Source organism: Bradysia coprophila (genome assembly GCF_014529535.1).
Source record: "Bradysia coprophila strain Holo2 chromosome IV unlocalized genomic scaffold, BU_Bcop_v1 contig_84, whole genome shotgun sequence".
Classification (NCBI taxonomy): domain Eukaryota; kingdom Metazoa; phylum Arthropoda; class Insecta; order Diptera; family Sciaridae; genus Bradysia; species Bradysia coprophila.
Genome location: NW_023503376.1, coordinates 1119182 through 1220839, shown reverse-complemented (window position 1 = coordinate 1220839; position 101658 = coordinate 1119182). Strand labels below are relative to the sequence as shown.

At 36.3% G+C, this 101658-nt stretch overlaps 5 protein-coding genes and 2 long non-coding RNA genes across 14 annotated transcripts; 5 read left to right on the top strand and 2 right to left on the bottom strand.

Annotated features, from left to right (window-relative positions):
• The first annotated feature begins 256 nt into the window (after positions 1–256).
• On the top strand, positions 257–1717 carry LOC119072738. Its single transcript, XM_037178020.1, has 2 exons — positions 257–1518; positions 1584–1717. The coding sequence occupies exons 1-2, from the start codon at positions 352–354 to the stop codon at positions 1626–1628; spliced, it is 1212 nt and encodes a 403-aa protein (XP_037033915.1). The 5' UTR covers positions 257–351; the 3' UTR covers positions 1629–1717.
• Positions 1718–11569: 9852 nt separating this feature from the next.
• Positions 11570–35225, bottom strand: LOC119072737 (anoctamin-8). Of its 6 annotated transcripts, XM_037178016.1 has the most exons (19): positions 34636–35225; positions 20685–20795; positions 20482–20623; positions 20166–20416; positions 19844–20086; positions 19231–19322; positions 19025–19180; positions 17945–18007; positions 17559–17694; positions 17066–17370; positions 16766–17005; positions 16492–16701; positions 16131–16427; positions 15996–16066; positions 15556–15651; positions 12377–12671; positions 12173–12314; positions 11883–12028; positions 11570–11812 (listed from the first exon to the last, which is right to left on the bottom strand). In XM_037178016.1, the coding sequence occupies exons 1-19, from the start codon at positions 34811–34813 to the stop codon at positions 11705–11707; spliced, it is 3282 nt and encodes a 1093-aa protein (XP_037033911.1). In that variant the 5' UTR covers positions 34814–35225; the 3' UTR covers positions 11570–11704. The 6 variants fall into 6 exon arrangements, with proteins under 6 accessions (XP_037033911.1, XP_037033908.1, XP_037033910.1 ...); XM_037178013.1 differs by having other exon boundaries at positions 16766–17370; XM_037178015.1 differs by having other exon boundaries at positions 12173–12311; positions 16766–17370.
• Positions 33463–38547, top strand: LOC119072739. The gene is made up of 3 exons (XR_005086916.1): positions 33463–33603; positions 36493–36497; positions 38535–38547. It is a non-coding gene; the product is annotated as an uncharacterized LOC119072739 (long non-coding RNA).
• Positions 38548–46473: 7926 nt separating this feature from the next.
• On the bottom strand, positions 46474–89433 carry LOC119072734 (serine/threonine-protein kinase NIM1). Of its 3 annotated transcripts, none has more exons than XM_037178012.1 (10): positions 89244–89433; positions 88754–89027; positions 62768–62982; positions 51747–51846; positions 51453–51564; positions 49575–49731; positions 49241–49282; positions 49101–49167; positions 47427–47669; positions 46474–47368 (listed from the first exon to the last, which is right to left on the bottom strand). In XM_037178012.1, the coding sequence occupies exons 5-10, from the start codon at positions 51506–51508 to the stop codon at positions 46602–46604; spliced, it is 1332 nt and encodes a 443-aa protein (XP_037033907.1). In that variant the 5' UTR covers positions 51509–51564; positions 51747–51846; positions 62768–62982; positions 88754–89027; positions 89244–89433; the 3' UTR covers positions 46474–46601. The 3 variants fall into 3 exon arrangements, with proteins under 3 accessions (XP_037033907.1, XP_037033906.1, XP_037033905.1); XM_037178011.1 differs by having other exon boundaries at positions 88754–89248; positions 89368–89388; XM_037178010.1 differs by lacking the exon at positions 88754–89027 and having other exon boundaries at positions 89059–89433.
• LOC119072736 lies at positions 89239–89930 on the top strand. The gene is made up of 3 exons (XR_005086915.1): positions 89239–89378; positions 89451–89603; positions 89670–89930. It is a non-coding gene; the product is annotated as an uncharacterized LOC119072736 (long non-coding RNA).
• A 1858-nt stretch (positions 89931–91788) lies between these two features.
• Positions 91789–93598, top strand: LOC119072987. Its single transcript, XM_037178310.1, has 2 exons — positions 91789–93125; positions 93300–93598. Exons 1-2 carry the CDS (start codon positions 92189–92191, stop codon positions 93596–93598), a joined length of 1236 nt encoding a protein of 411 aa, XP_037034205.1. The 5' UTR covers positions 91789–92188.
• Positions 93599–95482: 1884 nt separating this feature from the next.
• On the top strand, positions 95483–96543 carry LOC119072733. Its single transcript, XM_037178009.1, has 2 exons — positions 95483–96115; positions 96369–96543. The coding sequence occupies exons 1-2, from the start codon at positions 95510–95512 to the stop codon at positions 96429–96431; spliced, it is 669 nt and encodes a 222-aa protein (XP_037033904.1). The 5' UTR covers positions 95483–95509; the 3' UTR covers positions 96432–96543.
• Positions 96544–101658: the final 5115 nt, after the last annotated feature.

Sequence of the window (101658 nt, the reverse complement as noted above, 5' to 3'; positions counted from 1 at the left end):
GATGTAATGGATTCACATCTTCTATTGTTAACTGTTGATTTTTGTAGATACCAAAATTTCCTCTCTTTTTTAAATAAATGAGTAAAACACTCGTCAATTAATGCAGGAAATTCTCTACGAAGTGTCAAGTTTTTTTTATCGACCTTAATGAACCTTTGAGGTGCAATTCCAAATCTCTAAATCCCAAAAAAGTCCAAAAGTGCTTATATGAACAATTTGTTTCGGACTAGCTGTCCTCTGTTTTGTAATAATCATCAGCTTTCATCTTGTTTGTGACTTCAGTCTGTTTAGTCGTGCCATTTACTTACGTAACATAAACACATCGAATATCTCGGACGAAATCATAGAGCAATGATGGAGCAAAACAATGTATCATTGACGACAGCCCTAAACCACGATTGTCTGCGTGAAATTGTGCATTACCTGAAACTCGACGATGCAATAAGTTTTGCAGATTGTTGCAAATGTATGAAACTGGTTGCCAATGACAAATTCAGAAAATACAAACATTATAACTTGGATCGCACACAATTCCTGAAGGGTGTAATTCACACAAATAACCTTATTTCACACATCGGGCCCCACTTGTCCGCATTGACGATTTGCCTTTATGAATTTAACTTGAATTTGAGTAGATTCCTCAAAATCATCGACCGAAAATGCACTCAGCTAAAACGTTTACAGATCGAATATTCTGAGAGAGAAGCCGCAGACCAAGTTCCATTAACGTACAATTTCGAAACAGTGCAAACATTAACATTGATCCACTTTAATTCAACCTCGACAAGAGGTTTACTTCAGAGCTTCCGTCATCTAGAGCAGCTATGTTTTCAACAGTGTTTTATCAGTGAGGAGGAGTCAATGGCACTCATTCACAACAATCCCAGAATCGAGAGTTTTTTATGCGTAGATCTTCGATGTTTCAACATACTTCCACCGAATGTCCAGGAATTGTCTATAGAAAACCGGAATCTCGATCTCTTGCCCAACGTATGCACTTTGAATTTTTTGACGAGCCTTCATCTTGATTGTTTGGGTAAAAACATCACTTCGCCGTTAAGGGAATTGGCGAAAAGGGGAATTATGAAGGAAATGGATCTCGAAAATATTAACATTGACGACGAATTTTTCGACTTCGTGGCACAATTCGGTAAAATGCAGTTACTGCAGATTGACCATTATCGAGTAACAGAACAAGGGGCATACGAAGGAAGCAGTGGATTCAAAAGGTTGAAGCCTAAAATTGTCTGGCCGACTGAATTGTCCATTCTGCAATTAAAGGGCTTCGAATTTACGTTGGATGATGTCACTGATATTGTTCGCCAATTAATCAGCTTGCAGGCTTTGGATTTGTATCAGTCACAATTTGCGAAGTCGGACTCGAGCTACTACCCGGATATTAGGATGTTTTTTAACAAGATTACGTCTCGCATTATTGACGTGGTTGAATCTAGCGATGGAAAGCAGTGTCGAGAGATTTGTCTTCCCGGTTTCGTGGATATTGAAGACTCTGGGAAGGTAAACGCATTCAAAATTTAGTCGAAAGTTTCGTGCTAAAATTGGTCGTATTCTACTGTTTTCAGATGTATTTACTCGACATGAAACGTATTAAGATCTGCACTTACTAATCATGGGAATTGGATAATTGTCTTTCCAGTCATTAGGAAGTATTTCTGCAATGTATCATGGTCAAAAAACCAATTTGCTATTCTCAATACAAAAACTGAGCCATTTTGTAACTCAATTCTTGACGTCAGAAATACATTTTAGATTGACTTGAAAAACGGTTTCTTTTTGAATGATTGAGTAATTTAAGCCGACAAAAGCAACGACTACTGGAATGCCTTAGTCAGTTAAACTCAACTTACCATTTACTCGCTTAATGGTCAGTTGAGTGACATTCGAGGTGATGTAATAGAAAATACGGAACAAGTGTTGGAGTGTAAGGGCCTGAGTCGACGTTAGACATCAAATGGCCCATTTGCAAAGTACCGGAATAGTCTGATTGAGGCTGAATTTCTACTCGCCATGGATGTTTGGGTGTTTTAACAACAAAGGACACCTGTCGTAACAAGAGAAATGCAGCGCCGATTTTGATTGAATCAGCACTCCACATATTTTCGGTATTAATGCTAGCAGCAGTGCTATGTCCCAAACCAATTACAACGTTCTAAAATCAGAATTTTAAACGTAACGTAGAAATCGTGTGACTTACTCGAGGCTCTTCTGCACTCCGCACTGTCAGTGAAATTTAGATAGGATTTTGCTTGAAAGCTGTTTTTCATCATGCCCGCACGTTAGTAAGCGGGCGTGACGCAAGTCCACTACCAAAAATGTTTTAACAAAAAAAATTGGAGGACGGCGGAGCATATTTACACAGCAACTTTTTGACTTCTACCTCTTAACTCCCCTAAACTAGCATATCTGGAATCTAGGAATCCATACGAGTTCAACGAGCTATCACACGTTACTTCTGTTGGATTTCAAGTTGTCCTGTTCAAATCGAATAACAACATAGTGTGCATTGTATGCTTGACTTAATTAATAGTAGATTACATTGGATGCTGCGGAGGTAGTTCATTACATGATGGATCAATTTTGTGATACGAGCCGAACTTACAAGTGTGGTTTTAAGCAACAAGCTTTGGAAACGCCTTTCGCCTTCGGCTCGGATATGCAAACTCTACACTTGTCAAAATAACCGTTTCCAAAGCGAGTTGCTTAAAACCACACGAGTGAGTTCGCGAGTTCATAAAATTGATTCCGAGTGTAATAAACTACCAAACAGCATCCAATGTATGCTGTTTTATTGCCTATTCACCCGGAATATTGTTGTTACGAGTACATTTTTCCACCCAAGGACCTGACAGTTCAAAACTAAAAGTGTTCAAGAAGACACTAGCAGATTCTTGAATACCAAAAGATTATTCTAAATTAATGTATAATTTCACAACATTTATGTCGCGCTATTTCATTCACTGCCAGACTAATAGTAAACATAAAAAATACCGATAGCAAAAAACCAACAAAAAAATCTGTTGTTGCATTGAAACGTTTATAAACGAATCTAGTCTGCTCATGAAATCGGCTCACACTTCTTAACATTAATAGGTTTGTTCCAAGGCCATATGAATTGTCAAATTTCATCCATATAGCCATAACCTCAATAATACCTCTGTGTAAATCGCGTAGGCGACGTTGGTCGATTTGTATGAAATATCACGTAAGCGACGTTGCTATGGATGAAATTGTCGTTGTTCGGGTTGTCAAAGTTCGTGTTTACAGTTACTTGGAACAAACCTATCCCGAAAGCATCACTGGCAACACTACTGTTTTGATGACATGTTGACAAACTACTTCGACTGTTTTGTTTTTGTGAAGTGCTAGATTCATATTTTGCGTAATATTTGTCGATTTTGGTGGTGTTACAATAAATTTTGCTGTGAAGTGAAGTGAATACATGATAATAAAGACTAATTGTTTTTGAAAATAAGTGAAAAATGCAAAAATTAAAATTGTTTGGCCATAGGTGTTCGTCGAAGTTGAAAAAATTGAAATTATGGCTATAGACAAAATGACCGTCACTTATTTTTGTATTTTTTTCGAAAGTTTTTAATGAATTTGCTTAGATTGGTGTGCACTTAATTCAAGTGACAAAGTTTGTGATATTAAAACTAAAATAACATCGCGAGCATTGTTTCGATTTCAGTGCTAAAGAACATTTTATGTGATACATTTTTGCTGATAAGTAATGAAATTCTGCTGGTATGTAATGAGAATCTCCTGATATGTAATGAATTTTCATATGAATATTCCTTCACTTGTGATGTAATGAAAAAGTTCCCACATGTAACGATCGCTTTCCGCGGGTGGGAAATGTACGTGTAACAACAATATTCCGGGTGGATAGGCAATAATAGTACATTACTATGCAAGGGAAGTAAAGTGATATCTCGTATCCAGATGAGTAAAAGTAACCGAGGGCTTTAGCCCGAGGTACATTTACTCATCGTGATACGAGATATCACTTTATTTCCCGTGTGTAGTATAACGTTTTCCTATGCGAGTGATGTAAAGGCTATTGCCTATACATGTAACAGCCTTATTACATGCACAAGCATAGGAAACTTCTTACTTGCATTAAACGTTTCTTATAAAACGGTCGTGTTTCTTTACTTTACTCCACTGATTCCACTGTGAGAGGAACTCGAATTTCTACAACTGCAGCTTCAAAATTGGCCGAGAACTTCGAAACAATGATGTTTCTTTGAAAATAAGCAAAATTTCGTATTTTCAGATAACTGAAATCGCCTACGTTAGTTATTTAGTTACTTAGTTCCTATGGACAAGTGGATCCAGCAACTCCCAAACGTTTCTATAGATTTTCCTAAAATTGTGGTTATAGGCTAATAATGGCCCAAAAATAAGAATGGAATTTTCAAAAGTTGGAAAAAACCCGTATCTTGGTAGCTGGAGCTCCCCAAAGTCTCCATATAAATGCCATATAAAAGCCAATTTCTATGTGTGTGTGTGTGTGTGTGTGTGTGTGTGTGTGTGTGTGTGTGTGTGTGTGTGTGTGTGTGTGTGTGTGTGTGTGTATGTGTTGTATATTTTGGTGCATGATATGGATGGTAATGTGGTGAAAGGTGTGATGTTTTGGTATGTGTTTCTTGTTGGAAATTACTGGAATCATTAAGTATAAACTTCCACTAGGTTGGTTCCTAAATTTTGGGATGACAGGTGATTCCTCTGGCACTACCTAACTTCCATCGGATTTTTTTATGGATTTGGGTTATTTTCGACATGAGTGAGATGTTCCAAGGTTGGTTCCTAAATTTTGGGATGACAGATGATTCCTCTGGCACTTCCTAACTTCCATCGGATTTTTCGATGGTTTTGGGTTATTTTCGACATGAGTGAGATGTTCCAAGGTTGGTTCCTAAATTTTGGGATGACAGGTGATTCCTCTGGCACTTCCTAACTTCCATCGGATTTTTCGATGGTTTCGGGGTATTTTCGACATGAGTAAGATGTTCCAAGGTTGGTTCCTAAATTTTGGGATTCAGACTGATTTCTCTAGATTTTTTTTTTTATTTCTCTAAGGTTTTTTGATGTTGTCGAAACGACATACTTACAAAAGTGGTGATATCAGTAAAAAAAAAACCCTTAAATGGTAAATGTGACGCAAGTCCTTTATCTTACTTACAAAATAACTGATATCGCTGAGGGTGACGCATTGTGCGTCGTACCCAAACGTTTTATCAACAAAAAATTGACCTTGGGAAAGGATTTGCTGAATTTCAATCCGACCGTCGGATACAAAATTCTGAGTTCAGTCAATGTTTCTCGGCAACATGTAACGATGAGATGTAGCATTCGTTGATAAATGGGATGATTGTTAACATACTCATCCAGGTTCGATATACTTCCACCAAAGTAACGAAGTAACTCGGCATTTCGTGCAAAACATTCTCTTGTGCTTGGTAACTCATCTCGCGTAAAAAAGGCATGCCAATGTATGTGTTCTTGTACTTCTGCTTGAATGCCCTCCGAGTGCTGTTCAGAAAGTTTTTGTCCATGTTGACAACATTGACCAAATCTTTGACGTCCAAATAAGAAAATATTTCGTAAAGAACGTATTCGTTGAGATCGGCCAGCCTCAATGCCAAACGCTTTGCTCTCGGTTCATTCGATGATGAACGTAACGATTTACGCTTTCGTTGATTGGTTGCCATGTTAACAATGATTTCGAGATCGAAGCGCCTGTTGCGTGCAAAACAATGCCATTGTTATTGAAACGGAAAAATTGAAAGGGAAATTAAAGCAAGACTTTTACCCAGAATTTCGATTTTGGGAGCAGAACTGATTATCACTTGAAGTAAAAGTTACCGAAATTTATACTTATATGCAAACGGACTTTATGAGATAATTGTTATTCACAAAACAACACAGAATCAACACTTAATTGCTTGACTGTAAACTAGAAACTGATAGCTCAAAACTGGACAACAAAGGGAGTTAGATGGCGAAGCCCATATAACCTGCTGACTGAATTCGCTGTATTGGATATATTTACCGCTTCTAAAGGTTAAACGACAGAGTGCTTAAGTGAGAAAGATGGCGAAACAACAACCTATTGTTCCAGTTCGGGGTCTGCTGTCAGATTCTTTTGTATTATCGATGACAGTAGACCACGAGTTGATTTTCCATCTCGCTCTACTTAAACACCATATCATGGGCGCGCGTTAGCATAGCGCCCGTGACGCAAGTCCTATTACTAGAAAAAATTTCAAAATTTTTTTTTTGTCGTAGACTGCAGGAACCATATATACAGCAAATATTGAAGTTCCACAATTCAAATACAAATGACTCCAAATTACCATTAAAAAAAACTAGGCGTCCGTACGAGTTCAACGAGCTATCACACGTTCTTGCAGCTTAAAATTTGGCCACGCAAAAAATCTTCCAAGAAGCCCCATTTCCATACATTTTGGTCAATTTCAGTACTTTAAACGAAATGAAAAAATTCTACGTTACTTTGTTCGTCCGTCCGTGTTTCCTATCTTCTAAAGTCTTCTTTAGGTTTTGTTGAAATTTTGGGAGTAGATTCTAGTCGTCATTCTAAGACATTCCAGAAAAAAAAATTTGGGGGGAACCGGCCTCGTTTCGGAGCTAGGGCTCCTCGAAGTTCCCATATAAGCCCCATATAAGAACACCTTTAAGTGTGTGTGTGTGGATGGGTATGGTAGAACTTTGTTCGCTTTTGGTAAGCTCTGCTCGCCTCAATTTTTTTTCCCTAAATTAAATTTTTTTTTAAATTTTTCAAAATTATTTAAATTTTTCAAAACTTTTTAAATTTTTTTAAATTTTTTTAAATTTTTCAAATTTTTTTAAATTTTTCAAAATTTTTAAAATTTTTCAAATTCTTTTAAATTTTTCAAAATTTTTTAAATTTTTCAAAAATTTTTAAATTTTTCAAAATTTTCAAAATTTTTTAAATTTTTGTAAATTTTCAAATTTTTTTTTTAATTTTTCAAAATTTTCAAATTTTTCAAATTTTTTAAATTTTTCAAATTTTTCAAATTTTTTAAAATTTTCAAATTCTTCAAATTTTTTAATTTTTTTACATTTTTCAAATTTTTCAAACTTTTCAAATAATTTTAAATATCTGCTAATTCTTCCAAAAGAACTGATATCGGTCAAAAACACTCAAAAGAGTAAAACTGACGCAAGTCCCTGTGCATACTTCTAAAACAACTGATATCGCTGGAGGTGACCCATTCTGAGCTTGTACGCAAAAACTGTAACAGCAAAAATTTGACCAAAGAAATTCTAGAAACAAAATTTTACCAAAAAAATTTTGCGTCACAAGTGGCAGATGTTGAGGAAAGTACTTTAAAGAAATTTTTTAAAATAGGCAAGAATATGTCCTAATACGTCCGAATCATCTGCCACTTTGTGACGCAAATTTTTTTTGGTAAAATTTTGTTTCTAGAATTTTTTTGCTCAAATTTTTCCTGTTACAGTTTTTGCGTACAAGCACAGAATGCGTCACATCCAGCGATATCAGCTGTTTTGGAAGTATGCACAGGGACTTGCGTCACTTTTACTCTTTTGAGTGTTTTTGACTGATAGCTAGTTAGAAGGGTGCAGCACAATGGGCCCAACGAAGATGACGTCGGTGCTACATTCTAAAAATTATATTTGAATTGTGATACGGAATATGCTCGTCAATAAAACCAACCAGCCAAGTTCAATTTTCATTTTTTGATATGTGGGATTCTACCCATCGTTAATGACGAGACACTGTAAAAATTATTAACGATTCCCGCAACTCCCTAGAAGTTTTTTTTTCGTTAAATTATTGTTGCTACCATCGGTTTCAGTGAAACGAGCTGTTTCATTTTTTTTAAGTTTATTTTAAAAGCCATATTTTACAATTTTGTGTAATGTTATAGCAATATTTTATAAAAGATAACATTCTAAAAATTATTTCACTTTATTTTTCAGTTTATTTTCAAATCTTTTTGGTTTTATTCTCAACTTACAAATAATTTAACATTTAGATACGGATATCAAACACAACTAATAAAAAAGTTATTTAATTGACCGGTTCAGAATGTTTATGTGTATAGGTATAGGGTAGGTATAACAGTTATACAGGGAAATAATAAGAAAAAGTGATGCTCAGAGTGCAACAGTACAACGAGAGCCAGAGTGTATATTAAGCCGCCCATAAGGGCATGTTCTAAAATCTTCGCCCAAATGTTCCACTATTTACAACGAGAATGTTTCCTTTGTTTTTGAGAGCGCTATGATAACCCTATGGTAGTCAAAATAAAGGTAGAACTGGTGCCCCATAAAATATGAAATTTAAAATTTTAATTGAAATCTCAGTCCTGTCTGACAAACTCAATTTCCGAATTCATCAGTCAAGGCAGAGCAATCAAAAACAATTTTATTTTTCAATTTCATTCTTCATGTTGCAGTAACTAATACCTTTCTGATATCCTCATATTCTCGTTAGGGTGACCCTTGTACTCATATGCAAACACTTTCCTTCTTAGGTGACATAGGGCATAGATTTCAAATCGTGGCCTTATATGGCTGATATTCACACCGCTTGACGGTGTCTTATTGCAAACGAAACGAAAATGAAGGATTCTGTTCCTGTAACCAAGAAGAAGATATGTCTCTATTTTTCGTTGTATCCAAAATACCTCTGCTACCCTAAGTGTCGTCTAAAACAAACCTTAGAGCTAATTGATAATATTGTAACTGGCTAATCGAAATGAAAAGGTTTTCCATTCTAATGATTTAGGGCTTTTAAGTTGGAATATTATGTGTACAGAACTCGTAATTGCAGGAAGATGGAAACATTTTCGCACAGTTAGAGATCATAATGTGAGATAAAATGCTTTAGGCCTTCAGTGAGCAGAAAATGAATTGTTTAAATAAATAATCAATTGCTAGTGATCAGAGTGACTGGGATAAAACTAAAATTCCTGTCATTTCTATTACGGTTGTCGTAACTTCCACAGTTTGATGCAATTACAATTTAATTCCAAGGTAGATGTGAGCGGCCGCCCATATATTTACTTTGCTCAATTCATTCCCAGTATTAATAAAAGATGGCGTCCGTCACGGAAACAACGCCATCTGTTATCATCTCTCTGTTTTCTAAACTGTAACATCTCGATATCGCAGAGGCTCCGACTTTTCATTCATTTTGCTGTAAAAGTACTAGCGCCCAGTATCAATCAAACTTCGAGTAGTGGTGCCCAAGCATCACTTGTCCTTAGAAGTCGGCGCCCCTGCGATATCGCTTAATTGATGAAATGAATTGAATTGAATTAAAATCGATTGAATTTGTAGTAGGAACTTGAATTGCCTTGTAATTCCAATGAACTTAATACTTGCTAGTAATACCATTGCATCTAATACTAAGTCTGGTCGTACCATTAACCAATGAAACATTCTACTCACTGCTCGAAGTAAATCTAAACTCCTTTGGGGTCAGAATAATTTGCAAACAAATTTATTTGGACAACACGATCACATAGGACTACGTGTATTCGTCAACTAAAAGCTAATTTTGTACATTTTATTGTGCTAGTATTGGTAATGTTCTTATGCGTTCGGTTATGTCTTCAACTTTTCACAACAATTCAATTGTCTTACAAATTATAATAACATTTGGATGGGAATGGAAACGTTTAGTTTTAACAGCAATCATTCTATTAAGGACAGACGAGAATCGTTGTAGTGGTGAAGTGTATCAAACTCACAGCGATTTTCGTTTCACAAAGTTTTCCGTCGACAAAGTGTTCTATTGAAGAAATAAATCACTTTTGTCTTCAAACTCAGTTGCAGTTTCGGATTTCCAATTTTCGAGAGAAATCTCAATGGAACGAGAATTCCAAACCAAAAGATCATTCTATGCGTCCGACATTAATGCTAGCTATTCTAAGCTACTTGAATACAAGTGAGTGAGTACTGTCTATTGCATTTGTTGTTAAAACGTCTGTTTGAGTCAACGCTGACGGCGTCGTTACTCTTAATTTGAACGAAAACGATTTTTGTGTAAAAACAAGGTATAGTTGGGGGGGTTAATCAAAAGTATAGATGAAGTTCGAACCAGGCATGAGCGCCGCCGAAAATAAGCCGCCGATCAAGCCGCCGCCGGCCATTTTTGAGCAAGCCGAGCCGGTGCCAAAAACACGGCAAGCCGGCTTGAAACGGCTGGAAAATGAAATAAAGATTTCGAAAGGTGAATGGGTGAAATAATTTTGAAAACCGAGATTCCTGTTGATCCTAAGCAGCTCAAGTACATTTTGAATTTTTTTTTCAAAATTAAGAAAATTTTGAAAATTTTCTTGAATTTTCATGAATTTTCCAGAATGGTATATTACGTCCTCGCTTCTAAGTTTGTTGTTTTGGCAAGTATGACCTTTGCGGAACGAGCCGAGGGCGCACAATCAGTTAATTCACAAATTTGAGAAAACTTTATCGATCTTTGCGAATTTTCTCGATTTTTTTTCTTTTCAATTTTTACTTGATTTTCGTGAGCTTTCGATTTCTTCTCGAAAACCATTTTCTTACTGAGTTAAATGAGTGGACCGGAGCATGATTTTCCATTTAGTTCAAGTTTTGAGGCAATAAAACTTGACGTGTTAGTGAACCGTAGACTTAGAGACTTGCTTGTAACAAGACCAGTTCCACTTGCACTTTGAACAACCTAATCTACCTACATTTTCGCTTTCCGTACAATTTCATTTTCATGCTTCCTAGTTCATTTTCCATGAATTTATCTAAACGTTTTTATTTTGAAAAAAGTTAAAAGGAACCTCCAGCCGAGCCGTTTTAAGCCGGCTCAAGCCGACTTTTTCGCCGCCGCCGAGGCTAGCCGCCGCCGAGGTTTCTCCGTCGGCGCTCATGCCTGGTTCGAACTCATGTCACTTTACATCTAATTCGGTTATGCATGACTTTACCCCACTAACATGTACCTGGGTGTAAAAGTAGGAATGAAACTTATAATAATTGGAACTTCACTATTTACGTACAGATGGCGTTGAGCATAAAAAAAATATGAATAGACTGAGAATCTGTCGTATATACGTATGTAGCCAGTCCTTCATAAGGTCACGAAACCAAAGCTCGCAGCGTTACGTTCGAAGTCTCGTTACACCAGTTGAGATGGAAAAGTTGACCGAGTTGACCGATATGGCCCTATACCGAGAAAATGTTGTGTAACGACTTAGGCTATAAACCGTGAAATTTGAGAGGCTGACATGTACTTGGTCTGTCGGTTTGGAACGCTCCGAAAGAGTCCAATTATTTTACTGTGAGTTTCCTGTAAAATTGGTGATTAACGAAACGAACAAAAAATGAACAACAAATTGTGTGGAATGATTAATTTACGTCGTTTAATTAGTATAGTTATGGCATTTTGTTTAATGTTTATGATATTTTTAGCGCTTAATTTAATTGGGATGAAAAACTGAAGCACATTTATAAATGTGAGAATGTCTTTTGATTAGAGATTTTGTGTCGTTTTTTTTTTTTTTTGATGTCGCACATTAACCATCCATTCCGATGAAGTTAATATTTCCTCAGTTTCATTTTCTCATTTTTCATTTTAAAATGTTTTGATATTTTCCGACTTTTAAAATTGTACGGCCGCATCTCACCGTACATCTTAAGTTTACAAAGTACCTGAGCCCGTCGACGGATGAATTACATCGTCAATTTGAATTAATTGTTCTATGCCAATCATGTCCAGTTCACCGCCAGTTTGAGTCGGTGCATTCGCCTAATGGATGATGAGTTAACACTTTACTTCTCTGTCTCGATTTCACAAATATTTCAACAAATAAATTTACCTTCGCTTGTTCCAAAGCGGCCAGCGATTGCTTTTCGGCTTCTCGTGCTCTTCTTTCTTTTAGTTTTAAGGAAAATATTGCTACGGATCGGGCTCTCTTTATAAGGCTTTGTTTGACTCGAGATTTTTTGGCTGCCAGTTCAGCAGCTGGAAAATTAAATTCGTGTGTCAGTCACATCGTTTTTGAATGAATCAGTTACAATTTAGCCTCAAACTTTCTTAGGGGATTTCATTTTAGCAAAGGCGGTATAATGAAGAAGTCATTTCGTGCATTGATGATCAAATAGTTACCTTTGTCGTCCTCTTCACCACTAATTTTCAATGTCGGTGCTCCGCTCGGGCTCTGTACTGGATCCTTATTATAAGCAACATTTGTCCATGACGGTGCTCCCTTTAACAATTCGGGATCGGGTGTTGGGATAGTCAGTTCCTGCTGTTTAAACACAGATAATCCCAAAATCACAATTGTCGAAACGTTGAGCATATCACACTCACTTTGTTAGCTATGCAATCAACACTACGATGCATCACAGATGAATCTGCGCCCTTTAGTCGTCTGACCCATTCAGGATTCGCCGTCGCTGCCGGAAGCTGTAGTTGATTTTCATCTGAAGCAGCCATTTGATTGGGTTCCCAATCTTTGGATTTTCGCTGTTTAAATGCCGGTATTTCAGGTATTTTCGGTGGCGACGGATTAACTATTGGTTTTTGTTGGGCCTTTTTAAACGGTGGAATCTCCGGTATGAGCATTGGGGGCGAGCTGACACGCAAGGACGAACTAGAGGAGCCGCTACATCGGAAGAAGAACATTTTGATTTGATTTTGTTTCGAACGGAAATTACTTGCTACAGTGACGTGACTACAAATGACGGGAAAGATAGTTGTAGAGAAGAATTTATTGGAACACTTCTGTTACCATAATGATAGTAAGTAATTATTGAGAGCTTTAAGAGTTACATGACAGCTAAAAACATTCAGGAAATGTGCCCAATTCAAAAACATTACTACACGGGTGCTTAGGCAGCCTCCTTCACACTCATATTTTTGTTATTTTTTGATAGGAAAATTTTTTGCAAGTCAGTTGCACTTCTTTTAACGCCTTCAGCATTTAAAATCCATTACATAATCGGCATAAAAGTGAAACGTCTCACTTTTATATGTTCATTAACCTCGGCTTCGCCTCAGATCAACAAAACTCACAAGAAAACTCGACCTTTCAACTTTTTTTTATCGTCCTTGTTACGTAAATGACTATTGTATCGAAGAGACAATTTAAATGATGGTGAACCTCGTTGCAAAAAAAAGACCGTAACACGTTGGGTATCTGGCCGTTAAAGCATATAACTATGTTTAGCTAAGCTTTCTTCACTCTAGTGTTGTTAACGAGCCATGTTACCCAATGTCACAGACATAATTATTGATTCCATTACGAAATTGATTTAGCAAAAAGTTTCACGCGAAGAAAATCATTAAAAGTTGTTTACGAAAACACTCTACTTAAAGTCTATACCACCTCAACCAATTTCAGTATTTTTAATTTCATTTCATTACAACGTTGACCTAGTTTGCTGTTACATGTGGAGACTAAATGAACAGTTTTAGGGAAAGACTTTTCGATGAAGAATGAGGATGCAACCATGTGCTACTAATTGATAACGGCATTTGACTGAGTTTAGTTTTGTTGTTACAGAGGGTGGAATATAAAAAGAGGACATTAGGCAATTCTAACGAAAAGGAAAGTGAAAAGGGAAATAAATGATTCTTGGTGCTATTCGGTTACGAAAAGCGTATACATCCATTTAGGACGTCCCAGAGTGAGCGTTTCAGTCTGTCGGCTGTTATTAGGTAGGTGAAAGAAAATTGACAGCACAAAGTCGTAAAATGAGGATGTAATGGTTATTTGGATCACAAAAGGACAGGGCCTATTTTAAGTAATTTTATTTACCAAAAATTACCAAAATTACTAGAATTTACTAAAAATTACCAAAAATTACTAGACATTTTTTGGTAATTTTTTAGTAATTTTTGGAAAATTTTAGTAATTTTGGTCATTTTTGGTAAATAAAATTACTTAAAATAGGCCCTGCAAAAGGACGAAAGTAAAGAAATTCAACCGTGTGCGAAGTTGCAGCTCGTGTACTTCCAGGTGAATTATATCGTGATTTGAAAGCGAGTATAGTCTTTCATATCAACCATTTGAATTGTTTTTATTACATTTGTAAGAATTATTATCTGTAAACAATACCAATGCACAGCATTCAAAAATCTTCATAATCGATCATTTTAATTTACCCTGCCTTTAATGTACATCGGAATCAGTACAAATTAAATTATTTTCCATATTTGTCACTAATCACAGTGCGGTTGAGTGGAGTTTTAATAAAATTGGAATTAATTTTTGATTTTTTGGATATTATTAATCAGATTGGAGCCTTAAACAAAGTTCTGCAAAAATTTTAGAATTTCAACCGCATCATCCGGTTCACTAGGAGTTTGAGCACCTAGGCCACGGAGTGAGTGCTGAAGAAAGTATTGGGATTGTAATCGGTAGAGGTGTTAACTCTAATAGTAGTGGTCTAGAAAATGGTCCGATGGATGTAAGGGAACCTGATGGAGAGTCTCCATTGGAGACTCGTCCTAGTTTGAAAGTGGTGTTTTTGGAAGGTAGTCTGGTAAAATTAGTCATACTGATGATATGTCTGCTACTAATCACAAAAAGAAATTTTTGAAAACGGTCTGTTCGACCACATATAGCGACATACTTCAACATGAGTGGACAGGGTGTCACACAACTGTAAGACACTGTAAAAAAGCATTTCATACAAAATAGTACTCTATCTGGCAGCTGTCGCCTATCATCACCTTTGATTGAAGTGCATTGTACATAGACGTTATCATCTGTGAACGTGTGAACCGTTGTGTTGTGATCACTCGAACAGTATAACTAATTACCGAATGTACCATCCACGATATTGCAGGAAGACTTTCCTAGTACTGCAATAGTCCGTTACTAAAGCGCAACGATAAAAATACCAACAAAAAAGTCATACATTTTCGTATGTAAACGTTTAGTGAATCGTAAGCAGAATGAAATTTTGTTCAAACCGCTTCATCGCCGCTTCCCATACTCATCCAAGCACTTGTTTATTTGTTTTTTGGGATAAAAATACCGAAAATTATAATTACGAAAATCGTCGTTCCTAAACTTGGACGAGTATCTCTCTCTCTCTCTCTTACTCACAAGGGACCAATTTGCTATAACATTACTATTAGAATTACAATCACTACCGATTACAATCAAAATTAGTTCCAGAGACCTGACTTCGCAAAATCCCATCCAACCACACTGTGTAATGTCGCGTAATGTCCCCTTTCTGCTTTCATTAAGAATTTCAACTGTTTTTTAACCGGTGCACAATAAACATTCTAAGTAAAGTTTTCTACTGTCTGTGTGTAAAGTCGACACTAAATACACACTTGAACAAAAAATTGTTAAATTGGTTTATTTAACCGTTTCTACAGCTGTATGATTTAAAATTAATACGACAAAATACTGAAAGCAAAATACACTCACATCAACAACAGGCAAACTTAACGAGACAACAATTAACATCAACGACAAATTTATATTTAAACAAATTTACAGCAATCAAAATGGATTAATTGAACGTTACCCCGCTGAACAAGCGTGCATATTTTTAACGCAACTTCCACGAAACGGAGGAATTTCAAATTGAGATTTCACGTTCGGCTTGCAATTATGGCATGCGCTAAAAAATATTTTAAAAATTTTTCTTTTTTGAAATAAAATCAAACGCAAAAATGTTTGGCTGAAATTTCGTTAACAATTTTCTTATTAAGGCAAGTAAAGAAAGTTGATGAAAAAACAACAAAAAAAATCGAATCCAGCCACAAAACTCATTATATTTCAATGACACGACCTATAATTTAGTTGTCTTTGAATATTGACGGTAAAATGATTTCGAATTGAATTTACGACGCTGCGAACGTAAATTATTGTATATGAACTATAGCTACATCGGGTAATAGTAAAACAAATTGACTGAAAAATCAATTAAAAGAACGTCGGCATTTCACCGTTGATTTCAATTACCTGGAATATGGTGGAATTTCCAATGGCAAATTATTCATGGACGTTCCAATGTTGATTGGAGGGGGAGAATCCTAGAGCATAGAAATGTCGATTAGGAACGATGCATTCGTCAGTGTCGGAATCTCTGTAACTTACATCCGCATCTACGCTATCCTGTAAATTCCTTCCCAAATCACTGAATTTCTTAAACTTTGGACTAATCGGTGCAATGTGATGGAATATAATATCGTCGGCAACCTGACTCTCCAGCGAATGGTCATTCGTATCGATAATATTGTTCGGAGAATGTACATCCGGCTGGGACGTTGATGCCGTTGATGTTGGTGACGGTGGTGTCTGTCGCGGTGTTGTGCCTCGGCATTGCATTTCGCGGCGAATATGTTCAGCTCGGCATATTTCTGCAGCCAGCCACGATGGTAATTCGGGTAGAACCTTCATTATTGGTAATTGTGTTAAAAATCGATGGGGACATGGTAGTCAAAAGAAAATAATTTACGTATTTCAGAGCAGATCTCAGGCCCAGCATTATGTGCTCAAGCGTGACAATTAGAATTATCGTTTGGGTCGTTGTTAGACCTGGCCATAGTCTTGTCACTTGCCCAGACAATCCAATTAGTGCACAATTAACAATGACTGCAGCGAGTCCTAGTAGACCTAATGCATTCTGCCATGTTCCGATATTAGCGACTCGTTGACCGAATGGGCGCTTTGCGAGGAAACAAACTCAAAAAATTAGATTGTTGTTACTCAATACGTTTCGTTTCAATTACCTGATGAACGTGCGCCAATTTAAATGCATCGGATCGAATTTCTAACAAATTATTAGCTAAAGCACATAAGCCAGCCAAAGGGAATGCAGCCGAAAATAAAACCACGTAACCCATTTGAACCAACATCTCGAGGTGATCGGAAAACGTTCCATCGTATTTGTACAGAGAGCTTTCGATTTCCGCTTGTCCAATGCTTCTTTTCGGCGTTCCAGGCGATTCTTTCTTTTCGTCCGGAATTTTCTGAGGAGAAATCAAAATTCTTCGAAACAATTTTTCTTTCAATTTTTCCAACTGTAATACCTGTGTCGTCTGCGCATCGCCCGGAATCGATTTGGCAACTTCTTGGGTGGGACTCAATGCACCCCATAGATTAAAACTCAATTTTGCCAATTTCAATTGTTCCATAAAGTATGGAAAGGCAGACTCTCTCAGGTTGCCAATAATTTGCCGTGATATCAATAGACCAGCAAGTTGCTCCTTCAGTTTATCTTGATCTCTCAAATAGAAGGCGATGTAAAATAACGAAAGAAATGAATTGACGAATTGAAATATTGTAACTTTTGCGATCAAATGGTTCTCGTACTTCGATTGCAGTCGGTAATTTTCTGTGGATGCGAAGGGAAATTTTAGTTCCAAGATTTATTTGCTGTAGGCAAGGAAACCACTAGACCATTATAACAAAATTTGTTCCTCAAAGTCCAGTTACACAATGAATTCCCAAAGATCCCACATTTACGTTCCACAAATCCCACTAGTGGCTTCCCCCTTTAATTTGATTTGTCAGTGGAATTACCTTTGTCATTCAACCACACAGCCAATTTGAAATAACCCTCATCCATTAAAGTAATTGCTCCAGCCAGAAGTACTTTGGGCACAACACTAAAACAACTTAGTATTCCCTGTTCAGGCAGCTTAGAATCCGTCCAGTCCTATCGCATTAAATTTCGAAATTTTGTTAAATAAATTTGCCATTTTTCTCGTCAAATTAATTTTATATTTCAATAATTCTAAATTTGAAAACCATTAAGTTCTAAAATGCTATGGCTTTGTGAGATGTTGTTGGTGCTAGTTGTAATGGAAAATGAAAAAAATTCTACGAAGCCAGCTCATTTGTTAAACTTAATCAAAAATTGTATTGTGAAAATCAAAAACGAAAAGAAATGAAAATCAAAACTAAACCTGATTAGCCATGCACATGCACTTCCAAACGCCCCAGTCTGGAATATGGTGATCTAGCCAATCCTGTGAAAATTGTGTGAAAATGGTTGATTGAATTGAGTGTAAATAATTAGTACCTAATATGCGTATTAGTACAGGTACTTGTGTAGTTCCGGGAGCCTTAAGTGCTTTAAGATTTTTTGTTTTGTTCAAAAATTGTGTTTGCCATGTAAAAGTGTTTTCCGGAAATGGAAAATTGTTTTTTTTAGCCGGAAAAGCCATTTATATTAACAACTACAACTGTAAAGTCAAATATCTCCGAAACGACAATATCGTTTCGAAAAATATCTTTTGCTCTCATTAACGATATTTCATGGAAGAGCTTCCTTTTTAGAGGAGTTGGAATGGTCTTGGTTTTAGGGTCTACACAAAAAGTGTTCGGAAGACCTGTCACATACGGCTATTCATCTGTTATTGATAACGTCGACAAAAATAGTGACAAACTCAGGGTAATATCGTCCTTTATATGGTAAAATGCATGTTGAAAAAATTGAAGTACAAGATTTGAATCAACAGATTAAAAATACTTTAATCGATGGAAGTAATTGACCCGATAATAATACCGGTCATATGCTTGCCGTATGTAACAGGTCAACACCTAATTTATGAAAAACGAATTGGAAATGGCCTGGGAAAATGGCTTCAAAGTTGATGAATTTTCCGGAACATTTTTTGGATCGACTCCACCAAAGAAGGTCTTCCATGTAATATCGGTAATAAGCTTTCCAGAACAGATTTTTGTGGCTTTTCCGCCTAGATTTTTTTTCATTTTCTGTAAAAAAAAATTGTTCCACAACTTTTCACGGCAAACAACATGGAATACAGAAAAAACTTAAAGAACTTAAGGCGCATGGAGCATCGTTTTTTGGACACAAGGACCTGGACTACATCGTTGATTCAATTTCAATATTTTTAATGTTTCGTTTCGTCTCTATTTTTTTTAAAATTTTGATTTCAAGTAAAGCCAGCTAAGCTAATTGTATAACAGTAAATTGTATTTCATATCGCAAAAATGTGATTTCGTATCTACGGTATATGTACCTGCAGTCTTAACATTAGAAACATAACACAAAAAACCATTGCTAAACACATTCCGATGACGGGAAAGCTAACCAAATACCGAAAAGCACGTCTTTGCCATGACGGAGATTCCTTCGGTTCTAATCGTCCAGTTACTGGATTTTCAATCAATGTTCCCTGAATGAAATTCGTTAGTTTTTGTTTCAAAGCTGTTCAATCATAATAACCTTATACAGCGGTCTCGGTGGCTCCAACAATTCCGGTGGTGTGGACAGAGTGCCCCATCGAAAGGCCAATTCGACGGAATATCTTCTCCATGCTTCCAAGTACATGCGACGGATAGTCAAAAATTAAGTTGGTTTTGAACATAACATTATCTTGCTAAAATGAGCAGTTGACTTTGTCGAAAATGAATCAATCAGACTCGCTGATGACAAGGTGAAATTTATGCCTGAGGTCAGACAGTTCCATGCACAACACAGGCACTGATCGATGATTGAAGTGTTTCATTTTTTTAACAGCCTTAGTCAAATCAACGAAGAAACCGATCGAGTCCGATAAAATAGCTTCGTATTACAAAACCGACAACGTCTACTAAAGAGCAATGATCCTTTAAGCTCAGGCGCAACCAATGTTATCGATTCACAAAGCAGTGTAGTACTTCCTGAGAGTAGCACAACGACGATCTCTGTCGGACTGAATATATTAGAAATTGCTTCAAAATATTTTCGAGCAGATGTCGCCGTTTGGGATACGTTTGGCATGATTTTTGCCAATTTTATGGTGCCAAGAATCATTGCTCTCAACAGAGGACACAAACAAAAACACAAAAATTCTCACCTCGTCCATATAATCCAGCCCACATTATTATTCCAAATATAGCCGGAACACCTAATGCGCAAGTGTAATGACCTAACCAGGCAAAATACAGTGCCACCTTAACCCCAAAATATTCGGCAATATCATCTAAGGGCTGTGCAGCGAACAATTTTCGGACCCAATTTATCTGTAATCGTGTCAATGCAGATGTTTCATGCAATGGGAATATTTGGCATATTAATCCACACGCTTGGAATGCAGACACTAATGGCACAATTGATAGGGGTGTTTAGAAAATTCGGTGTGTCTGTGTCAAGCACAATCAAATGTCCAAGGATTATACCTATACTTTGTCCTTCTTCAACGCTAGCTTTTCCCTGCAACGCTTCCAGATCGGATGGACCAGCTCTCAGGCCTTGAAGCACCTGTAGCACCAACCACTGTCGTTCTTGTGAAGTAAACAATGCTCCGGATCCGTCGTCCTTCGCTTGAGCAAAACAATGACTCTCTCGTGTTGTGAACTCTTTTAAAGCTCCACCCAAATCCGCTCGCAATCTCTTGGGAAGCCGAGCTTCTTCTGCTGCTTTGTATAGTCTGATTTCAAACAATTAGATTATCACCTCCGTTTCTCATACACACCAGTGAACCGAAATACGTACACGTTACACGGTGAACTAATATAAAAGGCGGTTCGTTTCGAACTTTCATGAGCTTTGACATTAGCCTGCAGACCCAATCCAGCCGGTGGTTGAGATCTGATTCTGGACAGCAACCATCTTAACGCTTCGTCTGGTGCATGCTCTAAAATTTCGTTATCTTTTCAGTTAAATTTGTTCAGTTGACGAAATGGCAATTTATTTACCAGGAAATTCTATAACAACATCACATAATGTAGGTATTTTATTCAGCCACAGCCGTTTGGGAGTCATTAAGTGACCCGCATATGGTACTCTGCGCCGTAATTGTCTGGAAGCTGGAAAATATTATTTAAATATTTTAGAAAATGTTATAATATGAAGAGATGGGAGGGAAACCAAGGCTGTATACTTTGGGGAGGTCACGCAGATCCAGATACGCGGGTTACACACCACGTTTCATACAAAAAATTCACCACGCCATACAAATTCAATTTTGGTGAATTTGTTTGTATAGAAAAGGTGTGTTCCCGCGTATCTAATAAAATGGCGATCTGCGTGACCTCCCCAAAGTATACAGCCTTGAGGGAAACGAGGAGAGCAAATTAATTGTGTGACCTTTTTAGCCCCGTACGAAGTACGAAGGGGCTTATAGGATTACGATGCCGTGTGTAATTGATGGAATTCGAAGCAGACGGTAAGGGCAAAGTGTTTGCCTCGAGGGGTAACCGACTGGCCAAAATGGTGGCAAATCAATTTCTAATTCCTTTCAATTCCGCTTAATTACCTCAATTACCGGACCAACTCGTCTAATTGCCGGATTCGCTCTATTTCCTTTCAATTCCGTTCAATTCCGTTCAATTCCGTTCAATTCCTTTCAATTTCTTTCAATTCCATTTCAATTCCCTTTCAATTCCCTTTCAATTCTCTTTCAATTTCCTTTCAATACCCTTTCAATTTCTAAAGGTACTTCCTGTCAATTCCTTTTAATTGCTCTTAATTCCTTTTATTTCTTTAATTAACGGATTAACACCACTACTTGCCGGATTCGCCCTTCAATTCCTATAATTTCAATCAATTCCTTCAATTCCACGAATGTTCGAAATAATTGCTCGATACTTTCAAATAGATATAAATTTAAAGTCAAAGTTAAACCCTTATGCATTTTGGAAAAAGAATCGTCAGATTATATCAAGATAAAATTTGGAACAACTATGTTGTCCTACATTTGTGACTCATTTTGTTAGAATCTTTAATTTTTACTCATACTTTTAGAAGAGATTTTTCAATTTCAATTTAGATTAAACCGTCCAATTGACTGCAGTTTTGTTTAAAATGATTTCACATCGCAGATCATTGTTTATTTTAGATGAATAGTACTTTTCGTACCAAGCTAGGAAATGACGAAAAACTTTTGTACATCCGACAACTGAAATACGACATATTTTGCCATGATTTTTCATTAAGAAATGTCAGTTTTTCCCGAACTATATATCATGCAGGAATAGTTATTTACGTATATGTTGTGGACGGTATATTTTAGGCAATTTCACGGAAGTGAGTGCCTAAAATAAACCGTCCACAACAGATGCGTATACAACTTTTCATGCTGAGGGCCTAAGTTACGAGAAAAATTCCGTAATTTATGCCCAAGGCATGAAAAAAACTTCATTTCTTTACGATTTATGGTGCGGGAAAGAAATTACATGATCTTTTCCATGACTATACATTTATTAAATTTAATATGGTGAATGTGAAATGTGTATGTTTTCAAGTAAATTGCTGTGTTTTGTCTATTTCAGTTGTCCGATGCACAAAACGTTGTTCATACCTCGACAGGAAATGGATTTGTTCAGCACACGTCAGCAAAAGCCAAAGCACTCAATTTTTTGTTTCGCTCAAGTGATCGACATCGTAAGATTTTAGGCTTTTGAAAAGTTGATGGAATAGATGATATTGTCGGTGATGCATTTTTTTGTAAATTTGGTTTGAAACTGGAGCATTTCGCATCGGCAATGCCCCAGCCTAACATTCCCCCGACGAATATTCACTTGTTAGTTGCGGCTCAAACTCTTCCGCATCTGACTCACAAGAATCCTCTGAAGAAGAATCCTTCAGTGTGCATATTTTGAACATAAAAGAACGTTGGACCTGTTCTAAAATGGAACTGATCAACACTGTACACTGTTATTTATTGCGCGGGAGCTTTTAAAATTAAAACAAAAAGCAAATAGTGTGGTTTTGCATTCGCTGGTCCTTCTTTCCGATAATCACACTTATCAGCATTTACTCTCATTTACTTTCAATTCCTTACAATTCACGCCGTAAGTGCGTTCAAAATGGAAAGTGCGGAGGTCTTTCTAACGAAGCGTCATTTTCATACAATGAAGCGTTGAAATGTATTTTTCGGTTCACTTTTTCATCGAATCGTTCACTTAAAATTCAAATTTGAGGCACACTTACGGCGTGAATTCCACATATTTCCAGTCAATTCCTATCAATTCCGATCAATTCCGGTCAATTCCGATCAATTCCGGTCAATTCCATCAATTCCAATTATTTACCGGATACTCCGGCAATTCCTTTGAGGGTGTGTAGTCAATTTCCCGAGTCGGTTACCCCTCGGTTTGCCTATGTTCATAGATGACGAATCCGCAATAAAAATTTGGGCCGTCTGTCCGTCTGTCTGTCACGTCGATATCTTGAGTAAATCAAATCCGATTTCAAAATTATTTTTTTTCCCTGAAAGATAGTCAAAATAGTGAGGCTAAGTTCGAAGATGGGCATATTCGGGTCAGCCCTTCGTGAGTTAGGGCCACCTAAGTGATTTAAGGTCTTTTGGTGATATTTATGGCAAAATAAACGAAATGTAAATGACACGGCAAATGATAGGTATTGTCAATATCAATCCAGGAAAAAAAAGTTTTTTAAAATCGGGTGTGTGGACCGTGAGTTAGGGCCTTAGAAGTGAAAAGCTACTAGGGCCCTATGTGTATTTTACATAGAACTCAAGTAAATTTCATTCGTTTTTCGTAATTTTTGTGTCATTTGGAAGGTAATCGAACACCGAATAGAATGTTGTTGAAAAAAAATTAAATTTGGGTCCTTGGACTAAGGCCGCTACTAGGGCCCTATGTGTATTTTACATATAACTCGAGCAAATTTCATCCGTTTTTCGTAATTTTTGTTTCATTTGGAAGGTAATCAAAGGCCGAATAGAATGTTGTTCAAAAAAAAATTAAATTTGGGTCCTTGGACTAAGGCCACTACTAGGGCCCTATGTGTATTTTACATTGAACTCGAGTAAATTTCATTCGTTTTTCGTAATTTTTGTGTCATTCGTAAGGTAATCAAAGGCCGAATAGAATGTTGTTGAAAAAAAATTAAATTTGGGTCCTCGGACTAAGGCCGCTACTAGGGCTCTATGCGTATTCTACATACAACTCGAGTAAATTTCATTCGTTTTTCGTAATTTTTGTGTCATTTGGAAGGTAATCAAAGGCCGAATAGAGTGTTGTTGAAAAAAAAAAAATTTGGGTCCTTGGACTAAGGCCGCTACTAGGGCCCTATGTGTATTTTACATATAACTCGAGCAAATTTCATCCGTTTTCCGTATTTTTTGTTTCATTTGGAAGGTAATCAAAGGCCGAATAGAATGTAGTTGAAAAAAAAAATTGGATCCTCGGACTGAGGCCGATACTAGGCCCTATGTGTATTTATACTCAATAAATTAAAATTTTAGGGCTATTTGAAATTTTTGTTTTATTTGAAAGGAACGTCGTACGGGGCTTCGTAATTGTGCTATACGCAATTTCAAAGATGTACACATTACATGATAATTTTACTTTAACTAATTTAACCGGCGCATAGGCTTACGGTCAAAGTAGGGTGACAGACGCACTGGGGTCACGTACGCAATAGAGATACGGGTTTGTACGGGGCTCAGTCGCAGCAAACGCTCCGACTGTTCTGATGGCTCGTTTCATTAGCGTTTATCGGCAATATCTTGGCGTGTTATTTCGCTCTGTTGGATTGCCTTTTTTTTGGGTGGGTCAGGACAGTTTCATTTTTTTTCAAAAGGTTTTTGAATTTTTAATAATAATAGTAGAGGGACCGCAAGCCGTGAGTGTTCTTTTATTTCATGCACTCTATTCGCCTCGTAGGAAACAAAGACAAAAAATTGTTTTCCTGTTTACTAAAGAGCGCTGAAACGATATGACATTTTCTCTAGAGGGATTCTTTTGAAAAACAGCCTACCGATGTCGGACGCATTTTCCAGTGGACTTTTTTATATGTGCCTAGAAAGGTATTCGACCCTAGAAGCCAAAACCACTTTCAAAAAAAATTTCGAAGTTTGTGTGGCTGGTGAAAGGCGATGAAAAACCGAAAACTTACAATTTTCTTACAAAAATTTCTCCAGTTACGCGAGCCGTACAGGGTCGTGTGGGGTGTCATTAGAAAGGTAGTCACATGTACTATTGAGCCGAATAGGGACTTATTGGGTTTAAAATTCATCGACACTGAATTACAGTTAGAGGCAGTGAATTTTCAGCATAAATTTCCTTCAGCTGGTTTTCAGCTGATCCACACAAACCATCACAACTGTTTATAAGTCTTTATAGGGTTTTGCCACTACCACGCGCGTACGTGTAACCGTATAAACAAATATAAACAGTTTTGATTGTATATATGTGGATCAGCTGAAAAACAGCTGAAGCAAATTCATGCTGAAAATTCACTGCCTCTAACTGTATGTGCAGTTGAAGTTTTCAACCGAAGACTTACACTGTTCTTACTGAAATTTCTCACACAAATTGTACATGGGCGTGTGGGGTATCATTTGAAAGGTAATGTAATGTGCTTTTGGGCCAAATAGGGTCTTATGAAGTTTGGATGCATTTATGATGAAATATGTACACCCAAACATTTCAACTTCTATTTCATCGTAGATGCATCCAAACCACATAAAACCCTTTTTGGCCCAAAAGCACATTAAATTACCTGTCAAATGACAACCCACGCGACCATGCACGTTTCGTGTACCTCGAGAAATTTCAGTAAGAACAGTGTAAGTCTTCGGTTGAAAACTTCAATTGCACATATTTCAGTGTCAATGAATTTTAAACCCAATAAGTCCCTATTCGGCTCAATAGTACGTGTGATTACCTTTCTAATGACACCCCACACGACCCTGTACGGCTCGTGTAACTGGAGAAATTTTTGTGAGAAAATTACAAGTTTTCGGTTTTTGATCACCTTTCACCAGCCACACAAACTTCGAAGAATTTTTTTGAAATTGGTTTTGGCTTCTAGGGTCGAATACCTTTCTAGGAACATATAAAAAAGTCCACTGGAAAATGCGTCCGATTTCGGTAGGCTCGCTTCGCTCTGTTCGCAAACTTCACACTCGTTTAATGACAATTCCTTAAAGAAGATGTAAAGAATGTGAAGCGCTAGACAGTTGCAATTTTTCTAATTTTCTTCTATTGGGCTTTTACCCAATATTGTATAATGAATAATACCTACATCACTGGCTACTGGCTCAACCTAACACTTTTTGCATTCCGAAAATGTTATTTCATGAACATTAGTGCAAGTATAATAAACGTAAGACCAGAAGAAAAACGATTGCAAAAAGTCACGTTGACAAGGGCAATTTTACTTTATTAATCTTTTCGAACCACTTGCGTTGCGACGACAAAAGCGTTTCAGTTTTCACCTTTTGTCTGCTAACTTTTTCTTCCTTTATTTTATTAAATTTTTTACAGTACTTTCCAGTCTGAATAAAATTCACACCATTTCCACTTAACATCCTAGACAATACTACATCAAAATGTAAAAGGTTTGCACACACCAATCCACAACAGAATGACGAGAGACCTTTTCAATTTAGTTCTTTTTTTATTCAAAATAAATCGACATGCTGTTCGTTAAATAAAACAGATCGATTAATCATTTTGCCATATAACTCGCCAAGCCCCCATCTATCTCATACCGAAATTCATTAATTTATTTATAATATTTCGGTATTCTGGTATACCAGAAAATGGCAACAAAAATTGGATAGTTTTGCATGATTATATTTATCAAGGAAAATCGAACGAAAGAGGAAACAAGAATAGACCGGCCTGGTGAGGTCTTTTTTCTTTTTCTCGATTTTTTCTGGAGGCAAGCAGGAAGAATAGTTTCATTGAACAATAAACATCTCCACCAACTTTCACCAATTTAGTAGTCAACTACCACATTATCGAATTATAAATAGGCAAGCAGCCTAAATAATTTCATCAGTCGGTGTGCACCTCTCAAACAGTAAACATCTCTTCCACATCTCTAACAGCATGACCGTCAACTACCAGTTTAGTAGTCAACTACCAAAAATTAAGCTTGCCTATTTAGGCAAGCAGACAGAGTAATAATTTTGTAAGGCGTCGTGTAGTTCTCGAATAGCAAACATCTCTTCTCCAAAAATTATAGCCTTGGTAGTTATCTACCAACTACCAAACTTTCGAATTGCAATGTTAACTCTGAGCTATCGGTTATCAGATAACAAACAATTATTATTATTTGCTTGGTGTTGATTTGTTCATAGTGGCTTTGCAATTTTGAATATCAATCCGGCTACCAAAACTACCAACTTCCAAAACTACTAACTACCAAAAATAGCAACTACCGACTGAGAGCTACCAAAACTAACAAATTTGTGGAACAGACAGACAGAGAGACCGACAAAGCGGCCATAATAGGGTATTTTTTCTAGAAGAAAAAAGACCTAAAAAAACCATTTCCATGAAGACATGAAAGCCGAGTATAACGAGGTGATATATACAAATAAAATCCGAAAATAGAAAAGGGTGTTAGTTTAAGTTACGTGAACATAGAGGGGAATTAAAGTGATTCGAAATAAATTCTTTGCTGCATGAGGTAACGGTAAATTGAATGAACTAAAATGATTCTCATTCGCACATAGATATATAACAGGTTAAGTGATAAAGGGGCTATTGCAAAAAGATTGGTAAATAAATGAAATGACAGCCATCGTTTTGGTCGCCGTCGAAGTATTCACAGCTAAAGGCTCTGTGCAAGGCGTTTGAGATGAGCGAAGTGTTTCATTTTAAGCCCCGTACGAAGTACGAAGGGGCTTATAGGATTACGATGCCGTGTGTAATTGATGGAATTCGAAGCAGACGGTAAGGGCAAAGTGTTTGCCTATGTTCATAGATGACGAATCCGCAATAAAAATTTGGGCCGTCTGTCCGTCTGTCCGTCTGTCCGTCACGTCGATATCTTGAGTAAATCAAATCCGATTTCAAAAATTTTTTTTTTCCCTGAAAGAAAGTCAAAATAGTGAGGCTAAGTTCGAAGATGGGCATATTCGGGTCGGCCCTTCGTGAGTTAGGGCCACCTAAGTGATTTAAGGTCTTTTGGTGATATTTATGGCAAAATAAACGATGGAAATGTAAATGACACGGCAAATGATATGTATTGTCAATACCAATCCAGGAAAAAAAAGGTTTTTAAAATCGGGTGAGTGGACCGTGAGTTAGGGCCTTAGAAGTGAAAAGCTACTAGGGCCCTATGTATATTTTACATAGAACTCAAGTAAATTTAATCCGTTTTTCGTAATTTTTGTTTCATTTGGAAGGTAATCGAACGCCGAATAGAAAGTTGTTGAAAAAAAATTAAATTTGGGTCCTTGGACTAAGGCCACTACTAGGTCCCTAAGTGTATTTTGCATTGAACTCGAGTAAATTTCATTCGTTTTTCGTAATTTTTGTGTCATTTGGAAGGTAATCAAAGGCCGAATAGAATGTTGTTGAAAAAAAATTAAATTTGGGTCCTCGGACTAAGGCCGCTACTAGGGCCCTATGCGTATTTTACATACAACTCGAGTAAATTTCATCAGTTTTTCGTAATTTTTGTTAAATTTGAAAGATAATCGAACACCGAATAGAATGTTGTTGAAAAAAAAAAATTTGGGTCCTCGGACTGAGGCCGCTACTAGGGCCCTATGCGTATTTTACATACAACTCGAGTAAATTTCATCAGTTTTTCGTAATTTTTGTTTCATTTGAAAGATAATCGAACACCGAATAGAATGTTGTTGAAAAAAAAAAATTTGGGTCCTCGGACTGAGGCCGCTACTAGGGCCCTATGCGTATTTTACATACAACTCGAGTAAATTTCATCCGTTTTTCGTAATTTTTGTTTCATTTGAAAGATAATCGAACACCGAATAGAATGTTGTTGAAAAAAAAAAATTTGGGTCCTCGGACTGAGGCCGCTACTAGGGCCCTATGCGTATTTTACATACAACTCGAGTAAATTTCATCAGTTTTTCGTAATTTTTGTTTCATTTGAAAGATAATCGAACACCGAATAGAATGTTGTTGAAAAAAAAAAAATTTGGGTCCTCGGACTGAGGCCGCTACTAGGGCCCTATGCGTATTTTACATACAACTCGAGTAAATTTCATCAGTTTTTCGTAATTTTTGTTTCATTTGAAAGATAATCGAACACCGAATAGAATCTTGTTGAAAAAATTAAATTTGGGTCCTCGGACTGAGGCCGCTACTAGGGCCCTATGCGTATTTTACATACAACTCGAGTAAATTTCATCAGTTTTTCGTAATTTTTGTTTCATTTGAAAGATAATCGAACACCGAATAGAATGTTGTTGAAAAAAAAAAATTTGGGTCCTCGGACTGAGGCCGCTACTAGGGCCCTATGCGTATTTTACATACAACTCGAGTAAATTTCATCAGTTTTTCGTAATTTTTGTTTCATTTGAAAGATAATCGAACACCGAATAGAATGTTGTTGAAAAAATTAAATTTGGGTCCTCGGACTGAGGCCGCTACTAGGGCCCTATGCGTATTTTACATACAACTCGAGTAAATTTCATCAGTTTTTCGTAATTTTTGTTTCATTTGAAAGATAATCGAACACCGAATAGAATGTTGTTGAAAAAAAAATTAAATTTGGGTCCTCGGACTAAGGCCGCTACTAGGGCCCTATGCGTATTTTACATACAACTCGAGTAAATTTCATCAGTTTTTCGTAATTTTTGTTTCATTTGAAAGATAATCGAACACCGAATAGAATGTTGTTGAAAAAAAAAAATTTGGGTCCTCGGACTGAGGCCGCTACTAGGGCCCTATGCGTATTTTACATACAACTCGAGTAAATTTCATCCGTTTTTCGTAATTTTTGTTTCATTTGAAAGATAATCGAACACCGAATAGAATGTTGTTGAAAAAAAAAAATTTGGGTCCTCGGACTGAGGCCGCTACTAGGGCCCTATGCGTATTTTACATACAACTCGAGTAAATTTCATCAGTTTTTCGTAATTTTTGTTTCATTTGAAAGATAATCGAACACCGAATAGAATGTTGTTGAAAAAAAAAAATTTGGGTCCTCGGACTGAGGCCGCTACTAGGGCCCTATGCGTATTTTACATACAACTCGAGTAAATTTCATCAGTTTTTCGTAATTTTTGTTTCATTTGAAAGATAATCGAACACCGAATAGAATCTTGTTGAAAAAAAAAATTAAATTTGGGTCCTTGGACTAAGGCCGTTACTAGGGCCCTATGTGTATTTTACATATAACTCGAGCAAATTTCATCCGTTTTTCGTAATTTTTGTGTCATTTGGAAGGTAATCAAAGGCCGAATAGAATGTAGTTGAAAAAAAAATAAATTTGGATCCTCGGACTGAGGCCGATACTAGGCCCTATGTGTATTTATACTAAATAAATTTAAATTTTAGGCCTATTTGAAATTTTTGTTTTATTTGATAGGAACGTCGTACGGGGCTTCGTAATTGCGCTATGCGCAATTTCTAAGATGTACACATTTCATAATAATTTGACTTCAACTACGTTTACGGGTGCAATAGGTCTACGGTCAAAGTAGGTCCCCACTAGGGTCACGTACGCAATAGATATACGGGTTTGTACGGGGCTCAGTCGCAGCAGACGCTCCGACTGTTCTGATGGCTCGTTTTATAGAATCCAACAGACTTCCAAATGAATAGATTTTTAACGATTTTTTTTAAACGACAAATACAACCGTTAACTTATTGAGAAGCAGTAGTACACCCTAAATACAAACGACAATCACATCGTATTACCCACTCAGAACTTTGTTCTTTTCTTATCAAAAGTTCTATCTGGCCGTAGCTACCATAGAAAGATCGGTAGAACATCGGGTTTTAAACATTTAATTCGGGTCGGGAGTAACGTCGACCCGCTGATCTCTAGTTTGTGGAAGTTTGGCAATTTGAAATGTGGGACAAAATGTTTTTTTTTTATATTTGAAATTTTCTCTTCCTGTGCTACAGTTTGCAACCGGCTTATGCTCCCACTCACATTATCATTCTACCAATGAAACGTTAGAGAAAAGTATTTAAATTACTTTAACATGTAAAAGGAAAAGAAAATTGGTCGTCATGGCTAAATGAATTCCTTCCATTTACTGTATAAGAGTATATCGTACTGTCGTAGAGCTGTTGATAACAGATGACATAGTGTATTATACTGTACAAGGATCTCATAATTGAATTTCGATGTTAATCACTGAAGATGAGTACACAGTTCGTGAGAAATGACATTTTTGTGCCTTAAGATCATAATTCGACATTTTTCGGCAATTGTTCCATAATCTGAAAAATGCTTGCGAAATAAATAAAAAGATAGTGAGCCGCATCTACAGTTTGTTCATTTCATTTTTACACAGTTTTAGATATGTCAGAGTTTTAAATGTACCCAGTCAATTAAGTTCTTCCCAAATTATGAATTTTTGGCGCAAAATTTAAAATTTCTATCGCGAATTCAAATATTGCGCAATTTGGGAAGAACTTAATTGACTGGGTAAATTAAAAACTCTAACATATCGACAATCTTTAGAAACTGTGTAAAAATGAAATGAACAAACTGTATTTACAATCAGTCAAAAAACCCTCATGGGTAGATGTGACGCAAGTCCTTTATCTTACTTACAAAATAACTGATATTGCTGAGGGTGACGCATTCTGCGCCTGTACGCAAAAGTTTTATAAAGAAAACATTGACCCAGAAATGTTAGAAAGAAAATTTTACAAAAAAAAAAATGCGTCACAAAGTGGCAGATGGTTCGGCTTTCTTCCGTTTGAATTCCTTTATTTCATAGCGTATTTTTCACTATTCTAAAAATTTTCTTAACAAAAGTTTCCTCAACATCTGCCACTTGTGACGCAATTTTTTTTGTAAAATTTTCTTTCTAACATTTCTGGGTCAATGTTTTCTTTATAAAACTTTTGCGTACAGGCGCAGAATGCGTCACCCTCAGCGATATCAGTTATTTTAAGATAAAGGACTTGCGTCACATCTACCCATGAGGGTTTTTTGACTGATAACTCAACATCCCATATACCCATTTCTGCCATTTCCTTGTATTTTGGATAACTCAACACTCAAAAAATTTTTGTTAAAACATTTCTCGTAGTGGACTTGCGTCACGCCCGCTTACTAACGTGCCATTTTAAAGGTCCTCAATAGTGGTGACTTTATCACTATTTTATTTTCCCGGAAACATGCACACATTCAAATAAAAGCATTTCCGCCAAAAAATCGTTTTTTAAATTAACGGTCAAAATAATTTCAGTTTTGCGGTGTCACTTACAACTAACTTCACAACAGACATGTCAATAATTTTTGTTTATCTGAATGGCAACATATTTTTGCATGTTTTCTTCACATTTTACCGACTGAATTAGTACGAAACGTTTTGCAGGGAATTTCTAGGCACATAAACATAAGGAATTGAACACTGAATTGCATAATCGACACCAAATTGCTTTTAAAAATGAGAACAACACCCACAATGTTTGACCAAATTAATTTGTCTTTAAAATTATTTCGGAAAATTTGTCCTACATTCTGTTTAAAACAATAGAAAAAGCACACTCGGAACTATTTTCTGGACGAAATTTAAACTGAATCACTAAGTTTTACGCGAAATACTACAAATTTTCGACACAAACTTGTTTGAGATTAATAATTTAAGGTGCAAGCGCAGTTCACCGTTTTGGGTCTCCGTTTAGATATTGCGCATGCTCACAGAGAGAATTTTCTCTCTGCGCATGCGTATTGTCTAAACGGAGACCCAAAACGGTGAACTGCGATTGCAGCTTTACTGTGGCGATTTGACATTTCATCAAAACAAAATTCAGTGAATGAGTCAAAACTGGGTGAACTGAGTGAACAATACTACTGTAATTGTAAAGTGGCAAACTTAAGACCTTATGTGGAATTTGGGTGGAAAATGGCGCAAATCACATATTTCAGGAATTTATAAAGTGAAAAATCTTTCCGGTTTCAAGTTTTTTCGTCAAAAGACGAGACACGGGTATCTTTATTGTCAATTTCTAACTACTTTATGCAAAAAAAATGAGAAAAAAAGTCATTTTGGCATAGTCTATTGTGGAACAAATGTCATTCAATAATTTTTCACGAACTGTGTACTAGCCCTAAATAGTTTTGAAAGCTTTGTCTCGTCTTATATAAAGAGAACACTATAAATGACTGTTCTAAGAGCCCAAGCATCAGTACCGCCACGTTTCAGTAAGTATGATTTCCACTCTTTTCACTCAACAAAGAGTACTCCGTGAGAGAGCCGTAAGAGTGCGAGCTATCAAATAAACAAAGCCAAAATTGAAAAAAAATCAATTTTGTCTATCACACGGAGTACTTTTTTGGTAAGTGGAAATCAAACCTTATTCTTTATTCAAAAAATGTATGTCTGTGATCGTACAACCATTGATGAACCAACGCAAACGTATACTCCCAGAGAGACAAAGTTAGGCTCTTAGAACAGAATATTAGTGGGCGTTCCCAACTTAGTTTTACATTTTCATAAACACCCTAGGAAAACTTTGAACCTTCAGCTTTCATTTGAGCCCCATATTGTCTCTGTAGCTTTAATAGTTGCTTCACAGAAATTCGTCAAAATTACCTCTAGAGGTCAGAGGAGCAAGTGGGGCGGAAATTTCGAGCACCATATCCAAAAATGCTCAGAATTTCAATCTTTATCGATGGTAAAATTTTCGCGCTTTTATCATCAAGTGCACGATAAAATGACCTTTTGTATGAAGATGGACCTCCACTATTGTCATTATTTTGGTCGACGTTATCAATAACAGATCAATAGCCGTATGTGACAGGTTAAATATGTCTGATTGTGGCATCTGAAATCCCGCTACGTAAATGATGGTTTTTTGGTCCCATTGATATATTTGATGTACATTCACGTTGTGTCAATAAATGAACTTCAATCAATCCGATGACGCATAAATAGAACATTATTTATGTGCATCCCAACCCAACATCAGATTTAATATTTTGCATTACAAAGGGTATTGGGTAAAGACTTACTTACTACACCCAACCATAATAGAGCCAATAAGCCGTGAATAAAAATGTTCTTTTCCTCTCGCTAGCACATCAACTGCTTTTCGCTTTAAATGTAAAACGTAATCGAAGGATAGAATAAAACACGATAGCGTGCTCTCTTTATCGACGAAAATAAATTTACAAAACTGTAATCGATTATGTCGACTTTCTCTATTGCGAATACATATGCATGCGACTTGCATGGATCACTACAATTTAAAGTTAACCCAGTTCATTATTTATGTTGCAGCAGAGGGTTAAGATAGCGATTTTATCAGCTCCAAGCTGATCGCCATTCTACATGAATCAATATACTGCTGTTTGTTGGCAAAGAACATGTTTATGTTCAATCACCGTCCACACTTATAAACAGAGTGGTGTACTTGGCACAGATAACATGGGGAATGAAATGATTAATGACCTATCGGTATAAGGAGGAGCAGTCTCACGAATGGCAGTTAGAACGAACGAACAGTAAAATTGAAGAAAACAACGTCCTTTCACATTGTGTTTGGTTATATTTATACACATCAACGTGACATACAACGACGTTCCGCAAAACCGACCCCCCCCCAATCGACAACGTAAAGAGTTCTTCTAATTCTTACGTAACGGTACGTTCATTACCTATCATAAAATCTAATCAATGAAAGTATAATGCTCGGCATTTTAATGGAGGTAAACGGAAGCAATTAATTTCGATAAAAATCTTTTTCTTTTCCACTCGAACATCCAGCAGTGTTCACTCACCATGTTCAATAGTTTCTTTAGCGCAAGAAATTATTTTTCCCTTTCGACGTCTTAAATTCGATTCCAGGTTATTGTCCTCGACAAATTCTCCGGCATAATTGACATTATCGTGAAGACTTTCAGATAACCCATCAGTTCCGTTGCCGGCATATATGGTTTCATTGTTTGGATCTAACATTTTCTTTTATATCATGAATCTGATGCACTTGTAAATACCAAAAAAAAAAAATCAGACTTTTCACTGTAAGTAGTTGCGTGTTACATAAAGCCAATTATGTGATGAGCCACATATACAAATAACATTTTATAAACACACACACATCAACAAAAAAGAAATTTATTCGAACGGACCAAAAGTGATCCTGTGACTCCTCAAGTTGTTTTCCCTTTTGTTTTTCACGTCATTTCGTTTCTTTGCATCACAATAGAATCAAACCTCTCAACCACAATCACACAAGATAGCGAATCATCTATTTATAATCTGCAATTTATTTAACAAGTAGATAATTATGGTGAAAACTGTGAGAGGTGATTAGAGGGCGAAGAGTAACAAAATATTAAAATTTTGAAAATATTTGCATGTTTCTCGGTTGAATCACGGAAAAAGACTGACGAATTTTCACTGATTCAAGTGGAGAATCTACGACTATATAGGGGAAAAATCGATATTTGACTTGAAAATGTACAAAGGGATAAAGCTTGTTGCTGTATGTGTATCGAATACTAATTACCAGATAGAAAGCTTTAGTTTTCCATTGTGAAAACCATTCAAATTCGAATGGTTTGATTACAGCGACATCTATTTTACTTAAGGGAAGTTGGAAATTTTCAAAATTTGTCGAACATATCGATATATTAGTTAGACATTTACTAGGTTTCTAAAAGAAAACTGATTTTTCATTTTAATTTGTCAGTTTGTTCTATTGGACGGGCCTTTGCTTGACGCTAGTACGCGATTTTTTTTTGCTTGCTAGTGTCAAGCTATATATGGATTGGATATGCATCGCGTCTCAATATAATTATGAAGTGGCTATTGTCACTTGGGTGCGAATAGTCCGAATAGTCTATGCGAAGGCTCTTCGGTGAAGGTTATTAACATAAACTACATCCACATACAGACTGTTGATCCCTTTTACAAACTTTGACATTGCAGACTGTCGATCCCTTTTACAAACTTTGACATTACAGACTGTTGATCCCTTTTAAAAACTGTCATATTACAGACAGTTGATCCCTTTTACAAACTTTGACATTGCAGACTGTCGATCCCTTTTACAAACTTTGACATTACAGACTGTTGATCCCTTTTAAAAACTATCATATTACAGACAGTTGATCCCTTTTACAAACTTTGACATTGCAGACTGTCGATCCCTTTTACAAACTTTGACATTACAGACTGTTGATCCCTTTTACCAACTGTCATATAAACTAATTACACTTCAGTGCTAATAGCCTTCGTATAGACTATTCGCACCCAAGTGACAATAGCCTTCTTATAGACTATTCGCACTAATGGACCGATTCCAAATTGAGTAAGCTTCTTATGAAAATGCCCGTAGAGCCTTTCTGTAGACATCTGCCCCTATCTGCAGTGGCGCCGAGTATAGGGGGGCGAGGGGGGCGATTGCCCCCCATGACAATGCAAAACTTCTTTAAATTCCTAGGGTTTTTCACAATTTTTTTATCATTTTGTGCTCTTTGCCCCCCATGAGCCCCCCATGAACGAATTCAAAGTCGGCGCCTCTGCCTATCTGTTCTCTTTTTCGCGACTTACCTAACATAATCGAAGATGCTGTACTCTCATTTTCATGTGTGCGATGTAAGTATCCTTACTTGCTCCACTCAAAGGCCAAGAGAAAGTGATGATTTCATGTGTGCGGTGTGACTATCCTTGTTTTTCATGAGAAAATAATGTTTTGTTTCCATTTTTGTTTCCGGACGTTTATGGTGCTCCCGATAAGGAATTTCAAGGTGATCACTTCGTAGAAGCAGTTTTTTTTTTAAACTACCTCTCCGGCTCGTGGCGACTTCGAAAAAATTTTAAAATTTCAAAATCATGACTTTTTCAGAAAATTTTACCCGAATGAAACGACCCGGTCGGTTTTGATCTAAAGGTAGTTTGTAGAGAATTGACAGACGATTCTAATAAAAGTATCGTCGGGTCAGAAGGTTGTAGCTGTGAGTCAGGGTGAGGCATCAAAGTCCAATTATATGGTTTTGTCAACCCAACCGATTTTTCATTTTATTGGCAGAATGAAGGTTAGCACATCCCATTTAACATATCAAAAAATTGGGAGGGTTTTTAGCCCCGTACGAAGTACAAAGGGGCTTATAGGATTACAATGCCGTGTGTAATTGATGGAATTCGAAGCAGACGGTAAGGGCAAAGTGTTTGCCTATGTTCATAGATGACGAATCTGCAATAAAAATTTTGTCTGTCCGTCTGTCCGTCTGTCACGTCGATATCTTGAGTAAATCAAATACGATTTCAAATTTTTTTTTCCCCTGAAAGATAGTCGAAAAAGTGAGGCTAAGTTCGAAGATGGGCATATTCGGGTCGGCCCTTCGTGAGTTAGGGCCACCTAAGTGATTTAAGGTCTTTTGGTGATATTTATGGCAAAATAAACGATGGAAATGGAAATGATAGGTATTGTCAATACCAATCCAGGAAAAAAAAGTTTTTTTTAAATCGGGTGAGTGGACCGTGAGTTAGGGCCTTAGAAGTGAAATGCTACTAGGGCCCTATGTGTATTTTACATAGAACTCGAGTAAATTTCATTCGTTTTTCGTAATTTTTGTTTGATTTGGAAGGTAATCGAAGGCCGAATAGAATGTTGTTGAAAAAAAAATAAATTTGGGTCCTTGGCCTAAGGCCGCTACTAGGGCCCTATGTGTATTTCACATATAACTCGAGTAAATTTCATCCGTTTTTCGTAATTTTTGTTTCATTTGGGAGGTAATCAATGGCCGAATAGAATGTTGTTGAAAAAAAATTAAATTTGGGTCCTTGGACTAAGGCCACTACTAGGGCCCTATGTGTATTTTACATATAACTCGAGCAAATTTCATCCGTTTTTCGTAATTTTTGTTTCATTTGGGAGGTAATCAAAGGCCGAATAGAATGTAGTTGAAAAAAAATTTGAATTTGGGTCCTCGGACTGAGGCCGAGTCACGTACGCAATAGATGTTTTTTGATAACAGGTATGTAGTGTTCAGAGTCGATCGGAATAGGGATGAAACTGGCATGTCAAAGGGGGGTGGTTGTCTTATAGCAGTCAGGAGTGATCTTACTTCGATGCGGATGCGAGATTGGGAATTGAGGAAGGAAGATGTTTGGATATCTGTGGTTCACGAAAATGGCTACAAGACTCATCTCAATGTACGGTATGTCGAAGGTGAAAGCGAATTGCCTGATTATGAAGTTCATTTCAAGAGGATAGGTGATTTAGTAACCTCGTCTGATGTGAATGATCGTTTTGTCCTGTTTGGAGATTATAACCTTAGCGATAGCGTGTTTTGACACACTGTCGACGGTAAGTGCGAGCCAAGGGTGAACGATCAGAGTAGTTTCGACAAGCGTATCTCGTACGAGCTGCTGAATGTGACCTCAATGTGTGATCTCAGTCAGGTGAACGACGTACGGAATAAGTTGGGGAGGACCATAGACTTGGTACTTACTGACGTTGATACGAACAAGGTTAAAGTAAACAGGTGCTGTGATCCGTTGGTCCGAGAAGATGAGTATCATCCGGCGTTAGATGTAGTTCTAGACGTATGCCCGGTAAAGTATCTAGTCGAGAAAAGGTCACCGAGGGTGAATTTTTATAAGGCAGATTACCCTTCCATAAACGAGAGACTGCTGGATGTGGAGTGGGAAATAGAATTAAGTGGGCTAGATGTAGATGGTGCGGTAACCAGGTTTTATGAGATTTTAGATCCGATCATTGATAGTATACCAAAGGTCCACTATTCGAAGAGGGACTACCCAGTCTATTTTACGCCTAGGCTCATAAAGCTGATTAAGAAGAAGTCCAGTGCTAAAGCGAGATTGAACGCTGATGACAGTGTGTTTAATAGGAATGTGTTCTCGAGACTGCGTAAACAAGTAAAAAAGGAGATCAAGATCTGTTTCGTAAACTATGCGGATGATTGTGAAAGTAAGTTGAAAGATAATACCAAGTGCTTCTTTGCGTTCACCAAGTCATTAAGAAAAACGAATTCATTAACGAGCAACATGAGATATGGTGAAGATGTCAGTAATGACAGGATGACGATCTGTAATTTTTTTGCAAGTTTTTTCACATCGGTATATCAGAGAGATGGCGTGGAAAGCGACTCGGTTGGGTCACGGCATGTCGAAGACCCAGTGATAGATGCTGAGCAAGTTGATATTGAGTTTTCTGAGGCGGATGTCCAGAACGTGCTAAAAACGTTTGATAAAAACAAAGTCGCTAGTCCAGATGGAGTTCCTGTGATGTTTTATATGAACCTAGCTGAGTCGTTAGCTCTACCGCTGTCTATTCTGTTCAACTTGTCAATAAGAAATAGAGTGTTTCCAGGAAGATGGAAGACGGGATTTATTTCACCTATATTCAAAGACGGAGACAAGGAGGATGTGACGAATTATAGAGCTGTATCTATATTATGTGCTATTTCAAAGGTTTTCGAGAGATTGATATACAATGCGCTCTTTGCCCGAGTGAAAAATGAGATTCATCGTTCACAACATGGTTTCTTTTCGAAAAGATCAACGCAGTCAAACTTGATGGAATTTGTAACAGCAGTATCGCAGTCTATGGCTAATGGCGGTCAAGTTGATGTCCTGTACACAGACTTCTCCAAAGCGTTTGACAAAATCAGTCACAGTCGCTTACTCGAAAAACTCGTTCCATTTGGATTTAGCAGCTCATTGATTCAGTGGTTCAAGTCCTACCTGACGGATCGCTCGCAGTTCGTGGTAATTGGCAGTGGACGATCGAGAAAGATTACTCCAACCTCTGGCGTTCCACAAGGATCAATATTAGGACCATTTCTTTTTGTCTTATACGTCAACGATCTGCTGGCCGTGATTGAAAATACCTTTGCTTTTGCTGACGATCTGAAACTGCTTCGTAAGATTGAGTCAATTAGAGATAGCGAAGTTTTTCAGCTTGAAATTGATCGCCTTCACAGATGGTGCACGGAGAACAAGCTGGGATTGAATGTGAAGAAGTGTGCAGTCATGTCAATTACACGGAAGACCGAATCGAACAAAGTTAATTATCGATATAAAATAGGAAGCGATGTTGTGCCCAGGGTTAATACTAAACGTGACCTGGGTGTCACTATTGATAGTAAGCTCTCATTCGTCGAACATGTCGGTGAGGTTACGCGTAAGGCGTATCGGATGTTAGGTTTCATTTTCCGATGTGGCAAGTTCTTTAAGAAACCGGAAAGTATGAAAACTCTCTATAACTCGCTGGTGAGAAGTCGGCTTGATTATTGTGCTGCTGTTTGGTCGCCTATCTACGAAAAACATGTTAGTGTTGTGGAGAGAGTCCAAAGGAAATTCACCAGGATGTACTTCTTCAAATTCAATTTGCATAAGACGGAATACGATGATCGTCTAAGGCAACTTAATATGACTTCGCTGACAGCAAGAAGACTGATAAATGATGAGATCATACTTCACAAGATTATACATGGGTATATGGATACAACCTTGAATCAAAGCATTACGTATTATCATCATGGCAGAACTACGAGGATGAACAGACCTGTTTTCTACACTCCGAATTATTCAAGTAACATAGTGCAAAACGAGCCCCTGCACAGAATGCAGGATAACCACGATAAATACTTCTCCGAATGCAACATTTTTGATCAGTCACCGAGTGCTTTTAAAAGGTGTGTCTTGAAGGTTAAGCTGACCGTTTAAGGCAGAGATGTGTAATTCCTACACGACTTGATTAGTACTAAGTTTGGTTTGTATACTTTATCTTTTTCTATTGTTTTTTTTTTATTATATTTATTTTAGTGACAGATTGATATGTTATTGGGTTGAAAGACCTGTTTATTGATCTATAAACAAATAAATAAATAAATAAAAATAAATAAATATACGGGTTTGTACGGGGCTCAGTCGCAGCAAACGCTCCGACTGTTCTGATGGCTCGTTTTTTTTAATTTTTTTTCAATAAATCTAAAAAAACTTTCTTATGCCACCATTCCTGAGACTTTTTTAATGGAAATGTATGGAAAGTTCAATTAAAAATGAAATTAATTGCTATCTACTGGTTGTCTCTGGTTTACCGAACAATTATATGCACTAACAAGAAATTTAACATTTTTACTTTGTGAGTGTGGACAACTTTCACTTAATTTTTTCACCATCGGGAAGCTTTCTGGTCATGTCTAACTCATCCACTGCTGAGTAGAGCTTCAATTGCTACTACATCTCATAGCCGAGGATCTCACCTTTCCAAAAATACCATACTTGCCCTATTCGCTATCTGGCTTGTATTCTTTACCATGTCAAATATGTGGGTAAGTCGACCTACTCGAAAGATTTTTGAGGCAGTTTTTTATTTCCAATTTTAACCGAAATAAAGTTACAAATTATGTCAAATAAGGTGGTTATGGACTCATTTAATGACGTTTACACACAATGTGATACATTCTGATATTTCTGAAAAATTGGATGACAGCTCGTGATCTTTGCTGTTTCATCCAAGGCCCCCCTCAATAGAACAAACTGACAAATTAAAATGAAAAATCATATATTTGAATGTGTACGTGACAGCTCCGTGTACAGACAGTACACGGGACTCTTAATGTCAAAAGTAAAGGGACTCATAATGTCAAAAGCAAAGCAAAGTTGACGTTTTCGTATAATGGTGTGTGTGATATAATTTTTCAATGAATTTCGGTCATAATTCCTCTAGGTAGTCTACCTCTATGGTTTCATCTAAAATTGATGTCATCTACGGTGCATTTCAAGTGTCAACAGATCTATGAAGTTGATTTCGCTGCTGATTTCGACTCAGGGAATGTTTAAAATGTTGTCTGAAGCTGATTTTGAAATTGCGAAACCCTTCAGCGCAGTAGTGATATGGTCAGCAACACAAAATATTTCGAATTATCAGCCTTAGGCCGTAAGTACACGAGCAATTTTGCGTTGATGGGATTGACAATTATTACGCGTTTTCAATTGTTTAGCCTGTGGTGAATATTGAATTAAAATGTGCAGATTGCTAGGAATCTCGCGCCGCGTCATTCACAATAATTCACATTTTGACACATTTTGTATAAGGAAGATGTCACTTTGTGAATTATTGTGAATGACGCGGTGCGACATTCCTTAAGGCCCGTCATTGGGAAATGACAGGACAGTTTCCCGAAAATGTATGGAAAATTTTATCACAAAAATTCACCGAAAAAATTCAAAGAAGCTCACCTCTGATACTTTCCATTGTATTCGGGCATAGTCTTTTTAGGTCGCCAAGGCATATTTGAACACTAAAACACTTTTTACTCGATGCAAAAACAAAAAGTTTTTTTTTGCTTTGTCGCGACAAAAACACAGAAAATATTTCGACACAACTGTGACACTCCGCTACTATAAGTACTAGAATCAATGTTTGCTGTGTTCATTTCGGCGGTAAAATATTTTCATTCAAAAAAGTGTCGGACATTTAAAAACAATCATCAAACGGTTGACAAAGGGTAGCGTATACATTTAATAATGCTCATCGACCATTTTTTAAAGCTTTACGATAGCTCAGCGGACATTCTCTCAACGATGGGAGAGCATTTATTAAAAATTTAGCCTCTCGTAAGACTGCACTGTGCGTAAATAAATGTTCGTTTCTCTTTAGTTAGCTAAGAAGACTTCGCGAAGTCTAATTATACCACCTCTTTGAATAAAAATATCGGCTGAGGTCGAATAATTCTCCGCTGAGCTCTAATAATTCTTCGCTGAGCTTTAACAAACCTCCGCTGAGCTCTAATAATTCTCCGCTAGGCTTCAGGAAGTGTCCGTTAGGCTTAAGAAAGTTGCAGGAAGGCTTAATGGAGCTAATCGGACACTCAGCGGAGATCTGCCAAAGCTAAGTGGAGTCTTATTAAATCATAGCAACAATTATCAGGTAACCGCTGATGCTTATTGAGTGTTCGCTTAGCTTCATTGCCTTACTACTACGTGCTAAGGTCTGACGGACTCTTACTGAAGCCTAGCGGAGAATTATTAGAGCTCATTAGAGGTTTGTTAAAGCTCAGCGGAGAATTATTCGACCTCAGCCGATATTTTTATTCGAAGAGGTGGCATAATTAGACTCAGCGAAGTCTTGTTAACTTACTAAAGAAGTGGGAGAGGTTACAATTTTAATAAATGTCTACCATCGTTGAAGGGTCCGACAATTTTTTGAATGAAAATATTTTACCGCCGAAGTGAACACAGCAAACATTCATTCTAGTACTTATAATAGCGGAGTGTCACAGTTGTGTCGAAATATTTTCTGTGTTTTTGTCGCGACAAAAAAAAAACTTTTTGTTTTTTCATCGAGTAAAAAGTGTTTAGTGTTCAAATATGCCTTGGCGACCTAAAGAGACCATGACCGAATACAATGGAAAGCATAAGAGGTGAGTTTCTTTGAATCTTTTCGGTGAATTTTTGTGATAAAATTTTCCATACATTTTCGGGAAACTGTCCTGTCATTTCCCAATGACGGGCCTTAACACCAAAACGCAGCATAATTGTTGGTTCCCATCAATGCAAAATTGCTCGTGTGCTTTCCGCTTAACTGAAAGATCCAATTGCCGTTTGCATACAATTCAAACAATGATTTTAATTTTTAGTTTTACTTTTATTTGGTTTACAATCAATCGCCTCCAATAAGGTAATATCTGTTCTAAAGCTAAAAAATTTTAATCGATAAAATCTGTTAAAATATTAGGAACCGTCAAAACATAACATAACATTTTAGACATTTTACACAGCAATATTATAATCGAATGGCGGGTATCTTATGTATAAATTACGTAACACATTCACTTTTTAACTGATAAACTTTTCATTTCATTCAAAACCTAAACAGTACAATGGAATGTATTTCATGTAACAACTGTGCGTATTCGTAGATTTTTCTACATTTTCTTTTAAATATTTCGTTCCTGGGAAAAACCTTTGGTACCGCTAGAAGGATTTCACATCTGGTAACAACACACCAGACGTTTAAACAAAAATGGTTGATCTGGTGTATAACTAAAGTTTAAATTGAAGTTCTGCACTCAAACAGCACCAACGAATTTTAAATGTTAAAACAGAAAATGGAAACATTTCGGGGAATATTTTTCCGTAATTGTTCATGTAATTTACAGTGCTGTGACAGTGTGTGGGACACATAGGAGTTTTAGTTTTACGTTGCGACAATGTTCTGTTTTGTTACAAATTTTCTAATACTTTTTTCAAACTCAAATAAAGTTTTATGTCTGATGACAAGAACACGTTTGCTTGTAGCGTGATTAACGTGTTCCAAGCAATTTTTTATATATAACAATAAAAGGACGAACGCCTTTTAAAACCTAACTAATCTTAAAACAAACTTTTTTTTCCCTTAAATTTGTAATTGGTTTTACTTAAAAATGTAACTTTTGGCTGCATTATAAGAGGAAAATCACCAATGTCAATAAAGAGGTGGAACAATAAGGACAGGACAGTTCCCAATTTTTAGATTGATAAAGGTTGTTTCTATTAGGCTACTTAAAAGTGAGTTTAAAACGTAAACAGAGATTGAGTAGTAAACTTCTAATTTACACAATAGATTTCTTTGCTTTCTAGTAATTTATGTCTTTTATTTCATTCATTTGAAAAATCACAATTTCATTTACGAATATGGTCGTGGGAACTCTGAATGGTAGTAGATCATGTTGATGTGTCAACGAAACTATGATCTGCCATAATATCATTCCAAATTCTTCTCTTGATCTCTCGAGAAATATCCTTTCAAACGAAAATAATTTACTGGATCTTAGGAACTTCCAATACTCACTTCCATGTGTTCAAGCAAAACAGACGAATTAAGTGACTTTAAGAAAGTAAACCCAGATGGAGCTCGCTCTCAACGACTTCATTTTAGTGATTGCAAACTGCAGACCGGTCTACCATAATTATAAAAGCCACATTACTCAATCATTACACAATTGGAACATGTCGTACAAGTTGTACTGTACAACTGAAACGCGCTGAGAATGGGGGGAAGTAATCGATGTATGAAAATGAGAAGAGTGATTCATTCGTCTGGAAATGGAAGTCTGATTGGTCATATGGCCGACTTATTTACTCACAGTCTGATTAACATTTACCGCTACGCAAGGCTTCAAAACGGAAATTATTCTCTGTGAAGTCTGGCTTGCACGCTAATGGTGGTCCATTGGACGGGTCTCGGTGACCTGAGTTCGAAACACCGATTCGTTATTCCAAATGACATATTTGGTTCCGCTGCAGTCGCTTCACAAAAAATTTAAAAAGTAACTTTAAAGTTACAGTAATAGGTTCAGCAAGTATCTAGGAGCCCGTGAGTTCAAATGACCAATCCATAGGTGTCCACCACATATCGTTAGCACAATCTCGATGAAAGACAAAAATTACTTCGAAATTGTTCCATTCCTTCATCATTATTCAATTTTTTTGTGCGAAGCGGTTGCAGCGGAACCACAAATGTCATTGGAACCAACGGATGCACCGATACCTATTCCAAGGTTCTTTAAGATCTTTGACCTATTCAACGTACTATGCCACCATTTTGTGTACATTTCAAGAGTTTGAAATGGTTGCCTAGTTTTAAGTATAACTGGGGCATTCAGAGAGCGACGTATAGTGTCAAAATTGACAGAATTCTTTTGTTCTAATGTCAATTTTGACACTATATACGTTACCGCAATACGTCATCGCTCTCTAACTGTACATTAACCATATAAACAGAGCAAAATGCTCCATTGAATTCAATTTGTTGATTGAATTGTGCTGACCATATCCGAAAGTAATTATTTAATTATTCGCCTAAGAGTACAGATTTTTTGTATAACGATTTTGGTTTACTTGCAATTGATTTTTGTTATGATCTACACTTATTGTTGCTGTTGGTTGTACAAAACATTAGGAAAAAACTTCATAATTTTCTACTTAAAAATCTAATTTTTAGTATCAATGTTCGTTGAAATGTATTGAACACATCTCATTGTTCACATTTGTTTATAAACAATAATCGAAACCATTATACGGTCGCCAAGACCCCATGTGCATATCAGTAAGATCACGTTATGAATCCTATATCAAAATTACCATTGTCATTGTTATGGCACTTTTTCAGTACTAGAAGGGTTCTTGTGAAGATATCCCTTATATGACTCAGTCAGTTTCGTCTTAAGTGCCCATTCCACTCAAAAAAAGTACTCCGTGAGAGAGCCGTTAGAGAGCCGTGAGAGAGCAATCTGTCAAATAAACAAAGAAAAATTGAAAAAAATTCAATTTTGTCTCTCACACGGAGTACTTTTTTTGGTAAGAGGAAACTAAGCATTACCAAAAAAGAACGAGACAAAAGTGAGAGACAAAATTGGATTTTTTTCAATTTTTCCTTTGTTTATTTGACAGCTCGCTCTCTCACGGCTCTCTCACGGAGTACTTTTTGTTGAGTGGAATTGACACTTAAGTAGTAGCGAAACCAAATTGGTATGAGAATGGTAATTTCTCTTCTGATGTAGGATGGCCATAGATTTCAAACCGTCGTCGACTGATATACACGAGGGCTCTTCAGGCTACTCATTTACGTCGCTAAAATATAAAATAAAAATCACAAATTCAATAGGACACATACCATTCAATATGTTCATATAATAATGTTGTCGGACAGAGAGAGAGATAGAGGAGAGACACACACTTGTCCATAAAAAATCCGAAATAAAAGAAAATAATTCAAAATAGAAAACTAAAGTATGGCACAAGTTCGATTGCTCTTTGGTCTGGTTACTTCTTCATTTGCAATAATCTCAGCTTGTCTCGTTTGCCACATTTGCTTTTGCAGTCGATGAATCACAATGCGATAAATACCGATCACTTCGCTACGCGGTCCATTCTCAATAGACCGACACAGTATTTCACTCGTTAAACCGAGTTTACCGAGCAGCAGTCTCGCTTCGACTTCCAAATGATGTAAATGCGTTAGGTCATCGGTGAATGTTGGTGCCATGATGAAATTTCCTTGCTCTTCATCGAATGGATTATTACAATCCGTGCTGGGCTGACGGCGTGGACCGTTCGTTCCGTTCAGTTGGTCACTTTCAACCGTTTTGATTTCTAAACTATTTTTCCGATTGAACATATTCCCCTTCTCGCCACCATCCTCCATCGGTCCGATTTTCTTTTTCAATGTTCCGCTGAATATGGACCGGCGATGTGACCTCGTGACATTCGGTTGACTTATTGTCAATTCTTCTATATTTGGCATATCAATGGGATTTAAGAAATTTTCGGCATAAATACTGCTGGCACGTTTTGTGCTACATTGGATGGGCGCCAGATTACTCATTTCAATGTGTCGTTCGTGCGTAAGTTTTCGTCGACGCGAAAACCAAGATTTTTTTTGTTGCTTCGGTTGGGTTATGTCAATCGGCAAATGATTATGATTAACCCATTGACTAGCTAAAAGTTGATCGATTGTCGGTCGACGAGACGGTGTATGGACTAGTATGCGTTCTGAAAGGAATATTTCGTTGTGAAGCAAATCGATTTTCCATTTCACTTTATCACTTACGTATGAGCCGAATGCAAGGTAAACTCAAATGAGATGGCAGGGAAAAGTCACCGGACAGTACGGCTGTTCGTAATGCTGGCACGGTAGGCGCTCGGAATGGCATATTACCAACGATCATAAAGTAAACTAAAACACCCAATGCCCACACATCGACTGGTCCACCAATGTAATGGTCATCGCTGAACAATTCCGGTGCGGCATACGGTGGCGAACCACAAAAAGTGTCTAAGTGTTGCTGAGCACCTGTTTTATAATAAGGAACAGTGTCAGTGCAGCAAAGCTAAATTAGAAACGAAAAATTGTGCAGCGAAGGATAAGGATTCTTTCACAAACTTTCGAACGATGAAAATATTATGTCGGAAAATATGGCAAGGCATGTTCGTTTAAAACGAGGAGAAAAGCGATACAACGAACACTGAGCACTGTTCAATTTTCGATATTGAAAAATTCTCAAAAGTTTTAAGTGAATCAACCCCATCTAAAGTTAAATTAATTAGATGGCAATATAGTCCAGTGCTGTCACAGACAGCAAGCATATTCACGCCGTAAGTGTGCCTAAAATTTGAATTTTAAGTGAACGATTCGATGAAAAAGTGAACCGAAAAGTACATTTCAAAGCTTCGTTGTATGAAAATGACGCTACGTTAGAAAGACCTCCGCACGTTCCATTTTGAATTTCGACCGCACTTACGGCGTGAATTAACAGTTTTACTGTACAAACTACTACTTCAAAGATCGAATTATTTCCAAAAGATTGATGTCAAATCTTTTACTTCATTTTTTTGAACATGCTCTTTGCTATATAACATGAGTCAGAGCTTGTCGTTTATTCTTGTTGCCGTTGTCGATAACAGATGACAACTGTCTGTAGCAGGTTAGGGCCTCGCAAGTCAGCTCTAAATGAATCAATAATGCGCACAAGCTTCATAATCTGGGCAATTACAGTGTGTGTTCGGTCGCTCCATCGATGCACACACAGAATGACGTAACGCAAATAGAATGAAGAATGAATTTGTGTGCCCAGCCTACATTTAGGCGGAATATTAAGCACCTAACTTTCATCAGAGCTTATTTGCATACTTCGAGACGTGATTCAAAAGTCACGTTAAGCTGGTGGTGTTGCAGTGTGTGTTTGGTCACTGCATAAATGCACACACAGAATGATGCAACCCAAATAAGGTGAATTTGTATGCCTAGACTACATTTAGGCGGAATATCAATTAAGCCCCGAATGCAATGCATACTTCGAGGCGTGATTTAGACTGAACTTGTTATTGGCAGTAAGAGGTGATTATTTAGGTCACTGAACAAACAAACAAATAAACCGAAGTGGCGCTCTAAACTAGCAACGGCAACAAACGGAATCTATTTTCAAACATCAGATTTATGGACGTTATGTACACATCTTTTGCAGAAACAGTGTCCTCCTGGTCTTGAGCACTTGACTATTAAAAGATGTGCAAACTAACACTCAGCAAAGCTTTATCGGTACGTATCATCAGTACAATATTTTGAAACTTTGTTTCGATGGTATAGCCAAAGTGAAGGCAAATTGAAAATGATCCGACTATAGTTCTCTACACTCGAAATTAAACTTTAATGAGATTTTCTTTATCTTCTTTCTGCACAGCATTTCTCATAAAATTGTAATTATTGAAAGACCATTATATTTACCATTTATTAACTGAGTGCTAAATCCAAAGTCGGCAAGTTTAATTCTATCTTCGGTAACCATTAATACCTAAGAGGAAAAGGAAAATCCATTATTGCAAATTGCTTTTCAAAGAAAATTTTTTTAATTCTGTTTTGATTACATTTTCCGCTTTGATATCTCTGTGTACGAATCCCAATGAGTGCTGCAAGATTCAAGAAGAAATACGGAATTTACGTTAATTAATTATGTAAATCAATGTTTTTTCTGTGTATTACAGTGGACGCCAGTGAAATTTAGACATTAATTTGCAATAGTTGTTTTTCAGCTGGGCCACTTATACCATCAAGACTTATCATACGTCTTTCTTTATATGGTAAAGACGTACAAACTCTCTTGTTTGTATGAGTTGTATCAGCTGAGAAACAGCCGAAACAAATTCATGTCTAAATTTCACTGACTTCCACTGTATCTCAGTCATGAATGACCAGTCTCACCATATGTTTAACAGCTAATAACAATTGTTTGTATAATGGAGCCGCATGTGACTCTGTCAATGGACCACCTTGAGTTATCCTGTTGTACAGTTCACCGCCCCTTATCCATTCTGTAACTAAATGAACTCGTCCCAATGTTTCGACAACCTCAAACAATCTGGATGCATACGAGAAACGAGAAAAATCAAACATGAAAATCGATTCAACATTTTTTTTTTGTCGAAACAAGCAATGTCCCTTGCAATGTCCACTACCCCATGTCAATGGAAATAATGGCATAGTTGTGCCGGCTTAAGAAGTATTATATAGAGAGAAAAGCCATGGAAAAATATAATTTTCAAGAGCACAACTGTATAATACGGTCATCCGTTGTATCGCTGAATATACGTCGAGTTGGATACTGTTTCGTTGAGTAGTTGAAATATAAAAGTTTTCAACTCTCAACGATGTTACCACTCGAAAAGAAAAAAAAAGATTTCGTGGGTTGAAAATATCAAAATTCTTTTGAAGAAAGGGTTTTCCAAGTTTTTCATTCGTTCATGGTTTTCCTCTACATCCTGAACCAAAATGCTACAAAAGCAAAAAAATGTTTTTGATTGCTTTGTTAACCCACGTAGTTCAGTTAATGTTAAGAGCAATAATACACTGAGCTCGGACGAAATAGTATATTTCGTACCACGAACAAAAAGTCTTTTTTAGCGTGTGAGAGGTTTCCAGACAGAGCCGAAGACGAGGTCTGGAATCGAACACGCACTTTTTGGGTCCTAGGTATGAAAATACGGTTTTCGTGATTTACACCTGTGGACAGTAGGGCGTATCGAATTTTGAGAATTTTAAGGGTCGCGATAGCCTGTGTGCGGAAAACGTAGATCATTGAAAACTAAGTCCAGGCATTCCCTTTGATATGTAATTACGAATATGCTCATAAATAAAACCAACCAACCAAGTCCAGGCATATGGTTGATGGATCCGAAGGTGCCCGGGAAGAAGTCCCACCGGACGACTTTAACTTTCAAATGGTCATAACTCGGAAAGTTAAGAGTATTTTTGAAAACAATGTTCTAGCAGGATGTAGAGCGTTAAAAACTCTACAAAACTGCCAAAGAAACCGATGGTCCAAAAGGTGTGTCTGTCGAGGTTTTCTGACATCGAAAGTTCGACATTTTGGTTTTTGACTTTTATTTCCTGAGAGACAAATTATTAAGTTTAGCTTTTGGCATGAGGTTGTAGAGGAGGTCGAGTACTACCAGTACACTAGGCATTGTCCCGGTCGGCGATCCATCCGAAACCACTTTTTCAACATTTTTGAATGGACTTTTTAAGTGTACCCACGACGCCCACGAAGCCATTGCAGACAATGTAACCGGTGTTGCTGAGTCGAGGTAACCTTGGCCAGTAAGTGCACATAATATTCCATAACAGTAGCTGAACTTTTTTACAAAATATTTAAGAATTCGGTGTACACAGGCTATCGCGGCCCTTAAAATTCTAAAAATTCGATACGCCCTAGTGGACAGGACTCACTCAAAAGTTAAGAGGCCTGTAAATTTATTGGAATCAACATAGTCATCACGATGCTCATTAACGGCATATTGGTTCCCCTCCAAAGAAAGTTTGTCTGAAAAATGTATCATTTACCGATCGACGCTAGATTGAATTTATGTCGATAGGTTTGCGTCCAAGGTCGGGTAATTATTGCTCCTAATACATCTCAAATGAAAATGTAATTCGTTTGAACTTGGTGTCATTAATTAATTGTGTTCATGTCAGGAAGTCGCTAAAGAATCAACTTCCTGCAAAATTCAACTCTTTTCCATTTACAACGATGAGTACTAAATCGCGGAAATTGAATTAAAAACAAAATTTACGACAACTCACCTCAATATATTTGGATGATGTACACATTCTAATGTAGTTACCTCCCTAGAGAGCATACGCAACGCACGGGTATCTAATCGTCCTCTATCCACAACTTTTATTGCTACTTTATCTATGAGAAAGTGTCCAAATAAAATGGAATTGTTATTACATTTGCACATGAAATCAGCAGGGCATAAGTAAACACGATAATGTCCAATGAGGGACGCAACAAAAAAAAATTTCGTAGAATTATATAAAGCAAAATATATGACCCAACCGAGTTTTTAATGTTTAAACATAAAAAGATATTACCTCTTGTGAGTTGATGAATTGCTAATTTAACTCGTGAAAAATTTCCACGTCCAATGTCGCCACAGAATCTGTAAAGACCGACTCTCCTTCCAAGTGCGACCTATCAAAAGAAAAGTTTTTTTTTTGCTATTAAGACAACAACAAAAAAATTTGTGGCATCAGTGGTATATAGACATAAACACAACCGGAGACATTATGGCTCATTTACGAACAAAATGTTTAACATTTTAAGCAAGGGAGTCGATTCTAGATATGCAAACATATATTTATAATACCGAACATCCGACTGTGTGTACATTACATTATCATACACTGCGTCGTATTATCGACCGAAATATAACAAAAGCAGCGAGAGAGAAAAAAATGATTCTAATTTTATTTAGATTAAATTATGCTAAAAAGACATTGTGAGTGCGAAGTATCTCGTCAAGGTTTAACGATGTAATTTACAAACAGACAATAAGCAGGTGACGAAAAGCTTTTTTTTATTTATATTTTCACGTCATTTCCAACCACTTCTTTTTAAATAAATGGCAAAAAAATTTGCGCCGCTTAGTTAGGATAAATTCAACAACAATTGCGACATACAGGAAGATTTATTAAAGAAAAGAAAAATGAACCGAGACAACACGGAGGTATTTTACATTTTTCAAAACGAAAAATTCGTGTCTCTTCAAAGTTCACATAGCATTGTCTGCACTATGAGTTTGGGATTCCACGCTTGGAATTGACAGGAATTAAAAGGAATTGAACGGAATTGAAATGAATTGAAAGGAAGTAGAGCGATTCCGGCAATTAGACGAGTTGCTCTGGTAATTGAGGTAATTAAACGGAATTGAAAGGAATTAGAAATTGATTTGCCGTTTTGGCCAGTGGTTTCCCCCTCGCATAATATCACTTCTATAAGCGAAATGTTTCTTTTTACAGGAAACGTGCCTCCCTCACTTACATCATCCTTCTATACGAACCTTAAATTGTTGTATCATCCCAAAACAAATTTAAAATGTTGTCGATATTCGATATTGCTTGCCAATTTTATTGGCTCAAATTTCATCACTTGAACCTTTAATATACAGATTCATCATACAACAAAATTGATGTGAAATCAGACTTAAACGGAAGCAAAAGGATGACAAAACGACGAAAATTGTTGCGTTGTGATTTGAAAAAAGTGAAAGCTAATCCACCCTCTTGAAATTATTGTTTGCAGAAAATATAAAACATTTTTAAAACGAGCTGCAAGAAGAGGATTTTTTACAATTTAGTCTAAATAGCCACCGAACAACTTGTGTCCATGAAAGGCGCAGAGGATGTCTCGACTGTACATAATTTATGGAAAGTTTGGGCGGAAAGCTCACTCCCAAAAAAAAAATTTAACAGCGGACACAGGTAATGTGCGTCTTCAGGTATTGTAATTTCGTTACATTATCTGTGACAAGTAATGTGAAACGTTATCTGTGATGTGCCAAATAAAATTAAAAAAATGTTGCACGCGCCGGGGTTCGATCCAACAACCTTCAGATCACCAATCTAGAGCGTTGTCAGTACACGACTTTACATGGCTTATTGTCGTTATAAGCTGGAACATTACCTATGACGGCCAATGTGGATTACACCTACCACATATAATGCACTTTACCTGTGACATATAACATTGACAAATTGACAAATTGCCTACTTACAGGACATTTTGGGGCACATTACCAATCACAGGTAATACATTTCTGTGACGTTATCTGTGGCAGATAACTTTTCCATTTCCTACCATTACCATCAGTAGGTAATCTTTTTGAAAATATTATCTGCCACAGGTAATGCGAAAAAATATTGTTTGTCAGTGGCTGAACTGCCGACGGTTTTCGAGCTATGGGGGTAGTTTTGGCACAAACAGGGTCAATTTTTGTGTAATGACTTTCACGAAGAGCACGAAAATGTCACATCGTGAAATTCTTGAATTTTTCGTGAGATGTCATGGAAACGATTTCATTAACATATCGACCCTTGGCCCAAATAGCGTTCTTGATATGTTTTTGGTAGACGCAAGGAATTTTGAAATTTTGACACTTTTTCGATTTTGTGGTTTGCATGGATAAATCAAAAACTCAAGTGACATAGAAACAGAAAATGTGTCGGATTTCAAAAAGGTGAAAAGATAATCGCACGTTTCCCAGACACACATACACAACATTAGGTAATTCCATAATCAGAATGTGTTTTAGAACTTTACAATGACATATATAACACTAAGTTCACGTTCACATCTGTCTTGTGAGTACGTTGTGTGGGCAGTTGTTTATACACAATCATTTTGCAATGGATACTACTTGTCATTTGTCATACGTACACAGTCTAAATAAATGTTTAGTGATGAAATTACTAGTATATGACTTTATAGTGCTGATCCTTGAAAAAGACATGAATACATCAAGTGACTCTATATAAGGTACAACAACATTTAAAAGTAACACTCCGCTCCCATCAACGAACATTTAAAAAAAGATTAATGCAGGAAAGTCGATGTCAATTTCAATTTGGAAATAAATTCCACTTGGAAAACTAAAAGGGTAGAATGACAACGACATCCTGTATTTTATAATCATTTAATTCTCTACGCGAAATGTCTTCTCCACTAAGCATGTCAATTTACAGATTATTCTCACATTAAAATTTAATGCCAATGAAAACAGTTAAAAGCTTCGTTAAAAGCTAAGCTGATGGGTAGCTTCTTTAGTTGAAGAACTTGTATATCATTGAACTAGTCCTGAATTTTTGACATGATTAGTATTGACAATCAAAAATTCATATTTTTTTTCGACCGGTACGTTGTAATCAGTCAAAAAACCCTTGAAGGGTAAATGTGACGCAAGTCCTTTATCTTACTTACAAAATAACTGATATCGCTGAGGTTGACGCATTGTGCGTCGTACGCAAAAGTTTTATCAACAAAAATTTGACTCAAAAAATTTGTGAAAGAAAATTTTACAACAAAAAATTTGCGTCACAAGTCGCAGATCATTCGGTTTTCTTTCGTTTAAATTCTTTCAGTACAATTTTTCAACCATTTTCATAACAATACGTTACTCAACATCTGCCACTTGTGACGTAAATTTCTTGTTGTAAAATTTTCTTTCACAAATTTTTTGAGTCAATTTTTGTTGATAAAAGTTTTGCGTACGAGGCACAATGCGTCACCCTCAGCGATATCAGTTATTTTGTAAGTAAGATAAAGGACTTACGTCACATTTACCCTTCAAGGGTTTTTTGACTGATGTCACCACTTTTGTAAGTATGTCATTTCGACAACATCAAAAAACCTTATGAAAATTAAAAAATTCTAGAGATATTAGTCTGAATCCCAAAATCTAGAAACCAATCTTGGAACACCTCACTCATGCCGAAAATAACCCAAATCCATCAAAAAATCCGATGGAAGTTAGGAAGTGCCAGAGGAATCATCTGTCATCCCAAAATTTAGGAACCAACCTTGGAACACCTCACCTATATCGAAAATAACCCAAATCCATCGAAAAATCCGATGGAAGTTAGGAAGTGCCAGAGGAATCATCTGTCATCCCAAAATTTAGGAACCAACCTTGGAACACCTCACCTATATCGAAAATAACCCAAATCCATCGAAAAATCCAATGGAAGTTAGGTAGTGCCAGAGGAATCATCTGTCATCCCGAAATTTAGGAACCAACCTTGGAACACCTCACCTATATCGAAAATAACCCAAATCCATCGAAAAATCCGATGAAAGTTAGGAAGTGCCGGAGGAATCATCTGTCATCCCAAAATTTAGGAACCAACCTTGGAACACCTCACCTATATCGAAAATAACCCAAATCCATCGAAAAATCCAATGGAAGTTAGGAAGTGCCAGAGGAATCATCTGTCATCCCAAAATTTAGGAACCAACCTTGGAACACCTCACTATATCGAAAATAACCCAAATCCATCAAAAAATCCTATGGAAGTTAGGAAGTGCCGGAGGAATCATCTGTCATCCCAAAATTTAGGAACCAACCTTGGAACACCTCACCTATATCTAAAATAACCCAAAACCATCGAAAAATCCGATGAAAGTTAGGTAGTGCCAGAGGAATCATCTGTCATCCCAAAATTTAGGAACCAACCTTGGAACACCTCACCTATATCGAAAATAACCCAAATCCATCGAAAAATCCAATGGAAGTTAGGAAGTGCCAGAGGAATCATCTGTCATCCCAAAATTTAGGAACCAACCTTGGAACACCTCACCTATATCGAAAATAACCCAAATCCATCGAAAAATCCGATGGAAGTTAGGTAGTGCCAGAGGAATCATCTGTCATCCCGAAATTTAGGAACCAAACTTGGAACACCTCACTATATCGAATATAACCCAAAACCATCGAAAAATCCGATGAAAGTTAGGAAGTGCCGGAGGAATCATCTGTCATCCCAAAATTTAGGAACCAACCTTGGAACACCTCACCTATATCGAAAATAACCCAAATCCATCGAAAAATCCGATGGAAGTTAGGTAGTGCCAGAGGAATCATCTGTCATCCCAAAATTTAGGAACCAACCTTGGAACACCTCACCTATATCGAAAATAACCCAAAACCATCGAAAAATCCGATGAAAGTTAGGTAGTGCCAGAGGAATCATCTGTCATCCCAAAATTTAGGAACCAACCTTGGAACACCTCACTATATCGAAAATAACCCAAATCCATCAAAAAATCCTATGGAAGTTAGGAAGTGCCGGAGGAATCATCTGTCATCCCAAAATTTAGGAACCAACCTTGGAACACCTCACCTATATCGAAAATAACCCAAATCCATCGAAAAATCCGATGGAAGTTAGGTAGTGCCAGAGTAATCATCTGTCATCCCAAAATAGCTGTCTGGCACCCAATTTACACGTCCCCTACGTATAGTATACGTCCAGCGCGTTAACTTTTCTATCAGTGTAGAATGCATCATCACCAATAGTGATATCATAATAGCATATACTTTGCAAGTGAAGACATAAGGACTCGCGTCACCTTTACTCTTTAAGGATTTTCTAACTGAACATTTCAATAGTTCGATTTCGAAGGTTTCAATTCGCCAAAAAAGACGATCAGTTGGTACTATTACCGCCGTTTGTTGTTGCTTTCGAAGCAATTAATTAATTAATTTTTTTTATTACAGAACTTTGACACCTCCAATCGAACCAGACTTGAAATATTATCCTACACCTACGCAAACAAAAAATTGGAAGACGAAACAATTTTGCTGATACACAAGGGAAAAATCAAACTCCACTTCGGTTGATCTATGTGGATATAATCAGATGAAGTATAATATATTAGCACAGACGTTTCTCGTGTGAATAATAAATCAATTTCAAGTCTGAACGAAAATATTTGTGGATCCAATAAACGTAACACAAACATTGTTAATTAAATTGGTTTCGGATGTTTCTAATACCGTTCACACATAAAAAGTCAATTACAATTCTTCTGTGCCAATAATTGGCCAGTGGAACGAAAAAAAGGGATATAAAGACAAACCAGCAGTGGAACGTTGCGAACGTTGCTCATTTTCTTGATAGTGATATTAGCATTTTGTTACCTCTTGATGGAGTGTGGACATAATGTTGAATGTAAAAGTAACAAAAGTAATAATAGCTTACGACACCGACTGATCGATGCCACAAATGTAGCTCTTTTCTCTAAACTGAATCTGAGACTTAAATTAGGTTTTACTCTTCGAGGCACTAAAGAAAAGCCTTCAGCTATGCCAATATGGAGATACTTTGATGTCGTGGAACTAAGTTCTGGTCGGAAACTCTTGGAAGAACTTAATACGTAACTCTTTCGGCCTACTCAATCGTTACGTAAATAACTTTCATAAACCAAACTAATAAACAGTTTTCAGACCTTCAAAAATATCTAAGGTAATATTAAGAGTGATATCGCCAAAACATCGAACAACTTTGGGACAAGGGGTCACGGATATTATTGACTTATAGCTCATTCGATTCGTTGAACTGTTGCGAGTAAAACGTGGTACTACGTTTGGTGAACTTTATTTTGTTGTCGGCGCTCGAGGTTATGAAGTAAGGGCCAAAAGGGGCCTAAAATCGTTTTATCGCGATTAGTCGAGTGAGCCCATTTTGGAAAAAACCTTTTTTAGCTATCCTTGTAGGTCTTGAAGAGACGCACATTTTGAGTATACACACCACCAGGTCCATGTTGACCTGTTGGTGATATCAATCATTTTAGGTGAAAAAATAGGTGATTTTCCCAAGTCCCTGACCAGCTGCAGTGACATAAGTCGCGACATGGTATGTATGGCGAGAGAGCCTAGCCTCTGTAGTACCATAACATGTAAAAACACCCTTGGATAAGTTTCACTGCAAAGGGTTGGAGCGACTTTAGCGGAAGTCCACCCCAAGTCGACGAAATTTTATCCCTTTCTTCACGACAGTGTAAAGTTAACCAGGCAGGAGCGCTTGTTTGACTAGGGACCTGAATAATCTAGTAGCCCTTGATATTTTGCGAATAAGATTTTTCACTTTATGTCAGTGTTCATTTGAATTCATTTTCATCCCATGTATTAGGTCCCTTATTTGACGTTTCGAAAATGAACCGCTCCTGCCTGGTTTATTTTACTCTGCCGTGCTTTCTTTCGTTTTTTTTTTCGCTTTTTTGAGGTTTTGAGGTCATTTTCAAGAGTTGTTTAACGATGGAAAAAAAAAGTTGAAAATTGCATTTCGAGGGTGTTGTTTGTGACTAGCCACAAGAGTCAACGGGAAAATGCAATTTCCATCTTTTTCCCGGCTTTTTTCACACCAAAGACCTTTGAAGTTTCAGCGGAGGTGAGAAAATAGTCATTTTCTCTCCTCCGCTGAACTTCGGAAGAACGTCGTGTCCACCTCGGAAAAAAAATTTACATTTTCTCGGGTGAAAAAGAAATTCCAGTTATATAATAGAATCGCTCACAACGCTTCGCCTAAAAGTTTTGATACAATAACTGTTGACCTGCGTTGCCTGTTAGATAAAGAAGGGTAATAAAATTGTTTTGCAATCAAATGTGCAAATAATGTTGAACTGATAAAATAAACTGGAATTTATCTCGTCATTTATTCAGATTAGATTTCTAATTTAGCGTGCTGTAAATTGAAATTTAGCAAAAAAAAGATGAGTGAGTACATGTTCAATAAATTTACGATTTTTATGTGAGCATTTCAACGATAAAAGCTTCACTTAATGAACAATAATTTTTAAATTGACATTAATCGAAACTTTTAAATAAAATTGTAACAAAATGTTATAAATAAAAGCGATGTTCAACCCCCAATATCATATTTTATGATGTTCCAATTTACAATAGAAGAGGGGAAAAAATCACAAACTTCTGCTACAGATTTTTATTTGCTGCGACAATATGCTACGTAATTATGTTCGCAACGAAATTTATAAATTTTCCATCCAAAACTGTGCAAATTGATGGATTATTGAAGAGACAATTGAATTTCTATTTGGTTCGTATCACGCCCTAGGACATTCCACCAGCACAATTTTCAAAGAAGTAAAAAAAAAAAATATTTCGTTTTGAGAATGAGTCTTTTACGGATTTTGGTTTCTATTCACATTGTATGATCGACATCAAATAGATGGAACAAAACAAAAACTTTTCGTTTTTTTTATGTCAGGGAGAAAGAAAAACATTTTATGAAGAAGAAAAAACAACTTGAGATTAATGATTTTGTTCGGCAAAAACTTAGACACTTTCATTCATTCAGAATTCTTTCGATGTATGTATGTCACCGTTTATGTTTTATCTTAAAGAAAAACAATTTTATCTACCTAGGTGAAATAATAGCAGTGAAAAAGTGCTATTATTTCGCCGTCGGTAGATAAAATAGCGTATTCACCTCTGTCCAAATGTTTATTTAGACACTTGGGGTTATACCATTCGCCTTCGGCTCATGCAATAACTCCCCAAGTGTCTAAATAAACATGTGGACAGAGGTGAATAATCTACTATTAAAAGTTATGCCAAAGTCAACAAAAACTCAAAATAGCTTAAAAGCTCCAATTCATTCGTTTAACTTAAATAAAGTCATGCAAATTATGAGACATCATACCCACGTGAAAATAATGTTGTTCTGTTTCTATATTATTTATTGAAATGCGGCACAAACTTATTTTTTTTATATTTTGAATTCCTTTATATTGTAAAATGCATGTCAACAAATTGAAGTACAAGATTTGAAATCAACCGATTGAAAATAATTTGATTGATTGAAGTAATAGACCCGATAATAATACTGGTCACACGCTTGCCGTCTATAACAGGTTAATGTGAAACTCTTCATCTCTCTCACTTCATTCTCTTCACTGCTGAAAGGCTATGAGCACATTAAAATCGCTTACATTACCCACTCTTTTTGTTGATATCTCATACGAAGATATTGCCGGAAGCAATATCGACAGCCTCATACGAAGTCAAACTTAAGAAATCATATATTTCTATGTCTATATACATCTCAATATAGCTGTATGTCATATATAGGATGGCTGAAACGACCAACATAAATAAGCAATTACTTCTCTGTTAACAAAAACTCTCTACAATTTTCCTCAATATATTTCTCTTCTACGCCTTACAGTCGTAAATACCTTTCCACCAACTAAAAACTCATAAAATTCGGTCAAGTTCACTCGAGTTAAATAGTCGCAATGCATTCAAATCGGGACCTATTTGCAAAAATCGCTTGGTGCCCTGTACATACCTGGGTCACACCAAGGGCCTTAACTCGCGAGTCGGTCATCCAATTTTTATGAACTTTTTAGCCCCGTACGAAGTACGAAGGGGCTTATAGGATTACGATGCCGTGTGTAATTGATGGAATTCGAAGCAGACGGTAAGGGCAAAGTGTTTGCCTATGTTCATAGATGACGAATCTGCAATAAAAATTTTGTCTGTCCGTCTGTCCGTCTGTCACGTCGATATCTTGAGTAAATCAAATCCGATTTCAAAAATTTTTTTTCCCTGAAAGATAGTCGAAATAGTGAGGCTAAGTTCGAAGATGGGCATATTCGGGTCGGCCCTTCGTGAGTTAGGGCCACCTAAGTGATTTAAGGTCTTTTGGTGATATTTATGGCAAAATAAACGATGGAAATGTAAATGACACGGCAAATGATAGGTATACCAATCCAATCAATACCAATCCAGGAAAAAAAAGTTTTTTAAAATCGGGTGAGTGGACCGTGAGTTAGGGCCTTAGAAGTGAAATGCTACTAGGGCCCTATGTATATTTTACATAGAACTCGAGTAAATTTCATTCGTTTTTCGTAATTTTTGTTTGATTTGGAAGGTAATCGAATGCCGAATAGAATGTAGTTGAAAAAAAATTAAATTTGGATCCTTGGCCTAAGGCCGCTACTAGGGCCCTATGTGTATTTCACATATAACTCGAGCAAATTTCATCCGTTTTTCGTAATTTTTGTTTCATTTGGAAGGTAATCAAAGGCCGAATAGAATGTAGTTGAAAAAAATTTTAAATTTGGGTCCTCGGACTGAGGCCGATACTAGGGCCCTATGTGTATTTTACATATAACTCGAGCAAATTTCATCCGTTTTTCGTAATTTTTGTTTCATTTGGAAGGTAATCAAAGGCCGAATAGAATGTAGTTGAAAAAATTTTAAATTTGGGTCCTCGGACTGAGGCCGATACTAGGCCCTTCAAAAAATAAAATTTTAGGGCGATTTGAAATTTTCGTTTCATTTGAAAGGAACGTCGTAACGGGGCTTCGTAATTGCGCTATGCGCAATTTGTAAGATGTACATATTCCATAATAATTTTACTTTAACTACATTAACCGGCGCAATAGGCTTACGGTCAAAGTAGGGTGACAGACGCACTAGGGTCACGTACGCAATAGATATACGGGTTTGTACGGGGCTCAGTCGCAGCAAACGCTCCGACTGTTCTGATGGCTCGTTTTTTGCGGAAGATATCATCGAAATACACTAAAGCGATTGTGGAGCACCAGCTCGGGAGGGGTCAACCCAAAACCGCCGATCTTTTATCTTAACCTTTCTTTGACATCGCCCAACGAAAAAGAAAAGAATTTTAAAAATTGGATCCGATTGACTCAAGTTTACGTGCGCTGACAATTCATAAATGAACGGTAGAACACGTATTTTTACGCAGCGTTAAATCGTCCCATTCTCATAAAACAAGTGTTAAAATTCATTTTTTCGTTCACTTTTCAGACACTCGTTAACTTAAAATTCAAATCAAATTGCGCACTTACGGCGTGAGTTTAGTTAGAGAACGGACAGACCGACAATTTTTTCCGCTGATTTGGCATCTCTGGCAAGGTTTCCCCTTGCTAAGGGAGTTCATCTCGACGTGTTACAAACGTTGTGGTAAGCCTATAGATTCCACTGCTTCATATGGGTATTAAACAGAATAAGACAACTACTCTTACAGACGTGAAGTGTTTGTCTAAAATAATCGAGTCTTTTACATCCGTTGATCTAATTCGACAGATTGCTTCCTACCTCTTCAATGCTCTCAACACACACCAAAACATTCTGCACCCCCCTTTCAATAAAGTGGTTTAACCAGCCAACACTTAAATTATTCTCTTTGAAAATGCGGTTTGGACTGTTTGTCGAACTCAATTTGTGTTGTTTGGTACACCATTTTCACATGGGTACGTCAGTACGAAGCCTCTCATTGAATTCTATTAAGACGGCTGCATGTAGCCAAATATATGTTGGGGAAGATACAGTTACTGTGGATTTACATAGCAACGTAAAAGTGACAGATGCAATGTTTTTTAAATACTGCAACCCGAAGTTTCATTCATAAAATTAAAATTATGAATGAAATTTCGAGTTGCCGTATGAGAAAATTTTTGCATCTGTCACTTTTACGTTGCTATGTAAATCCACAGTAATCCTTAAAGGTGATGGACGTTCACTTTTTTACGATAAATTTAAAAATTCAAATGTTTTGCATTAATTTACCTCTTGTGCACATCTTGGGTCCGATTGTAGGGCCTGTGTCAGACGCTGATATGGCGGTGTTGAAGGAGAGGGTGGTTTCGGGCCGTCAACCTCCAGGACGAATGATGGGTGCACAAAATGTAGTAATGTTATGGTTGCGTTTTTCGCTCACGTTCTTCAAACCATGTTTGATGCCAGTCGTTGTGTTATATTATGGTTCGCAACAGTTTACGATCCTGTAAATGTAAAAACAGAAAGAATTGTTTTCAAGCAAACTTTTCATGTCATTTTCATTTCAACTCCCGTACGCTAATTGGAAGAAATTTTCCAATTAACCAAAGGAATTTTAATTAGTTTCATGGAACGCAGGCGATAAAGTAGAGATTAGCATAATTTTTGATATATAAATGAGAAAATTAAACTAAGAAGGTTTTGTATATACGGGGAGCTTTCATTTTCCTAGCATATGCTCTATGCACACTCATTTCACTCAATCAATAGGGCCTGTACAACAATGGCTTTTCTTTCTTTTTCTTCGAAAGCATTTTGGCACGCAATATTCGAATTTAAATATAATTTATTGTTATTGAAAAGAAACTTGTATTGATCAAGAATGAATTTCAAGTACAAATCGGTTTTCTACCTAATTTTTTATAGTTCATATCAAACGTTGATGGAATATGCACGGAATAAAATTCTTTTTCATGTTCCAGAGCTAATCTATTTTACCACATTGACCTTGGTTTCTGTTTAAGGTATTACTGTAATTAATGGTCAGTTCACATTCGCAACCAGTAATTACTCATTCTTCCGAGAAATGATACTCTACAAAATTGTATACCGACACTTTAAGTGCTGTGTAGCGATTATTTTGTTGCGTGATCTGTACACACAATCGGAAGTATTAAAAGAAAATCTTTTAATTGTATCCCCATGTAAATTAATGAATCCGATGAAGGACATAACAGGACACACGCTTATGACAAAAAATAGAATCCCAACAAAAATCTCTTCGAGAAAAGTGTGACGCAGTCTTTCTTCTTCTTCTTTTTCAGCCTGTTTCTATCCACTGCTGGATGTAGGCCTCTCTAAGTTCTTTCCATTTCGTACGCAGTCTTGGAAGTGCAATTTCTAAAATGAATGATATCGCTAGAGTTGACGCTTTCAGCTTCGTTACGCACAAATTAAATTTTACACCCAATTTTAGTTCAAACAAGCTGGCTTAGTTTTTCTCATCATCTGCCAAATAGTTTTTACCAAAAAAAAATTTGATTGGAAACAACCAAAATTTCAACAAAAAAATCTGCGTCGCATGTGGCAGATAAATTTTCTTGCTGGTCTGTTCCTGAACATTTGCCACTTTGCGACGCAGAAACAGGCTGAAAAAGAAGAAGAAGATAGACTGCGTCACACTTTTCTCGAAGAGATTTTTGTTGGGATATCAGTCGTTTTAGAAGTTTTAGAACCCTGCTTTTTATAACAGAAATTCGGAAATTTGGCAAAATTTGAAAATTTGGGGAAAATCGAAAATTTGACGAAAATAGAAAATTTGACGAAATTAGAAAATTTGACGAAATTCGAAAATTTGACGAAAATCGAAAATTTGACGAAAATCGAAAACTTGACGAAAATCGAAAATTTGACGAAAATCGAAAATTTGACGAAAATCTGCCACCATTCAAGAAATATCTCTAAAACCCCAATTGACCCACCCATTTCCAACTTTCGACATTTTTCACAAATGCCCCTCTGTTCTACTCGTAAAACTCTGAGACTTTGCCGAAGAAAGTAACTCTCTATCTGCCACCATTCAAGAAATACCTCTAAAAACATAATTGACCCACCCATTTCCAACTTTCGACATTTTTCACATATGCCCCTCTGTTCTACTCGTAAAACTCTGAGACTTTGCCGAAGAAAGTAATTCTCTATCTCTCATAACCCAAAAAGATATTAGTCCTTTCATCCTACGCTCGAGTAGCTCAAAATTTGGTCACTCTAATCACTCTAGCTCAAACGAATCTGCCCCGATTTTTTTAATTATTTTTTTGTTCGAATCGCGTTACGAATACCTTTCATTTGATCGGTCGCACGCCTCTGTAGGTTTCAATACAGCTAAGCTACAGCCGAAAACGCGTTCCCGACCCTCGAAAACCACACTCAGAAACCACTTCGAGGCCAATAAAACAAAATTCTGGTTTTTCCTGGGGTAATGGCGTATCACATTTTCATTTTTATGCCCACCCTGAGGTTCCTGCAAAATTTCATGGAGATTGGCTGACTAGTTTCCGAGATCGACCGTCGATAGATAGACAGATAGAAACATACAGAGTAAGTTGAAAGATTTTGATTGTTTGGAAAACGTTAATTTGGTGCATTTTCTATCAAAATGACCAACTTCAAAACGATGTATCTCCGGCAATTCTAAAGTTACATAGTCGAGTGATAGCTCGTTTTGCTCGTATTTGAAGCGCGAATAAGATAGAATATGATTTGTGGTGATAGAGGCCAAAGGAAAGAAACTTAAATTCTCGCCTATACATAGTTGCCGCGTCTCAAAAAAATTTCTTCGTTCTTTTTTTGGAAGTTAGACTGCGTCAAGTCCTGCGCTATCGCTCCGGACATGATTTTGTGTTCTGCTTTCGACTAAATTCGGTCTTTAGTAAGTCGTAGAAAAGAAAAACTTTCAGCACGACACAGGGCCTATTTTTGGTAATTTGGTAATTTGGCCAAAAATTTCCAAAAACTTAGATCGACCAAAAACCGAATTTTTTCACAATTTCGAACAGTTTCGGCAACTCATGAGCTCAGCCTTGTGTTTTAGCCGGCCCTCAATGATTTTGGTTGATTCTTGACACTATCAGCTTTCAAACGAAGTCGAGTATGATTAATTTGATAGATGAGAGCGTCAGTAAGCAATTATTTATTTATTTATTTATCAACAGTATAAAACCAACTGATATTTATGACAAAAATAGAAATTAAAGATGAAAACAAGAATCATATTCAAACAATTGAAGAAAAAATATTCGTCAAATATTCGATATAAAAAAGCTGAAGAAAATTCAAAAACAAGAAAAAGAAAAGGAAAAGAGGAAAACAAATCTGTAAATCAAATCAATCAAATTGCAATGAACGAAACGGCAGCTAAACACTTAGCTCATCCTGTAGGTGATAAACGAAATCAAACAAAATCACTTAGAACCGGCTAAGACACACGGCTGAGCTCAGGAGTTGCCGAAACTGTTCGAAATTGTGGAAAAATTCGGTTTTTATACGATCTCAGTTTTTTGAAATTTTTGGCAATTTTTTGGAAATTTTGGTAGAAATTTCCAAAAAAATTACCAAAAATAGGCCCTGGCACGACACCGACAAATTGAAAGGAGTAGAGTCTTCTTTGTGCAATTAATTCCTCGAGGACTGGATACAAAGGTACCAAAATGCGCAAGGGGTTTGTAGAACAAAGACGTACACTGAGGGAAATGCTCCTCAAAATTCTCCCTATCGCTCAGTCCGCACATAAAATTTCTTTCCAGAGATTTCATTCTTTACAGCCACCAGATACCAAATCACCAATAGAACAAACTGACAAATTAAAATGAAAAGTCATATATTTAAATGTGTGTGTGACAGCTTCGTGTACAGACAGTCAAGAGGGACTCTTAATGTCAAAAGTAGTCCATAACCTATCGATCCAACAATATTTGATCAAAAGAAGTAACAGATTTTGTAATTATACACATGATTGTATGGTAAAGCGTCAGAAATGGTTAAATTCTAAATTAATCAAAAGTGCATGATTCTATCAGCAAAGAAATAAGGTGGAACTTTGACAGCGTCAAAACAAAGTTTGTTTGCTAGAGAGAGTATTGTCCCTGAACAAAATTCGTTACCAAACGCTTATGTTGCAACATCTCATACTTTAATATAAAATTAAAACGAAAATAATTAAATGTTAGACAGACGCCGTCTGAATCTTGAAAGGTGAAACATTCGTTCATCTCATTAACTTAGTACAAATGCACAACCATTACCAGATTTCATTTTCCCGATTCGTATTGCAGACTTATTCTTATCTCATAATCTGATATGCTGAATGCTGATGCGACGTTTATGCAACGAGCGCGAATTCGCATAATTGAAATTCTTATGAAAATGTTTACACACCTCCTTCGTTATGTTACATAAGTAAAACCATAACCTCAACCATGTCGAATATAATTTGCAAGGCACGATCGAGAAATTAGAGTTTACTGTGAAAAATTATGTTTTCATTTTCGAAGTGCAACTGTAATTCGTTCATGCATTCAATGCACATTTTTCTTGTATAAATTCCACAAATTAACATAAAATGCAAATTTCTGTCTTGAAAAAAAAAATGAATTTCAACAACGAAATATGTAAACTATATACAACAGAAGATATTGAATTAATTGGAGCTAAAGGAAGTAATCTGCATAATAATTTCCCTGTGCTTTAACCTTGAACTTGAATTAAAATTAATGTAAGAAAATTTCCATCGAAAATTTATGGAATTTATAGAATTTGTAAACGAATTAAAACAAACATTATTGCATTATGATTACGGGGCACGGTAAAATAATGTTTTGTTACAAAATCAGAAGCAAAGTAGCATTAAATCAGCAATGAGCATTGATTCAATTTAAGAGCAATGAATATCAGAGCTTGGACCCGAACCCAAGCAAACACGTTGAGTTATATCTTTATGGCTACTTAGCCTGATAACTAGTGATAGAAACGTGAGATAAAGATTTTGTCACCCATAAAAATCAGAAATATTTTAACTAATAATAATAATAATCGGGTCGTTTTGCGCACACGATGTGTGAAGAAACAAGCTTCGCTCTTTTCGGCAATCTCACATCTAGTGTGCAAAACAACACAATCGTAGTTTACATCTATTATGTCACTTTAGCTTAAAAATGGGATTTTTATGTCCTCTCTTTCGCGTTAATCACCTACTGAGAATTTGCAGGTTTCAGAGTATAATCCAACAGCGGTTTATTGCTCTGATTTCCCAAAGAACTTATATGCTGATAGAAGACTGGTACCGAACACAAAATGCGAGATTAACACCTCGCGACCTTGATACATTCTTAATCAGAGTGTGCTAAATTTTAAAAAATGTAGAAAACCAAAACAGACAAACCAGACTACCGTTGCCGATTTATCTCGCCTAATGCCAGAATCAGTATATATAAGTTGTTTGTGATTTCCCTTCTTCCCTAGGAATCAATTGAAAACCTTTTGATGTGAAATTAAACATCAGTCAAAAAATCCTTAAAGGGTAAATGTGACGCAAGTCCTTTATCTTACTTACAAAATAACTGATATCGCTGAGGGTGACGCATTGTGCGCCTTTCGCAGAAGATTTATCCACAAAAAATTGACCCAAAAAAATTTTGAAAGAAAGTTTTACCAAAAAAAAAACGAAGTGACTAATGGCACGCGCGTGCGATTAGTGTATAATAGCATTCGCACGCACGTGCGATTAGTGTTTAATAGACTATTCGCACGCGCGTGCGATTAGTGTTTAATGGACTATTCGCACGCGCGTGCGATTAGTGTATAATGGACTAATCGCCGGCGCTCACAAAACAAAACGAAGTCCCCCACAAAAAACAATGAAGTCACCTAATGATTCCTTTTACAAAACGAAACGAAGTGAACAGTGACTTCGTTTACAATAAATGATGGAATTTGTTTATGTACTGTCCGTTTGACAAGAGGATCGCCACGGTTCAGCAGGGGTTTTTGAACATTTGTTTTTTACACGTTGGCACACGTGCTCTTGTCAGATTCAAGATTCTTTTTACGAAGGTTACGCTGATTATACTTTGTGAAAAAGGCCAATACCTTGCAAATATGTCACATCTTGGACAGAATTTGACACTGCAATATCTGCAACATGAAAAAACTAAATGTTCGAAACCCCCTGAAACCCCGTGCTTCCACCTACGTAATATACACAAACTAGGTGAGCCAATCTTAATTTATATGTCTAAGACACAAAATAAAACGAAGTCATCTAGTGACTCCTTTTACAAAATGACCGTGACACAACTACTGATTCCTTCTACAAAAGAAAACAAAGTCACCTAGTAACTACTTTTACAAAAACATAAGCTACGTCGACCTTGTCGACCCGTATGAAACACCTATCAGTGTCGAAGCTTCAATCATATTACAATATTACACTCTAAAACTGCATCTCTAAATAATAATTAATGAAAATCGCTTGAAAATGACTCAAAGAAGTGGGCAAAAACACTAAAATCCAATATGGCGGCAGCTATTTTATTAGTGCTCTAAAAACAATATCTTTGCTTTACAGTCATACATACCTTTAAAACTAAAATAAAAAATTCACGAAAATCAGATGAAATTTACACAAGATAGAAGCAAAAAAAGCAACCCTAACTTCCGATCCCATCATCCGATATTGACAATTTTTTCCCCTGTTAGAGGAGGTATAGATTTCGTCAGCTGTTCCTAACAATGCCATTGGTTGCATAGCTCCGAAGATTTATATGCGAAAAACCAGTCCCCTATAATAGCTCTAATTTTACGATTACGAAACGGGAGCAAAATAGTTTATCAAAATCTGAATCGATTTACTCAAGTTAGAGCGATTGTATGAATGTTCGTTGTAATTTTTGTTCAAATGCTGAAAATAAATCCGGATAGTTAGAGCGATGACAAACATTACAGAAGGAACTATTTTCTCGTTGATTTCGCATCTCTGGACAACCACGTAAGGTTTCCCCCTACTCAGGTAATGCCAAATATAACTGAATACTGAACTTTGCACCATCTGTGACTGCATCATAGGGACAATTATTCGAAAAAAAGTTTTAACGTGCGACTACAACCACAACTCTGCTACTAGAATGAAAATAAGAAATATTTGGAGTGTAACTAAAAACACACAACACATCAACGCACTTCAAGCATGAGTCGTACACGTACTCTGAATAGGGTACTGAAACTTCACAATATGTCACACAACTAAAAAACACCGGAAAAATATTTTCATCTCAAATAGAGTACTTTCTGCAGCAAACCATTATGATCACTTTAGCTTGGAGTGCGTTGAACACAAGCAATAGATATCTTTGAAAATTTGAAGGCTTTTTTGTCTTTGGAAGAATGAGTGTTCAATGAACACTGTTCATGCTAGTAGCAGTGTTGTGCTACAACACATTGTATATGCAAAATAAACTAGAATTATAATACTTTCTGACTAGCCAAAGATTAGGGCGCGTGCGAATAGTCTATTAAACACTAATCGCACGCGCGTGCGAATAGTCTATGATACACGCGCGTGCCATTAGCATCGGCCAAAAAAAATCCTAATATCTAAGTTGGGGTCGTTGGAGTTAAGGGGGAGAAGTCAAAAAGTTGCTGTAAATATGTTCCGCCGTCCTCAAAAAAAATTTGTTAAAACATTTTTGGTACTGAACTTGCGTCACGCCCGCTTCCTAACGTGCGGGCATGATTCCTTAAGCGAAAATCAACGTCTATGCTGGAATAAAATTTCACAGGAAGCATGTTGAGTTGGGACGTTAAACCCGAAGGGGAAATCGGTATTCTCACTATAGTCAAAATGGACCCACGTACGTACTGTGCTTTACGTAAATAGGTAATGTAAAGGCATATTTCATATGAGCGAAGCGCCATTTACATTGCCGTAAAAGTGATTTACATACGAAAAGAGCATTTTACGTTTATCGATACTAGTTGAGCAAAGTTGAAAAATTCGTTACTTTCACCAATGCCATAAAACAACTGCGCTGCTGCTGTTTGCTGATAATTTGAAAACTTTTAATATTTTCGAATCGATTTTCATTCACGGAAACAAAAAAAAACTTTATTTTTTGTACCAAATAATGACCATGTTAAAAGGCACATAAAAAAATAACAATTGAAAAACATCGGAAACGTGCAGCTAGTACAGCATTCTAATGTAAATTTTTATGTATTGCCCGGATTATATGGAGCAAATAATATCCTTCGCACATTATTCATCAGAAAGATGTTCGTGTGTAGTATATTGTAAATTTCTGATACTTTTATGAAAATTGATGAGCGGGGTATGGTTCGCTTTACCGAATTGTAATATTTGTACATGGAAGGCGTGCTATTTATATGCACATAAAGACAACGTCTATAATATCCCCCGTATACAATGCCTAGGTTACATCGAATATCAAGAAAACGAGCTTGTATACGAACATACACCATAAATTATCGAAAGTGGATTTTCATTAGAAAATTGAACTTAATTTTCCTTTTGTTTTAGAACAAGCAGCATTGATTCAAAATTTTAGTGAACATAATGTCAGAATAAATCATTTTTCTCCCCTTTTTTGAATGCTACAATTAAAATCGTTTCTGGCAAGCTCATTGATTTATAAGTAAATAAATTTCCAAAAGGTACGATACACAGGATACACAGTCTCTCACAAGCACACAATTCGAAGCTTACGAGCGTCGTTTTGTTACACTACGTAAGACTAAAATAGTTAATTATGAATAGCATAATTCCAATTCAACACACAATATTTTGTAAAACTCGGCTTTTCCTCGGGTTTGTTAGAGATTGACATAGCAACAGCAACCACATCAATTTGTAATCAGAAGAAGTTTTAGTCTAAATTGTGTGTTCGTCATGAATTGACCATATTAAACTTTCCTCTGTATAAATCCTAGTTTGACTGAGTCTATGTCTCAGATTCGCGGACTCCAACAGGTTATGGGCCCAGGACCGTAACTAGATCGGATGGAAACCAATTAATTAAATCACGATGTGTATTGTCACACTCGTCCTACGACCTCCAGTGACAATCTTGACATCTAGTGCCTAAAAAAGCATTTATCACTGGGTTGTAGTATTATTAACTATTATGTCATCGAGTGCAAAGTACTTAATTGTTTGTTCTGACGCACTTGTTTTTTTTTTAAGAGTTAAAGAGGCCCTAAGGAAGGCAGCCTATTATTATGTCCAAATCAAATCACGTAAGGAACACGAATTTTAGTGGCACATGAAGTATGAAATGCAAAAATTCGTAATACTTTATGTGCCACTAGTCTACCTCTATGTGTGCCACTATAAAAACGAGCCATCAGAACAGTCGGAGCGTTTGCTGCGACTGAGCCCCGTACGAACCCGAATATCTATTGCGTACGTGACCCTAGTGCGTCTGTCACCCTACTTTGACCGTAGACCTATTGCACCCGTAAACGTAGTTGAAGTAAAATTATTATGAAATGTGTACATCTTACAAATTGCGCATAGCGCAATTACGAAGCCCCGTACGACGTTCCTTTCAAATGTAGCACAAATTTCAAGTTGACCTAAAATTTTAATTTATTGAGAGGCCTAAGGCCAAGTTACGGCCTTAGTCCAACGACCCAAATTTATTTTTTTTCCAACAGTATTCTATTCGGCCTTCGATTACCTTCCAAATGAAACAAAAATTAGGAAAATCGGATGAAATTTACTCGAGTTATATGCAAAATACACTTAGGGCCGAGTAGCGGGCTTAGTCCAACGACCCAAATTTTGATTTTTTTCAACAACATTCTATTCGGCCTTCGATTACCTTCCAAATGAAACAAAAATTAGGAAAATCGGATGAAATTTACTTGAGTTATATGCAAAATACACTTAGGGCCGAGTAGCGGCCTTAATCCAAGGACCCAAATTTAATTTTTTTTCAACAACATTCTATTCGGTGTTCGATTACCTTTCAAATGAACCAAAATTTAGGAAAATCGGATCAAATTTACTCGAGTTATATGCAAAATACACTTAGGGCCGAGGAGCGGCCTCAGTCCAAGGACCCAAATTTCAAACATTTTTCTCACCACATTCTATTCGGTGTTCGATTACCTTTCAAATGAAACAAAATTTAGGAAAATCGGATCAAATTTACTCGAGTTATATGCAAAATACACTTAGGGCCGAGGAGCGGCCTCAGTCCAAGGACCCAAATTTCAAACATTTTTCTCACCACATTCTATTCGGTGTTCGATTACCTTTCAAATGAAACAAAAATTAGGAAAATCGGATCAAATTTACTCGAGTTATATGCAAGATACACTTAGGGCCGAGGAGCGGCCTCAGTCCAAGGACCCAAATTTCAAACATTTTTCTCACCACCTATTCGGTGTTCGATTACCTTTCAAATGAAACAAAATTTAGGAAAATCGGATCAAATTTACTCGAGTTATATGCAAAATACACTTAGGGCCGAGGAGCGGCCTCAGTCCAAGGACCCAAATTTCAAACATTTTTCTCACCACATTCTATTCGGTGTTCAATTACCTTTCATATAAGACAAAAACTAGCAAAATTGGATGATATTTACTCGGTCTATACGCAAAATACACTTAGGACCGAGGAGCGGCCTCAGTCCAAGGACCCAAATTTAAAACGTTTTTCTCACCACATTCTATTCGGTGTTCAATTACCTTTCATATAAGACAAAAACTAGCTAAATTGGATGATATTTACTCGATCTATACGCAAAATACACTTAGGGCCGAGGAGCGGCCTCAGTCCAAGGACCCAAATTTAAAACGTTTTTCGCCACATTATATTCGGGCTTCGATTACCTTTCAAATGAAACAAAAATTACGAAAAAAGGATGAAATTTACTCGAGTTATATGCAAAATACACTTAGGGCCGAGTAGCCTTTCACTTCTAGGACCCGAACTCACGGTCCATTCACCCGATTTTAATAAACTTTTTTTTCCTGGATCGGTATCGACAATACCTATCTTTTGCCGTTTCATTTGCATTTCCATCGTTTTTTTTTGCCGTAAATATCCCCAAAAGACCTTTAAGCACTTAGGCGGCCCTAACTCACGAAGGGCCGACCCAAATATGCCCATCTTCGAACTTAGCCTCACTATTTTGACTATCTTTCAGGGAAAAAATTTTTGAAATCGGATTTGATTTACTCAAGATATCGACGTGACGGACAGACAGACGGACAGACAAAATTTTTATTGCGGATTCGTTATCTATGAACATAGGCAAACACTTTGCCCTTACCGTCTGCTTCGAATTCCATCAATTACACACGGCATCGTAATCCTATAAGCCCCTTTGTACTTCGTACGGGGCTAAAAACATGAAGTGAAACAAAGCTCACGGGACACATACACCTCAGTTCAGTGAACTCTCTGGGTAAATTTGGTTACCGATGTAATAAAACAAAAGCATAATTAAAATCGCCGATTCAATATACCTAATTTATTGATGTAAGTATAAAATTTTGTCTGCCCCGAATATGGACTTTCATGTATTATACATACGACTCGATAATAATGTAAACTGCATTATTACTATACGGTGAACCATTTCGAAACTACATAACTTCGAATATGGGACATAAAGTATTACTATTCTCATTTCGATTCGGTTGGCCTGCATTGTGGGTTTTATGTACAATGCTTACCATTATATATATACGACCTGACCGATGTATATTTGAATATTTTATGAATTCAATTTGAATTTCGTTTTACAGCCACGAAAGTGTAGATAGGTCTGCTTCTATTTCGAGTTAGATTGCTTCGAAAACACGAAACAAATTTTATTTGAAATAAGGAGTATGATATAGTTGATAGTCCGTTCTGGAGGTTGGCTTGGTTGGATAGAATAAATCGAGTCAAGTCAAAAAAGAAAGACAAGAAATTAGTTTGAAATGGATATCAGTCGAAATCAAGGGTGTTACACAGTCAGGAATCAACAACCATACATTTCTATAACAAAGATAATTGACCTTTCATTGCACAATACCCATTCCAACATGAAAAAGCTTATTTCGGTAAATTGTTAATGTCCAATTTGTTTGATAGACATATTACGAACTTTTAGTTGTTCAGACAATAGTTCAGTGTTGATGTTTCACATTGAAAAGGTGTCTTTCCAAAGGTGCTTTGGTCTTTCATAAATTTAGTATTAAAATGTGCAAAAGGATCTTCGGTAAACGGAATATAAAAGATTCAGGCCCGGTTGAGCCCATGGACAATGGGCGCTGAAAGAATGGAGGACGCTGATAACGTAGACCATTGAAAAAAACTTTGGTTTCAGTGAGACATTGTCTTTTTGGGTCCAAGGCAGGGCCCTGAAAATGCTAAAACGAACCTAGTTCTATGTTGTTTGATGTAAAGAGATTGTCGACCCGTCTCCCCTGGTACACTATATCACGAAAAGTCGAGATACCTGAGGCGCCAGATGATTGCCCTTCTTCGAAAATCGAATCGTTCGAGGATCCGGAACGGTCCCGTTTTGGTGTTCTTTGACTTGAATCGATCAACCAAATTTTTAAATAATTATCTCTCCTCTAACTAAAACAAGCTAATTTATTTGAAAATGTAGATGTAATTTCGATAATTTTTAACGATTCCTTTATTATCATCCCTTGACTGTCGTGTGTGGGATACGAAAGATGATTTACACATATACATACAAAGATAAATACATTTAGGTCGATAGATCAATCGTCTTTAAAGAGATTTTAAAATATTTAATTAGAATCAGATCCAGTCTTTAAGAGTGATATCGCCAAAACTTGAACCAATTTTGGTGAAAATAAATACAATGGTTCGGCGATCCAGGCAAGCTATAGCTCGTTTGAATCGTCTTTCAATTCTAAGAAATAGGGATCTTTTAGTTTTTCTGTTAATTTCCCATTTTCGGAGTGAACACGTGAAAAGTCATAGCATGTCGAGGGGTGATGAAAACAGTTTTTTTGTGATAGCTCAAGATAGACATGTTTCTAAAAGTTGAAAATTTGTAGGAATATAGGCCTTTGGCAGACCTTCATAAAGAGTATAATCATCGGTATGGGCCGCCACCCGTTCTAGACCTATGACTCAAAATATGGTGAATGTTTGGACAGTCCTACTGGCTTGCAACAGAATTTATCCGCGGAACTGGCTATAGGGTGTTGTAGCTGGACTTACCCTCTTTCATTCCACATATAAAAAACCCCAGATAAATTCTGTTGCAAGCCATAAAGTTAGTTGAAGTAAAATGTCGCTCCAGGAGACCCATATTTTTCAGTGTTTTCAACTTGTTTTTGGTCTTCAAACAGGCTGGAGCGATGGGAATGAAATAAACTAAATCAAAATTACATGCTCAGCTTGAAATTGTCTTGAACCGAGCGATCATTGGTCTTGAAAATGTTGCTTTCCTCCTTCTTCGTAGAAGGTGGAAAACCTCATTTCTTTTACGTCACAAAATGAACAGAAACTCAATTGCTTGCTACGAATATAGGTTTATTGTAAAGCAGAGATGCGCAGCGTTCGCTGGATCGCCGAACCATTGTATTTATTTTCACCAAAATTGGTTCAAGTTTTGGCGATATCACTCTTAATAAAAGTCCGAAACATTCACTTCTAATAGCTATCTGATTAGTATGGAAACGATCAATATGTGCTACACCAGGATAGCAAAATAGCCATTTGTGTCACCATTATTACGAAATAAATCGGAGGCAACAGGTGGTTCATATTCCATTAAACAATTAGCTAACTCCAACAACTCAAACAACATTAATCAATCAATAATCTAATTATTATTGATTGACATTCTTGGATCGCGTTGCTAATGTGTGAGATAACTTATGTGCAGCGGAATTATTCCATGAAATTAACGTACCTGCGAGGGTGACCGAAACATATTACAGTTGTACGCTGAGCTTTTTGGCGTTAGTCAGTTTATAATTGGTTTTACCATACTAATAAGACACTTACAACATGTTCTGAGCATGCTATAATCTCTTATAAAGGTCGATATAATGACCGAATAATGGTAATTTTTATGCGTTTACTGAAACGCTGAACTGTGAAATTTCTTTAAAAAAATATTGTCAAAAGCCGGAGTTTTATTTTCGATGATTTCGCTTAACGGTAATTTTATTGTTTGTAAACAATTACATGAATCGATAAATTCAAAGGACACAAATGTCGTGGATCTAATTTAATTGATAGAAAATGGCTACAGTCGGCGACTTTGAAATAATTGACGCACTTCGTTTCAGCTGTTTTAAGATGATTCGCTTGGTTTTAACCGGTTTTACCACTGCCTCTCGCGTACCACGGGAGCTGGAAGCCCCCCGAGAACCAGAGAAACTCTCGGTATCGGGCCCAGCGATGGTTGAGGAGCCTATCCTTGGCTGAAACGTGGTGGCTGTCGGTTCAATTGCGCTTTATGCGCTGGGGTACTGCTCCCGGGGAAAGTGCAGTAAGGGTTGAGATGGGCTCTGGCCTCACCTTTGGTAATGTTGGTGCATGAACACCGGCATAAAAAGGTAGTTCTACCCGCTGATTGAGCGGTAATCTCGATCAAATCCTTTTTGGAAAGGAAGAGCTGTTAAGCTTATGGCAGGTAAGCTCTCTAATCTAAAGATATGTTATTCTGCCTCTCGCGTTTGTCTAACTATTTCACCAGCATAAGCAACTATAAGCAGATCTGTTTGTATAAGTGGATCAACTGAAACCAAATGTGTCACTTCTTTCGAAGTCGCTCACTGGCTCGCTCGATATGTTGATACAGTTTCCACTGATTACAACAAGTAAATACAATGTGGAAATTTAATCTCAAGTGGAACGAGTTAAATGCACTTGCTCTTGCAGCAGATAATCGAAATTCTATGAATAGATTACCAGTTCCAATTGTAGAAATATATTTGTGAGAGCCAGGCCCGGGCTGGCCATCATTAAACCATCGACGTCGCTTCACGGTATTGCCCGAGTAGGGTTTGAGCAGCTAGTCCGGCCCTGGTCAGAGCTATTATATGAAAGAATAGGGTTTGATATTTGATAGAAATTTTCTTTTTTGACGAATTGATATTGTAATGAACTTACGACACGACTTAACCGACATATTTTTTTCCAAGTATTCATGTGCTAGTTTATTCGATCAAAGTTAGAAGAGAACGTTTTAAAAATTGCCTTAAAAATGAGGGAGAGTTGAGTTTTTTTTCTCGTGATTGCCTTTTGCATGTACAGTTATGTACGTTTGATTTTAGACACTGTCGCATGAAGCTTTTGTTCTGCCTACAACCAGTGAAATTGTAAGTTACTTGAGTAAACTCTAATCAGGAAATAGATTGCACAAAGTGCGATTAGCCTTTATTTCACTATTCGCACTTTTCGAGTAAACTAAAAAGCTTCGAATGATGTAGTTAATGAAGCTAGCATTGACATAAATCATTAAAATGTAACCGTTGATGCTTCGTATTATGTTTTGACATAATCGCCATCTTCTACAAACATTTTGTAGATTGAGAATCACTCTCTTCTTCAAATACTTTGTAAAAGGTAGCATGTTACTCTTCTAAAAACATTTTGTAAAAGAAACCATCACTCTCCTCTACAAACACTTTGTAAAAGGAAGTGTCAGTTTCCCTTACAAACACTTTGTAAAAAGAAGGAATCATTCTCTTCTACAAACACCTTGTAAAAGGAAGCAACATTCTCTTCTACAAACACCTTGTAAAAGGAAGCAACACTCTCTTCTACAAACAGTTTGTAAAAGGAAGCAACACTCTCGTCTACAAACAGTTTGTAAAAGGAAGCAACACTCTCTTCTACAAACACTTTGTAAAAAGAAGCAACACTCTCTTCTACAAACAATTTGTAAAAGGAAGCAACACTCTATTCTACAAACACTTTGTAAAAGGAAGCAGCACTCTCTTCTACAAACAATTTGTAAAAGGAAGCAACACTCTATTCTACAAACACTTTGTAAAAGGAAGCAGCACTCTACTCTACAAACACTTTGTAAAAGGAAGCAACACTCTCTTCTACAAACAATTTGTAAAAGGAAGCAACATTCTCTTCTACAAACACTTTGTAAAAGTAAGCAACACTCTCTTCTACAAACACTTTGTAAAAAGAAGGAATCACTCTATTCTACAAACAATTTGTAAAAGGAAGCAACATTCTCTTCTACAAACAGTTTGTAAAAGGAAGCAACACTCTCTTCTACAAACAGTTTGTAAAAGGAAGCAGCACTCTCTTCTACAAACAATTTTTATCTACCTAGGTGAAATAACAGCAGTGAAAAAGTGAAACATTCATTCAATAACAGTCAAATTTTCATGTTTTAAGTCAATGCTGGCTTTATAAATAACACAATAAAAAACTTTCCAGTCTGGTGAAAAAGTGCAAATAGTCAAATAAAGACTAATCGCACTTTGTGCGAAAAGCCTTTTCGAATAATTTTACTAACGTTTTTGAGTGGGTAGATTATGTCAGTCGAATGTTCAATCTTCAATTAACCGTATATCGATTCCATAAAATAATTTAGTGTTGTAATCAGTGAGCTCAGTCGAAATTAATGGAGACAGAAGATTAACATTTTTATAGACAAAAGATAAACTGATAAAATCGAAAATATTGTGAGCACAACGATGGGAAGCATTAAAAAAAAATGTTTCGACTCGAACAAAATGCGTGTGCAAGAAGTAGACATTTATTCAAATTTCGTTAAAATTTGAGTATTAATATACCAAACGAAACGAAAAAAATCATTTTTATTGCATGAAAAACTGCAATAACAGAAAGGCAATGGTGTGATTTCAAAAATGAATTAAAAATAATTGCTCGCGCGATTCAAATCTAGAACATGAAAATTGAAGACTAATACGAAACCAAAAGTCGTTATTAAATGGATTTCGAATGTGAGTTGTCGTGTCGTGCTAGAGAGTTTAAAATTTACACTTTTCTCGAATACAGATTTAATTTGGCCGAAGGTGTCATAATGTTATTTACATGTTTTCACAGAAATATTGTTTATGCTAATAATTTGCATGGACATTTTGTTTAATCAATTCGTTAGGTTCGTTTAATGTCTACGAACTCGATTTTGTCTTTTATAATATTTTTGTGATTAAAGCGATTTCATTTTTTTTCATTTCTTTGACTATTGGCATCGCCTTTAAAAAGTAAGTTTTTTGCATTCATTCTGCCTACGAACAAAATATGACATGTAGCATCCCTTGTAAAAGGTCCCTTATTAAAATATTGATGCTTCTTAGAACTTTAGCTTTTATTTGTTAATGCGAAAAGCGAGTATCCTTATATTTGCACAACAAACAATTTTAAAAGTTGTGATATGACTTATTAATGACTGCGAAGCGATTGGGACGAAAAGTTCGGAAAGCGCGTTGGCGTTTTGATATTTGTAATACCTTTTCGCAGAAATGCCTTTTGTACACACACTCACAGACGTATTAGATGATATCCTGTGTAATGACATGACAATCGGAGGAAGTATGTTGAACGTGGGTTTCAGCTTCGTAAAAAAAATGACCGTGTTTCGGTGAATTTCTTACAAAATAATTTTATATGTAAAAGTGCGTGTCCTGGACACCAGGACACCTGAAAGAAAAATGTCATTGCAAAAAAGAAAGACTTCTCACACTTTCGCAAAAACATTTTGACTTATGGGTTCAATCCAATCCAAAGCGTTCCGTTTTGCCTCCGTTTACTTGACAGATCGTTTTTAACAATAGGAATGATAAGACGTTTCGACCAATGTTTCGATCTGTGAGAAAATTTGATACGTCTTTCGACGTTTTGCATTGTATGCAGTTCAAAAATACCATTTCTTATCAGGCCATGGCGACAGTGGTACTCGATACAGTGCTCTCTCGAACACGATACCGATTTGATCACGAAAAAGTCTAGCGAATCATAGTCAAAATGTAATTTCAACACCAAACTTCCTTACTCGTGGCCAGTTCTATGGTGAAGCTGCCATAAAGCGAACATGGCAAAGCGGGTTTTTGCACCTTCATAAGTCCCAAATATACACATGCGACTTGGGTTTTGATTCTTCTATAGATACGGAGTGCAATGTATCTACATTTGTCGAATTGTCAACCAACAGATGACTAAACCATCATAATATTTGGAAAGAAGTGTAGTTTACGTAAACGGAGACAAAACGGAATGCTTTTTTTTGACTGCGTGGGGACCTTCAATCATCGAGATCCGCGAGGTGCCGCATATTCTATGGACTCAAGTCTGCTTTTTAAGCATTTAGGAGAGAAAATTATCTTATTTTTCTCGTTGTACAGCATCGTTTCAATTTTTTGGAACGCTCGTGCGTAACTTATCAGTCAAAAACACTCAAAAGAGTAAAAGTGACGCAAGTCCCTGTGCATACTTCCAAAACAACTGATATCGCTGGAGGTGACGCATTTAAAAAAATTTGAAAAATTTAAAAAAATTTGAAAAATTTAAAAAAAAAATTGAAAAATTTGAAAAATTTTGAAAAATTTAAAAAATTTAAAAAATTTGAAAAATTTGAAAAATTTAAAAAATTTGAAAAATTTGAAAAATTTAAGAAATTTAAAAAAAATTTGAAAAATTTTGAAAAATTTAAAAAATTTAAAAAAAATTTGAAAAATTTAAAAAATTTTGAAAAATTTAAGAAACTTTAAAAAATTTAAAAAAAATTTTAAAAATTTTGAAAAATTTGAAAAATTTTAAAAATTTGAAAAATTTTAAAAATTTAAGAAATTTTAAAAAATTTAAAAAAATTTTAAAAAAATTTTAAAAATTTTGAAAAATTTTGAAAAATTTAAAAAATTTTGAAAAATTTAAAAAATTTTGAAAAATTTAAAAAATTTTGAAAAATTTAAAAAAATTTGAAAAATTTAAAAAAATTTGAAAAATTTAAAAAATTGTGAAAAAATTAAAAAAAATTGAAAAATTTAAAAAAATTTGAAAAATTTAAAAAAAATTGAAAAATTTAAGAAATTTTGAAAAATTTAAAAATTTTTGAAAAAATTTAGAAAAATTTGAAAAATTTTGAAATTTTTTTTTAAATTTTGAACTTTTTTTTAAATTCTGAAAAATTTTGATAAATTTTTAAAAAATTTTAAAAATTTAAAAAAATTTGAAAAATTTAAAAAATACTAAATTTAGGAAAAAAATTGAGGCGAGCAGAGCTTACCAAATATCAAAAGCGAACAAATTTGTTCTACCATACCACACACACTTAAAGGTGTTCTTATATGGGGCCTATATGGGAACTTCGAGGAGCCCTAGCTCCGAAACGAGGCCGGTTCCGCCCAAATTTTTTTTTCTGGAATGTCTTAGAATGACGACTAGAATCTACTCTCAAAATTTCAACAAAATCTAAAGAAGACTTTAGAAGATAGCAAACACGGACGGACGGACGGACTAACAAAGTTACGTAGGATTTTTTCATTTCGTTTAAAGTACTGAAATTGACCAAAATGTATGGAAATGGGGCTTCTTGGAATATTTTTTGCGTGGCCAAATTTTAAGCTCCAAGAACGTGTGATAGCTCGTATTTGGAGTCATTTGTCTTTGAATTGTAGAACTTCAATATTTGCTGTATATATGGTTCTGCAGTCTACGACAAAAATTTTTTTTTTAAATTTTTTCTAGTAATAGGACTTGCGTCACGGGCGCTATGCTAACGCGCACCCATGATCTTTGTGGAACACGATTTTTCGCTTAAGCTGAATACTGACAAATTTGTATAAGATTTTTAGCTATGCTTGATGAATATTCGATTCTTAACACAATGACTGAGAATGAGACAAACTGTTGTAGTCAAACATCTCTATACTTAACAAAGGAATATTATTAACTAATCCATGTAGGTACTAAATGTAATGGACGCTTTACTGTGAACTGTGTGGATAAACATTACACGTAGCGTAATCCCAATTTTTCGGATGAGACAGACAATAAAAAGTTTCTTTTATCGCTGAATCGCTAATGGCGTGTATCCGAAATTTGTTTGAAGAAATCGAGTAGATCTTAACAACTACACAGACTGTACGTATCTCTCTTTCATCGATAAATTGTGTGTCATATAAAACGAGCGATATCACCGCCTTGTACAAGCACAATAATATTGTTGTTTTTATCAGGTAGATATTGAGTTACTCATAAACGATAGCGAAAGACTAAATACAATCGATGTTTGTGTTGACTTATTTTGTTTGGGTGTTACATACACGGCGCACCGCAGCGTAATGCATGTATACATTTTCTATAAATATACAGAGCTTAGATAAATTTCAGGAGAATGCTCTAGGTGGTTGAGATCAGCATACAGCTAATGAATATAACGATCCGGTTAACTGATGCGGCCAAAAACATGATTACATTAAAGTTCATCATAATCAGGCTTCAGGTAAATCAGATCAGGTAAAAAGTGATTGACTCAGGTATTGGTCAAAACAGGTTCAGGAGTTCTGAGATCAGGCTCTGGTAAACCTGACCTGTTCCGAGCTTAATAAAACCAATTGCTCTCCATCAACAAATACAATTTGTTGACCAGTCCACCACGAACAGAAAACCACTTCAATGCGAAAAATGTTGCAATTACATTAGTGGACGTATGAACATACGAATCGAACACGTGAGACATTGTAAATATGAAAAAACAGTGCCCATCGGAATGACGGTAAATTAGTTATACAAACCCTTTGTTGCGATGGGACTTATAAAACTACATGTCGCTAGCATAACAACTCTGTTTTTGGGTTGGGTGAATTATTAAAGCGAACATTTTGTCGCGCACAATTTGTGAATTATAAAATCTGTAAGAATGAGTTTCGTAAATGACCCCCCGTTTTAGTCTCCCATTGTTATCATGTCGGTCTCTGCTTTCGAAATTCGAATGAATTCAGAATCACTTAAAGGAATTTCTTATGAAGGCTTGAACATAGTTTTCATGATGAGTCGAGTAAACAGACTCACTTGACAAAATGTGTTCTTATCTGCTAACTCGCAAGTCGGATATGAAAACAGTATTGCGAGTATGGACTTCCCTTTCGTTTTACTTTCAATGTTTTGTTATTTGTGATGTAAATGTTATTCGTTTGTTATCCATAAGGGACAGAGATCTGTACAAAACCCTAGTCCCTAAAAAAAAGTCCAACAAATAGTCGGATCAGACCAATCTTTTCGTACTATGTAAAAGTTGAAAAGATTGTGAATCCATTGAAAAGGGAAGAGTGCCATTTGTTCATTGGACTACCACGTACTGTATGCTTACCCGTTTAAAACCCAGCCTATACATTAGCAACCAACAACTTTAGTGTTATTTTGTGCTTATATGCTGTGAAGTGATTGTTTGATTCGAAACGCTACGCGATTTACTAATTTGTCAGCGCGATATAGCCAGACTCACTCCTGAATCATATATCATTTTTAGCCCCGTACGAAGTACAAAGGGGCTTATAGGATTACGATGCCGTGTGTAATTGATGGAATTCGAAGCAGACGGTAAGAGCAAAGTGTTTGCCTATGTTCATAGATGACGAATCTGCAATAAAAATTTTGTCTGTCCGTCTGTCACGTCGATATCTTGAGTAAATCAAATCCGATTTCAAAAATTTTTTTTTTCCCTGAAAGATAGTCGAAATAGCGAGGCTAAGTTCGAAGATGGGCATATTCGGGTCGGCCCTTCGTGAGTTAGGGCCACCTAAGTGATTTAAGGTCTTTTGGTGATATTTATGGCAAAATAAACGATGGAAATGTGAATGACACGGCAAATGATAGGTATTGTCAATACCAATCCAGGAAAAAAAAAGTTTTTTTTAAATCGGGTGAGTGGACCGTGAGTTAGGGCCTTAGAAGTGAAATGCTACTAGGGCCCTATGTGTATTTTACATAGAACTCGAGTAATTTTCATTCGTTTTTCGTAATTTTTGTTTCATTTGGGAGGTAATCAAAGGCCGAATAGAATGTTGTTGAAAAAAAAATTAAATTTGGGTCCTTGGACTAAGGCCACTACTAGGGCCCTATGTGTATTTTACATATAACTCGAGCAAGTTTCATCCGTTTTTCGTAATTTTTGTTTCATTTGGGAGGTAATCAAAGGCCGAATAGAATGTAGTTGAAAAAAAATTTAAATTTGGGTCCTCGGACTGAGGCCGATACTAGGGCCCTGTGTGTATTTTACATATAACTCGAGCAAGTTTCATCCGTTTTTCGTAATTTTTGTTTCATTTGGGAGGTAATCAAAGGCCGAATAGAATGTAGTTGAAAAAAAAATTAAATTTGGGTCCTTGGACTAAGGCCACTACTAGGGCCCTATGTGTATTTTACATATAACTCGAGCAAGTTTCATCCGTTTTTCGTAATTTTTGTTTCATTTGGGAGGTAATCAAAGGCCGAATAGAATGTAGTTGAAAAAAAATTTAAATTTGGGTCCTCGGACTGAGGCCGATACTAGGGCCCTGTGTGTATTTTACATATAACTCGAGCAAATTTCATCCGTTTTTCGTAATTTTTGTTTCATTTGGGAGGTAATCAAAGGCCGAATAGAATGTAGTTGAAAAAAATTTAAATTTGGGTCCTTGGACTGAGGCCGATACTAGGGCCCTATGTGTATTTTACATATAACTCGAGCAAGTTTCATCCGTTTTTCGTAATTTTTGTTTCATTTGGGAGGTAATCAAAGGCCGAATAGAATGTAGTTGAAAAAAATTTAAATTTGGGTCCTCGGACTGAGGCCGATACTAGGGCCCTATGTGTATTTTACATATAACTCGAGCAAATTTCATCCGTTTTTCGTAATTTTGGTTTCACTTGGGAGGCAATCAAAGGCCGAATAGAATGTAGTTGAAAAAAATTTTAAATTTGGGTCCTCGGACTGAGGCCGATACTAGGCCCTTCAAAAAAATAAAATTTTAGGGCGATTTGAAATTTTTGTTTCATTTGAAAGGAACGTCGTACGGGGCTTCGTAATTGCGCTATGCGCAATTTGTAAGATGTACATATTACATAATAATTTTACTTCAACTACATTAACCGGCGCAATAGGCTTACGGTCAAAGTAGGGTGACAGACGCACTAGGGTCACGTACGCAATAGATATACGGGTTTGCACGGGGCTCAGTCGCAGCAAACGCTCCGGCTGTTCTGATGGCTCGTTTCACTTTGCAGACCGCGTATTTCTCGAGTTATTTAAGAGTGATATCGCCAAATCTTCAGGTGATTTTTTTAACTTTGTGAACAAGCGGTCTCCGATTTTAATGAGTGATAGCTCGTTGGATTCGTCTTTCAATTCTAGGAAACACGTATCTTTCACTTTTTCTACAAATATGGTTTTCTGTGAAAAGCCAAAAGTGAAGACATGTCAGAGGGTACCGAAAACAGTTTTTCGACAATAACTCAAGAAAAAATTATTTTAAATTGTTGTAATGTTGTACGAATGTCAGCCTTCGAAAGACCTACAGGTAGAGTATACGCACCGCTTGGTGCGAGTAGATCCACGAGAGTTACGACTAAAAATGTAGTGAATGTTCGGAGAGTCCGTCTTCTCTGCAGCTTCGATCTTCGACGAAACTGAGTATGTTGTAGCTGGCCTCACCCACTATCGTTCCACATATAAATGTGGAGACTGCTTGTTTCCCAATCACCTGAACATTTGGCGATATCACTCTTAAGAACTAATTTTGATGACAGCACTGAAGAAGCGTTACGTATTTCATGAACAAAATGTTCGATAAAAAAGACCTGGTAGACCAATGTACCAGAAGCCTTCATTCTTTTAAATAGTACGAATATTCGGTATATTCTATATCAACACAACATACAGTACCCACAGTAGCTAATATCAACAATCTTAATCAATTTCAGGTAAGTTGAGTAATTAGTTTTAGATGTTTCCGATAGACCTAATACATACCGACATTTTCAACCCTGAACTCTAATTTAGAAACCACATTTCATGGTGTATGCTATACCATTAAGTTGGGTATTGGTTTACTACACAAACACCGAACGTTTTGTATATGTACAACACATATTATGGACATTTTTAGCATAATATATTTCATGAAAAGGGAAATTCTTTTCAGTTGAAAAATTCTGTGTAAATTCCTGTTTGAGGTAAGTAAACATCAACAATTTCCATCCTACATATTATAACGTTGTTGCAGGCATTTTTCTTGAGTTGATACTGACACAATTCCATTTATTATATACAAATCGCAGTTCTTTTTCCATTCATTCATTCATTCATTCGCCTCGTCATATCAGCAAATTTAAGAGAGAAAGACGAAAACGCGCAATTATCTTATTATGAAATAATAAAAAGGTTTTTATACTAAACGAAAGAAGTGCTCACACTTCGTCTATATAATAATAACATCATATCGTACGATGCGGTGAGCAAAAGATTTGTTAACCCCCCGACGAGATACTGGGGGCTTATGGAATCGATTCTGAAAATTCTTTTTCTGTATACGTGAGAGTGTATTGGTGAGCTATGATATGAATCGGTCGGTAGGGAAAGCAAACGGTCGAGAAGGAAAGTAACGGTTGGGAAGGAATGCACCAACACACTCTCACTATTACAGAAAAACATCTTTCAAAATACCCCAATACACACTCGATGTGTGTTTTCGCTTGGGCTTCGCCCGCGCGTGCACACACATCTTGTGTGTATTGGGGTATGTTGAAATATACTATTTTTTCGTGAAGGATAATGACAATTGTAAGATCCCAAATTAACATGAAACAAATTTTTGGAGACACTTCGTCAATTTTGCAACTCTCTTAAGAGTAGCAAAGAAAAAGACGCGAGCGGAGTGAGCGAAATAATATTTTGACTGGAATGCTAGTCAAGAGATTTCGCAATTATAGAAATTATAGAAATTTAGGATTGTGAAGTTCTTCTGGAGTGTTTTTGGGTTCCTTCCTGGAATTTTAAGATTATTGAAGTGGCAATGTTCCCTAAATACATGTCTAGAATTCGGAGAGATTTAAAGGATTTGCAAGGTTTTTTTTTTCACTTTTGGCGTTGTTAAGAGTGATATTGCGAAATATTTGAACAACTTTGGGACAAGGGGTCACGGATATTATTGACTTATAGGTCTTTCGATTCGTTGAACTTTTGCGAGTAAAACGTAGTACTACGTTTGGTGAACTTTATATTGTTGTCGACGCTCGAGGTCACGAAGTCCAAAAATGCTTCATATCCCACTTTTATATAGAAAATAGTCCAAATAGATCGAAATTTGGTTTCCAAGAGTATAAGAACCACGTGAATACATCGAAAAATTCTTTATTTTAGTTGATCTCACCCTTGTCAGCAATAAATAATGAATAGCCGCCCAGAAAAAACCTCAAAAAAGCGAAAAACAAACGAAAGAAAGGGATAAAATTTCGTCGACTTGGTGCACTTCCGCTAAAGTCGCTCCAACCCTTTGCAGTGAAACTTATCCAAGGATGTTTTTACATGTTATGGTACTACAGAGAATAGGCTCTCTTACCATACATACTATGTCTCGGACTTATGTCACTGCAGCTGGTCAGGGACTTGGGAAAATCACCTCTTTTTTCACCTAAAATGATTGATATCACCAACAGGTCAACATGGACCTGGTCGTGTGTATACTCAAAATGTGCGTCTCTTCAAGGCCTACTGGGCTAGCGAAAAAAGTTTTTTCCCAAAATTGTTTTACTCGACTAATCGCGAGAAAACGATTTTGGGCCCCTTTTGGCAGACCCTTACTTCATGAGCGTCGACAACAAAATAAAGTTCACCAAACGTAGTACTACGTTTTACTCGCAAAAGTTCAACGAATCGAATGAGCTATAAGTCAATAATATCCGTGACCCCTTGTCCCAAAATGTTTGATTTTGTTCGATGTTTTGGCGATATCACTTTTAAGGAGATAATAGGTTGGATTCCTAAGAATCATCATAAATTTATGGCCCTAAGTGGTCACGTGCGGAATAGACATACGGAATCGTACGGGTCTGACGTCGCAGCGTCTCCACTTGTTGAAATATAGTTCAGCATTTAGTGAAAGAAAAAAATGATTCAGATTTTTGAACCGAATTCAAAACTGAATTTATTATTACACTCGAAATTATGTTCTTTCGAATAAATATGATGCGTAAAGTGGGAAAAACTGTAGATTTGAATTGATATTTTTATGCACATTTCTTACGTGTTACAAGTACGGTACATTATGTGTAACGTTTTCGCCGTTCTGCGTTCCTCTTCTAATGCGAAACTATTTTCGATTTTCGCTGAACACGAAGAAAACATAAATTTATAAACACTTGTTGTACAAATAAATGGTTAAACCGCTAATTGAATGTACGTCCTTGGCTACATAACATCAAATACATCAAATTACAAGCTAAACCTAAATCGGTTTCAAATTGTATTTTCTGTTATCGCCTGCTCGATGATTTTGTTTTTATCGTAACACACAGTTTCTGTATTTAAACAAAAAATTATTACACTTACGAGAGAGATAGATTGTATTAAACCACACACAAAGCAGATAAAAATGTCGAAAATGTTTGCACGAACTTTGCACTCGGTTTCTTTTCACGTTAAAAAAGAAAGAAGAAGAACAGAACACACAAAACAAAAACAAAACAACAATTATATGAGAATAAACATAAATAGACACTCCGAATCGTCCGTACCTAGACTGTAACAACAAATAAGTCCACAATGGAAACGATTTAAGTGTTTCGAAATTACCATGAAAATGTAATTTTTCAATGAAAATAAATTAATTTCTTAAATTGACCGAACGGAAGACGATACCCGGATATATGGTAAGAAGTGTGTGTGTGCAAGGAATGTTGAACCCGAACTGTTTTCAAAAAAGTGATCTTTGATTTGAAAAGGGACTGCTGTATGTTCATAGCGAAAAAAGGGCAACCGTTTTTTTTCTACGTTCATTCTGAGTGTGAAAACTGATGATGCGCGTGTGTACGATACGAACACGACTGTTGGTTCTCGCCCCACTCCATGTATGCCGCGTTGGGGAAATTTTTTTGGTATGAACTTTTTGTTTTGTTTTGAATCGTTTCAATGCTTAACGACTGCAATAATATCTGTAATAGTTAACAGAGACAATCGAAAGCGTTTTGTTTTGAACAGTGGAACCACTTATAACCATAATATATACATCACACTTTTTCGTGGCTCTCTACTATCAACTGCTATCACGAATGCAATTTAAACAGTATGGCGAATATTGATATTTATGATGGCTTTGTTTAACGACTTATATACAGCTGAACCGTTTGGATTGTTGTTTTATTTTTAGAATATAAACTGTTGAATTAAATGACTAATGAGGTCTTAGCCATATCTATTTACACATTGTACGGTATTATGCTAATGCAGCGCGGACAAAAGAAACAAGTCGTGAGTGGTAAAGAAATTATAGTTAGTTGGATAACTCACCAATAGTGTCTTGGACATTTTAGGAAATTTCGCGAGATGCAACCCGAGCGAAAGTTTAGATCAATCGTTTAAGTCAGGTACAGAGCCTAATATTTGGGAATCGTTTTTGAGAATTTTTGGGAATTTTGGGAATTTTTGGGAATTTAGGGAATTTTTGGGAATTAATTCCCAAAAATTCCCTAAAATTCCCAAAAAAATTCTTTTCTTTGCATTTTTATAATTAAATGCTCGTAAAAGAGCAGGAAAAGTTCAAAAACCTTTAAAAACTATGAACAAGCAAAGAAAAAAATTGGATTTTTTTTTGGAATTTTAGTGAACTTTTGAAAATTGGTTCCCAAATATTATCTTCTGAAGGATATAATTCTCGTCGATGTACTCGCACCAGCCAGGGCGTATACTCTACTTGTAGGTCTCTCATTAGTACAACACCACAATAATTAAAGAGCAATCTACACTCCGACCCCCTATGAAATACATTTTTGATGATAACTTTTTATTCGAATTATTTTTGAAAAAAGTGGCCTTATCGTTTGGTGCCAGAACATATAAGGTTTCGATAGCCACTGGAATTGTCCAGATTGATGCGAAAAAACTCAAAACTCCTAAAATTTGTGTTTTTATGATATTTTTTGGACTTTTGAGTTTTCTCGGCGTAGACTGCATCAATTTTGACAATAAACCGCGAGCGTTAGTCCATATTATTTTTATTTCAATGAACACATCAAAAACACACTGAAAATGTATATTGATATTGGAAAAGTGGAATTTGAAATTCTTAATTTCAGTTTAAAAAGCCGCTCCAATTTTCAAAAAATCTCTCGCTTGAAAAAAAAACAATTTCTTGACTTAACAAATTGGGATGTTTTATTTGTTGACAGTTTGTTTTAATTGTGATCACCGAGATAACCAAAAAACCAACACTAACAAACAAAATATTCCTATCAGCTGACAGATACCTAATATCCCATTTCGATTCTTTAGAGTTTCCGTACGTGAGTTCATCATGGCAGTGATTTTTTTAATTAATTTCAATAAAAAAATAGAAAAAGTTTTTATAACAAAACTAAACTTTTAATAAAAAAGGCTCGCGGTTTATTCTGGTGGCTATCGAAACCTTATATGTTCTGGCACCAAACGATGAAACCACTTTTTTCAAAAATTATTCTAATAAGGAGTTATCATCGAAAATGTTTTTCATAGAAGGTCGGAGTGTAGACTGCTCTTAAAATAATTATTTTTGAGTTATAGCCGAAAAAGGGTTTTCGGTACCCTCTGACATGCTTTCACCTTTGAACACTTTAACCGAAAATTTAAAAAAATATTCGAAAAAAATGAAAGATACGATTCTCTAGAATTGAAGACGAATCTATCACTCATTAAAATCGGAGACCACTTGTTCCCCTATTACCATCACCTCCAGTTTTGGCGATATGCCGCTTAAGCTCAATTTACTGAATATATTATATTCAATATGTTCTGAAATATTTGTTGTTGTTTTTGGGAATTTTAGGGAATTTAGGGAATTTTTGGTAATTTTTGGTAATTTTGGGAATTTTGGGAATTTTTGGGAATTTTGGGAATTTAGAGAATTAATTCCCAAATATTAGGCTCTGGTCAGGTAGGTATGTAATTTTGCATGCCTTGGAGCTAGAATAGCTACTTTCCATCCCTAAAGAATATAAATCAACTTTCACCAAACTTGACATGCAAAGTTTGCTACATACCTCAAGGAAAGTGTTTTTTCTAACGATTACTCATGTGATCATTCGACAGTATTGTAGAGTTGTCGCGACCACTAAGTCGATACAGCAGATTCGATTTGTTTGGAGATTATTTTTCTGACAATATTCGGTTGACGTTTATAATTTGTAACACATTTTATCAACTTTTCATATTTAACGTTCAAAGATGGATTCTTCTATTGATTCGCTGGAGTTTTCTTTGGAATCCTTGGATATAACCCTGGATACGAGCATCGGTTATAATTTATTTTTCTGTTATTGACGGCGAGCATTTATTTCATATCCGATTTTATATTTCAGACGGTCTTAACAAACAAGAAACGGTTGAAAAGTCGCGAGACAACGACGATTCGTTTGGTACTGACTTAATCGATAAGATCATTGCCTTGTATTTGAGACACAACACAAGTCTTCGTTGTCTAGAAGACTTCATGGAGATTCTCAACATCGATCGCGAAATGTGTGATAAATTACCTACTCATAAAAAACAAATTTTAAACTTATTTAGAAAGCATAAAGACTTGATTAAAATGTTTTTCTTTGTAAAGTGCAGTGCATGCCACAAGACAGTCAAAATTGACCCAGACAAATCTGAACAAGTGAAGTGTTGTAACAAAATGTTAAGTAAACGGGAGACTAATTTTTTCGTGTATTTGCCGATGCAAGAGCAATTGTCACGAAGCATTAAGAACAACTGGTCATACATTGAGGAATTTGATACAAGCAGCAACGAAGATGGGTGTTATTCCGATGTACATGACGGAGAAATTTTGAAAAACATTTTTAAGCTGTATGAGAATCAAGATTTGAACATTTTGTCATTATGTCTCAATGTAGACGGAGCCAACAGATTCAAATCCAACAAGTTTTCACTATGGCCCATTCAATTCATACAGAACTTTTTGCCGCCGAGAATTCGTTTCCAATCTCATAACATAATCGTAACTGGATTGCTTTATACGGAATCCGAGGCAAACCTGAACTTCCGAGATTATTTGCTACCGCTGGTGTATGAATTCAGTGGAATGAAAGAAAACAACTTCTGTGTGAACATCAACGATCAGGATTATGTCTTCAAGGCAATCATCAGTCATTGTTGTGTCGACCTACCTGCTAAAAGTAAGATACAAGAAACCAAACAATTTGGTGGCTATGATGCATGTACATATTGCGAGATCCCGGGTGAGAAAGTTCAAATTGAAAGATCGAATGACAAACGGAAAAAAGGAAACAAAGTACACAAGAAACCTGCGGAATGCGTTCGTTATGTGGAAGGCGATGTTGAGCATCCATTACGGGATGAAGTGGACACTCTGAAGAAAATGCTTATTGCAAGTGGTGAAAATGATGCAGTCAATGGTATTAAAGGTAAAAATTTACTTATTCTTGAGCCTGAAAAATTTGAAATCCAAATACTCACAAGCTATTTTGGGTGATTGCTAGTTCTATGATTGCATTTCTTGTACATTTGAGGTTCACAAATTATTGAATAGAGTCAAGACAGAAATGAGCTCCATTTTAATGAGTTGTCTTTGCTTTCAGACGTTTCGTGTTTGGTCGCATTTGAACACTTCAACATTTTGCATAGTATCAGCATTGAATACATGCACTGCATATTACTTGGAAATCAAAAACGCATTTTAAACTTGTTTTTGGATTCAAAAAATAAAAGCTGTCCATACTACATTCCTCCAAAGAAGAAGAAATTGCTGAACGACAGAATAATGGCAATTAAGCCAAATGCTGATGTTGTAAGAAAACCGCGCTCGCTGGAACAAAAAGCCGACTTCAAAGCAAGTGAATACAAATTCTTGCTGTTGTACTATTTGCCAAGCAACTAAGCCTTCAGTATGGAAAACTTTATGTTTTTTGCATACGTAACCTCAATGTTTGGGCTTGAGGTCAATAGAACGTTCAAAGACTACGCCAACTGTAACCGGAAATTAGCGAAGAAAATTCCTCAACGTATCTTCTTAATAAGATGTAGAAGAGCAAAACTGATTCCAGATTTTCTGGTCAACTTCTCACGCCAATTTTACCATCTGCTTCCGGACAACAAAGTACAAACGAAGAAGCTGAACTGGGTTATCAATAATTTTCACCGGAAGGTTCTTAATGTTTTGATAGCGCATAAAGACCAACAGATTAAGAAACTTGAAGCCGAAATGAAACAGTTGCAGTTAGACGTAAAACAGTTTGGGAATATCTGGTATGTCAAGAGATTCGTGGAAGGACAAAGAAAGTTCAAATTGGATACCATCAACAACTACAAAAACAGTAACACCAAGAAGTTTAATGATCTAAAACGAAGGACATTGGAAAAACTAAGATTTTCCACCAAGCTCAACAACAATTGGTTCATTAATCTAACTGATGTCGATATTCCTGAGGATATTTGTTGGTTGCTGTCGCTTGGTCCGAAATTTTCTCTCCCCACCGAGCAAAACGATTTCCCGGCCTTCAAATTCATAGCTGATATCGAGAACATTCTATGGGAAGAACAGGATGATGAACTGAGAGAGGAAAAGAGATCGAAAGTAGCGCATATACTGCACAAGGAGAAATTTCACAATCCGGTCGATGATCCAATAAAAGCAGAAATCGTCAGAATTTTCAAGACAACAAAAAAGTTTCTTAGTCAAAATAAGGACTTGATAGTTACATCGGCGGATAAAGGAAACAGAACAGTGATAATGTCAAAATTGGATTATGGCCGAAAGATGATGGACCACTTGTCTGACAACAAAGTGTACAAAAAACTAAATTTTGACACAACCGAACTGCTGCACGCAAGAAGTATCTACTTATGCAACACATTAAAGAAACAAGAGTTCATCACGGAAGAAGAATACAAACAACTGGTCATGCATAACACATCTGCACCGAAAGTTTATGGACAACCCAAAGTTCATAAAAGAGGTAACCCATTGCGCCTGATTGTCGCCAGCTATGAGTCACCTGCCTACAACATTGCAGTATTCCTGACGAAAATTCTGAACAACCTAACTTCCGACAGCAAATACAACGTGCGTAACGCTACCGGTTTCATAGACCGAATAAGGACACTGAAGTTAAGCTCAGTATGCAAAATGGTGTCATTCGATGTGGTATCACTGTTCACGAATATTCCCTTGGAACTGGTAGAAAAGATTATAGAAGAGAGATGGAGTGAAATAGAACAGATAACAACGATTCCGAAGACACACTTCATACAACTGCTGAATTTCGCAACAAGAGACTGTAACCAATTCACGTACGAAAATGTAATGTACAAACAGATAGATGGATTGCCGATGGGGCTGCCATTGAGTCCAATTTTGGCTGATTTAGTTATGGAATATGTCTTGGACCAAGCGATATTGAAGCTAAACTATCATCTGAAAGAGTGCGTGAAGTACGTCGACGATTTGTTCTTGATAATCCCCTCGTCTATGATAGGGTACACGATGGACGCTTTCAATTCAATCCACCACAAAATTCAATTCACTGTCGTTGAAGAAACAAATGAAATCTTACCGTTCTTAGACGTGCTGTTGATTCGTGGCAATAACCAGTGTATAGATTTCGACTGGTATTCTAAACCAACGTCTTCGAGTAGGGTACTGAACTATTGGTCCAACCACCCGTTAATACACAAGCTCAATGTAATGGACAACCTGATTAAGCGACTGTTAGGATTGAGTTCAAAGAAATTCCACGGGAAAAATGTCAACTTAGCAAAAAGAATTCTCGGTGAAAATGGTTACCCAATAATGCTGATCAACAAAAGACTTAAAATGTTTCACTGGTTGAAACAAAGGCAAAATACAACGGTCAACAGTCAACCTACCGTGAACAACCACTCACAGAATACCAATTCGACAAAAAGCAAGATACGTTACAAAGGTCTACAATTCAATCAGTCATGTTCCCAGAACATAGGAAAAATTCTCTGCAGAGGAAATGATGACGTAAAAGTGGGCTATAAACCGACTCTGAAGAATAGATCGACTTTCACCAAACTGAAACAAAAGACACCGATATTGGAAATGTATGACGTAGTCTACAACATGCCTTGTCTAGGTGATGGCAGAAGAGCCAAATGTGATCTGAATTACATTGGTCAAACGGGACGAAAGGCATATGTGAGGACAGATGAACACGTTGAAGATATTAAAAAGTTTAACCAGGATGGAGAATTGGAAAGTTCAACAGCTTTAGTGCACCATTTTTACGAAGCTGGTCATGTACCAGACACTGAAAATGTTTCAATATTGGAAGTTGAACATAATTATGCGAAACGTAAGGTGCTTGAGTCTCTCCACATTATGACCAATCCGGCTATGAATTTTAGAAGAGACACAGAAAACATCAGCTCGGTGTATAAGAGCTTAATTAAAGAGGTGATAGCTCCATCCATATAACAAGATAATTAACTTTGACTGTCCAGCTGTTCGAAGTAGTTCGGTAATTGTCAAGTTTGTTTATGTTTATGTTTACTCACTGGATGTGAAAAGATTTGAATCAGTTTGTGGACGATGCAAAACTGTGAGGATTAGATAGTAAGTGTTTTGAGAAACTAGTTTGTGATATTGTAATTAGCTAAAGTAAATTGTTTTTGATATTGTACAGATAGCCCACATGACTGATGATGTATCAATAAAGATGCGAAACGTCTCAAGAATTTGTGTTTGAATTCTTGCCACCAATGATGGACCGAAAAATCTAGTAAAGCCAATGCTCCAGTATTTTACTATCACGGTCAAGTAAAAGTTAGAACAGACTACAAATAGTCGAAGCTGACAAGAAGATTTGCCAGTATGTTTAGACGGCTGTATTCCGAAAGTGTTTGTTGAACATATTCGTGCATTATCTGCTGCTACATATATTCTTCTGCAAACATGCATTCCCAGCGCAGAGGTCCTCGAAGCAGAAGTCATGCTAGCAAAGTATGTGAAGGAGCATCAACGATTATTCGGAAAAGAAAACATGGTTATGAATGTCCATCTTCTGAAACACATTCCGAATAGTGTTCGAAAGTTGGGGCCTCTATGGTCTCACTCAGCTTTTTCGTTTGAGCGCAACAATGGGGTTTTGCTGAAAATGATAAGTGGGACAACTGATGTTCTTCTGCAAATAGCTTCGAAATATTGTCTGAAACAGTCTCTTGCAAAACCAACCAAAAAATCAAAGGAAATGTCAACAGTCGTCGAATCATTACTTGGAAAAGGCGATGTTATCGTACAGAAATCAATGCGGGTATTAAATGTTGAGACTTTAAAGGAGTTGGATTTGTCCAATAAAGATTTATGCGCGTATAAGCGTATAAAATTGGGTAAAGTGACATACACCAGTCTATTGTACACAAAGCCAAAAAAATCAATCGACTATTTTGTTGGCTTGATAAACGATATGGTTGGAATGGTCAAATTTTATATTGAGCTGGATTGCAAAATATACGCCATAATGGATGCATTCGAGATCGTCGACATCATTTACCACATTTCAAAAGTTCAACCCACAAATCAAAAAATTTTGGCGCCGATTGTCAACATTAAGACGAAGTACATTTATATGAAAGTTGGATTAAGTCAGTATATTACAACTCCTCCTAATCCATTCGAAAACGAATGAGCCCATCAATGTTTGTGCTAATGTTTTTGACCGTATTTAAATTCTAAGCCGTTTGAAATAAAATTCCCAAGATTCAAGATTGGTTTTCATTTTATTTTTTGACAAATAAACGGAAAAACGTTGCAAGAAAACAAATATTCCAAAGTTTAAAAAAATGGAAGTTATCCCAATTAACCGAAAACCGAATCAGATATTATAAGGAACTATTTTTTGCATAGCATTTTACTGTAGTTTCATAAATTTTTCCACAAACATTTTTTGGGAAAATTAAAGAAGGTTCATGAAAATTCTCTGGCCTTTTGCAATTTCTAAATCAATTTACTTTGTGTTGTGAACCTTCACGCTTCACTTGTTTCTGAATTTAAACAAAAATCTAAATTTACTGTAATTCGAACGACAGATTTTTTTAGTCTAGCAGAGCTTAACGCAGAATGAAAGGTCTTTTATAAACCATCTATTTACAGATACATACAGAAAAACATAAAATAAACCCTGATTTACACCAACGAAAAAAGAACTCCGTTTTTTATCCGTGTACTCTTTGAACAATAGAAACGAGTCGTGGTTTAGCCAATCGAAGGCAAAACGGAGTAGTTTCTTTGTAAGTGGAAATCAAGCTTAAAGAAGAGAAATTTCAATTTACGGCGATAGAAAAATAATAGCCTTACGTCCTTGCATGTAAAATGAACAAACCTAGTCTTGCGTTGTCGCAATACAACTTCGGCCTTTTGAGACAAAGAGAAAACCAAAAAAAAAAAAATCGAGGTCAGAATACTTGTTGTTGATAGCGAAAAAATTGTTTGACAAGTAGACTTGAAAGTACATTTATCAGATCTATACTCTCGATGTTACTCTGAACAAAATATTGGTTTCAAGTTATCTGTTATGTGAAATCTATGTGCTCGCTTTTCTTCTCAACAAATTGGCAATCAATGTCCTACATGTAAAATTCAATCATTTAACTCCAACATGTTCTTGTAGGTAGTCGCAACAGTGAAAACTAACGACATAACAAAAGACAATATTTATTCCAAACAAAACAAATTATAGAAAAGGTGTTTACGTATACACCGAAAATTATACAAACAATACAATTGAAAGTGATCGGAATATTTCATTGTTTTTTCTTTTTTGCTATGTTAATGATGCCTGTTGCAAACAGTTTATTGATGTTCGCATCTTTTATTCGCTGGCCGAAGGCCTCAGAATCAATGTGGCATTTTGACAAGCGTTCCATGAAAAGATCTTTGATGCGCTGAACTTTAGGAGGAGTAATTGGGTCCTTCTTCATTTGTATCACAGTTCCCCCGTCCTCACTATATACCACCGACTCTGGTGTACCCATAAGCGTTTTGTTACGCAGCACAGACAGATCACTTTTGTAAGCAAATTCAAGAGATTTAAGGACGAATGTCGAATCGGTACTTTTATCGAGTGGCATTGCCTGTAGATATTTGACCTCGTTCGGTGTAAAAATGTCATCACTCGATGAGGAGGCAGCTGAGTCAGATGATTCCGGCTTGTTTAAATGATTTTTTGCTTGTAGCAAATCCTTATACTTGAAATCCAGTTCTGAAAATCGATGAAGTGACTTCAAATACAGCTTCATGAGGTCGTCGTATTTTTTATCCGTTTCCGAGCATTGTTTACATTGCGACGGCTCAGCAACCATTTGTCCATCGTCAACGATATCGAATGTTTGAATCACCTGTTCACTTTGAGTATTATCTTGCTCAACTACAGCCAATTCTGCTGTATTTTCGTTGGGAATGTTATTGTCATGTCCTATAATTTAGAAATAGAGATGATGGTCAATATTGCGCGTAGTAAATTAGTTATGGTTCTAAAAAAATACAGGACTATAAATCATTTATCAATCTCTTGAAATCATGTTGTGCAATCCACCCTAACGTAGTATGATACGATTTAACTCGCCCAATAAAAATGCCAAAACTAGACAATGCACTTCGCTCTGGATGTATTTTCAACATCACACATCGACCATAACTGTAGCAGTAAATTTCGGCTAAGGCAGAGGTATCTGTGCACAAATCAAGTTGGTTGTATGTTGTATGTACGTACAATAAACAAGCAAACAATTGTTATTCTCATGGCTTCGCGGAATTTCTATTTTTCAATTTCAAAGTGACACAATGGTACGGTTGCATTATAATGAAGTTATAAGTTCAACTCTTACTTTATCAAAGATAAATTTTGCAACCAATGCGAGAAATTACGGAATTATTGACGATTTTGTTTATGCGAATTCCTTGTAAACGCTTACGTCTGGCCTTATTTCGTTTTGATTTTATTAAGTTTAAAATTTTAAGCAGGCACATTTGGTTGATATTTCTTTTCTTGTCTTGGTGGATTAAATAAAGAAATCGAGCGATTGATCTTACCTTTCAACGCTTTTTTCAACAGTTCTACATAAATCGGCTTTGTATTATTAAATTCATCGATTGTTACTCCAATAGTTGGCTTTGCAGAGGTTTGAACAGTTTGAAAGTAATTAGGAATTTTATTATTCGCTACCTCCTTACTTTCAATCTTTTTTTGCTTATTTTTCTTCGCTGGTTTCATTTTTTGTCCAATATACACAATTTTTCTTTCTGAAAGCGTGTATTTTGTATAAGAAACGTTTGACATAAGAAATCTTACAATATCGCATGCGATCGCATAGTTATCGATATCGATAAAGGAGACTTTAGATATAAAGTCTACAATCACAATCAAAGGCGCATTATCGACATTGTCAAAACACTGTCGTTTCGTGGTGACGTTTCGTCATTGGTTTGTGAAATGTTCACATGAGTACCTATGTAACCCTTCACAGACAAAAATATGGGATTAGAATTTTTTAGGTCCGAGGGGATTACTTTAAAAGAAGTAATTTTTTTGGGATTAGATTTTAATCTTCGCCAGAAATTGAAACAAATATAATTCCTTCAGGGATTAAAAGTAGGTCTAAACAATAATATTGGGGATTGAATGATGATACTACTGCTTATTATCTTCCGTTTATAATTTGATTGTCTTTAAATCACACTTTTGAGTTAATTGAGTTCGAACACGATTTACCATCAAGATACGGTTTTGTGAGAAAAACTAATTTGGTCTTAAAATGTTGCAATGGGACTACCGATGGATTATTCTGCCTTACGATACCAGGCTCAGAATAAAAATTTTAAGTCGGTTAGATAGAATAGATATATAGAGAAATTCTAGATCGAAATCGGCAGTAAGGCCAATTTTAGCCGCGAACTATCACCATTACCACGGGAAACCAGATATTTTTGAATTTAAATGGTTAAATACTTATAAAAAATGGTAAGAAAACTTCAGAAGAATATAAAAATGAAAATCATGAAAAAATATTGAGGTTTGAAGTGACGATCTTGTCATCTGGCAATTTGAATTTTAAACCCACGAGGAATTAGTTTCTTTGAAACAACGGTTCACAATAAGCCACGTTGGGATTAAGAACAACTTGCAGCAGTGGTAAGATGCTAGACTGAAGTGCAGGAGGTCCCGGGTAAAAATCTCGTCAGGTAAATAAAAAAAATAATTTCTTTTTAAAAAAACATTTCTCATTCCAGATTTACAAAAAAGCTTCTTCTCATATCAGACGTTTTGATAAAAACTATAATATCACAATATCTGTAAAAATCGTTTTTTTTTTCGAAGTAAAAGTAGGCTATTTTTTTATTGCATTACAAATAACATTTAGATCAGATTAAAATGAGTAAACTAGTAAACAAGCGTCAAACGTCAGGGCCTACAAGATTAAAATTTAATTCCTCTAGGCATTACTCATTTGGGGATAAGTTCAAGTAATCCCTGAGGGGATTAAATTTAAATTCTAAAAAAGATTCGGTCGCGTACAGTGAGTAAATCTCTAAAATGTTTGATTCAATGCAACTTTTTCTAAATGCAAAAAGAATGGAATACAGACGATTCATGGATTACTTCGGGGGAAGAAACAATTTTCAGATCTCGAAAACAAAAGTAAAATTGACAAATTTATCAACCTCAAAAATATGTTGTCGATTTATATGCATTTTTTATGCATAGCAAAAGAAGACAGGATCAAGCAACGTAATATTTGTCTTACAAGAAAGTTGAACTTTTATGTGAGACAAAATATTACGTTGCTTGATCCTGTCTTCTTTTGCTATGCATAAAAAATGCATGAGAATCGACGACATATTTTTGTGGTCGGCAATTTTGTCAATTTTTATCTATATTTTTGCATGACAAAATTAGGTTTTTTTTTCACCGATGTTAT

Excerpts from the sequence above, each read along its gene's own strand:
- LOC119072734 (XM_037178010.1), bottom strand. The coding sequence starts at position 51,508 with ATGCTCTCTAGGGAGGTAACTACATTAGAATGTGTACATCATCCAAAT. Across the intron at positions 49,732-51,452 it reads CATCATCCAAATATATTGAG|ATTGTTTGAGGTTGTCGAAA; the intron begins GTGAGTTGTCGT and ends GTATGCATCCAG. Across the intron at positions 47,369-47,426 it reads ACCTTGCATTCGGCTCATAC|AACGCATACTAGTCCATACA; the intron begins GTAAGTGATAAA and ends TATTCCTTTCAG.
- LOC119072987 (XM_037178310.1), top strand. The coding sequence starts at position 92,189 with ATGGAGATTCTCAACATCGATCGCGAAATGTGTGATAAATTACCTACT. Across the intron at positions 93,126-93,299 it reads TGCAGTCAATGGTATTAAAG|ACGTTTCGTGTTTGGTCGCA; the intron begins GTAAAAATTTAC and ends CTTTGCTTTCAG.
- LOC119072738 (XM_037178020.1), top strand. The coding sequence starts at position 352 with ATGATGGAGCAAAACAATGTATCATTGACGACAGCCCTAAACCACGAT. Across the intron at positions 1,519-1,583 it reads ATATTGAAGACTCTGGGAAG|ATGTATTTACTCGACATGAA; the intron begins GTAAACGCATTC and ends TACTGTTTTCAG.
- LOC119072733 (XM_037178009.1), top strand. The coding sequence starts at position 95,510 with ATGCTGATCAACAAAAGACTTAAAATGTTTCACTGGTTGAAACAAAGG. Across the intron at positions 96,116-96,368 it reads ACACAGAAAACATCAGCTCG|ATAGCCCACATGACTGATGA; the intron begins GTGTATAAGAGC and ends GATATTGTACAG.
- LOC119072737 (XM_037178013.1), bottom strand. The coding sequence starts at position 34,813 with ATGTTAGATCCAAACAATGAAACCATATATGCCGGCAACGGAACTGAT. Across the intron at positions 20,796-34,635 it reads TAAAGAAACTATTGAACATG|CTTCCAGACAATTACGGCGC; the intron begins GTGAGTGAACAC and ends AATATTTTCCAG. Across the intron at positions 20,624-20,684 it reads TGTTGTTATAGAATTTCCTG|AGCATGCACCAGACGAAGCG; the intron begins GTAAATAAATTG and ends ACGAAATTTTAG.